This window comes from Hemitrygon akajei, chromosome 21, assembly GCF_048418815.1.
Source record: "Hemitrygon akajei chromosome 21, sHemAka1.3, whole genome shotgun sequence".
Lineage (NCBI taxonomy): Eukaryota > Metazoa > Chordata > Chondrichthyes > Myliobatiformes > Dasyatidae > Hemitrygon > Hemitrygon akajei.
The window spans coordinates 38,007,481-38,151,659 of record NC_133144.1 but is presented as its reverse complement, the minus strand read 5'-3'; the positions used below and the strand labels follow the sequence as shown (position 1 = coordinate 38,151,659).

The 144,179-nt window shown below is 41.1% G+C and overlaps 3 protein-coding genes across 3 annotated transcripts; 2 read left to right on the top strand and 1 right to left on the bottom strand.

The window, feature by feature from the left end:
* Window positions 1–7,742: 7,742 nt before the first annotated feature.
* LOC140714440 (nodal-like) lies at window positions 7,743–18,515 on the top strand. The gene is made up of 3 exons (XM_073025738.1): window positions 7,743–8,034; window positions 12,373–13,148; window positions 17,935–18,515. Exons 1-3 carry the CDS (start codon window positions 7,743–7,745, stop codon window positions 18,085–18,087), a joined length of 1,221 nt encoding a protein of 406 aa, XP_072881839.1. The 3' UTR covers window positions 18,088–18,515.
* Window positions 18,516–31,652: 13,137 nt separating this feature from the next.
* eif4ebp2 (eukaryotic translation initiation factor 4E binding protein 2) lies at window positions 31,653–45,777 on the bottom strand. Its single transcript, XM_073025261.1, has 3 exons — window positions 45,503–45,777; window positions 39,717–39,905; window positions 31,653–35,781 (listed from the first exon to the last, which is right to left on the bottom strand). The coding sequence occupies exons 1-3, from the start codon at window positions 45,633–45,635 to the stop codon at window positions 35,750–35,752; spliced, it is 354 nt and encodes a 117-aa protein (XP_072881362.1). The 5' UTR covers window positions 45,636–45,777; the 3' UTR covers window positions 31,653–35,749.
* A 5,867-nt stretch (window positions 45,778–51,644) lies between these two features.
* Window positions 51,645–129,315, top strand: LOC140714439 (uncharacterized). The gene is made up of 20 exons (XM_073025737.1): window positions 51,645–51,787; window positions 58,983–59,098; window positions 60,331–60,471; window positions 62,000–62,060; window positions 62,310–62,469; window positions 82,406–82,603; window positions 88,131–88,262; window positions 93,039–93,174; window positions 93,497–93,570; window positions 94,703–94,822; window positions 99,595–99,760; window positions 104,639–104,820; window positions 106,280–106,478; window positions 106,696–106,900; window positions 109,347–109,520; window positions 111,078–111,186; window positions 113,173–113,321; window positions 117,936–118,041; window positions 122,550–122,648; window positions 128,848–129,315. Exons 1-20 carry the CDS (start codon window positions 51,645–51,647, stop codon window positions 129,097–129,099), a joined length of 2,922 nt encoding a protein of 973 aa, XP_072881838.1. The 3' UTR covers window positions 129,100–129,315.
* Window positions 129,316–144,179: the final 14,864 nt, after the last annotated feature.

Below are 144,179 nucleotides of genomic sequence, written 5' to 3'. Positions count from 1 at the left end.
AGCTGCACTTTTTGTCTTAAATGGGCACTTTCCATGACCCCCAGATCTAGAAGCTCTCTGAAGAGGAAACACCCTCTCTACATCCAATATGTCAAAGCCCGTTAAAAAATGTTATTTTTCAGTCGTGTCAATTCTCACTTGTCAAAACTCCAGCAGATACAAATCTAACCTATCCAGCTCCATATGAATAAGTCAACTCACCCATTCCAATATTAGTCCAGAAATTCTTTTCTGAATGGCATTCAACATATTTACATCCTCCATTAAGTAAGGAGACTATTGTTTCCAGTGCCCTATATAAATAATACTCTATATAAATGAAGGATATGTATCTAAATATCAAACCAGGTGTAGGTTTTGTCTCTCTCTAAAATAATAACTTGATTCTCTTATTTCATCTTTCATGTTATTTTACATAATGTGAGGCATTTGACTATACTGTAAAGAGGGAAAGAGCACATTAAAGATCTCCTCAACTGTAACTCCATTCTAAATATGATGGTCCTTGATTTCACTTCAGACTGACAAGGTCAAAAAGATTATATATATCAATTGAAAAACAGTAAAGTTTCAGAAGGAAATGTATCTCCAATAAACTTCTAAAATGTGACAGAAAAACTTCATTCACAAATTCACTCCCTGATCTCCCCACATTTGAGAAGTACAGGAGATATTAAGCAATCGTGGAGACCCGTAATCATAACCAAAAACTAAGGCTAATCCAATTGCAGTAACTGCAAAGAGAGATCCCAATAGTCTGCTATAAGGTAGTCATCACCAAGGTACTCCATAACTGTCTTCTCCCTGTCAGTGAAGAGCTGCTCTAAGAATCATAGAGTGGATTTCAACCATCTAAAGTACAACAGACTGAATATAGCAAAACCAGCAGTCAGCTTCAAATATTAACTATACATAGCAGTAAGGTATGATGGGACATTCTGATGTTGTCAAAATTACTATACAGAGTAGAATAATATTGAACAAGTAGAAGCTGTTCTGTTGATTACATATGTGCCAATTAGTCTCACAAGATTCAATGCACCAAAATTTCCCTTCTTAAGTGCTTATCCTTTGAAAGTTACAGTTGATTTTCATCCACCATCCTTCCAGACAGTGCTTTTTGGACCATTGTGTCTCAATGCAAAAGAAAATTAATCACCACTTTTTTCTTTAAACCTATGTCTTCTGGTTGCTAATCATCCTGCTCATAAAGACAGTTCATCTTTGCCAATTTTGGGGCACAGAGATGTTAGTAATTTCCCTAATGCTATTTTGAAAAGCTCTAAAGAGATCTTGAACATCATTAGCTCTCATTAAAAATCAACACTATTTGATCCCGAATGTAGCTCAACTCTCTCAGGAAAAGAATATGTTACTAGTTGAAGTCGCTCAAACATATCCTCAGGATATGTATGTCATCACAACACAATATAAGCAGCACTCTTCCAGCTGTTGGGGAGTGTTGAGACGGAATGAATGAATATCCCAGTTACAGGTGATGGCTGGCAGAGCTCTCCCAAGGGGAGAGGGGAGCTGGACAGACTATGGAAGAATCTAATGTAAAGGAAGCATCTTTCTTACTCAAGAGCAGTTTTGGCATAAGTTACCAAGAGTGGTGTCTTTCCTCTCTGAAACCCAAACTATAGGGACTCTTGAAACGCAGTCAAGTGTTCCTGCTAGGTCCAAAAGCTAAAGACATATCAGCCAAAAATTGAAAGTTCCCCATCCTGATGGTTGAACTTTTCATCACTTCTGTAAAGCAGCTGTTGGCAGTGAATGTTCATACACTCAGTGGCCACTTTATTAAGTAGCTCCTGTCCCTAACAGAGTGGTCACTAAGTTTGTGTTTGTAGTGTTTTGTTGCTGTAGGCCATCCACTTCAAGGTTGAACATGTTGTGCTTTTCGGTCAGCTCGAACCAGTCTGACTATTTCCCCCTCACCTCTCTCATTAACAAGGCATTTCCACCCACAGAACTGCCACTCACTGGATTTTTTTTCGGGTGGTGGAGTTCTTTTTGCACTATTCTCTGTAAACTCTAGAGACTGTTGTGTGTGAAAATCCCAAGATCACAACAGTTTCTGAGATACTCAAACCACCCCGTCTGGCACCAACAAATCATTCCATGGTCAAAGTTACTTAGATCACATATCTTCCCCATTCTGATGTTTGGCCTGAACAATAACTGAACCTCTTGACCATGTCTGTATGCGTTTATGCATTGAGTTGCTGCCACATGATTGATTGATTAATTAGATACTTGCATTAATGAGCAGGTGTACAAGTGTACCTGATAAAGTAGCTACTGAGTATACTGTATGCGGCATTTATCAGCAGAAATATCCTTGGAGGTTCCTAGACAGAATGGGTATCCATGAAGCCTTGTAATTAAGATGTTGAGTGTCACCTAGTTTAGAATAGTTCTCCTATTATTATCTTACGATTGTGAGGCCACTTCACTATTTTTTGCAAGTTCTGGTCAGTAATATTGAAAAAGATACCTACTGAAACCAGAGGTGGAATGGGCTTGGGAGGTAAATTGAGTTTGGTGATTGTGCTCCCAGTTTTGAACAGTTTACTCCAATGTGTTTTGAGGTGCTGCAGGGCACTCTTGTTATGAATGTAAGAGTTATTTGCCTGGACTTTTAATAATGGAGTTTACAGTGCTAGTGAAAGCTGTGAGTAGTCGGTGTCAGATATTGATTTCACTAGGTAAAGGTTGTTTTGGTGACATGCTCGCGTGCTGAACGGCTGTTGACCCCATTTGGCTGACTCTAGAAAACGGCATCAAGTACAAGAGATTAGGAGAACAGGCAAAGAAGTGGCAGATGGAATACAGTGTAGAGAAGTACGCTTTGATAAGAACTATAAAGACGTAGAATATTTTCTAAATGTAGACTAAATTCAGAAATCGGAGGTGCAGAATTCCCTAAAGGGTACCTTGCAGGTTGAGTCAATAATAAGGAAGGCAAATACAATGTTACCCGTTCATTCTGGGGATGATTTTGTGAACCTCCTCTGGACCCTCTCCAAAGCCAGCACATCCTTCCACAGATACGGGGCCCAAAACTGCTCACAATGTTCCAAGTGCAATCTGACTAATGCCTTATACATCCTTCAGCATCAGATTTAATATTGCTGGCATATGTTGTGAAATCTGTTGTTATGTGACAGCAATATATTGCAATACATAATAAATGATGTAAATTACAGTAAGTATATATACTTACTGTATACTGTATACTGTATATTAAAAATGTTAAATTGAATAAATGTTGCCTGGATTTCCAGCATCTGCAGATTTTCTCTTGTTTGAAATTTGCTAGTGTCTTTAGTGACATAGCAAATATCCTCAAACATCAAATGAAATATAGCTGCTGTCCTGCTTTCTTTATAACTGCATTGATATGTTGGGTCGTCAAGATGTTGATACCCAGGAACCTAAAATTGTTCACTCTTTTCACTTCTGATCCCTCTATGAGGACTGGTGTATGTTCCCTCATCTTACCCTTTTTGGAGTCCACAATAAATTCTTCAGACTTACTGATGTTGAGTGTAAGGTTGTAACACCACTCAACCAGCTGATCTATCTCGCTCCTGTATGTCTTCTCATCACAATTTGAAATTCTTCCAACAATAGTTATGCAGAACAAAAACAATAATCTTTGCTTTTATACTCTAGTCCTCTCAAAATACCTCAGTCAGCTCTATCATGGGCACTAGCCTCCCCAGCATCCAGGACATCTTCAAGGAGCAATGCCTCAAAAAGGTGGCATCTTTCATTAAGGACCCCCATCACCCAGGACAATCATTCTTCTCATTGCTGCCATCAGGGATGAGGTACAGGAGCCTGAAAGCACACACTCAGTGATTAAGGAATAGCTTCATCCCCCTTGCCATCAGATTTCTGAATGGTCTTTGAACCCACGAACACTACTTCACTACTTTTTTTCTTTTGCACTACTTATTTAATTTAACATTTTTAATATACAGTACATTTATACTCACCGTAATTTACAGTTTTTTATTTTGTATTGCAATATATTGCTGCCACATAACAACAAACTTGACAACATAAGCCAGTGATATTCAATCTGATTCTGAATGATGTTATATCAAATATTTATAAGGCAGATTGCACTTAGAGTATTGTAGGCAGTTTTGGGCCTCATATCTAAGGGAGGATGTGCTGGCTTCGGAGAGGTTCCAGAGGAGGTTCACGAAAATTATCCTAGGATTGAAAGGGTTCATGTATGAGGAGCATTTGACGGCTTTGGGCCTGTACTCACTGGAGTTTAGAAGAATGAGATGGGAATCCAATTGAAACAATGGATACTGAAAGGCTAGATAGAGTGGACATGGAGAGAATGATTCCAATAATGAGACCGTCTAGGGCCAGATGGCACAGCCTCTGAATAAAAGGATGTCCCTTTAGAACAGAGATGAGGAGGAATTTCTTTAGCTTAAGGGTGAAGAAGCTGTGGAATTTATTGCAACAGATGGCTTAACTTCTTCATAAATGGTCCAAGTATTCCATATCATCTACAGTATATTATTGTGTCAGCCATGTGTTCATTACAGTTACATTAAATATACTTCTATTTTTGTACCCATGGGCACATGGCACCAGGAATAATCTTATCGTTGAGGTCCTGCTTCGTAAGCACTTTCCTAACTCTTTAAATTCTGCCCGTGGGACCTCATTCTTTTTTTCTACCTGTGTCATATGGACCACAACAACTGGCCATTTACACTCCACCACAATAATAATCTCCAGCTGCCCATTGATATCCTGACCCTAGTGAGGCATTATGCCCTCCAGGAACAGACAACTTTCCTAAAATACAGATATGCTCAACAACCTGTATAGATGTAGCAACTCTAAAATCACAAGATGTTTTAGAAGGGAATAGTCAGGTAAAATGTTTCGTAAGCTGAAATGAGAAATGAGAACAGGTGACCAAAAACAGTAATTTTATGAACTGATGAAGGAAAACAGAGAGGCAGAGAGTCAGCAGCTGTGGGGGGGGGGGGGGGGTGAATTCCATAGATAAGGTCCGATGCAACTAAAACGCTGTAATCAAAGATGGAACTTTGAGAACTGTCAATATGCAAGAGATCAAAACCTAAGGAATTGTGAAATCATGGAGGACTGTAAATTGAAGAAGTTGAAGGGATTTATTCAAACTGGAGGTCTGTAATTAGTGGAGTTCTTCAGGGATCTGTGCTGGGACCTGTGCTGTTCATGATGTATATAAAAGACCTGGATGAAAAGTAGATGGCAGTTTATAAATTTGTGGATGATACCAAGATTGGTGGAGTTGTGGATAGTGTAGAATACTGGCAAAGAATACAGTGCAATACAGATCAATTGCAGATACGGGCTAAGAAATGACAGGTGGAGTTTAGCCCAGATAAATGTGAGGTGTTGCACCTTGGAAAGGCAAACTCAGGGAGACAATGCACTGTCATGGGTAAAATCCTAACAGTGTTGCTAAGCAGAGAGATTTGGGATCCAAGCTCATAACTCCCTGAAAGTGGCTACACAGGTCGATAAGGTGGTTAAGAAGGCTTATGGAATGCTTGTTTTTATTAGTTGAGGCATTGAGTTCAAAAGTCAGGAGGTTATGTTGTAACTTTATAAAACTCTGGCTGGGCCATGTCTGGAGTATTGCATACAGTTCCGCTTGCCTCACTATAGGAAGGATGTTGAGGCTTTGGAGAGGGTGCAGAACAAGTTTACCAGGATGATGCTTGGTTTAGAGGGCATGTGCTATCGTGAGCAGCTGGATAAACTTGGGTTATTTTCTCTGGAGTGGAGGCTGATAGAAGATCTGATAGAGGTTTACAAGATTATGAGAGGCGTAGATAAAGTGAACAGAGGGTATTTTTTTCCCAGAGCTGAAATGTCTAATACCAGAGGGCATGTATTAAAGGTGAGATGGGATAGGATCAAAGGGGATGTGGATTTTTACTCAGAGCATCTTGGATACCCGGAATGCACTGTCTGGTATGGTGGTGGAGGCAAATACATTAGAGCATTTTACAAGACATTTGGATAGGTACATAAGGAATATGGAGAGATATGGACATTGTGTTCTCTGTTCTATGAATGAAGTTTCAGAGATAGGAGGAAATTAAGTAAACAGAACACAAGGATGCAAAACTGAAAGTATAAAGAACGTTTCCTTTTTTAGATTTTAAAAAAGTGGGCATATTCATTCAAGGGCTACTGCAGAAAAAAGTATTTTGATCCCACAAGCCCTTTTAAAGATTAAGTAACTGATCCTATTTTCTATCCCTTTCTCAGTAGGTAGTTCTGCAGCCACAAGGTCACTTGAATTACTCAGATTTCAATTAAGCTGAAATCTAGTTTTTTGTCATATGCACAAATACATTTATGCAATGAAAAACTTACTTGCAGCAGCATCGGAGGTACATAAAATCATATAAGCAGCGTTCATAAGAAAATCATAAATACTATTTTTATAATTAGAACATAAATCAATTTTAATGCAAAGTGATCAAAGTGTAATGTTGATAAACTCCAGTGATTAGGTACAGATTTTTGAACTTCACAGAAATTAAACAGTAATTTTACTTTCTTAAATAACTAAAATATTTTTACGTTTCAATTTTAAAAGCACAGTGAAGAGGAATACTAAAACTTGTCAGTACATTGTAATCAAATGCTAAATCTGTCAGATGGATTTCCAAGAGCTTCTTCTATCCATTCCATACAAATACAACTCTATTTTCCTCAAACAAGCTTTGGATGAAGGTGAAGGTTAATATAACTCTGTGAATATATTTGAAGCCGAATTGGTTAAACAAATTTGAATCGGTCTGTTGTCGCAGTTCAAGCTGACAACTAATTCAAATGTTCAGTTCAATTTTATCACTGCTTTTTACACACAAGAACATTCTTCCTATGAAATAACTCAATTTTAAAAATGATACTATGATTCTAACGCAAAAGTAAATTTTCAAGCTCAGGCTATATCGGGGATGCATTTATTTCAACATGTGTAACTGGGAATTAGATGAGCACTGTATTAAACCAACAACCAATGCCTATACCCTGTATTTCTAATTTGAAAATAAGCCTTATTCATAATTAATACACATACATCAATAAACGCACGCAAAGTTCTTCACATTCTCAGAATTACTGGTTCATTTTTTAACTTTCAAAACTGAGCTTTATTCATCATAAAAATGCACGCAAAATAAAACACAGTGCAAAACTCTTTGCATCGCATTCGGTAGTGTTAGCGCTGGTCTGCACCTGAGGTGCTGGGGGTAACAAGTGGCACCTTGAGACAAGTAAGGAAACCTGTCACGCAATACGCTTTCATCTCGATACGAATCGATTTTATTCCGAATGACTGTAAATTGCCTAGTAACTCATTTCAATTTTGCTTTATGCAAGAGTGCTATGTAGCAGCTTCACGGCGTGTCTATCGCTTTCTGCACTTCTGAAGCTTCATTATAATTAAACATCGAAACTCAGGAGTAACACTGAATAATTCCACAGTTGTATAGACAAAGGGATCACTGTAGAACACAGAAAATACAAGTATAACTTCTGTTACTTTACAAATCTAATTACTACCTGTCATATTGAATGGGCAGAATTAGTTAAATAAAGACTTTCGATGTGTCTGGGATGGTATGTGGGTGATGCGCATGGAATGGTTCTATATAAGGAGTGCGCGGTCACACACATCGAGATCAGTCGACATGCAATTCTTAACCACAGTGTTTCTGGTGGCTATTATCCCAGTGATCCTGGGAAACACAAGGGGCAACAGGACGTGGCGTTTGTTGGAAACCAAACCAGGCCCCCCGCCGACCCAAAAGGAAGTAGCTGCGTTCATCCAGCAGTTGGAGGCTCGAAACGTCAGCCTGAATCTCCCCTCGTATATGATCAACCTGTACCGCAGTTTCAACTCGGGGAACTATACCGGTCTCTCCACTCACGAAAGGCCGGTGTTACCGGAGGCGGACACCGTACGGAGCCTGGTTGCAAAGAGTAAAGTATTTATGTTATGTCACTTGATTCTATGATTCCATAGTCTGACAGAAGTCGGTTTCTGTTTCAGTCGCCTCTCTCAAATCTGTTTCCCAGATTTAGGCAATCTGGTCCAATCCACATTCACGGTTTGATTGCTTTGAACAGAGATTGCTTAAGGCAAAACTTTTTCACTCTGTCTGCATTGTGGACAAGTTCCCAGGACTGGCATTCCCTAATACACATTCTGACGAAGATTGCTAACTAATTCCAAGTCTTTTATTTGTTCTCCACATCCATTTCTTAAAACGCAAAGCTTTTCAAACGACAATCTGTATACAGCGCCTTTCAGACGCGGTGTCATTGAAGGGCTTTTGAAGTGTCTCTGGTTTGTGGTTCTCAAGTACAGTATTGACGACGGTAAAACGGGGATCAGCCTGTCTGATGTTCGTCTAATATATATAATATAGATAGGTTGTTGGAGAATTTCATGTTTTATATCGCAGTAAACCTGGAGACTACAATGTTATTTCTCCAATTTTCTTTAGTGAATAAGTCTTAGATTTTCTCCCACCGCTCCCCCCTCCACTCGTGAATCCCTTATCTGTTCTAATAATTTAATCTTTCAAACCAGGCAGTTGTTGCATGAATATTTGATAGAGTATTGGGTTATTGTTGGATTGGACTGGGCAATTTTGATTTGGGAAGTGTGTCGGTTTCAGGAGTTCTGCGCTATTAGACATGGTACTGAGGAAATTGAACTTTATAATATTACTTCAGTATGGTATGAGCGAGAGAGGAGAACAAGATACATACAAGCAACTCTAATTGACTCAGGCAATAAATTGAGAAGAAATTATTCCATTGCTTTTCAAATGCATTTCGTTTACAATGCTTCATCTGTACGATTTGTTGTTTTCAAATATTTGGATGTTCTTGCTGCAGTGGCCATCATCAACTATATCATACTATAAGATGTTTCTCAATGCAGACACAAGGGCTGTCGATCGCTCGGTCTCGCTGACGTAGAGGAGGCCACAAATGCCTCTCAATTAGTGATTTGAGGGAGAAACTAAAAACAACCCGACCTTCTACCGCCCACCCCATCACACCCCATGATGAAGATAAAACTGACATCGTTTTTTCATTCATTCCATGGATAGTTCAATACTGAAATAGTGAGTGTTAAAGCGTTAGACAAGTGTTGAATTGAAGGATGGAACCGTTTTAATCATTGTTCTGTTTTTAATGTCTCCTTTGTTCTTTCACTGAGTTTATGCAGAACATGATTAGAGGCTACCAACCGCTGTACAGAAAGATGGATACAGGTGGAGAGATCGCATGTTTAAAACTTGTATCTTAACGCCCTGAATGAAAATTTATTTTAACTATCAATTGCATTTTTGATGGACAGAAACATGGTCTCTTTTCACAAATGCATCAATTAAATAGGCAAACACCAATCCTTTTAATTGTAGAGGAATATCTCAAGTTGCTTTACCCCAGTTTCTACATGGCTGGAGGTTCTGATGTTCTCTTCAATAAAAGATTAATCTAACATGATCAGTATTTGATACATTTCTGATCCGCAGTGTAGAATTAGGAACGGCCATCATCGGAATCAGAGTCAGGGTTATTATCACTGACACATGGTGAAATTTGGTGTTCTGCGGCAATACGTAACAATTATAGGTTACAGTAAGAAATACATAAAAATAAATAAGTAATGCAAAGGAGAGCAGAATAGTGAGGTAGTGCTCATGGATTTACCGCGGAGGGGAAGAAGCTGTTCCCAAATCGTTGAGAGTGTGTCTTATTTAACTGAAATTTACTCAATATTGTGTGAGTATTTCTATCCCAGGTTAAAATGTGGATGTAGTGCTACTGTTCCAAGGTAAAACCACATGTTTATACCGAAATAAACAAACTGATGGAAACACATACCCGCTCAACAAGCAAGTCGAAGGGAATTTTTTTTTCCCTCTCCACAACTGCTGCCTTACGGATTATTTCTAATAATTTCGGATTTTATTTTTTGGGTTCCAACATCAGCAGTTTTTTAAGAAAATTGAGATTTGCTACAACATATTGATCTTAAAAGTTTGTATTGGGGGTGGTATGAAGTCGACTGCCTGTCGTATGTACAGTTCATTGAGGTTAATGAAAATTGGTCGGTAATTGCATGGTTCCTACTTCTGCTGGGGGATACTGAGCTCATCAACTATGACCCCCTCTCGGATAATTTCCTAAATTCAAGATCGCTTCTGTCTGGCTTCATTTCAGTGAACGGCGCTAAAATCAACTGGGCCAAAGCCACCAGTATAGTTTGGCATAACCATGACTAGGTGAAACACCCTTAACCTGCTCTTCCCATTCTCCTTCTCCAGCTTCAATACAAAGGAACATACATTCTTAAATAGCGCCCTTTGTGCCTTCAGCATGGCTGGAGCTGTTGTCATTGTTGTGATGTAGACATCATCACGAAATGCAATCTAATAACGCCAAAATATCTAGTTTGGTTATGTGGTTGAGGAAGCAATACTGCTCAGAAAACTGTTCTATCACCGCCGTGTCTTCTTTTAAACCCGTTTGAGCAGATTCTGACGGGTAGTTTAACTTCGCACTTTCGATTGTGTCACTTCCCGTGGTGCTGCGCCGTGCGAGGTGCTAACCCAGGGGTGGGTAAACCCGGGCCGTAGTTTGCCCATGCCCGTGCTAACCCCAGCCTTGCCCTATCACTCAAGCGGTCGAAACAATTCCGCAAAGCGGAGCAGGAAAATGTTCTGATCACCGATGGGTCCAAAACCTCTGGGAGTTAATGTCCTGAGTCATGTTGATGAAATGCATTCGGGTCCTTCTTGACGTTTTAGAACTTTTAAAAAAATATTGTCCCAATCAGACGATTTAAAGCTTATAACAGTATTTTTCCCTATTGACACTGTAATCACAGTTAAAATGCCGTGTGGCAGGGCACGTCAATGGTGACAGTGCGAAGACTCAGTGAACTGTAGGTGCGGGAATCTGGTGCAGTAACCTGCTGGAAGAGCTCGGCGGGTCAAACAGCATCCGTGGGAGGAAAGGAGTTGTCAGCATTTCGGGGGGGACCCCAGTTCGCGGCCTCAACCTGAGATATCACATTTCCTTCCTCCCACAGGATGCTGCTCAACCCGCCGAGCTCCTCCAGCAGATTTTTTTTGGTCACAACGTGAAAATTGATCACCCTTTGGACTTTGTGGTGCCCTGCCACACGGCATTTTAACTGTGTCAATCCCTCACTTCTTTCCTTCCTCCCCTGTAAATGCTGACGAATGTTAGATGATAATATTAGACCTTATTCCCTCATCACCAGGTAGAGCCCAGGCTATTAAACCACTAATCCAGTGGTTCCCAACGTGGGGCGTACGCCCCACAGGGGGGTAATTTGATTTTTAAGGGGGGCAATTCGAGAATGAGTTATTAACAGTGAATTTTTTCTAGTAAGTCTGTGTGAGTATGAGTGTGTGTGCGAGTTAATACATATGTGTATATACAGTATGCATACATAAAAATACTTGTATGTACATGTGTAATTGCGTATGTACTGTATATATAATGTATCACCATCATTACAACCATCAAATGGCTTTCATAATTAAATTAATGAATTGACTGATGTAGGAAGGAACAAATGAACAAGTCCAAACGTGTAAGAAACTCGTACGAGGTCGCGCCAATGCTGCTTTTTGCAGTAGCTTTCGGTTCTTGGTGGTGTGAAGGTGTGTACATTGCGTCATCTCTTTTAAACGGTGTATCTGTCTTTGTATGCTGTAGAAACGAATCGGCATTGTTTTATTTATTTATTATTATTATTTTAATATCACTTAATGTTCTTTTTTTTTTACAATTTCTTAGTAATTTCTTCCTCAGAACTTTAACAGTCCTTTGGTTCTTTTATTTTTCTCTTTCATGAATGCCATGTTCTTTGGAAGCTTGTTTAAACCGAGTTAATGGTCTTTTAGGCTTCCTCCAGGTGAATAGGAGTTCACTTTTTGAATAATAAGAATTATATATCACCACAAGGGGCATCAGGATTTTAGAGGTGATTAGGTGGGGCATGGCCAAAAGAAGGTTGGGAATCACTGTACTAATCCCTTCCTTGCCTAGTCTTCAAACTTGCCAGCAGGTGTCACTAGGTGGGAATCAGAAGAGGAAACCCGAGTTGACACCTGCTCCAAATATACCAATTGTAGTCCTCACCACTTCACAGTGTCTGCAGTGGGCCTAGCTATTGGACGCAAGGGTTCTCGGCTTATCTTGGGTAGCAGGCACGACGTTTGTCACGCCCGACTGATTTAATATCCCTGTTGTTCCCTTCCTCAGGTTTCAATCACAATGGGAGCCGGTGGATTGTCACCTTTGACATGTCCACACTTGCATCCGACGAGAAGCTTCAGTTCGCGGAGTTGAGGATCACCTTGCCCGCCTTTGCCGAATCCTGCTCGCTCTTGGAAATCCACCACCAGTCTCAGTACCTGTGTGGACCCGCCATCTGCCAAGACCAGTTTTTCTTGGGATCCTTTCCTCCTGCTGTAATGCTGGAGGACACGGCGGAGTGCGCCGTTTACAACGTTACCAACATCCTGCAACACTGGATGAATCGCAACACGTCTGGTTCTGGTGGTGGACGGGGTGGCGTGCAGCGGCCGGAGAGTCTGGTCTGCAAGAGGAAGCGGTCGCTGCCTGAAGTCAACGCGAGGGGCAAGCTGGAGAGGAAGGAGATGGCCTTGCTGTTGGTTTTCTCCCGGAGACCCCAGCAGAATTGCTCGGAGAGCTCTTCCCTTCTGAAAGACGCAAAGGGCTCCAAGCGAGTGCGGAAGCCCCGAAGAAAGAAGAGTCGTCGGCTAAAACAGAACAGAAAGAAAGGCCGGGGTAGAGCTGGGCACAGCGGAACCCCCAAGTATCGACGCCCCCGGCACCACATTAAGGGAAACAACTCGACCCTTTGTCAGAGGATCAAGTTTGAAATTAAATTTGGTAAGATCGGCTGGGGTGCCTGGGTCATCTTCCCTAAAGTGTACAATGCTTTCCGCTGCGAAGGAGAGTGCCCGATTCCAACTGGGGAGGATGTTAAACCCACCAATCATGCTTACATGCAGGTAGGGTTCTTAATGTCACCGAGGTAAATATCAATTCTTGGACTTCTGCTGCTTTTAATGACTGTTCAAAGAGTTTGTTGTTGCAAATGGCCTACATTCAATCTTGGTTGAACACAAGAGTTTAGCACAAAGTAACTGCACAATTCTGGTCTTATCTTGAAGCCCAAGGCCAGCTCAACCATGATATTATTGAATGGTGGAGCAGGCTAGACTGGCCAGATGGTTTAATCAAGCTCCTATTTCTTAGGTTCTTATGCCAGTGAGTAAAAAACACTGGAGGAAGTGCAAGATTTACTAGGAGCACCTGTAATGAGGCGTTGTAGGTATTCAAAACAAGAACTGAGCAGCTTTGAGCTCTTTCCTTTGGAAAAAAAAGGCAAGGGTAACCTACAGGACTTCTTCAAAATTCTGAAGTGCTTTGATAGGACAGGTGTAAACATATAGTGAGTGCTTAAAACTTGGGATAACATCCAATAAGATACTTAGAAGAAACTTCATTTAGTGTAGCTATACTACAGAAGAAGCACTTATACTAAAAGTGCACTTAAATAAAAAGAACAGTTGCATTAGAAGGGAGACAGATTTCCATAGAAAGGGACAGAATTCACAGGGAACATAAATCTTGCATGGCCCATAAGGTCAAATAACATCTTTCTATCCTCTAATTTCCATGTCGATATAAGTCTTGGAGAGTCATGAAGCAAATAAACAAAATCCATTTCTCCTGGTGAGTTTGCACAGAGCTTTTGCATAATCAAATTAATCTTATTCCATCCTCAGCCCTCTTCCTTTCTCATTTTCTTGCAATATTTTCTCTTACAAATTTATAAGCCCATACATCTTCAAAGACCATATCATTGGATTTGCTTCCACCTCATTTTTAGCTGTTGCCATATTGATGCACCTCTCAGAAAGGTTGCACATGTGATAGTCTGATCTGTTTTGGACTCAGGTTAATTATATTTGCACTCTTTCTGCAAATGATGAAGTTTTATTGGTGTATCACAAAGACACGTTATAACCTGGCAGGTTTGAGTAATTTATGTTGATAGTGTTTCACTATAAGTGACGTCTGACATCCTGAAGCCTCGCAACAAATCATATATATTATAGAGAAAAGAAAGCTTATACCGTATGCCAGGTGTCAACGGCAATTCTTCAACTGCAGCTTTTACATTTCATGTTAGTTTTCTATTCACTTCCCCATTTGCTTTTGCATCCTGTCTTTTCAAATTTACATCCAGTCTTAGAAAGTACAATATGGCCCAGTGGCCACTTGGTACAGTTACTAACTAAGTCAGATTTGAATAATGGCTTTCACAACAGCCATATGTCTTAAAAGTATTTTAAACCCATTGAAATTTTCTTGAAGTGTAATGTTTAATATATTTTGTGTATTTCCAACTCCCAGAAACAGTAATGTGATAATAACCAAAATAATCTGTCCTAGTATAATCATTTGAGGGATGAATACTAGTGGAGGCATCATGGCCAAATCCCTTGTTCTTTCACAAAATAATATTTTCCATTCATCTAAGAGAGTTCATTCTTTCATGCTCCAACCTCTATAATAAATGTCAACATTCTATTTGTCTTCTCTATTATTTGCTGTACATGCAGGCTGGCTTCATGTGCTTTGACACCCAGATACCTCGATGAAGCATTTTTCTATAGCACTTCTCTCTTTAATCAATGGTTTTCTACTATTCCTACCAAAGGTGATAACTTTACATCCCACACATTTTGGTCCACTTGTTTAACCCATTCGTATTCCTTTCCAGACCATTTTTCTCCTCTTGTTTTCCCTTCTTGGCCACAACGCACTTAGTCCCATTATCTAAATCATTACGAGAGACCCAGGAGTGATCCCTCTCTCACCTCATTAGTTACAGCTGAAAATGACATATTCGTCCTGGCTTCTATTAGTTTGACAATCCTCTATGTGAGTACGATTACACCCCCATACTCACAATAACTGCAAAAATGACATAATTAAGATGGACGCTTCTAACCCAAACTTTAATAGTTTGACTTCTCAGTTTGTCAACTTACCACTGGAGAAATATGATAATTGCTCTATAAGGATTATCAGTTCACCCAATGGAACTAAACAGCAAAATCAAGGACAGAAATATGTGCCTGCATGCTAACAAATGGAAACAACTCAGCTGTGACCCAATTATCACTGAAAAGATGCACTTAACAGGGTATGTTTTGTGATTTGCCCTTTAAGAATTGAGCTTTACTCAATTCAGGAAGTCAGAATAAAAGTCTTCTGCCTTTGGACATAAATTTTAGGCAAAATGCTGGTCAGGGAATTATGCAGGGTGAGACTCATGTTGAGTCTACATCCCTTTGATATAAATGGATGTAATCAAAATCAGATAGTTTATGCTGGGAAAACTGAGGGGCAGGTTTTACAGGGAAATCTGTGAAGTTAAAGATAAACTTTATTTTTTACATGTACATCAAAACATAGAGTGAAACGCTTCATTTGTGTCAAATCAAACCAGTGAGGGTTATGCTGGGGCTCCCTGTAAGTATTGCCATGCTTCCAGCACTAACATAGCATGCTCACAGTTTACCAACCCTGACCTGTATAACCTTGGAATGTGGGAGGAAATCAGAGCACCTGGAGGAAACCTACAGGACATACAGCCTCCTTGCAGATAGTGGCAGGAATTGAACCCCAGCCAGTGATTGCTGATTCTGTAATAGCATTACGCTGGCCACAGTTTAACTCTGCTGCCCTGACATGTTATGCATGCACATCGGCAGATTTAGGCTGAGCTTTCATGATCCCTTTATTCCAAAAAGTCTCCCAATGATTTTTGCTCTGGTTCATATACACAAAATAGTTGCAGTGACTTCCACAGTGGTGCTGTTCGATGATTCTGCATCTTTGGGATGCAAGGGTAGAGTAAAGGAAAAATCAATAGATACTGTGGATTCTGATGAATTGGGCCATCAGTTAATCTGGGCAGCCACTTCTTTGGGATGACTCTTAAAAGGACAAAAGCAATTTGAGAAGATAGGTGGGATTCGTTTAGTTTATTTAGGACATTATGCTGCTTACTTGGGACAGAGGAGTTGCCGAACTATTTAGGACTAGTGTTAGTTGCGTGTAGACACTATACCATGCTTAGAGCAAACAGGTTTCAAATAGCAACAGTTGCATGCATTTGTGTTCAAAAAGTAGAGATTTTGGTCACTGATGGCTGGCAAGAAATAAGCAGTAAGACAATAAGACAATTCAGCCAACACACATAAAATGCTGGAGGAACTCAGCAGTCCAGGCAGCATCTATGGAAAAGAGTACAGTGAATGTTTTGGGTCAAGATCCTTCAGTAAGACTGGAGAGAGAAAAAAAAAGAGACAGAGCTAGAAGGTGGGGGGGAGGGAAGGAAGAAAAACAAAGGACGGAAGGCCATAGAAGAAAGTAAAAGGGGGAGGGACACCAGAGGGAGGCGATGGGCAAGCAAGGAGATAAGGTGAGAGAGGGAAAAAGGGATGGGGGATAGAGAAGGGGAGGGCCATTACCAGAATTTTGAGAAATCAATGTTCATGCCATCAGGTTGGAGGCTACCCAGACAAAACATAAGGTGTTGCTCCTCCAATCCGAGTGTGGCCTCATCGCGACAGTAGAGGAGGCCATGGATGGTATGTCGGAATGGGAATGGGAAGTGGAATTAAAATTGGTGGCCACTGGGAGATCCCACTTTTTCTGGTCAATGGAGCATAGGCGCTTGGTGAAGCGGTCTCCCAATCAACGTTGGGTATCACCGATGTACAAGAGGACACACCGGGAGCATCAGATACATTAGATGACCCCAAACAGACTCACAGGTGAAGTGTCACCTCACCTGGAAGGACTGTTTGGGGTCCGGAATGGTAGTGAGGGAGGAGACGTAGGGGCAGGTGTAGCACTTGTTCTGCTTGCCAGGGTAAGTGCCAGGAGGGACATCAGTGGGGAGGGATGAATGGACAAGGGAGTCACGTAGGGAGCAAACCCTGTGGAAAGCAGAAAGTGGGAGGGAGGGAAAGATGTGCTTGGTGGTGTAATCCTGTTGGAGATGGCAAAAGTTAGGGAGAATTGTGTGCTGGACACAGAGGCAGGTGGGGTGGTAGCTGAGGACAAGAGGATCCCTACCCCTGGAAAGGTGGCGGGAGATGGGGTGAGGGCAGAACAATTCAGAACTGTTTTGCTCACTACGGTTTCAAGCATTGAGGCTTGGAGATGCCAGAAACTGCCAGGAGTAAAAATGGAATGATTTTACTACTTCACAAAGTTAGAAACAATGAAGAATTTGAAGGTATGGACAATCATCTTGAATGTTACAATGGAAATGAAAATGAAAATTTGGAAGATGCAATCATTGAAAGCATTGTATGAAGGCAGTCCATTGGCTGCACTAGGTGTCTGTGCTCAATTTGTTCATTTACAGTCAATCAAAAGAAGAGAGCAATGGATAGTGGATGAATTCATCTGTCAATACTGTAAGAAACTAATACAGTTTTCTAGTACTGTGGTAGTATTGGTAGTGTTTAATTTGTTCTGTACTTCATTTAAATACATATTTGTTAATTTGTTACTCAGTAGTTTGTCTTTATTATACCTTTTTTTATCAATTTCCATGGAACTTCGGATAATTGGGGCAGACGCTTAACTGAGCCAAAATGTACTTGATCTGATATGTCCCAGTTAACTGGAATCCACTGTATAATGATGAGCCTTACTATAACATAAGTTTTACAAATTCTGAACCATGCTTCTTTTTATTTTCAGAGTTTGCTCAAATTTCATCATCCAACCTTGGTGCCCTCTCCCTGCTGTGTCCCCACAAAAATGAACCCACTGAGCATGCTGTACATAGAAAAGGGTGAGGTGGTTCTGCACCACCATGAGAACATGGTGGTACGAGAGTGTGGCTGTCGTTGAGCTAACTCCCTACACTGACTGCATTTGTCAAGACTTAAGGCTGCGAGGTACCGGCATGTTTGAGCGGCTGGGCATTACAGATTTTGCTCTGCAGTGGTGTGCTTCTACAGCTGACTGACCAAGCAGTCCTGGGCACTGCTGGGTGGAGTAAACAAAAGTAATTGCTCCTGGAAGTCAAAGTACACGGACAGATTTTTAGAACTGGGTGAAAACGGTTAAGCAGTCAAATACTCAACAGGAACTGTCCAATGGTAAAGGCACTACATCCAGAAAGAAGTTTCTGCCTGCTCAGAAAAAAAGTTGAAGATGGAAGGGGGCAAGCAGATGCAAAAAGTTAAAAATATTTTGTTGTATATTATCTAAAGTGCTCTTGATTATATTTTTATAGCTCTTGATTAATATGACTGCACAATCCGCACAATATTTATATTTAAAAATTTTTATCCTTTGTTGATTCTTGCATTGTTTTCTTAAGCTTTGTGTACTCAGTTTCTTTTTAAAGCAGCACAGTTTTTTTGTTATATCCTCTGATAAAGGCAGTGTGCAACTGATTAATAAAGAAAACAAAATTCCGAGTTGAATCAAATTCAGTGCTGGCGAAGTTTAGCTTGTGTAGCCTGTGCTCCTGGAGTGGTAATCAATCACAGACAGCACCTCTGATAGTAGTCCAGCATGCTGAACCGTGAAGTTAATATATATATATATACACACACACACACACACACACACACACACACACACACACACACACACACACACACACACACACACACACACACACACACACACACACACACACACACACACACACACACACACACACACACACACACACACACACACACACACACACACAGTGATTCTTTGCAGAGATGAAAGATGTGTAACGTTCACTAGGTTCACAATTGTAGAATGGACATTCAGGGCCCAAAGTAATGTCTGCTGATGAGAGGTATCTTTGTACATGAAAGTAATCAGTGGCTAAAAATAACCTTACTCAACTTAACCTTTCATTGTAACTGTTTCTTTTTCCACAGTTGCTCCCCGCCTTGCTGAATTTTTCAAGCATTTTTTGTTTTATTTTATTTTAGATTTCCAGCATCAGTAGTCTTATTTTAAAATTTCCTTAACTATTTAATTATTCTCAATTTAGAAAATCTGCTTTGATACTCTGCCACGAATATTCTATGCCTAAAGATTTAACACATGACACTTGGAAAATCGAACACCTACACTTGGATTTATGAGCGAACTTGATGCCTCATATGCGGAAAATTCAAACTGGATGACATTTTACAGTGTCAGGGTTAAAAGAAAAGTTGAGATATAAGAAACTGCAAATGCTGAAACTTGGAGCAACAGAGTAACTCAGGTAAGCAGCATCTATGAAATCCGGCTGAAGGGTTTCGATCTGCAACATTAATTGCCTTTTTCCCTCCATATATGCTTTCCAACTGGACGAGTGACTCCGGTTTTTTGCATGTGTTACCTGAAAGCAAATTTAACGGGGTAAACCAAGTCCTCTGCGATAATGTATAATAACTTCAACAAGCCGAATGCAAATTGCTTGCTTTCTCAGTGAACTGTATCTATTTGGCCTGTCCTACCGAGTGGCAGACACAGTCTCCCGGACCTGCTGAGTGCTTCCAGCAAGTTCTGTTTTTTGTTGCAGATTTGATTTCCATTGTCCGGGGAAGACGTTTCTGTTCACTGATTTGAGGGGATGGTGGCGGCTCCACACTGACGCGGAATTCACTCAGCAGCAGGGCACAGAGTGAGCGGGATTAATTAAAATCGAGTGCAACACGTCTTCGGGAGTTCAGCAATTCATAACGCAATCACAACCGACCAAACAACACATCTTCTCGTCTCTGGAGATGCATGCGGGCAGGCGCTTCACAGGGGATGGAGCTTCAGTGGAGTTAAATCAGAATGGGCGGGGCTGAAGAAACTTCAGCGGGGCGGAACCGGACTCAGAAACCAAGGCAATCAATTGGACGCTGCTAGGAACTGCCCTGGATAAAATATAAGGGTATCATTATTGCTTTCACTGATTTGGAATGCATTTATTTTATTATAAAAATATGTAAAATGGAAAAGCGGACAGGTTTGCGTCTCTACTCGGCACAACAAATCAGATCAACAAACCCTTCACTCAGATGAACTGAAGGGAAAACACTCGTTTATTGTTGTCATAGCCTGACTTTTACTGGGTATAAATGCCATGAAAAATAAGCGTTTTGCCCCAGCTGCACGGTTCCCTGACGACAGATGCCACCTTGCTGAGATATTACCTATTGTAGATGTCCATGGATGATGGGGAGAGGTTGTGGAACTGGTTGAGTCCACAATTCCCTGTTGGCTCTTGTATTCCTGTGCATTGGAGTTTTCATACCAGGCCATGATGTAACAGTCAGAATGCACATTACATCTGTATCAATGTTACAACTGTACAAGATAGTGGTGAGATTGAACCTTAAGGTTGTCATAGCTGGAGGGAAGGTAGTGGAGGTGGATAAGCTCCCACTACCTATTAAATACTCCAGATGGCGTGGGTCTGAAATAGCCTCTGACAACCAGGTCCAGCTCCTGGCCTTTACAAGTGGCTTAGCTACAAAAAGCCCAGCTGAACCATCTCTACTGACAGGAGAAGAGCCAAAGGTGGGTCTTAGAACCGGTTGCTTTAGGTAGATGGGGCTCATCAGCTATGGTTGTTAGCTCATCTAGGAGAAGGAAAACTCTGGTGTCAAAACTCCACTGCCTTGCGGCTATACCCACCCAGTGAAGCTATCAGGAGTACATCCCGAGGAAGAACCCAGAGCTAGAGTCCCCAGGGCAGTCCTACTTGGAGTTCAAAACTGACTGGCAACTTCTGCGACACAGCTGGTGCCAAACAGTATCGGTCTCTGCCGTTCCTTTGGATTCATAAGTTGTGTGGAGAGAGGGAGAATGGCTTGCACTCCATATTGTACTGTCTGGGCTAGGACAGCTAGAATGCAACAGTCATGGTCAACCTCGACCAACGGAAGGCCTCAAAATGGGCCTAGTGTGTGTGCAGTTCTGATCGCCTAGCAAAAAGAAATACCTGATCAAACTGGATAGAGTGCGAGAATTATGAGAAACAGGGTTCCCTGAAAGCAGCATCACGGGTAGAAAGGGTGGTGAAGGTGGTGTTTGGCACCCTTGTGTTTATCAGAGGAGCTTTGAGTACAGGAATTAAGGTGCCATGTTCCTGCTCTTCATCTGTGTCTTTAAAGGAGCACATTTTATTTTGAAACTGTTCTCTAATTCCAGATTCCCCTTAAAAAGGATAATATCCTGCTAGCATCCACATTGTCAAAACTCTTCAGAATTTTGTTTCAATGAATCATCTCTGATTCTTTTCAACTCCAACACAGGCCCAACCTGCTGTATTGACCCTCATAATATAACCCCTTCACCCTGATCAATCTTATCTGAGCTGATTACATTGCTGTAACAAGACTTGAATCATTCATTCTCCACTCCGTTAGAGTTCGTATTTATTGTACTTGCAAGTGGACTGAACTTCGAATACATGGACACCCCCATCCCTCTGCACAACATTCTGTGATCTCTCTCCATTGAAACAACAGTTTGCTCTCTCTTCTTCCCTCCAAAATGGCCAAACTCCCATACCTCAACTGAATGTTGGCATATTCACTTCATCCATTTATACCCAATTGAAAACTCAAGCCTCTTTCACACAGCTTACTTTCCCACCCATCTCTGGATGCAATGGACTAAGTCAAATCATTCATCTAAAACATTAGTATAGGCAATAAATTCATATAGACTCATGCCGTGGTGTTGCCTGATGTCAGCCATCAGGAGAGAGGTGTTGGAGCTGGTGTGCTCCACTGGGAGCAGTATGACACAGCATCCAGGCTGGTGTTGGTGCTTTCTCTCAGCAGAAAACAAGCTGTATTGTGGTCGACTGCAGATTTACGCAGCGTTCATTGACTCGGTCTGGACTATATAAATATTTTTTGGCATGGTTGTATTTTACTGATACCTTACAGATGCTTGCTACCTTGCATGGTCGAGGACCAGGCCTCAAGCCTGTTCACAGCCATCAGGAGAGAGGCGTCAGATGATGCGCTCCATCGGTGCTGCCCCCCATGTTCCTTCAGCAGAAGACAAGCTATACTGTGGTCAATTGCAGATTTCAGCAGCATTCACGGCTTGGGTCTGGACTATTTTTTTTTGTATGGCTATATCCTACTGATATCTTTATGTGTTTGCTGTTTTGTGTGAGCTATGTGTGCTTTGTACTGTGTGACTGTTGGTACTCTGTTTTACACTTTGGTCCCGGAGTAACGCTGTCTCGTTTGGCTGTGTTCACATATGGTTGAATGACAATTACACTTGAATTGAGATGAATAGTCCAGTCTTGTCAGTTTTCCAATCTGACAATGATCCATTTATTCCCAATTCCTTTTTCCTATTAGTTAGCAACTCTCTACCCATGTATCAGCTGTATTGTCCTATGACTTTATCTTGTGTATAATCCATTGTGGCACCTTTTAGGATCCCAGTTACACTAAATTTACTAAGCTCCCCCTTAATCACCTTGCTAGTTTACTACATTCTCAAATAAAAATTTCAGACATGATTTCCCTTTTACAATATTAGATATCTCACTGCTTCTTCCTTTTTCTCCAATCTTTGTGTTAGGATAAATACAGTTCTTCACTTGCTGCCTTCCTCTTATCTTGAATAGATGTGTTGCATGGTTTCCCAAGCCCATTAGACCTTTCTGAAATTTTCAAGTATTTTGAAACACCAGACATTTTTAATCTCTCCCTCTCCCAGTGTAGAGTGCCCTCCTGCTTCAAAACATCCACCATTGTTCTTGTACCTAAAAAGACCAAGGTAACATGTCTGATTGACTGGCGTCCTGACACACTGACCTCAATAATAAGCAAATGCTTTGAGAGGTTGGTCAAGGACTACATCTGCAGCTTGCTACCACCCACACTGCACCCCCTACAATTCACCTACCAACACAACCGATTAACAGATGACTGAATAGCCACAGTTCTACACACCATCCTTACACATGTGAGAATGCTGTTCTTGGACTACAGTTCAGCATTCAACACCATAATTCTCTCCAGGCTTGTCAAGAAGCTCAGAAACCTCGGCCTTCACCCTGCCTTATGCAGCTGGATCCTGGACTTCCTGTCAGATTGCCGGCAGGTGGTAAGTGTGAGCTCCCTCACCTCTACCCCATTGACCCTCATCACAGGTGCCCCTCAGGGTTGGGTCCTAAGCTCCCCGCTTTGCTCTCTATATCCATGCCTGTGTTGCCACCCACAGCTCCAATCTGCTAATTAAATTTACTGACGATACTACATTGATTGGCCTTATCTCAAAAAATACGACAGCCTGCAAAGAAGTCATCACTGTGACACTGTAGTGTCAAGAAAACAACCTTTTCCTCAATGTTGCAAAAACAAAGGAGCTGGTTGTGGACTACAGGAGGAATGGAAATAGGCCAACCGCTATTGACATCGATGAATCTGGGTTTGAGAGGGTGAACAGCTTCAAGTTCCTTGGCATAAACATCACCAAGGATCTCACGTGATCTGTACATACTGGCTGTGTAGTGAAAGAAGCACAACGGCACCTCATTCACCTCAGACGGTTGAAGAAGTTTGACATGAGTCCCCAACTCCTAAGGTCTTTTTACAGGGGCACAATGGAGAGCATCCTGACTGGCTGCATCACTGCCTGGTATGGGAACTGTACTTTCCTCAATCGCAGGACTCTGCAGAGAGTGGTGCAGACAGCCCAGCGCATCTGTAGATGTGAACTTCCCACTATTCAGGACACTTATAAAGACAGGTGCGTAAAAAGGGCCTGAAGGATCATTGGGGACCTGAGTCACCCCAACCATAAACTCTTCCATCTACTGCCATCCGGGAAATTGTACCACAGCAATAAAGCCAGGACCAACAAGCTCCAAGACAGCTTCTTCCACCAGTCCATTAGACTGATTAATCCACACTGACACAATTGTATTTCTATGCTATATTGACTGTCCTATTATACATACTATTTATTACAAATTACTTTAAATTGCACATTGCACATTTAGATGGAGACATAATGTAAAGAGCTTTACTTATCAGATATGTGAAGGAAGTAAGTAATAAAGTCAATTCAATTCATAGCCAATGCAGTGTTTACATCTGCAGCTATTACTTTTAAGACCATATGATGTTGGCCATCAAGTTCAAGGGGTTATCAGTATTTAATTCCATTGTATTAATAGGAACATATATCACTTAAGACCCTGTTCAAGGAAATCCCCAAGATCACATCCAGGGTGGTGCTTGGGGGGGGGGGGGGCGGGCATGGGGGATTGAATTCCCTGGGCTCTGGTAAAAAAAAAAGTTGTGTTTATAAGCCAATCTGAAAAATCATGCAAGGAGATGGATACTCCATGGATTTTATCTGAGAGGGAAGCATAAATGAGGGAAGGAAAGATTTTATGAGACAAGGGTTTCCATCAAAGAAAAAAAATTACACCACAGCTCACTTTGAAGGAAGAATTCCCACTGTTTCCATTAGTACAAACTGCTCCTGATTTTATTTAGGTAAATTGTAGGAAGGAATGTTCCAAGTGATCCTGATAGACTCCTTGGGGTTGTCAAACACCCTATTAAAATTGTCTTGATTTCCATAGTACAGTATACATTGTGAATATGATCCCAATGTGACAAGCAGTCAGTGATCAACACAGTAGGCATGCCTGGCTGAAAATGCATGTCACAATGGATCAGCAATGTCATTGGTTAATGTTCTTTGAACAATAGCTGACATTCAGTACATCATGATATTGGCATGACCTAAGAGCAGATTATAAAGAAAGGCCAGTGATTCTCCTATAAACGGTGAAGATTAAAGTAGTACAACACTGAATTGCGAGTTATCATCACGCAACCAGGGGAAATCAAGGACATCGATGTAGAAAACAATGTAGACCTGGATCTTAACCCACATTTTGCTACTGCAAAGAACCAGATCAAGAACCTCAGCTATTACAAGTGGCACAGTTCCATGCCCGGTGCAGCTGCCTCGGCAGGTATGAACAGCTCCCTCAACTGGTAGCAGCTGGGAAACGCAACAAAAGTTCATAATCTGGAAATTGATAGAACGTGGTTCTATATCGATAGGGGACAAGGGTAGTTAAACCAAGTACTCACAGGCCAATTAGTCTAATTTAGGTGATGGACAAGCATCTAGAATTAATTCTGAAGGAGAATACAAACCTTGGGAAGGTTGCTGAAGAGATAACAGATGCATTGGTCATGATCTTTCAGAATCACTTGATTCTGGCATGGTCCCAGAGGACTGGACGGTTGCAAATGTCACTCTGCTCTTTAAGAAGGGAGAAAGGCAAAACAATGGAAATTATAGGCCAGTTAGCCTAACCTAAGTGTTGGGAGTCAATTATAAAGGATAAGGTTTTGAGGTACTTGGAGACTAATGATAAAGTTAAGGTCAGCATGGTATCTGTAAAGGGAAGTTTTGCCTGACAAATCTGTTAAGAGTTCTTTGAGGAAGTAACAAGCAGGGTGGATAAAGGAGAGGCAGTGGATGACATTTACTTGTTTTTTCAGAAGGTGTTTGATAAAATGGTGCCAAAGATGAGGCTGCTTAAGTTAAAATCCTACGGCGTTACAGGAAAATTACTAGCATGCATGGTGGAATGGCTGACAGGCAGGAGGCAGCAAATGAGAATAAAAGGGGCTGGTGACTAGTGATGTTCCTCAGGAGTCAGTATTGGGACCACTACTTTTCACATTGGTTGTCAAATATTTAGATAATGAAATTGATAACTTTGTGCCAAAGTCTACAGATGATACAAAGATAGGTGGAGAGGTAGGTAGTGCTGAGGAAGCAATGTGATTGCAGGACTTAAGACAAGTTGGAAGAATAGCCAAAAATGTGGCAAATGGAATACAGTGTTGGCAAACGTATGATAATGCATTTTGATAAAAGGAACAATAGTGTACACTATTATCTAAATGAGGAGAAAGTTTAAACATCCGAGGTGCAGCACGACTCGAAGTCCTCGTGCAAGACTCCCAGAGGGTTAATTTACAGGTTGAGTCTGGTAAAGAAGGCAGATGCAATGTTGGCATTTATTTCGAGGAGAATAGAATAAAAAACATAGAGACAATGCTGAGGGTTTATAGGACACTAGTCAGGCCACACTTGAAGAGTATCGTCAAGGGTTTGGGCCCCATATCTCAGAAATGATGTGTTGCCATTGGAGAGTCCAGAGGTTCACAAGGATGATTCCAGGAATGAAGGGGTTAACACACAAGGAGTGTTTGGCAGTTTTGGGCCTGTACTCACTGGAATTTAGAAGAATGTGTTGGGGGGGGGGGGGGGGGGAAGAGGAGACAGGATCTCATTGAAACCTACCAAATGTTGAAGAGATTAAATAGGGTGGATGTGAAGAGGATGTTTCCTCTGGTGGGGGGTATCCAGAACTGGAGGGCACAGCCTCAAAACTGAGGAGTGACCTTTTAGAACAGAAGGAGGAATTTCTTTTTAGCCAGAGAGTAGTAAATCTGAGGAATGCTCTGCCACAAAACCGCAGTGGAGCCAAGTTCATGCCTGTATTTAAGGCAGAAGTTGATCATTTCCTGATTGGAAAGGATCAAAGGATATGACAAGAAGGCAGGTGTATGGGGTTGAGTGGGATCCAGGATCGGCCATGTTGGAGTAGTGGAGCAGATTCGATGGGCTGAATGGTCTAATTCTGCTCCTATGTCTGATGCTTTTATGGAAGGAGGGCAACACGAGCTGAAGGAACTTAGCAGGTCAGGCAGCATCCTTGGAAGGAAATGGATAGTGGATGTTTCAGATCCAGGAACTTCTTCAGGACTGGAAAGAAAGCCATTGCCAGTATAAAATAGTGTGTGTGTGTTGTGTTGGAGCAAGAGCTGCCAGGTGATAGGTGGACCCAGGTGGAGGATGCATAATAGGAGGCGAGGGAGGGAGTGGGAATGATGCACCAAGCTAGGAGGTGTTAACTGGAAATTATAAAGGGTTGAAGAAGATGGAATCTAACAGAAGACATACATAAAGGGAAAGAGACAGGGACCCATAGGATTGGGGAAAAATTCACTTAGGGAAACACCAGCTAACCAGGACAGTTAACATGGATTTGTTGAGGGTTTGAATTTACTGATTTTTGAGTAAGTGAGGCCAGTAGGTTGGATATAATCTACAGTATATGTATTTTAGCAAGCTTCTGACAATGTCCCACATAGCAGGCAGGTCAAACAGATAAAAGGTCTTGGAATCAATGGCCAACTGTACCCAAAACACGTCCAGTGTCAGTAAGCAAAGGCTAATGCTTTGAGCATTTTTGTGATCGGAAGTTTGTTGCCAGTTTGGTTCCGTATCAACTGGATTCAAATGTAGGGGCATGATAAAGACATCTGTTGATAATATGTCAGGACTGAGCAAGGGCAGACTTTACAGTGCTTTACAGAACTTTTGGGAGGACGGCATGGAAAGATTTGAAGAAGAGATGTTAATTTTTAATTTGATGCTGCTCAAAAAGCCAATTGAGGTCAGCATGCTTGGAGTAGGCACTGTGTAATTAAGACTGGGTAAAAGAATTTTAGTTGAACCCAACTTTAAGGAAAAGCAAGTTAGAGCATTAGAATAGTCCAGTCTGATGATAGCAAGCAGAAGGACTGATCATTGTCTAACCTAAAACAAAGTAAATTTAATAACCTGGTAACTAACGTACATGCAAAGCAGTCAGTAGATATCCAACATGATCTGGAGTAACAGCATATTTCCATATTAACTGGAGATCCCCAACAGCTAGAAAAAAAATATCCACAAATTCTTGATAGCAAGTTGGGGAAAATACTGATTTTCTCAAAAGGTTGCCAGGGCAATTTGTAAAATACCCAACCATTGGATACCACAAGTCAGATCACTTTTTCCCCCATTCTGAGTGCATATCTATGATCTACAGCCTCTCTTCTCTGCTACCAAACTAATTCACTAACCAAGCCAATTTGCTTTAATGTTAGCTCAGAATTTTCAATACATTCTGGAAATGCATATAAAATACATCTACTGGGATTTTAAAATGTTTAATTTATAGATTTCCTCCACTCTACCCCCCCCCCCCCCCAAACAAAGTTAAAATTCAGGTTTGGCTTCATCTAATTACCTCAAATGCCCAAGCACTTAGATAATCATAGATTTTAAAACAGAAAAACAAACAAACATGTAGGTCTTGGAAATTTGAAAGAAAACAAGATGTTGGAAGTTTTCAACAGGTCAGGCAGCATTTCTGGAAGAAAACAGCTTTTGATCTGAAACACTAACTTTGTTTTTCTTTCCACAGACACTCCCTGAACTGTTTGTTTCCTTTATATAGGTTGAAACACTCTAGACTGGCACCCTTAGGCCCTGACAGCTGCAGACTACAGAAATTGCCCCGATCACGTTTTTGGTTATATAAGGCTCCAGGAAAAGCTGTTTGGAACCCGAAGCTTCTTTAGCTGGAAAGGCTCATTGACCAAGATTGCAAAAGTTGTTCTGGTAGGTCATTAGCTACAAAATAGGACAATTATTAGTAAATTTTGGATCTTAGTTAGAATTAATTAGTATATATCTATACTACAGATTAAAAACATTTCAGACCATGTGAGTTGGTAGACCACAGAATGCTGGACCACAGTTTAAACCAATATATTTTAATAACTTTCCCATTAACAAATCACTTTTTAAAAAAATTCTTGCTCTTCCATTGAAACAATTACTTCCTGATTTATAAGCCTAAAAGATACATGCACTCCAACTCTAGTCTTTCATTTGGCCCCAAATTTAGTCATTTCATGATAGTAAGTACTCCTTCTGTTGCCAAAATCACTCTGGAATTCCTTATCAAAAATGTTTTGTTTTCAACTCTTCCACTCATTAAGCCTCTCCCTAACATTTATACAGTGCAAAATAGGTCCTTCTGGCCTAACAAGCCCCACCGCCTATAAGTCCCAATTTAATCCTAGCTTAAACACAGGTCGACTTACAATGACCAACCTAACAACCGGTACATCTTTGGACACTGTAAGGAAACTGGAGCACCCAGAGGAAACCCACATAGTGAGTTTCGTACAAACTCCTTACACGCAGCGGCAGGAATTGAACCCTGGGTCGCTGGTAAAGTGTTGTACTACCTAATATCTAACTACTTAACTCACCTTTTCGTTATTAGTCCAAATTTCTATTTATTTAACTCATATTAATTACTTGATGATATATTTAACAAAAATTGGGTCAATTTCCTGTTAAGCATATTAATGGAAACTAAATATCAGAATTACATTTCTGCAAATATCTCTTAAGATACAAACAACTAACTCCTGCAAATTTGGATAAGCTGATGATTGAATTTATTATCAGAATTGGACACAATGAAAAGATTAAATAAGGCTTAAATAAAAATGGGTTGTGGAGTTAGATATTAGGGAAATTCATAATGAGTATAAGAATTGAAGAAGCATAAGTTTTAGGGGAGGAATTCCAGAGTTTAGTATTTTTAAAAATCTTGGCAGGTATCGACTTCAGCTAAAGTTCTGGAAGTCCATCTGCAAGATTTTCTCCCGACCTTCCCTTCACCCTTTAAGGAGCATAACTATTCCTGAAATAGTTCTAACATCTCTTTTGTGACTCAAATTTTGGCCAACAGTGCACCTCTTAGGATTTGGGAGAACGTTAGCATTTTGTTAGGCAAGTCAAAGTAAACAGAAGATGCAGGTCAATTACAATTCAAATGACCGATAGCACAGGCCCTTTGGTTAATTACTTGTCTCCTCTGGCCTCTCTGTTCCAAAATACTTTTTGTAATTTCTAACCACACATCATTTGTCTCTTTGAAGGGAAAATTAATTTTCCCTAATCATCACAAACAGCAAAGCAACCCAGTTTGCACTAATGTAAATAACGGAGTCTATACTTGCTACAAGCTTTCAGTATCTTCAGTGTATAAAAATATCAGAACTTGGGAATTATTAGGCCTTACAACACAGGGGTATCTCAGGTTTGGAATTGTGATTAATTTGTTCATGAGAACCATCTCATTAGGTTAGGCGATATTGGAATTTATCTTTTCATTGTTTTAACCTTATTTGTATCTTACAAAAACATTTTAACCATTTAATTGTAGCAGCAACACACACAAAATGTTGTAGCATCTGTAGGAAGAAGTACAGTTGACGTTTTGGGCCGAGACCCTTCGTCATTGTAGCAGATTTTTTTTTTAAAAAAATGCCCCAAGAGAATTGTTTTCTTAAATCACCTTAAGATCTGGAATTCTCTCCCTAAATCTGCAATCTGGCCTTCATAATACTTTTAAAATCCTAGTGAATTCTCCAAACATTTGGTTATCATCCACTGTTTCCAGTCATGCTCCATTTTTGTGACATTTAATTCCAGATATTGCTTTCTCAGTCTTATTAAAAATAAAAACATACATCATAGATCTGAATTTAAGATCTTTTTCTGACATCCCAAAGCAGATTACAGCCAACTGCAGTGCGAGAAACTAATATAGACAAAGAAAACTTTCTCAAATTGTTCTGGGTAATTTTCTTTAATATTGATAATAAACAATTGCCAGAAAATTGAGAGAATCCCTACTTGGTTTTCAAAAAGTGCTTAGAATATTTTATGTCTGCCTGGAAGAGAGCATACAAACAGATTACTATTTGCATTAACTCAAGCCAACACTAATAGAGTACTTTATTATTGAAAGTAATCTCTTTTGAGCATCAAACTAAAACTGTTGAACTTTTGACTGTGGTCAAAAAGGTTTCATCTAATTCCTTAAACCACATAGTAAATATATGCCCTTAATTTTCTAAACAATACCAGGATACTATGAGGCATTATGCTTCAGGAAAGTTATAATCCTCTGAAACCCAACTCAAAATTTCTATAGGGAAACATGACAGAATTACCATTAAAAAAGGATATTAACCACTTTTCCATCCCTCCCCATTAAGTAGTTACTTAAGAGTTTATGGTTTTTCTCCATCCAGCATTGCAGCCTGTATACACAGAGAGTGCAATTAAATTTGGAACATCATGGTCTATGGGACTTAATGTCCTCTTGTTTGTGGTGCATAGCCAGACTCTCAACCAGGCTGTACAGAAGTTCAAAGAAATACAACAGGACTTGTAGGAAGCCATTATACCAAGGCTCAGGAATTACCCAACTATTGCCATATTTTTCAGGTTCTCTTTCGATTGTAAGTTCCTGCAATTGTTTAACGACACGGGCAGGATAACGGCATCAATCCTCGCCTATAATATGCAATCTCCAGTATTTATTTCAAATTTCCTCTGAAGGATAAAATGTTCCGTGAATTCATGTTGCAAGCCAAAGATCTTCCGGCATTCAATTAACTGGCATGACAAACCATATATTTTAAATAACACACTAAACTTTTAACACTCCAAAACATTTTCAAAAATCACATGAAACTGGACTATAGTTCAAAATTCAATATAAAAGGATAAAGTTTATTTTTTTGGAATTATTATTCCATACAAAGATTTTTCTTTTCCATTGATGGTAAATCCAAGTTGCATCAATGCACCCATAGCACCACTCAACTACATACAGCTTGCCAACAGGTTGATTTAATAAGAGGATTAGAATAAAGAAGCTGCCACCGAAATGAAAAAGTGGCCATCAATTCAGAGCTTGCCTGAAGTTGGTGCCAAAGCCAGGTAGGTGGTAAGGATCTAATGACTTTCTATCAACTTCTTGGAAAATGGACCATCCAGGATTGCTCTGGAGTTCCCAAGAAACAAAGGTTAAGAGTTATGGGTACTTTTGGAGCAACCCAGGAAAAAGAATTAATCAAGGAGGTACATCATGGAAACAGACTTCTTGGCCCATGGTGACCATCAACCATCCACTTACACTAATCCTACATTAATCCCATTTTTTATTCTCATTAACACTTCCCAGATTACTGAATCAAAAGAATTGTTTTGTTTTAAATCTGCTTTGAACAATCGTATTTGATATGGAAGTAGGGCTTTTTGAATGAGACTGAGGAATCATCCAAACCAAGGGATGTGCAAACTATCCGCTTTCCAACCAGAGGCACCACAGTACACCACATGGTTGAGGTGGTCAGTCATGTGATGATATCTCCAGGAATATGCCCAATGTGAAGTGGAGCAGAACCCAAGTCCGTACCTAACAGTTTTAAATGAGGCGCATCAATTAAAACAAAACATCGAAGTAACATGTCTGCTTTGAAAGAGTTGCAGATATTCAATCTGGGCTCAGACTCTATCCAATTATAAACTGAAATAAAGCAAAACAAAATAAATAACACCCATGACATTATGGCAAGGATCAAACCACGCAGGCAGCTGCCCTTACTGTTAGTGACATAGGTTTTCTACCACCAATTCAAACTTGTCTTATCATGGAACTTAGCGGAGCACAAAAGTCAACATTCACACAGCTTGTGCCTTATGCTAATGTTCTTTCAAACTACTCTTTGGGATGAAAGTGAGATTCCTCTGGGTATGGCAGTGTTCACTCAGAATATTACCTAGGAAATCCTCAAGTGTACAAAGCTAGAGATCTATTGTTAATTAAAATTTCTATTTTTAATTCTCACACATCAGCTAACAATGAAATCTGCAGAACTGTCTTAAAGTTAATCCAGGACCATCAATGTTGAGTATGGATTCCCAAAATTAGTTGAGAACAGGTGACTTGCTACTAAATTTCAAGTACTACATTTCTTTATAATGTAGGAAGACACTTAACCCATCAATTCAAAGAATCAGATTACCCCACCAATTTTTCTCATTTGTCCAGTACTTCCCCCTCAAACCCTCATTACCCATTTACTCTGGGGTAATTTGTAATAGCCAATTAAACTATTAGCATGTGCTAAGTGAAAGGAAACCAGAAGGCCTGTAGAGAAAACAAGCAATCAAATAGACTTGTTCTTTCAAAATATAGAGGGGAGGTAGACAAAAATTTGTAAAGATACCTTTCTGGGTTGCAGGCCAATGATAAAGAAATGAAAATGCAAAGTGTGAGCCAAGCAGTTTTAAGTCTGCGCAATAACATTAGAGGATTGGGGGCACTCGAGTTATCTTCAAATGAGGCAAAAATTGAAATCATAGAACTGCAGTTTGAGGAAGAATCTGCAATAGCTGCCATTAGACAAAAATCACACACCAAATATATCAATGCTTGCAGGATGAGAATAATTAGAAGTAAAAGCATTGAAGAATTACAGGAATTGTACTGATAGTGCTCCTGTACTGCCCTTACTGTGGAGTAAGGACACAATCTGATGGATGTTAATTTGCATTTATCAGATAGGCAAAGCTGTAAACTGGTGAAAATGCTTCGTTATAGTGTAGTCTCAGACACCAGCTTTCAGGAGGTGCAGGACAACAAGATCTGGCCCAGCTTTTGGCTACAACTTTCATCATGCCCTGCCCAATCTGTACCTCAAATGGAGGTTTGAGCCAAGGTTGTAGCAGGAGTGGCACTGAAAGCTGGATCATCTCTGACAGTATGGGGGAGGAAAAGTGTAACAAAAGGTGACAACAAACTCTGAAAGAAATGCCAGATAATTTTGAGATTATTTCTGTGAAAGTGATTGTCACAGTCAGGTGAGATCTACTTAAATTTGAAATATAAAAAAAATTATCAGTGTAACAAGCGGCTAATAATAGGTCTCTATAAAAAGATGACACAAGCACCACTTCCAATCCACGGAATCATTATTTTATGACAAAAATCACAGAACCCTGCAATGTAGTTATTGGACCAACATTCCACTTGTCCCAACAAATAATAAAAATAAGTCATAATTGACAACACTTTTTCTTGCCATTTGAGTTGTTTTCCAGAGTCAAAATACCTGAGCAGCTGAGTTTAATTAATTTATCCAAGAGTATTAACCAACTAATTATGGGAGCCTTGCCATGAACCCCATTAAAAACAAAATCCCCATTAAATCATGACAAGATGGACCCAAGGTCCTGTTTCTGTGCTGTACTTCTCCAAGGAACAGTAAACATTAGAAACTGTCAGTCAATCTGCAACTGTAAAGCAGAAAGATTATCAAAGATCCAGAACATCTTTCAACCAAGGAACCTAATTACAACGTGTAATTCTACACACTATTACCAGAGGCTCACAAATTATGAGAATACTACTTTTCTTGAAAAAAAAGTAAAGAAACTTTAACATAAAGTGTGGGGAGAGATGAGTGGGATTAGTTTGTTAAAGGAACAATCATGGAAAGATTGGATGGCCTATATGGGACTGGGGCATTTTATCGTCAAAAGCTCCAAAGGAGGGCTCCAAATTATCTACTAACTGACAGACCTGATGTGTTTTTAATCAGGTCTCTCCATGTTTTTAAATCAATTAACTTCAGCTCTAACATATCCTAGCAGCTTTCATAGGGCAGCGCAAGTCAGCATTACATCTCCCTAAGCTGTTCTCCTGCCCACTGAAAGCAGCTTCAGTGGACCAGGTTTCAGATCACTCCCCACAATATCAAGTTTAATAATAAACACTAAAAACTCATCAACTTAAACAGTTATATGTGGGAAAATGTTACATAATTCTTTTTTATAAAGCCAAGGACATACTAGACTCTCCTGCTTGGTAGTACATAGAACCAACCCAATGCAAGCAAACACAGTATCTCATTATTCCCAGTGATTAAATACAAGATAGGCCCATTTATTTTCGTTTCAACAATATGGTTTCAAATCTAGTGTTACTTCACAGCTCCTGGTGTTCTGCCAACAACTGCAGATTTTGCCAAGCTTAAACACTCAGATGTTTGCAACGCAGGTCCAAGACACTTACTGAATTCCGTGCAGTGGAATAAGTGCCCTAAACTGAACGTGAAGATGAAGTACTGGTAATGGAAAAGTCTCAAAACAGCAGAAATGATCAATGGAGCAGTGACTTCACCAACAAAAGACGTTTCTCTTAAAAACAAAAACGTGGAACATTAGATTTAAAACAAAAACAATGACTTGGGAATTCCAGGGATTACAATTAAAAAAGTTAAGCAAGGAGCATATTGTGAGTTCTTGCTGAACTCAATATGTCATTCCACAATGTTCTAAAAATAAGATTATACAACTATGGCTTTGTACCAAAATTGCTTTTGAACTCAATTAGTAATGAAACAAATATCAGCTGCTAGATATATACAGTATTACGTAACGGGAACTGCTTCAAGATAGCTTTGTGTACAAAGTTTTAAAAATAGCTTTTGTTTGTCCATTAAACAAAATGTTACCTTTCCCATTTTCAAAAGATTATATCCCCAACTTTATCCAAATATCCAGCAGAAAACTGGGACCAACTTACTTAGCTTCAAAAACAACATGATTTAAGGTCATAGACAAAGTATAAACGTTGCAGGGTTAACCACAGGTGAAAATCATTTGTATTCAACTTTTTTTTTTTTGGCAGATTTCAGGAGAGCTTGTGTACCACGGCAAAGGCCTGTGCATTAGGAACCACAAGCCAGGTCTTCAAAGCATTGAGAAGCGGAGTCTGCAGTACGTGGAGAGTTTAGATATCCATCTCAAATTGAGCTTCGTCCCCTGGAGGAAGAGAGAGACAAAAGGTCAACATTTTGGTGCGTAAATTATTTTAAGTCAAGTCATTGGAAGCATGTGTTGAGTCAAAGGGTGGGAGAATTCATCAGTCTCAATGGTTAAATCAGGCTTCCCAGTTAAGGCCAAAGCAGTTATAATCTAACAAAACTCCTCAACCACTCCCAGTGAGGAAGAGCCCCATGATAAGAGACTGGCTTCATGTTCTCAATTAAGTTTTGACAGATGCCAGTTTCACAAAGTAATTAGAAAGAATTTGAATTTCTGTAGCACCTTTCACCTCCTCAGAAGATCTACATTTTTTTTGGTTATAGCCCTACAGGCTCCACTGTTGACAAACCGGGCGGGAATGATGCATATTCACAGTCCCGTCCCGCCCGCGTGCTTTTCCCCTTGCTGGTGAAGAAGGCCTGGCGCCCTTTTTGGGACCGGCTTCAATGCTGGCGCGCGCCACTTTGTGAGCTGGTTCGAGTGCGCTGGGAACTGGGTCGCCACAAAACCATGGTGGATTCAAGTGCTGAAATATAGGTGATTATTTTCCCTCTGGCTGCAATTGTTTGCAATGAATGCAGTTGGTTGACAGATATTAATTGGCTAGGCTACCAACGGGAACTCCCTTGCTCTCAACAAGTAGCATGGGATCTTTTAAATCCAAAGCAGTAAATGCTACGTTCAGTACTTTATCTGAAGAAGTCACCTTCCATGCCACAGCACTAAATCAATATTATCACAGGGGTAGCGGCCTTGGTTTGTACACTAATTTCTGGATGAAATGCCAGATGGAAACTATTAACTTAGGCCAAATACCAAATGTAGGATTTGAAAGAAATAGCGAGGTACAAGGATTCAGCAGGGAAGATCAAGGAGTAAGATTGAATGTTTAATACAGGGGACAGGGAATTAAGCATATGAGAAAGGATGAATGGACGGTGATGGCTGCAATGGAGAAAGATACAAGGCTGTGAGGAAGCAGAGTAATGTCAGAATTTTCCTTATTTAAAAAGCATGTGGACAGCCGAGTGTATCCACAGAAAGAACGGGTTAAATATAATTCCTATTGCATCTCTAACACACAAGCCAGGAGTACCTCAGATCCCAAGTTTATGCTGAATTACCCGGCAACAGCTGTGGTAGAATGTGAGTAAGGTTTAAGTTACTGAACAGACATGCAGAAGGCCAGATTACTGACCCAAAGACACAAGCTCAAATCACAACATTAAGTACAAACAAATACAGTGGATTCTGATTAATTGGCACACTTCAAGACCAGTACATTTTTCACCAAATTAGCCGAAGTTTCATGGAAATAGTTAGAGGTATATAAAAAAAGACAACGTACTATTTAACTGAGTAACAAATTATGTATTTAAATGAAGTACAGAACAAATTAGAACATTTCCAAAACTACTACTATAAAAATGTGCATGTTCCTAAAGGTTATCGACAGAGGAATTAATCCAAAGTATGCTACCGAGTTCTTTTGAGTGACTGTAAATGAACTAAATCAGTGTAAACGCCTAGTGCAGATAATAGACTGCCTTCATAGAATGCATTCAATGATTTCATCCTCCAAATCTTCTTTTGTAACATCTTGTAACATTCAAGATGATTGTTGAAACAGTCAAATTCTTTGTAGTTCCTAACTTGTTGAAGTAATGAAATCTTTTCATTTTCACTTCTGGCCATTTCTCCAAGCCTGAATGCTTGAAACTACAATGAGTGAAACAGTTCTGAATGAACTTATTGCTTATTACTCACCAACCATCAGTGACAAAAATCACTGATTTTTGAACACAAACACACACAAGTGACACTATTTCAAAACTGTTTGCTCCAAGCATGGTGTAGTGTCTAATGGCCAGACGACGTGCATGCGACTAATACTAGTTAGAAACTGGCCCAATTAACTCGCATAGTGGTACAAATAAACAAAGGGAACCTGGCTATTTTCTCAATTTGTTCTTGTTCTTTAAGAGTTGTTCCAAATAAGCAGCTGTCCCTATTAACCAATGGACTAAATAACTGGAATCCACTGCATATACATTTATAATTTTGAAGTGCAGCTCTGAATGGGCAATAAATGCCTTGTCAGTGAAAACCATGTCACCAAAGAAAATTCCAACAATTCCAACCAGAGAATCCAGTGTCAGATGAGGGTCTTCAGAGTATTTTGACTACAGATCATGTAAACAATTGTCTCACATTACTGCTGCAGTTGCTGGCCAAAAATCAAGCTGGCTTAGTTCTGCTAGGCATAGGCATTGGTTGGGAAGTCTCCTTATGGCACAGTTAATGGCTGGAGGGTGAAAGTATCCAGACTACGCACTGGTAACCTCAGAAGTCTTCACTACAGAACCACATCTATTAATACTGCTCTTGAACCCCAGGTAAGTATATTTAAGTTCCATCTCCTCCTCCAAGACAACTTGTAAAGAAAACTCTGATGGTCAACTGATGGTCTCATTGGCTGGAGTTTTCCTGATTCTCAGCTGTCCAGGTAACAACTTTCCTGCTCCTTCATCTTAGAGTGGGGAAAAAAGGAAAAACGAGACTGGCTACAGATAATTCCAGACAGATCAGCACTGTAAATGCGTCAGAGGAATAACCTCACAGCAGACAACGGAGCAAGAGTGAATACTGACAGAGAAAAAGACAGAAGGGAAAGAACACAGCACATGTAGGATGGAGAACTCAAGATGTACAGTAGCTGCCTGCAAAGAGTGAAAATCATTTAGACTTGTTTTTGAGCATCAGTTGAGCAAGCCATGATTTTGCACACAGTTCTACAAAGCTCGCATGCATTTCTTGGCAAAATCCCAGCTGTGTGGAAATTGGACCAGGCATTCCCTGCTGTGATTCAACCCAGTGCTGTCATCACTTCCCCACATATTTTGCGCACATAATTACATTGTCGATACGTGCAGAGTGGTATTTACTTTTCCACAGAAATTAGATTAAAAGATTATGATTTATGCCATGGGTAATTAGTACATTGTTGAATGAGTATTTATTTTCTAACCTACTAGGCCTGACTATGATGCTCATCACCCCACTCACCAGCCCTATCTGCCTGCTCAGGAGCTCAATTCCTCTGCCAATTTTACTTGCCCAGCCCCCACTTCTTCCTCTTGATTTTCCATCATCCTGGTTATTCTTGTCACCACCACTTCATTTCTTTCACCTATTTAACAGCATTAACCATTATTCTAAAGTTCTGCAGACAAATGGTGCCAATGTACAATTCTTGAGGTTTGACTTTGAACTCTCCCAAAGAACTCAAGGTACTTCAGTAACTGCTCAAAGCACAACTGCTCCGATTCTGCACTTTATTTGCTACTTCTGATTTACTGTTAACATTAGCTTCAGCACATTTAGGGCATCAAACACACACACACACACACAATCCAGGCAGTATGGTAGCATAGCAGTTAGCACAACGCTTTACAGCACCAGCTGTAAGATCGGGGTTCAATTTCCACTGCTGTCTTTCACAAGTTTGTATGTTCTGCCCGTGACTGCATGGTTTTCCTCCTGGTGCACTGGATTCCTCCCACATTCCAAAGACATAGTTAGGTTCAGTGAGTTGGGACGTGCTAAGTGAAGTGTGCTGACACTTGCAGGCTGCCGCCAACACATATTCAGACTGTGTTGGTTGTTGACACAAACAATGCAGTTCAGTGTATGTTTCGATGTACATGTGACAAATAAAGCTAATCTTTATCTTCAAAATATCGAATAATTAAACTGTTAAGATTGCATTAATTGGATCAGCAATCAGTGATGGTGTACCCAACTGCTGATCCATTCTGATCCTTGCAATCTCCCCAGCATCTCCAATTTATGAATTAATGAGAAAAAATTAAGTAAATCTAGTTCCCCCCCCCCTCCCCAAACTCCTTGTAGTTTAAATTGCCAAATCTCACCAGTGGATGATTTTCCTTCACGGTTGTTTTCACCACTGTGAGCAGCATTGTTTGCTTCTGCCTTGGTATCTTCAGCAATGCCAGGGGTTGTTACACCTGGGATGTGCGGGAGGTAACGAGGTGGAGTCTTTGCAACTGGAGAATGACGGCAGTCCATAAGAAACTTCCGATCGTAAATAATCCGGGTGCCTGAAATAGCAAAATTAAATTTTACAGATAAAATCCCACATAATTACTCAGCACATTAAGTGTTAAATCCTTTAGCAAGCCTGTAATAGGTAGAGTTGGGGCTTCCTAGAATGGTATCAGTTATGAGGGACATCTGGTACAAGAGGACACTGGTTGTTCTCTATGGATACAAAAAGTCTGCTCAGAGTTATGATTGAGGCGTTTAAAACTATTAAAAGGTTATAACAGGTGTAACCAGTAAGTAAAACTATTTCTACTCAGGGAAAGGATATAATCACAGCACAGACTAAAGGTAAACTGCCTAAATAGAAGGGAGATGTGGAGTTTTTCTTTTAAAAATGTAAGTACACTGAATTTTCCTGGAGCTGGAATATACAACCTGAAGGCTTTCTTTAAGGAAATTGGATAAACATAAAATTCATTGTGCTATGAGGAAAGGGGAGAAGAAGAGGATTTAATCAAAGACATGAAAAAGGCATAATGGAGCAAATGGCCTTCTCTTATGCTATAACTTTCTATAATCCTAACCCCAATGTGTGATCTGAAAAACAGCATTCTTCAATAGAAAGCTGCATCCAAGCATTGTTCTAGACATGTGAATTAATTTTGGCTGATAACGCATTAACCAACATTGCCCAAATCTGATGTAGTCCTCTGAAGGACACAAAGATCAAAAAATATTCTCACATACTGCTTTTCATTTTATCATTAAAATCTGAGGATAAAAGTAGCTTCTCCAACTTGAGCTTTTGCAAGTTTAAAATTCACATACCAACTGTGTAAGTCCAGGTATCCCATCACATGTCCATTTTGCTCATCAGCAGTGCAATTAGCCTTGCATGGGCTGTGACTAGCTCTATGGGTAACACCAACTGTAGTAAGGTAGGACTATGTAGGGATAATATTTCTCACATTTCCAGATCTGTGCATCTCTAGAAAATGCCCAAATTGTTAAAAGTATTCAAAATTGGTGTTTACGTTGATACAGAACCAATACTCTCAAACTGCAATAACAGCTTTGTGACCCTAGGCAAAACTTTCAAATTTAACCTCCTTCTATTTCATATAAATGTCATTTGAAATCAGAAGTTTATCCTGAAGTAAGGAACAGCAATACTTTGCTATATAAAACTGGTAACCTTCAATTCTAAGTAATACCTTTGTGTGCCTTACTCATTTTAGCATTTGTCTGGTTTATGAGGCAGATTTGCTAGCTCTACACTCAACCCAGCATGGATGGAAAACATGCAAGGAGCCAGTCTGATTCGAACCCAGGTCTACTTGCCCCAAAGTCCAGTGCAGATGCCACTACACCTTCAATTGTGCCAACCAGTTTTTGACTATGTACGTAGTTAATATTCCATCTGCTGGTTTATTCATCTCTGTCAACGATAGTGTCAGATCTTTCCTGGCTCAATATAATACATTTTCATTTTTCAGTACTGTGAGCAGTCAGTACGCTAATAATAAAGTCCTACTGCTTCAAAGCACTTTCTGTCACAACTACAATGTCTTAACAGAAGCACTGCCGACTTCTTGTCCCGTGCTCAGAATCACCCCAAAACATCACAGCATAACCCAAACACTTTCTTACATTTGTACATGTTGTTAATTTTATCCCCATGCATACAGCCATAGTGTTACAGAGCAAGGAATAGAATTCCTGTAATCAATGCTTGAACACACTTTTGCAAAAGGCACAATGTGCACTCCACAATGGAATTTCTTTTTAGGACTAGACTACAACAATGAATGATTCATTCACTTTACAATTCAGCGGGTAGATAGGCCTAATTACAATGGCACAGATTCTTCTACCTACTAGTGATGGTCCCGCTCATCCCCAAAGCCATTACGTTTCTCTGACTAAAACATGCCCCTGGTTTCTCAACAGATATTTCACCAATCAGGGTAACAAGGAAACATCAACAATAGAGAAACATAACAATATTACCTCTAAGCTTGTCAATTTTTTTTTAAAAACACAGGATTCAGATTATTATTTTTATATTGCACACATGATGTCTGAGGCTATACCATTTATTGTTGGGGATACCAATACACAAAGGCGGAACCTGGGAACTCCTCTCAGTTTGAAAACAGAAACAGTTCTTCTGAACAGGAGGCCTCAGGTATGACTATCAGATGATTCAGTGGGCAAAATTAGAACCTGCTAGATTTGGATTGGTTAGAGCTAACACCTGTAGCTCACCACATCCAGTCAAAAATCAGACTTTTTTTTTAAATTCCAAAAATTTAGTCATAATAAATATACAGAAGAAACAGTGCAAAACTATTACATTCATGATCAACACATTAAGTTGTGTTAGCTCACTTTTAAAAAAAAAAAATCATAGAACCGCTATCACTTATGTGACCCCTGGGGTGATTGATAGATAGATAGATAGATACTTTATTCATCCCCATGGGGAAATTCAACTTTTTTCCAATGTCCCATACTATTTCAAATGTTTAAGGAGTTTCCCCAACTCGACTCAGCCCCTCCACGTGTGGCACCAGAACGAGCCTAGACCTCAGAAGGAGTGGGGTCCTTCAGAGACTCCGCATTTGCTGCATCAAGCTTCAGTGCACCCCACAGCACAATCTCCTGCATCCCAGAATTTGCCAGCCGGCAGCATTCCCTTACAGTTATCTCACCACGCTGGAAGACCAACAAATTTCAGGCAGACCAAAGGACGCCTTTTGTTACCTTCTGGCAGAATTGACGTCTGTTTTGCTGTGTGTCCCTGGGAAAAGCCCGTAGACCGACACATGACTCTCAGAATGCCCTCTCAACTTCAAAAGAATGTCAGAATCAGAATCAGGTTTATTATTGCTCAGATTCGCTCCAAATCTCCCACCCCGTGTCCTCTTGTTTTAGACATTCTCGACTTTGGGGGGAAAAATTCTCACCACCGATCCATAATTTTGTTGTCAATCAGGTTGCTCCTCAAGGAAAATAAATACACTTACTCCCAATGAGACATTTGGCGGAAAAGATCATCTTTTTATTCTGAGTGGGGTTTAAGCAACCCAGGGGCAGCATTGCATGCCGTGGGACAACGCAATTTTTGCTTGTGACATTTCCGCCACACATTCTACAGGTTTGCCCCCCGTGACTAGACAATGCTATTTAAAAAAAATTCAGCCTGTAACTGGATAATGGCTTTCAATTTATGAGTGGCTTTTTGATATTATACACTGCCCAATCATTACATGAGATGTACATCACTTCATACTTTGCTATCTTAAAAAAAGATGAACTTTAAATCTTTAAAATTTCATTTTATCTGTCCTTCAGGCCACAAGCTTTAATGAGTCACACATACAACACTCAAGCTCTTGTACCACTAAAAATCTTTAACCAGAAGGCAGATAACAGTTTGACTGGACCATTCATCAGTTCTGATCTTTTCTCTCTCTGGCCTTCAGTCTTATATCTGTTAAAACAAAGCCAAAAGAATACAATATACTTGTAATGAATACATCAGCATGTTTTCAATTGAGGCAAGCCCAATTGCTCTCTGAACTGGTATGAACATGAGAAGTAGAACAAATATTATTACTATTAGAAGCCTGCCTTAATACAGTGGCTGTACCTGGCTCCCAAATAAACTTCCCCATGCTGTGACATATTGTCTCAAAGACTGGGGCAGGAATTTTAAAAGTTTTATTGTCCTTTGCTGAAATGAAGGAATCTGTTGATACTCCACAGTACTGTATTTTACTAACTCTGTTAAAAAGTTGCCAGAATAACAAGAGACTTAACGTCTTGGCAATAAATGCACACTTTCCATTAATAAGAATTCTTCAACTACACCTCCCCACCCATTGCAGAATCATATTTACTTCCATTGGCAGAGTCGCACTGGCATCACTCTTGTCCAATTCTGTTTTCATCTGTTCAATCATCGGTGTTTTAAGGTTAAAACTCTGCACCGTACTGTGTTTACGAAGAATCAGGTAGCAACTAGAAGTGAAACACTGTTTTTTTTTTGTTTTTACAGTCAAAATGTTAACTAGTAAACAAACAGGCAGTCTAACCCCTTTCAGTCGTATCCAAGTTCACTACTGCTGTCAAAGACATCATAAACAAGTAATTTCTCCCAAAGGAAAAATCTCTCTCCCCTGCTTTGTCCTCCCTCCATTTCGGATTTCACGTTGCAGGAGAGAGCATTTTGAGATACTGATACTGGCAGCCAGCAGCCACTTCATTTCACATCACGGAATCAAATCCCACCCAACATCAGTGGGACAAGGCCAGGGCAGTACTGAGAAAGTGCAACTCAGAGATGCAGAACAGTCTTCCGGAAAAAACTTTAAACTAACAGCTGCTTCCCCCTTAGCAGTTGCAAGGCGTAATTATTTCAAATACAGTTGAGGAGTGTGCCTGATCTCTCTCTCTCTCTCTCTGTATCCACATCACAAAAACAAGTTCTGGTGAAGGTTCTCGGATTCCTCTATGTGCCTGACCTGCAGAGTTTTGCAAGACTCACTCTCTCTGCTTTTATTTCACTAACACGAATGATCTCTATTCCGCATACAGTGAAAGCCTGCCGTATCCATATTGGATCCCGTATTTCCCACATTACAATTGCACTTTAACATAGGACTACCCCATTGGCTATAAAACGCTTGGGACGTCCTGTGCTCGAGGAAAGCACCAATTAAACGCGAAGTTACCATCACCTGATTAAGTTAGAAAAATTCTTTTGTTGTGATTTATCGGTTTATAGTTTGGTGGGACCCCGCTTCGATTTTCATATTTGATCTATCCTTGAGGCGTTCTGATGCTACCTCGATGTTCCCTCAGTATAGCTGCCCTACCCTCCCAGTCACTGGAGAGGGATTAATCAAAAGGTTTGTCAGGGTCTAGGAGGCGGGTGCTGCTGACTCGGTTTCTGCGCGACGGTCGGGACCAGATCACAAGTGCGAGACTCGAAAATCCACCACCTCTGGGAAAAGAGCGAAGGAAAATAAACGCCAGCGCACCCACTTTCCCATCCAGATGCAAAACTGACATTTAACAATAAGAGCCCGAAATTAAACCACACGCACGCACACGCACACACTCGCACAGAGACCGAGCGACCATCGCAAACAGGAAACTCGCCGCAGCGGGCCCGAAATTGAGCAGCGAATCCGGTCCCACCTGACGCCTCGAAGCCTGCAGTTAAAATAAAATCGGCTAGTGCAAAATAAAAGTGTGCAACATTGTCGCACGGATGCATTAATTCTTATTTGGCAACGGTACACTTGCATTTTGCCAAAACCAATCTATGCAGGTTACTGAAAGTTCGCTCGGGCTCCACAGCACGAGGTTATGCCTCTTGCCAGACGGCCTGCACCCGGGTTCGCTTTTATACAAACAGAACGGGCAATTCCGCGCAACGGAAACCGAATCGACATGAAAATGTGCACAAATATACCACTTGGGTTATTTCTGCAATCGCAGCCGTCTTAAGGTTCCTCCACCCACTTTTTTAACGGATTTAAAGAGCAGCACTCGGAATAGGCCGCCGCACTTTTTGCTGATGACATGAGCCCCAAGCCAGCGCCGGGAAGGCTTCCGCTATTGATCGTTAATATGTATTTACCTCCCGGAGTGGTGGAGAACAGCGTTCCTCCCGGTGTAGTGCAATAATCATGAGGTAGCTGCGTTGAATCATTCAGAATCACTGTCCTGGAGGGGATTACGCGACATTCGCTTTGCTGGCAACCTGCAGACATCTTCGTTTCTCCTTAAATCTTGTTTTTAAGGCAAAAGAAAAGTTCAACGCTTTAATCGCGTACTGTTTCAGTCTGTTAGCCTTTAGCACACGTCCAACCCTCACCCTGCAGTGAAGCAAACTCCAGGCAGCACCGCCTACTGGCTGCCTCTTACTGCGAAACGAGAGGAAAGGCACATATCCAACAGATCTTCACTTGGACTCATCCAGTTAAGGATTGCCATCTTTAAAGGGACCCTATTCTTCGTGAATGTCTCCTCTCTGATTAATGCAAATATATAATCAAAACATGAGAAATCCCGGAGGCTCTTGACGGGGTGGATGTGGAGACGGTGGTTCATTTTGATGTTTAATCTAGAGCTAGAGGTCACTATTTAAAAATAAAGGACCACCCACTTAAGAGAAAGAGATGGGGCAAATCGCACACAACGCTTCAAAGAAGGTGGAAGGAGAATCTTTGAGACAGAGGTAGATAGATTTTTGAAACAAAAAAGTAAGGCAAGTAGAATGCAGAAATGAAGTTTCAATTAGAAGGGCCATAATTTTGTAATGTGTTGTAGATATCTATGTTCTATGAGTACAGAGCAATGGCAGATGGAATTTAATTAAAATGGAGGACATTTTGGGAGGATAGGATAGGATACACATAATAAGTGATAAGATCCTCAGGGGTACTGAGGAGTAGAGGTGTACAGTGTACATGTCCAAGGTTTCCTGATGGCAAACAGGTACTTCATTAGTCTGGGCAGGGATGCTACAGTTCGGCCTCATAAAACGTTAGTTCATCTACAGCTGGAGTATTGTACATGGTTCTGGTCATCAGACTTTAGGAAGGGTATGATTGCACTGGAGAGGACAAAAAAGAGGTTCACCAGAATGTTGTCTGGGATGGAGTGTTTTGGTCATGGAGAGAGAATAGGTGGGGAAAGTTTCAAATATACCTGACTGAGATAAGTAAATTTAGAAGGGAAATAGTGAGAAATATTTCCCCAAAACAGGGATGTTTGTACTCAGATGGCATAGGTATAAAAAAGGATAGGAGATTTAGAGGGACTTTGAAGAACTGAAGGTGATGGAATCTGAAAGCACTGTGTGAAGTGGGTGGTGGGAGCAAGCACTTCTGCAACATTTAACAGTGTTATGGAGCCAATTTTAGTGATGCAGGATATAAGATAGCTCAGCTGCTGGTTAAATTGGATGCCAAATGGTCTTGTTCTACCTTAGATAGTGACAAGAGAGGGAGAGGGAGGGGGAAGGGGAGGGAGAAAGGGAGAGAGAGGAAGAGAAGAGAGACACATGGCTGGGAAATGGGGATTTGATTGCTCCCAAGGAATTGCCAAAATCTTCACATTATTTAAATTCAAGGTAAATTAATCTCAGAATCTAATGCTGCTTTTAATTATTAAGCTGTATAAATTTGTATGCATAGATTAAAACATCTTCTGGGCCTATTTTAATTCTATAATGGGTAGACTTCCCATTTGTACTAAAGATTATTTCTATTGTAATTCATCTTTAATAAAGACAAGGATTAAAGCAAGATTGTTCATTGATAAAAATAGCTATGAACAGGAACAAAAACAATTTGTAGCATGTGGTGGAGTTAGTTAGGTCAGTACTGTGGTTTGCTGACTGTATTGGTTCTGTTTGAAACGTGCACAAATGTTTTTGTTCCCTGGCCATTGCCACAAGACAATAAATTGCAAGTCATTTGAAACAGCTTAAACACATTGATGGTTAAGACAATAGAATGTGTCTGAATTGTGAAGTTATGGAATCTTGTTGAAATATCTTGAATTTGGTTCATTCTAGTCACAGTGTTAGTTATTAGCTGAACATTTGAGATTTTTAGTGTGTGATTTTATTTTTAGCAGTACAATAATCAGTATTTTTCTATGGAACTGTATAAGATAACATTTAGGACAGAGTTTCTGAAGCTAATCATCCAGAATGGTCAACAGTTTTGTTTAAGTTCCACATTAGCCTTTTTCTGTTCTATTTTAAAACCTGTTAGCACTCCCCTCTATCAGGTTCTTTCTTGTGTGTTTACTTAGCTTTCTCTTAAAATAATTATTTTTTTCTTCCCAGAAGAAAGCAGATTCTAATCACTCTTTGGGTATCTTTGAGAACTTAATTGAATTTATTGATTGCCACCAAACGTTTTTGGTCCCTAACTTTGAATTTTCCCAGAATCTTCCATCAATAGGATGACTGTTTTCACTTTGTCTCAATATAGGTAATTGACTTTTGAAAATATCTGCCAACACCCACAAAACCTCATCATGGTTGCATTGTAAAATTGTTGAAACACAATCCTTCTATTCAACACAAGGACACTAAAAACTAGAATTTTTCACAATATAACACTTAAACTAAATAAAAGAAAACATAGACATTAAATCACCACTGCCTGACAAATCTGTTGTCATTGTCTTTGTCCTGCCATGTTTCCTATACCCATTGCTGATTGGTGCTATTTTTCTTTTAAAGCTATCTTTTGTAAACTTCATTTGTTTTTCAACAATTTATTGCAGACATCCATGCAGGCAACGTCAAAATTTACCCACACAAACAAAATTATCAAGTAATTGATATATGACTTTTCATGGTGTGTTCAGTATCAAAATGACTCATTCATCAGGGTGTGCTGCCAGATAGACACAATATGAGGTCACTTGCTTTCACTAGCTCGGCTTTCCACTGCACTTAGAATAAAAATATTGTGCAACCTTTTGTCAGGCCTGCACAGGCAGGCACCTCCCACTCTCCACCCAGCTAACAGGAATCACCTGCTAGTCATTTCCAACTTACCATTTGCATCCCATTTAAACCTAGCTGTCATCCACAGCCCTTGTTTGCTCATCAAACCAGCCAGCCTCCACTAGTTGCTCCTACTGAAGATTTCAGTTGCCTGTTGTGTTAAGTATCTGTTCTCTCTGGTTTTGTGCCCCCCCCCCCCCCCCACCCCCGTGGCTCATCATTTTGCAGTATTTAGTGAAATGTTGTTTATTGCTATATTGTCTCCACTGCTCTGTGTTTTGGTCAAACCTCTACATTTCCTGACAGGAGGAGTGGACCAGTGATTGACGCAGTAGAGTATGCTGCCAAAACAAAGCTGTCTGTTGACATGAGTACATGATCGTGAAGCAGCAGGAAACCATTACCAAACTGCTCACCACTTTCAACCAACTCTCCATCTCGATACAGCAGCCCCATGCTAGTCTTCCTGCTTCCTCGGAGCCCCAGATTCTGTTGCCCAAACACTTTGAGGGATCATCGTCCTGAGGCTGCAACTTCTTGTCGCAGTGTACTTTAATGTTTCCAGCTGCAGCCATCACTGTATTCTACAGACCGAGCCAAGATTGCCTTCGTCATCTTTCTCCTGACTGGGTGAGCCCTGACCTGAGCCGCTGCTGACTGGGATAATAAAACCAGCACTTGCGATAAATATGGAGATATGTCAGGTTTTCAACCATCCAGGAAGTGGAAGGGGGCAGAAGATTAGCTACTTTGCCTGTGTCAAGGCTCATGCTCAGTGCTGGATTACACTGTGGAATTCAGGGCCCTCGTGGCAGAGTGCAGCTGGAATGCAGAGGCACAGCTGGTCCATTACCATCACGCGCCCTCAGAGTGCGTGAAAGATGAGCTCTCTACCCTGTAGAGATATATTTTGCAAGTCAGGAGTTTAGCCTGACAGAGAAAAAACACTATGGGTTTTTGTTTTGTTGTTTTCACCTCAATTGTTGTACACTGGAATTGGGAATAGTTTGATACATCTACGCCGAGTGAGATAAATGAACATTCCTTTGAATCATCCAGCAGTTCTTCCATTGACAGTGCCGTCAATTGACCCTAAATGATTCTCATATTTTATCTATGCAGAATAAAGTTCTGGTTGATGAAGCTTTTTGACTGCAATGTATAGTCACTAGTTCTTCTGTGCACTGACTGGTCAGCAAACAGTCCCTTGCATGCCTAAACATAATTATCTTCTGTAAGCTGCTTTAGAAAAAAGACATGAACCACTTTGATTTGCTTACTTTGTTCCTTGTCCTTGGCTTCTTTCATTCAAAGGTGCTGAATAATATTTTGCTACCGCAAGGAAAAAAGTTTCCTCCACGTTTCTGACAAATTGCAGTGTTACTAGCAAAGGGCATGTCCTTTTTCAAGCACTTAATTTCTTTTTGAAGGGAACAAGCATGCCTTTGTGACAGGTCTGCAGTATTGACAGGACTAACAATGCTGCCCACTTATCACAGTACATGGAGTAGAAGTTGTCTGTGTGTTGTTTCTTTTAAAGTGATGTAGCCACTACTCACAGGTTTCACAGGCTCCAGTGGTAGGGACACCAGCGAGTGCAACATATGTTCTGTATGGATTTCACTCGTCAGTGGAAATACATGTATCATCTGGCAAGTATGCACTTGCTCTGTCCCTCGCTCACAGACCCACACATGTGCCCATGAACTCAGTGCCCTTGCAAATGCCTCACTCCTCACTTTTGGCCCTTTGCCCGCCCACACCTTAACCCATCTTACCATCAATCCTCCTTGTCTGTGAACGATTTCACTTTCTATCGCCCTCTCTAATCTTCTCCTGGTCTCAGACAGCTCTCAAACTCCTACACCACCACCCTCTCGGGGCAAGCGTTTCAGTCTGGAACCGTCAGTCTCGGTGACACACCTGGTGCTGTCCCATCAGGCTCTGTTCCTTTGCTTCAGATTCCTGCTGTGGTCTCCCCTGTGCTCCATTCGTGTATCTGGCCCCATTCTTGGCAGAGGGATGACCTGGTATAAGTAGATAAGATCATGAGGGGACATAGAGTAAATAACCAGAGGATTTCCCCCCCCGGGGTGGGAATGTCAAATATTAGAGAGAGTAGATTTAACATGAGGGGGAAAAACCTTACAGGAGTTGTACGAAAGGTAAGGTTTTTGCACAAAGAGTGGTCGGTGACTGGATCGTGCTACCAGGCGAAGCAGTCAAAACAGATATGACAGCATTATTTAAGGTGCATTTGGACAGATAGGGGAATGGAGGGATCTAGACTGTGTGCAAGCAGATGGGATTAGTTTGACTTGGTATTAAAGCTGGCATTGTGGTGAACTACATATACCTGTCTGGACTGCTCCTGTGGCTCCTCCCACAGACCCCTGCTGACTGCTCCTGTGGCTCCTCCCACAGAGCCCTGCTGACTGCTCCTGTGGCTCCTCCCACAGACCCCTGTATAAAGGCGATTGAGGCCTGAGCCCGGCCTCATTCTCCAGGATGTAGTGTTGTTCATTCTTCCAGTCAATAAAAGCCGATATCTCACTTCTTACGTCTCAGAGTGAGTTATTGATGGTGCATCAGGCATAGACATTGTGGGCTAAAGGGCCTGTTCTCTGCTGTACTGTTCGATGTTGTGAAGGGTTAATGACATTTCCATCTCTTAATATAAAGGTCATCACTGTGATTTCTGCTGCTGTAGAGCTTGTTGTTGGATCATGCCTTGCCAGGCATAATGAAGCAACATGAACTTGGAACTTAGAACAGGCCCTACAGCCCACAATGTTGTGCCAAACCAATTACAATAGTAATCAAACAACTAATTAAGTTAAACTTTTCTGCCTACACAATATCTACATGCTTCCATTTCCCTCACATTCATGTATCTTTCGAAAGTCTTTAAGAAATCTTGGAGCTGAATGCCCTTAAAACCATGGAGAAGCATATCAACTTCAGGAAAAATGTATCTCCTCTCCACTCATCATCAACAACTTTACACTGAGCACTGTTTCAGCGGTCAGCTTCTTGGCCATTGTTACTTTGCAGGACCTAATATGGGAGAACCATGTCTCCTTCATTAACAAAAAGGCTTAGCAGAGGATGCATTTCTTGTGGCAGTTGCTAGAATTTCATCTTCCCAGAACATATTGATGCAGTTCTACAGTGCCATCATAGGAAGCATCCTTGCATCAACCATTACAGTCTGGTTTGGTGCTGAATCCTCTCACAATATGCAAGAACCATGGCAAACTGTCGGGTCATTGGCTACAGTCTACCATCACTGCAGGACCTGCTCCAGGATAAAAAATCGGGCAGAGAACGTCATTACAGACACAACCCACCTTGCAAACTGCCTTTTCCGGAAGCTTCCTTCTGGAAAGTGCTGTAGGACTGTTAACAGAAACATCTCATGCCTTCTTTTCCCAGGCAGTTAATTTGATCAGTCTAGTTAGACCTCCCCATCCTCTATCAACCCCATCACTACACTGCACTGTAAACACTTTAAACCACTGTTTATATTTAAATACATGCTGGTATTTATTCCATATCTGTACATTTACTTCTAACTATATTTTTATTCTTTATTATTGTTGAATGTTGTTGATTTTTGTTGCATGTTGCACCCTGACCAACACAACACAGCAAATTCCCAATATATTTAGCTGTACATATATACTGAATAAGGTTGATCCTTGAGGTATTTCGTGTTCACAAGAAGCAGGACAAATGCTGGTTAGTTAGTACCCAGCCACATGGCACTGATCCTCCAATATCACTGATTGGCAGTTCGGGTTTCATCAGAACTCGAGATCAGAATCAACATGGCTGATCTCATCGCAGTCTTGATCCAAAGATCTGAATTCCAGAGGCAAGGCCGGCCTTGTCATCAGGGAAGCACATGACTAAATGTAGCACCATGGAGCACTGGTAAAAGTAAAATCTTCAGACCTTGAGAAGGAGGAGGGGTTTGGGGGTTGATGTGCCTGATTCGTTTTGCTTGGTTTTTGCATGGGAGGAGGGGTTTGGGGGTTGATGTGCCTGATTCGTTTTGCTCGGTTTTTGCATGGGAGGAGGGGTTTGGGGGTTGATGTGCCTGATTCGTTTTGCTCGGTTTTTGCATGGGAGGAGGGATTTGGGGGTTGATATGACTGTTCCGTTGTTTTTTTTGCTAATTTTTTTCAGGGAGGTGGGATTTGAGGGTTGATGATCGTGCTGCCTTTCTTTTCTTTCTTGGTTTCATGGCTACCCGGAGAATTGAAGAACTTCAGAGCTGTATACTTAGATAATAAATGAATCTTTGAACATTTGAACCAAATGCCTTCTTCACCACCTGTCTACCTATGACATTACTTTCAGATATGAAAGAATGAAGAGAGAAAGAAACACAGGAATGATAAAGAATGAATTGTGCAGAGGGATGCAAGGGTACCTTTGGATTAAGAGAGACAAATATAATAGAATAAATATCCACATATAAAGATTGACAGAGAACTGCGAAGGGCTAACACAGGAAATGTAAAAGTGGTCTGTGGTCTCAGAAAAGCAAACTGAAAGACTATGAAATCTTAAGAACACATTTGGAGTTTTAGTCACTTAACAAACATGCGAGAGGGGGAAACTAGCAATAAAACACAGCTATCCAGACACAGAAACAAATAGGACATACAGACTGAGAGATAATCTCTGGCAAAGATAGTGTGAGTAGAAGGAAAACGTGTACAGTATGAAGCAGACACTGACAGGAAAAGAAACAGAGCTAATGAGATTTGGTAAGATGAATGTTGATCTGATGATGTGATTTTTTTGGGGTTTCTTTTTGCATTACTTAGATCATTTTTATTTGCATATGTATTGTAATTTAGTTTTAAAAAATCATGTACTGCTGCCATAAAACACCAAATTTCACGACATATGCCAGTGATATTAAACCTGGTTCTGATTCTGCTTCTGAAGTACTGTGCAGTGTATTTACCTGCTTACTTAACTTGTCTATATCACCATGGAGCCTCTTTCTTCCCCCTCCTCAAAGTTCATATTTAATGTTGTCAGCAAATATACAAGCTAAACCATTGATATATATCATGAATAGCTGGGGTCCAAACCCTACTTGTCAACATTGGCACCTCAAGAGAAATCCCTATTTATACCTATTCTCTTTTTCTGCCTCTCAGCTAACTTTAAAGCTATGATAATTGTTAAAAAATAGGCTTTATTGTTTGGAGCATGCTGCAGAAAAAAAAAATATTGAATTAATCTTGAATTAACACAATGAATGTATTTGAAATTTTAGCCAATGAGAGAGTACACATTAGTGGGTAATCTTACAGAAAATGTCATGTCAGTCAATATTTGGCTAATATTTCCAATATTAGAACTTAAGATATGTATGAAATATTCCAGCAAATGACTAAATTTAATAAGGAGGTTAAATTATATCATTTTCAGCAAGATTTTACATTCACTAACATTAATTGCTTGTAGTCATCCAGTTGAGAAATGTTTAATCTTGTTACTTTGTATTATCAATCAATACAGGCAGGGCCCTTGAAATCGTACAAAAGATTTATCTAAAAATACAATTGGCTATAATATAAACCTATATTAGACAGTTTTTAAATTGAGGGTTAGTGGGCTATATGTGTTAACTCACCTTCAAGCAGAAACATAATTTTTAAAGATATGATGATACACGAGGCCTTGTGGTTTTTTTTCTCCACTTCCATTTCCTGTCATGGCCAGTGACAAGTGGGAGGGGTGTGTTTCAGAGACTAAAATTAGTTAATTGTTCAACTTCTATAGTACCGTATTTGGAAGCACAGTATCAAGGCTAGTTCATGAAAAACAATTGTCCAAGCTTCTTTTAATGTTAAAAGTTAGAGAATAAATGAAGTCCTGAAAATGATACTTAAAATGGGAAAGTTGAAACTGAACCCTAAAACTCAACCAACATCAATTTTCTTACAGACTTCCTTTTTATTTTAGCATATACCAAGGAGGAATCGCATAGACATGAAGAAGAATAGGGATGATCAAAATTAGATCAAAGTTGAAGTGAAATCTGGGTCAGAAATTAGATTACCTGTTTGTGGAAATCAAGAATCATTGAATCATTACTAGATTGAAGGAGGATATTGTGGTGAACTACATATACCTGTCTGGACACGCCCCCCCTGCTGACTGCTCCTGTGGCTCCTCCCACAGACCCCGGTATAAAGGCGATTGGGGCCTGAGCCCTGCCTCTCAGTCTCCAGGATGTAGCATGGTGGTCAATTGCTGCTTGTTCTTTCTTCCAGTCAATAAAAGCCGATATCTCGCCTCACGTCTCAGAGAGTTATTGATGGTGCATCAGATATCCTGCCCGTCAAATCTGTGCTGGCATCTATTGGAGTAAACTCACTCAGTCACATCATGCCCCTGAAATTGGATTTTTTTCGTGTGTGAAGATAGTCCTCGCTTTAACAAGGAGCTTGAGTGGCATTACAATTGTACTGAACGGAATAGATTCAGAACAGATCTGGCAACACAAAACTGGGCATCTGTGAGGCTTTGATTGTCGAGTGTAACGAAGAAAAAAATTAAAATTCGTTCTGTGTTCTTCCCTTATTCAACTCAGGGTATTGGCATATGCATTCACAAAGGAGACACTTCACATGTGATAAGTCACAAGAAAACACTTTTTTTAGAACTGACACAAATGCAATACAGAAAGAAAAACAAATATCTACAGTAGTAGCAATACAGAAATCAAAATAGTACTGATCATCTAATAAACAAGCCAATCTCTGCCAAGTCGTGGGGGGGGGGGGGGGGCAGAACAATTTTTCATGCACCCTGTTTTCTCTTTCTCTCTAACACTGCCTCAATGTACTGCTCCCTATCTAAGCACAAACCTAGCCTAAGACAAAACTCCCCTTGCACAAAGAAAATGCCTCTTTTTATACCCTCAAGGCCCCTTACACCAGTACTTGTATGTCCCTTGGAGGTACCAGCAGCAGCCCCCCACCTCCACCCCCCCCCCCCCATCTCTTACAACCTTCTGCTCAGCAAAAAGGTTTTTCACAACTTCCACTATTATGGCTGCAGATTTGTACTTCTTTGACTTTATCAAAACATTGCTGTGGACTGGTTCTCTTGTACTGTTCTTTCTCAAACAATCCCACTCCAAGCTAACACCACTTTGTCTTACAGACTTCCTTTTTATTTTAGCATATGCCAAGGAGGAATTACATTTAACTCCTTCCTTACAGGGAATCATGGAAAGATAATGCACAGAAATAGGCCCTTCAGGCCATCAAGTCTCTGCTGACCACCCAATACCCATTTTTACACCAAAACTACCTGTTGTGTATTTAATATTTCAGTACTGTAATACAGTGTATTTGAGTAAAATTGTAAATATATTGTTTAAGCATTCATGATGGTTTAAATAATTCATTACTGGTTATATGTAAAAGTATGTGAGTGGCATACGTAATCATGCCACCACGTCATTCGCTATGATACTAAGTCATGCATTCCCAGCTCCATGTTTTTGCTTTCAATTAGGAGCTATAAAATATAACGCTATTCTAATCCATTTTATTCTAACCCCCCCCCCCCCCCCCCCATGCCCCATCCCTCACCTCAGGCTCTTCAGCTCACCTACTCATTAGGAGAAATTTACAGTGGCTGACTACCCGACCAACCAACACGTTTTAAGACCTGCGCAACCACGAGGCGTCTTGACGTCATGTAAGATGCTGAATAAATCCAGGGCTTTTTTTTTAGAACTTATTTTAGTATGGTCTTCAGGATCAGTTCCCAGAAGCTCAGCAACCTCAAACCACTCCTAATGCTCAAATAGCAAGTGATGATGAGGCTAATGGTTGCTGTCTGAAGTGTACTATCTCAAGCCATTCTTGAGATGTGTGCCGTATACAAGGGGTGATCGATACGTTTGTAGCCTAAGGTAGAAGGAGTCAATTTTAGAAAATCTAGCACATTTATTTTTCAACATAGTCCCCTCCTACATTTACACACTTAGTCCAGCAGTCGTGGAGCATACGGATCTTGGACCTCATAATATTAACTCATCAGTTAATAACTCATCGGGGTGATAGATAAGTTTGTGGCCTAAGGTAGAAGGAGATGAGTTATTAACTTCAAACTTTCTGCATAATCACTCAAAGAGTTGAACTGCATGTGAATGTAATAAGAGCTGTATAACTCATCTCCTTCTACCTTAGGCCACAAACTTATCAATCACCCATCTGCGGACACTTTCTGGAGGTCCAAGATCTGTATGCTCCACGACCGCTGGACTAAGTGTGTAAATGTAGGAGGGGACTATGTTGAAAAATAAATGTGCTAGGTTTTCTAAAATTGACTTCTTCTACCTTAGACCACAAACTTATCAATCACCCCCATACATACAAATGGCACTTTCACTGTGAGCTGGGTTTGGAAATAGCAGATGGTTTAACATGTCTGAATTTTAAGCATTGATCTAACAACTAACAGCTTATCAATGTTGTCACTTTTCTCAAATCATAGTTCAAGGAAAATGTATTAATCTGTACAGTGCAGTATTGCTAGTATTATCAAACCAGAAGATCAACCCTGCTTCAATGAGTTGTGGAGAAGGGCATGCCTTGGGCATACACAAGTATGGAATGCCAGTCTGGTGAAGCTGCAGCACAGAACTGGTGGTGGTTTTCGATTGCATCAAATGATGACAGGAAACCAGTGCCAGAGAGTTTTTAAAGTGGAAAAGCCATTGCACTGGGGCAGTTCCACTCTCTCTCGACTTCAGAAGTCTGGGTCCAGTGGCATGAACAAGTATCACAAACTGGGGTCTTCCTTGGTTGCACTGGATGACCATTACGTCTTCTGTGCCATGCCGTGCCCTTCGCTCTCCACGGAGCATTGCAGAACCACCTTCCTGGCCGTTGGATCTCATTGTAGATCTCATCTGCCCGGTCTGCCAGGGCTGACTTCACAAGCTAGGACAGGCATGTCCCTATCTCACCGGGGTACGAGGCCTGCTGGCTACCCTCACAGTACAGTATATCAAAACATACAACAAAATGAGCTAAGCAACACACACGAACTGCTGGAGGATCTCTGCAGGCAAGGCAGCATCTATGGAAAAGAGTACAGTAGATATTTCGGGCCAAGAGCCTTCAGCAGCTTGGATTTCCAGCATCTGCAGATTTTCTCTTGTTTATGATAAAAATGTCCAGTTTGCATCAACAACCAATACAGTCTATGTGCTGGGGCAGCCTACAAGTGTCACTATGCTTCTGATGCCAACAAAGAATGCTCACAATTTACAAACCCACATCTTACTAACCCTAACTCGTACATCAAATGTAAGATGAAACTGGAGCATCTGGAGGAAGCTCATGCGATCGTGGGGAGATCGTACAATCTCCTTACAGACAGCAGAGGGAATTGAACCCCGATCTTCGATCACTGGTGCTGTAAAACATTACGCTAACCATTCCGCTACCATGCCACTACCATGGACCCACACACCATGGGCTTGTAAATGAACATGGCTCACCACCACCTTCTCAGGGCAATTCGGCATGGGCAATAAATGCTGACTTTATCAATGACGGCCAGACAAAGAGAAGTCTTAAATACCTAGAGCTATAGCAAGTTAATTTAAAAATCTGTTGTTATCAATGTGCCACCGTTGGGAAGGATGAAAGAAGCTAGAAAGTTCATAGTTTCAAACAGGCTAGTTATGTTAATTTCCAAAATGAAAATCAAACAGTAAAACTATTTTAAAAGTGGAATGTCATTCTTCCTATCTGCAACTATGTCCTATGCCATAGGCATTAACTGAAATAATCTTACATCGGTTTTAACATCGGTTCAAATCATGTTCCCAGCTCCTCAGTACTGATCGTTAAATCTTCTGTCAGAATTTACAGTTAACAAACAAAAGCTTCAACTGTCACACCACTGATGCTATGCAAATTGACAATATTCACCTTGACTCAGTTTTATATTAAAAAATTCGCAGGAAAGTGGTGCCCCTTTCAAATCCATAGATGAGTTTGGATGGACTAAAGGTACAAATTTATGAATATATGTTTGCAACTTATTAAAAATAACACAACATATCAAAAAGACCACAAAGAATGCAGACATTGCTCTTGGATTTCTTCCTGGAAGCATGGAATTCAAAGCAGAGAAGTTATGTTAACTTGATGTAACTTGATTACATTGGACATGGAATACTGTGAATAGTTTAAGAAAATCGATAACAAAAGGCAAATGGGGAAAGCAAATAAGATACTTACATGATGTCAGGGTGCTTGTATCAAGATGAATAGATTGAATGTTATTTTTAAAGTAGAAAATGGTCAAGCAGTAGCCTAGTATAGGCCTTTAATAATTTCAAAGGATATCTTATTTAATACGTTCCAACTCTCAATCTTACAAATCAAATTATTTTATCATTTACCATATTTCAAAAGTTCTCCATTGACTATGGATACTTTGTCTCATCCTATAGTTGCAATATCATGTTAAGTAGAATTTTGCATGTGTCTGAATTCTAATTAAAGTGTTTTGTTTTATTTTTCAGTAAAATGGATGTTGAAGCTGTTGAAAACAGGATAAGAAATACAGTCTTAGCTAAAAGGATTCGTATTTCTGAGTACTTTGGAGATTATGACAAATTATGCAGTGGTTATATAACCAGTAAGTCAGAAAAACACAAGTTGAAAATGTTTAGCCAAGTATCCCAAGCATCTGTACTGTTTGAATACTATACAGATTATTATATTATTCCGCACTATCACTATGAATGCCGTTCAGTGGGAGTGAGTGATGAAAGCAAGGGAATCAGGTTTGTGAGCCTGAGAATTGTCAGTAAAAGACAGACTCACACACACACGCACACACGCACGCACGCACCTTATTCCTTGTGATTTTACTCACATTTTTTTGTTAGTATGGCTCTTCATTCATCTATGGTAGATTTCTGATGTCTGGCAAACATTCGTTCTCTCCCATCTCATCCATAAGGAGAAGAAATAATCCTGACTCAAAAAGGAGACAATTAGAGAGAAGAGAAATTAGAGTAAAGCAACATTGGAAATTCGGCCTAAATCCCATATTGAAATCTTTCTTCTGCTCATGAATATGCTCATTCTTTTCTTTCATATTGTTTACCCACATCTCACTCTTGCTCAATCTCATTTGCTCCTTATGTTCTTATTTCCATTTCTGCACTTCATTGGGATTCCTTTTTGTCTTCAATGAATTAGTTAGAATTTGTTACATTATTCAGATTTAAATATTTCCTCATCTATCAGCATGATGATGGTCATGCTTTACCCATTTCTCTATACTTGGTTATCACATGATAAAGTCTTTGTGTTTGGAGACGAGTTAGCTCTTGTGTAATAGCATGTTATTTGTTCATTCTCTTTATTATCACATTATTCTACAAAGTTTGTACTTTGATAGGTTTAGATAACTAATGCAAAACCCTGTGACAGATCAGTCAACATCAAACACACCCGACATAACCGCATTAATCTAGATAACACAACTTTGAGCCCATATCACAGAAGTCATGAGCTGTTTAGTCCCACTGATCTTTATTGGTTTTTATGCTCAACGCAACACACCTCCTGTACTTTTTAACTCAAGCTTCATTTGCTTCATTACTCTGGTTATTATCCAGCCTCCCTTATTTCTATGCATAAGTGCATTAACCATGCCCTATGGTGGCGAGCTTCCCTGTTTTTCCCTCCTGTTGGTAATATTGGATACAATGCCGAATTGCAACACCGTCACTAGCCTAGGAATGGCTATTTAGAACTGTATAGTTTAGAACTACAATATTGAGTGTGCTTCCTGCTAAGAAATTCCTTCCTATGACAATCAATGACTTATTAATTATATTCTACTTATCTACCTTACAGGATCTCAGTTCCTGCGATGCTTGGACCAAACCACAGGGATTCGTCTCACTCTTGAGGAAAGCAATGTCCTATTTAGTAAATATGACTTAAAGTGTAATGGCACCATCAACTACAAGCTCTTCAATGATGTCATTGATAAACGTAGGTGAAAACTGCCCAGGGGTGGGGGGGGGGGAGTTGTGGGTAGATGCTAGAGAAGCTTGGGGGTGGGATGGGGCAGAGTTATGGACAATGGAGATAGAAATTTGGTCTTGAGTGTATGAACTGTAGGAGCACTATAAAAATGGCTGCATGCTCAGCTCTATTTATGAAATTTAGTTCTACTGAACATATTATATGTCCTGCACTGGAAGCACAAAATCTCAAAGAGTGTAATATTATCTACACTAGGAATGCTGACATTTAAACATTCCAGTCCCTTCTCCATATTAACTTTACTTGGGCCAGATATAGGACAGCTGTTTCACCATTTTGCCCCAGCACGGTCTTTATTTCAAGCCATCTATGTAATCAGCGTGATAGAACATTAGAACATAGAAATCTACAGCGCATTACAGGCCCTTCAGCCCACAATGTTGTGCTGACCATGTAACCTACTGTAGAAACTGCCTAGAATTTCAATGATGTCTTTATCATTTCCCATTTCAGCCGTACTATAGACTTTTTCAGATTGTCAGTATGTTCCGTATTAATGATACTTCTGCAGAGATTGAATTGGGGATTCATTTCACATTAGCCTCAAGGGCCAGTTGAAAAAGGAGATTTTAATACCATTCAAGATCACACTTGAATCTAGAAATGAATAGACAAAGTCTTCCCCGTTCAAATTGCAAATGATTCAAGGAAAAGATGACAATGAGTTGTATCAATCCCTGGTTGTCAGTGCTGGATCTCATCTCACTCTAGAGGACTGGAGATGATTGGATGTGTACTCATATTGCCCAAAAGTTAAAACTTACAGAAGGAGCCTTGGAATTATTACATTGTAGGGTAATGTAGTCAGTGACAGCTGACACCTATTGTTCATAATAGAAACTGTTCTGCATAATTCACAAACATCATCGAGTTGTCGAGTTCCCTTTAAGAGACAGTGTCTGACGTAATGACGTCAGTGAAAGGCGACTGCATTTGGTTTGTTCATAATGGAAGTAAAGGACTGCATTTTTGTTAAGCACATACAACGACAGTTTTATTCACAAAATCCTACATTATTATTGCAATCCTGGCAGCATAGTTAAAGAAAAGAAAACCGGGCAACCAACTTCTAGCTCTATTTAATTTTCTTTTTATCCATTCCTCAAGCTATAAATTAACTACTGTTTACTGTTAACTAATAATACCCACACCAGTAATGGAGGCCCCGAGTTGATCAGGTTTGGGCACAGGAATAAAATGGAGAGACTACAGCGCCACCACTCGCAGGAGGGTGTGATTGCAACATGATATTTAAATAAGTCAATAGATAAAAATGTGAACAAGATAATTTTTTAAAGGTTAGAAAAGCTGACAGAGTAGATGTAAAGACAGTTTTTACTGTATTGTAGCTGGGTACAACACATTAATCATTAATTTACAGACAGAACATTTTCTGCATTTAAACTCAGAGTCACTGGAACTAAGGGAAGTAAATGAAAATATCTATGCAGTAATTTATCTATTTTATCCACAGGTTTCAATCCAAATGAAATTGACAAAGACCCAAATCTTCAGATAATGAAAGCTCCAGAAAAGTGAGTAAAATCGCTCACCATGATAAACATTAATTCACTGCTTATGATTTTAAAAAAATCTCCATTACCAATCCATTAAGCTAGAGACCGTTCTGTAGCCATTTAGAATCTCATCACCCTTTAGCTAGATTTAATCTTTCATCATTCAGTCCAGTAGAGGAGAATAAGGTCTCCTCCCAAATGGAAATTTGCTATAAATTTCCACAGAGTGAACATTTTAGCATGTTTAATTTTTACTTGATTTCACAGCCTTAAAGATATCGATTCTGAAAATGATACAAACTTCATGAAGTGCTATGAGACCATCATGAAGCAGCTCTCCATTTATTATAAATACCATGGTACCGATATTTTTCCACCATTTAAAGACTTAGACAGGCTAAACTCTGGGATAGTGACAGATAATCAGGTAAGATTGGCGGTGATTTATGCATGGTCAAGTACAGATTTGGAAAAAACACAATCTGCTACAATAATCAAAGCTTTCATTTGAATAGCAACTTTGAAGTTGGAAGATCAACTCTTTAGCTTGGTCAAAAGTTTTAAGGAGCATTTTGTTTTAAGCAGGGAAGAGTGATAGAATCACAGGGAGGTTTAGGGGATGAATCCCAGTGCTTCTGGCCTTTGCTGCTGAAGACACAGCTGCAAGCGGTGCACTGGATTTGGGAAAGGATATGACACCAGACTTACCTCTTAAATGAAAGGATGGTAGAGCTGGAAGAAATGATAGAGATATGGAAAGAAAAGGCTCTGAAGGCAAGGATGAGCGATCACTTTATCAAATCTTATCACATTCCCTATGTTATACTCTGAATAGTTTCTGGAAATGTTATATTTAGACTGATTATTATATAAGTAACACACAGTAATGTAGTATTTATAAGTACACACGTAAGAATAAATAAGACATTGTGGACATTGGAATAACCCTGTGAGTACAAATCACAGGCTTATTCCGATGATCACCATGTGTTTCAGGGATAGACTGCACAATTCGGTAGATAATCTTCAGCTCAAATATTGTGACTAAGAGTATGATATCAACTGCTCAATTCTCTGAGGTTGTTCCGACATTTTCTAAATGACTGAATGGGTGCTGTGTGTTGACACCCATAAACATGCTTTATGTGGACAGTTGTGATGTGGAAGGCACTCATTTTGTGCTGTTGTAGAAATATTGGGCGTTTCCCCAGAACCTCCCAGAACCTACAGGGAGACACAAGAAAATGCAAATGGGGAAATCTGAAGCAAAAATCTGTTGGGATCCGAGGAAAGAGCCGATTTTGCTCACTCCTCCCTCCCTCCATGGCGCTGAGGTCATGAAGACTGCCCTGGCTTCTGTGCTCTGTGCCCGCTACTATGATGAACTGATGTGAGGCTTTGGGTTTCCTCTGGGCTGCTCCGGGGTTCAGATCCGAGGACTCAATTTGATTCCGAATGTTGTTGTTTGCTACAATTATTTCATGATTTGTGTACTTTTTTCTTTTCTCTTGCACATCGGATGTTGGTCTTTTATTTTTATTTCTTTAATTAGGTTCTTTCGGGTTTCTTGCTTTGTGGCTACCTGTAAGCAAGCAAATCTCAAGGTTGTATAACTTATATGTATTTTGATAATAAAATGTACTTTAACTTTGGAAAAAAAACTAAACTGTTGGAGGAACTCAGTGGATCAGGTAGCACCTGTGAAGGGGTATGGAGGGTCGATATTTTCAGGTGAGGCTCTTCATCTAGACTGAAAAAGTGGAAAGAGGATAGAAAGGTGGTGGGGGGGAGGAGAGAGGTGTAGCAAGAGCTGACAGGCGATAGAGGATCTGTGTGAGGAGAGGAGACTGACAGATGGACAAGGGAAAGGTGGAAATAGTGACAGAGGCTGGCAGTTGATAGGCAAAGACAATGAAGGGCAGCAGATGATGGAATCTGATAGTAAAGGGAGGTTAAACATGGAACCAAATAAGGGAGGGAGAGAGCAAATGAGAGCAATGCAGAGAGTGGAACCAGTGGAAGAAGGGTGTGGGTGATGGGCAGATGTGTAGGGGGCCAGGGAAGAGGTGTGTACAGAAGAAGAGAGAAAAAAAGGAAGTACTGACGCATGGCTGAGAGGATACAACAGAGGGAAGACCACTGAGAAAAGTGATGAATGGAGCATAAATACTTGAGACCTTAGGTGTCAATGAACTGGGGGGTGTGTGTAGAAATGGAACTGGGAGTTATAAAGGTGAAGACAATCCCCAAGGAAAGATATGTGAGTCTAGGTGAAAACACAGGGCAGAGAACAGTAGAAACCACAGAGAGGCCCTAGTGAAAAAGTGTCTCATAGAACTCGCATCGAAGAGAGGAGGAAAACTTCTTCAAAATGGGCACGTCCTGAAGAGACTTCACAGTGGTAGTAAAATGAATATACAAGAGATTGCAGAAGCTGTGCTCTGCAGCAAAATAAAAAATGCTGGAGGAATTCACTGGATCAGGCATCATCTGTGGAAGGAAATAATCCATATTGCCTCCTGTGGTGAACTACATATACCTGTCTGGACACGCCCCCCCACCCTGCTGACTGCTCCTGTGGCTCCTCCCACTGACCGTGGCTCCTCCCACAGACCCCTGTATAAAGGCGATTGGAGGCACTGCTCCTTCCTCAGTCTCCAGGATGTTGTGTGGTGGTCGCTTGCTGCTGATGGTGCTTTCTTCCAGCCAATAAAAGCCTACCTTAACTCACGTCTCCAAGAGTTATTGATGGTGCACCACCTCCCTAATAAACCAACTCCTACATAGCCACCTCCGTGTACTTTATCTGGGGCAGAATATAACCAGCTATATACCAGGTTGTTAGTGTCTCTTTCTTAGCTGCTGGCGCGTAGGATTTCAGCGCTAGCATTCAACATGTGCATTGAATACAGTAATGCCAGGGGTCTTCATAATTGTTCCCAGAGACTGGCCTGCATCCACATAATTTGATGGACTTTTGACCCCATTATATTGACATTACAAAAATGGATGGAAGAACAATAAAACTGACTGCAAAGGATCTGCAGCCGCACTGTGTCTTCACACTAACTTCTCAACTTTCAAGCTTCCAAAAGCTTAAATTGATACAAAACTCCCATGCTCAATTCTAAACCGCACCACTTTGAGCTGCTTCCATATCCATTGTTGAATCCATGCTTTGAAATAGAAATTCTAAAAGCACAATTATGTATTTATTCAATTACTGATTTGGTTATTTAATCATCTGAACATTTACTTATTTATTATCAATTTATTTATACATCTATTTATTTTTTAAAATGTCACTAGAAAGGCTAGCATTTATTGCCCATCCCTAATTACACTTGAGAAGGTGTTGGTTGATGTGCTTTCTTGAACTGTTGCAGTCTCTTTGCTGAAGGTACTCTCACAGTAGTGTTTTGTAGGGATTTTCAGGATTTTGACTCAATAATGATAAATAACTGGCAACATATTTCCAAGTGAGAATGGAATGCACCAAGGAAAGAAATTTACAAGTAGTGTTATTCCCATGTGCTTGCTGCCCTCGTTCCTTTGGGTGACAGAGCTTGCGCATTTGGAAGATGCAATCAGGACGCGGCCTGGAAGACTAGCGCACCTTCAGGGTGCCGGATTTTCATGACTCTGGAGACGGGCGGATTCGAGGCCAGTGCCGCCGCCTGATGTGTCGTGGGAGTACATGGAAGATCGAAAGCAACGAGCTGGCTGCTGACTGTATGCCTAGAGACCCAAGGTCTTCGGGCACAGAGCTCGGTAAAGGTGATGCAACAGACGTTTAACACCGTTAATCAGTGAGTTGTTTTGTTATGTCTCCCCTCTCACCGTGAAATGGAGACACCTCTTTTTCCCTTATTAGGGAGAGAGTGAGCCTGCGGTATGTTGAATTACTGGGTGAATGAGTAGTCCTTGGGGTACTGTGTCAGTGTCTTCTTTGATCTTTGCTGCATGTTGGAGTGCTCGGTGGAGGGTGCAGATACATTTTTGCTTGTGGGGGGGTTGTTGCTTTGCTGCTGCTAATGCATTGGAGGGGGAGCTAGGGGGAGGTGCTTTGGGGTTCTAACATTCAACTGTCATTCATTCTTTGGGGCACTCCTCTGTTTTCGTGTATGTTTGCGAAGAAGAAGAATTTCAGGATGTATATTGTATACATTTCTCTGACATTAAATGTACCTTTTGAAATCTATTGAAAGCTTAGCTGAATAACTGCAAAGGATTTTGTAAATGGTACACCCTGTGGCTACCATACACCAGTGGCAGAAGGAATGAATGTTAGGTGGTGAATGGGCTGCCAGTCAAGTATGCCTGATTTATTCTAGAAAATGTTGAGCTTCTTGACAGTGTTGGAGCTGCTTTAATCGTTTCACCTGCTTCACAAGGGCATCAATTATACCAATGCCCAAGAAGAGCAGGATTAGCTGCTCAATGTCTATTGCCCAGTAACACTCACATCTACTGTGATATGCCGATGATTTGGTTTCAGAAGTTGGTCATGGCTAACCTCTGCCTAGGCAAAAACCTGGACCCACTGTAATTTACCTACCACCACAATAGGCCTACAGTAGATGCAATCTCACTGGCTCTCCACTTGGCCTTTGACCTTCTGGACAGCAACAACACCTACATCAAGCTGCTCTTTAACAATTTCAGCTCAGTGTTCAACAGCATCATCCCCTCACTACTAATCAACAAGCTTAAAAACATGGGCCTTTGTACCTCCCTCTGCTACTGGATCCTTGACTTCCTTATCACAAGACCACAGTCAATCTGTATCAGAAATAATACCTCCTCCTCACTGACAATCAATACAGGTGCAATCAAGGATGAATGCTGAGCCCACTGCTCTAGCCTCTCTGGTCATTACTGTGTGGCTCAGCACAGCTCAAATACCAACTGTAAATTTGCCGATGACACCACAGTTGCTGGTAGAATCTCAGTGGTGATGTGAAAGCATACAGGAGTGAGATAGGTTGGCTGGTGCAACAACAACCTTGCAATCAATGTTAGTAAGACCAAGGAATTAATCATGGACTTCAGAAGAGGAAGTCAGGAGACTTACCAATTCTCATCAAGGGACCAGCAGTGGAAAGGATGAACAGCTTCAAGTTCCTGGGTGTCAACATCTCTAAGGATTTATCCTGGGGCCAACATATTGATACAATTATGAGGAAGGCACGCTAGAGGCTATAATTTATTAGGAGTTTGAGGAGATTTGGTATGTCACCGAAGAGTCCAGCAAATTTCTACAGATGTACCCTGGAGAGCATTCAGACTGGTTCCATCACAGTTTTGTATGGAGGCGCCAATGCCCATGATCAGAAAGGTCTGCAGAGAGTCTCCATCACAGACTCTGACATCTACACCAATGAGGACATCTTCAATAGGCGATGCCTCAAGGGAGTGGCATCCATACTTAAAGATAGTCATCATCCAGGACATGCCCTCTTCTGAGTGCTACTGTTAGGGAGGAGGTACAGGAGCCTGAAGACACATAATCAATATTTTAGGAACAGCTTCTTCTCCTCCACCATTACATTTGCAAATGGACCTTGAATCAGTGAACACTATCTTGCTTTTTGCTTTACATATTTATATTTTATGTATTTGTTATTGTAACTTATAGTAATTTTTAAAATGTATTGCACTACACTGCTACTGCAAAACAAGAAGTTTCACAACATATGTCAGTGATAATAAACTTGATTCTGATTCTGATATGCAACGGAAGAGTTTTGTATCAGAAAGAGGGGAGATTTGATAGAGGTATATAATATTATGGTGGGTATAGATAGAGTGAATGCAAGCAGGCTTTTTCCACTGAAGCTAAGGGAGGAAAAAACCAGAGGACATGGGTTAAGGGTGAAGGGGGAAAAGTTTAAAGGGAACATTAGGGAAGTTTTCTTCCCACAGAGAGTGGTGGGAGTGTGGAATGAGCTGCCAGATGAAGTGGTAAATGCGGGCTCACTTTTAATATTTAATAAAAACTTGGACAGGTACATGGATGAGAGGGGTATGGAGGGATATGGTTCAGGTGCAGGTCAGTGGGACTAGGCAGAAAAATGGTTCGGCACAGCCAAGAAGAGCCAAAGGGCCTGTTTCTGTGCTGTAATGTTCTATGGTTCTAAAAGTACTCTGTAGATAGTGTAAAGACTGAATTGTCAGGAGGTGAGTCACTCACCACAGTATACTCAGCCATTGACTTGCTCATTTAGCTATGATATGTATGTAGTTGGTGGAGATGAATTTGTAGTTGTTGGTTACTCCCAGGATGTTAATGGTGGAGGAGTAAGTGTTCGTAATGTCCAGGAGAAGATGGTTAGACCTTGTTGGAAATGGTCTTTGCCTGGCACAATTATGGCATGAATGCTGCTTGCCACTTAGTTAATATTTGAACATTGTTTAGGTTTGCTGCTTGCAGACATGGGATGCTCTTTTTTGAGGTTCCTAATGGAGTTGCTCACAAAGGCCTGTATATCTAGTAAGATATCCTTAGTCTTGTACTCACATCATATTGCAATTAAAGCAAGTAATCTCTTCGTAATTTCTCCTTGCTTTCAGAACTGTGTACAAGTAACCCCAAGTCAAAATGAACATCATATCTCCCAACCTCTAGTCATTTAGAAATACTCAATACTTCTGCTTTTACAATAAACGTGTAAAGTCTCACATTTCTCTCTTTCCGCAAGTAGTTAATATTCATGGTTTGCAGCTAATTGCAGTCACAGCCGCAGATCCCGATAGGGATTCTCATCCAGATGTCAAATCCCTTCATCGTTTCATTTCACTCACCTTGATAACCTCCGAGATTTCTGTCATGTCTGACTTTTAGCATGTCCACAATTTCCATCACCACCATCTGGCTGAAGAAATTCTTTCACATTTATTCATGGAATGGCCTATCCCTTGTTCTGAAACTATGGCCCTTGCTCAAATCTGCTTAATGTCCACTCATATGGCAAACCCATTGAGCTTACCTGGACACAATATAATTTGCCATCTTTCCTTTTAAACTTAAAATCTCTTGCAATAAAGGACATTATACGGCTTGCCTTTCTAATCGCTTTTTGAACCTGTTTATTCACATTCATCCATCTCACAGAGCACCAACTCTTTTTCCAATTTTCAATTTCTCACCATCTAAAAAATATTGCACTTATTAATTTTTTTCCCACCAAGGTAGGTAACTTCACAATTACCCTCAAAATATTCAATCAGTTTTTACCCATTCATTAAATCTCTCTCTGAAACCTCTGCATCATTTTCATAAACCGTGCTGCCACATAGCTTTTTACTATCTGGCAATTTATGTACAGTATATTGCACATGATCTACTCTCAATATGTGTGTCAACAGGTCCCAGAACCAATTGGTCACAAAGTGGCAATCAAAAACTGACTTGTCTTTTTCCTCTACTTTATATCTATAAACCAATCCTTAATCCATATCAGTTTTTACTACCCCCCCCCCCATACTTTGCTCTCTAGTTTTTGTCTCATAATCTTTTAAGCGACCTTGTCAAAGGGCTTTTGGAAGTTCAATAGCCTTCTGGTAGTCACAACTTCAAAAAATTTCAACTGTTTCATTATGTATGATTTCCCTATCATTAATCCATATTTACCTTTTCCAATCTTATTGCTTCCTAAGTGCTTAGTTACTACTTCCTTCATAATAATTTTCCCTGTTGTATGGTTATACTTTCTACTTTCCACTCTGTGGGAATCATTCTGGAATTTAAGAAAATTTGGAAGATGACAACCAGTGCACCAACCTCCATTTCAATTCTACTTCCCATTCCCATTCCGACATGTCAGTCCATGGCCTCCTCTACTCCTGCAATGAGGCCACACTCAGGTTGGGGGAGCAATACCTTATATTCCCTTTGGGTAGCCTCCAACCTGATGGCATTAACATAATTGCCCCCCCTTTATCGTTCCCAATTTCCATTTCCCTCACTCACCTCATCTCCTCACCTGCCCAACATCTCCCTCTGGTGACCTTCCCCCTTCCCTTTCTTCCATAGTCTTCTGCCCTCTCCTATCAGATTCCCCCTGGGGAGGGAGAAGCACAAGAAGTTAGATGAAACCGGGAGGGGGAGGGGTGAAGTAAAGAGCTGGGAAGTTGATTGTTGAAAGATATAGGACTGAAGAAGGGGGAGTCTGATAGGAGAAGACAGAAAGCCATGGAAGAAAGAAAAGGGCAGGAGGAGTACCAGAGGGAGGCAATGAGCAGGCAAGGAGATAGGGTGAGAGAGGGAGAAGTGGATGGGGAAATGGTGAAAGATGGGGAATCATTATCCCTCCCAGTTTCACCTATCACCTTGTGTTTCTCCCTCCACTCGCCCACCCCCACCTTTTAAATCTACTCCTCATCTTTTCTTTTCTCTCCAGTCCTGCTGAAGGGTCTTGGCCCAAAACGTCATCAGTACTCTTTTCTATTAATGCTGCCTGGCCTGCTGAGTTCCTCTAGCATTTTGTGTTTCGTGTGTGTTGCTTGGATTTCAAACATCTGCATATTTTCTCAGGTTAGTGAACCTCCATAATTGCCTACTTCAAAACTCTAAGATGCAGGTCTCCTTAATTTTTCCAATATTAATTCTAGGAGGCTGTCTGTGCCTCCTAATGTGAAAGATAAACACAAAATATTTGTTTAATTTCTCATTAAATTTTCTAAGCTCTTAGTCTGTAATAGACCCACCCTTTGCTAACCTTTTTTCTTGTTATGTGCCTGTGGAAGCTCTCACAATCTCGTTTTATACTTCCTGTCAACATGTTCTTGTTTTCTACTATCCGTTTCCCTTAGTCCTCTTTTACAAGGCACTGAAATGTTCCCAGTTCTCAGGCTTATTGTGTTTTTTTGGTAACTTTTAAGTCTTTATATCCAATGCCGTATGTTAATTTTTCTTGATAGCTGTACTGAATCACCTCTCCTTTTGGATCATTAAGAAGCATTAAGAAACACATAATTATTTTCTACTCACAATGGATGTATTTAAATGCAATAGACCCGTTGTAAATTGGGGGATTGCATCATCAAGCACTTCTGCACCATCCACCACAAGTGGGACTTCCTGGTGGCCAAGCATTTTAATTCCCATTCCCATTCCTATTCTGATGTGTCGATCCATGACCTCCTCTTGTACCAAGATGAAGCCCCCCCTCAGGGTGGAGAAACAAAACCTTATATTTTGTCTGGGTACCCTCCAACCAGATGGCATGAATATTGTTTTCCCCTTCCGTTGAACAAATTACAACCCACCTTCCTCTATTCCTTACTCAGACCCGTCTCTTCTTCTCACCTGCCTATTACTTCGCCCTGTGTCCCCTCCTCCTTCCCTTTCTCCTATGGTCCACTCTCCTCTCCTATCAGATTCTTTCTTTTCCAGCCTTTGACCATTCCCATCCACTTGGCTTCACCTATCACTTTGTAGCTAGGCTCTTTCCCCTTTCCCCCCAATTTTTTTTGTTCTGGCATCTTCCCCCTTCTTTCTCCGTCCTGATGAAGGGTCTTGGCCCGAAACGTCGACTGTTTACTCTGCTGCCTAACCTGCTGAGTTTCTCCAGCATTTGTTGTGTGGTATTTAAATGCATTGTTGTTTTAGCAGTTTGTATTATTTACCTTGTTACTTTACATGCTCTTTACATGCCTCTACACCAGGGCAATGTCACAGTACATGAAGAGATTTCACTTATTTTTATTTAGAGATACAACATGGAATGGGCTCTTCCAGCCCTTGGAGCAATGCCACCACCAACCCACCAATTAACCCTAGCCTAATTATGGGATAATTATCAATAACCAATTAACCTATTAATCAGTATATCTTTGGACTGAGGCCAGAAACCAGTGCACCCATAGGAAACCCATATGTTCTTGGGAAGGACATACAAACTGCTTAAAGATAATGTCAGAACTGAACTCCGAATTCCAATGCCCCTAGCTGTAATACCTCGTGCTAACCGCTATAGAGGGTATAGTCATATAGTGTAGGAATGGGGAAGGTCACAACTACAAAATTAACATAAACTCATTGTAAGAATATTTCTAGATAACAAGGAACAAGCTGTACAAACAGTTTTCGTTCACATCTGATTAAAGAGTCAGGCTCTTACATAGCACAATATGACACACTGCCAACATTTTTCAAAGTGAGTCTCATTCAGCATAAAAATTAACTTAAATTTCTTACCAGGATAATAATTAGCCCATTTTTAGTCTTTGCATCAGCTGCTTTTGTACCAACACATTGTGCCAGCCCATACTGGCTTATGTACAGCTCTGGTTTGATTAGGATTGAATGACCCGTTGAGTTTCATGAGGGTGAACAATTATGACCCTGCCATTCCAGTATCAGTGCTGATTCCTTTTTTCTTCATCACAGCCATTTTTGAGGTTGGTTATGAAGGCCATTGTACTACTCAGTTTCAACATTGTTTGGACATATTACTATATTTGTTTTTAAAACTATCCTCTGAGACCATTTATTTCTGTTAGTGTGTTCATGATCCAAACTTCCAGTTAATAGTGCTGACCCTGTGCCTCTTGGTTCTCATGCCAACATATGTATTCATTTACGTTAATTTTGTTATGACCATTCATCATGACACAGAGCAAGATAATAACATAGAGCAAAGTGAGCCATTGGGTGCCATGCCGACCTATAAACCATACTGTGATTGGATGCCAGTTATGCAAAGCAATTCAATACCATTGGGCATTATGCCAAAACATTCACAATGCATAGTGATTTCATAGAACTTTATCACAACATTGTATGTCATGGTTATAGGGTTTAGGTTTTCAATGGAATCTATTTTGCAATCTTTTATCAATTTTCTAATGCTCTGGAAAGTTGGAGAATTAAACTAAATTATTGAAATCACAGGCATTAGAAATAGGACTGAAATTCCCAGACTTATTGTTATGAGAGAGGGAGAGGGAGAGGGAGAGGGAGGGAGAGAGAGAGAGATGAATTAGTTCAGTCAAAAATTGCTAGATTTTTGGAGCATTGATTTGGAACGACCATGTTCCTATGTGAAGTAAGTAAGTAAGTAAGTTCATTTCATACATCAGCTGTAATTTAATGATTAATAATTTCAACGTGTTGACTCTACAATATTCTTAAAGCCAAACCTAATAAACGAGACTTCTCAGTCTCAGATCCTGTATACAATACCCAAGTGTTAATGAGACTGAAATTAAATTTAGTCAGTATTTGTGTGTATGTGAGGAGTATTAACAATGCTGATTTATAACAGTTTTGGTAGAAGATTGCACTGATATACTGAAGAATACAATACAAATAGAGGCAGAGTCAGACTCTACTGAGGGCTTATTGTCATCGACTTATGGACAACTTGCATAATGAAAATAGCTCATTAACCTATCTATATCTGTATGTTCTCTGCATATGAACATAACTCTTAAAGTCATTGGATTGACTCAGTGATGTTCTTGGTGAAGGGAGTCTTTAAGTCTATCTGGCCTGGGCAAGGCAGGGTAATTGTATCTTGTCATCTTAATGTAGGAATGCCTCAAGTGAAACCCATTAAACTTTGCAATCTGCTCAGTAAGATTCAGTATGGTAGTGAAACATACCACCACCTGACTCTATATGCTTCAAGATTGACAGTGTCAGTTTACACTTGACTGCTCTGTCACCGAGGCAACAGGTGCCTGGTTCTGTTGTGCAAACATTTCCACAGCAGTCAGAGATAGCTCATCTTGCCAGGGGTTTCCATTCCAAAGACTTTCAAAAACTAATGTAGTGGTAATCAGTGGATATTGTTCTAATTATATCCAGGACTGAATCTGAATTGGTCAATGTTCTGAAAGTAAAACATTAAAGCCGCCAGATATACTTGTATTTCAAAGTGGAACAAAGAGACCCAAGCCGGTTCTTTGTTCCTGGTACTCCGAATAAAAAAAGAGATAGGACATTTGCTTGAAAAGCAATTGGTGCATCTGATTTTGCTTCATTGAAGAATTCATATTGCAATGGAAAATTGTTTTCCTGGCTGTCCTCAGTGGGAATTGCAATCAAGCATTTAAGGTAAGAAACCAGCATCCCTTTGGTTCCAGTTCTATCCTGTAGAATTGTGAAATTGAATTGGACAAAGCTGATAATTTAGGCACAAATGAGTGTGTAGATCATAGAGTCACGGAGTCATACACCATGGAAACAAGCCCTTCAGCCCAACTGGTCCATGCCGACTGAGATTCCAATCTAAGCTCGTCCCAAATCCCTCGAAACCCTTCCTATTCATTTACATGTACCTTTCAAATGTTGTAAAAGTACCTGATTCAACCACTTCCTCTGGCAGCTCACTCCATAAACTGATCACCCTTTGGGTGAAAATGTTGCCCCTCCAATTCCAATTAAATCTCTCCCCTCTCAACTTAATTCTATGATCTCTGTTCTTGATTCCTCCGGGAAAAAGACTGGACATGCTGACCCTCATGACTTTATAGACTTTTATAATATCCTACCTCATTATCCTACATCCCAACCTGCTCAACCTCTCTCCACAACTTAGTCCTTTGAGGCTTGGCAACATTCTTGTAAATTTCCTCTCCACTCTTTCCACCATAATGGCATCTTTTCTATTGCAGTGTGACCAATACTGAACACAATATTCCAAGTGCGGCCTCACCAACATCTTGTGCAATTGCCAAGAGCTGAATAGGTACCACAGTAATAGAACTATGGGAAATTATAAATTGGAAACACCCCACACAACCTGCACTAGTGTGTTCTCTGCCATGAACAATTATCCCAAAAGCTACTGGATCGATCATAGAGAAGGGAACTTTTGAACTACTGTACCTGTCCTGGCCATGTGGCAGTGAGGTAATGTTTGATGCAGTTCCTCAGGGAGAAGTAATAGATATTCCCAAGAATCAATGCTAGACAATGTTTCCTGTACAACACATACAAAATAGTGAGGGACTCAACAGGAATGCACAAACGGTTGACATTTTGGGCTGAGACCATTCTTCAGGACTGCAAAAGGAGGGGGAAGACACCAGAATAAAAAAGTGAGGGGAGGGGAAGGAGGATAGCTAAAAGGTGATAGGTGAAGCCAGGTGGGTTGGAAAGATAAAAAGCTGGAGAGAAAGGAATCTGATAGGAGAGGAGAGTAGATCATAGCAGAAAGAGGGGATCCAGAGGGTGGTGATAGACAGCTGATTAAAGGTACGAGGCCAGGGAATAAAAGAAGAGGGGAGGGGAATGGTTTTTTTTTACCGGAAGGAGAAATGGATATTCATGCTATCAGATTGGAGGCTACCCATGTTGAATATAAGGTGTAGCTCCTTCATCCAGGATGGCCTCATCTTGGCACAAGAGGAGGCTATGGACCAACATGTCAGAGTGGGAGTGGGAATCCGAATTATAATGTTTGGCCACCAGAATGTTCCGCTTTTGGTGGATAGAGTGTAAGTGCTCCTCAATGTACAAAGGGTCTCACCGGTTGTAGAGGTAGTGGCCTCGGGAGCACCTGACACAATAGACAGCCCCAGCAGATTTGCAGCTGAAGTGTTGCCTCACCTGGAAGGACTGTTTGGGGCCCTGAATGGAGGTGAGAGACAAGGTGAATGGGCAGGTGTAGCAGTTTGGCCACTTGCAGGGATAAATGCTGGGAGGGGGATTAGTAGAGAGGGATGAATGGACAGGGGAATCACAAAGGGAGTGATCTCTGTGGAAAGCAGAGGGGGGAGGTAAAGATATATTTTGTTGGTAGGATCGCTTTAGAGATGGCATAAGTTTCAGAGGATGATGTGTTGGATGTGGAGGCTCATGGGGTAGTAGGTAAGGTCAAGAGGAACTCTATCAACGTTCAGTTGGTGGGAAGATGGGCTGAGCACAGACATTCGGGAAATGGAGGAGACGTGGGTGAGGGCTGCATCAATGGCAGAGGGAAAATTTTCCTGTTCTGGTTTCAATCCCGGGGCTCAGAGATAAGAAGGTAGTGCTGCTTTTGGCAAAACCATCTTCTTAACCGATCCAAAATTATGTTACCAAGTAGTTTCCCTTTCTCAAGTCAAGTCACATTTATTGTCATTTCGACCATAACTGCTGGTACAGTACACAGTAAAAATGAGACAACGTTTTTCAGGACTGTGGTGGTACATGACACGGTGCAAAAACTAGACTGAACTACGTAAAAAAACAACACAGAGAAAGCTACACTAGACTACAGACCTACACAGGACTGCATAAAGTGCACAAAAACAGTGCAGGCATTACAATAAATAATAAACAGGGCAACAGGGCAAAGTGTCAGTCCAGGCTCTGGGTATTGAGGAGTCTGATAGCTTGGGGGAAGAAACTGTTACATAGTCTGGTCGTGAGAACCCGAATGGTTCAGAGCCTTTTACCAGACGGCAGGAGGGAGAAGAGATTGTATGAGGGGTGCATGGGGTCCTTCATAATGCTGTTTCCTTTGCGGATGCAGTGTGTAGTGTAAAATAAGTTAATTTTATTTTGCTGGAAGTTCTTACAGACTGACAGTTCCTCCTGTACATTTGGAACACACCACAATGCAATCCAAAGCTTATTGTATTATTTCCAATGGCTCCCATAAGAGGGAGCTCCATGCTCACCCACAAATACAGACTTGACCATGCCAGAGAGAGAGTCTATGCTTAAGTATAGTCTAGAGACTTATGTTGAGAAGGATGAAGGCTAAGGAAGGCAGAGACATCTTGCATGCTGAAGTAATTGTTGATGTTATCTGGAGGAGTGTACCAGTGGCAGCAGTGCATTTTTGCTTCTTTTTAGTAAGGATTGGCAAACAATGTTGCCATCTGTTAATATTCTTAAAAATAACTTCAACCATTGAAAGGCCTAGAATCCAATATCTACTTTATAACTTTCATTTAGTGGCCACTTTATTTGGTATAGCTATACACCTGCTCATTAATGCAAATATCTAATCAGCCAATCATGTGGCAGCAGCTCAATGCACAGGAGCATGCAAACGTGATCAATTAGTTCAGTTGTTGTTTGGACCGAAAACGTCAGAATGGTGAAGAAATGGGATCTACGTGACTTTGACTGTGGAATGATTGTTGGTGCCAGATTGATCCCTACACCTCCTCTCTTACCACCATTCAGGGCCTCAAACAGTCCTTCCAGGTGAGGTGAGGCAACACTTCACTTGTGAGTCTGTATTGCATCCGGTGCTCCCGGTGTGGCCTCCTCTACATTGGCGAGACCCGACGCAGATTGGGGGGCCGCTTCGTCGAGCACCTCTGCTCCATCCACCACAACAGACAGGATCTTCTGGTTGCCATCCACTTCAACTCTTGCTTTACATTCCCATTCAGATATGTCTATACATGGCCTCCTCTACTGCCATGATGAGGCCAAACTCAGGTTGGTGGAGCAACACCTCATATACCGTCTGGGTAGTCTCCAGCCCCTTGGCATGAACATCGAATTCTCCAACTTCCGGTAATTCCCTTCCCCTCCCTTCCCCCATCCCAGTTTCACTCTGCCTCTTCTTCCAGCTGCCGATCACCTCTCTCATGATTCTGCCTTCTTCTACTACACAGTGCTTCCCCCTTACATTCCTTCTTCACCTTTCCTGCCTATCCCCTCCCTGCTTCCCTTCCCCCACCCCTTGATCTTTCCTCTGATTGGTTTTACACCTGGCACCTACCAGCCTTCTCCTTGCTACCCTTCCTCCACCTTCTTTATAGGGCCCCTGCCCCCTCCTTCTTCAGTCCTGACGAAGGGTCTCAGCCCGAAACGTTGACTGCTTATTTCCACGGATGCTGCCTGACCTGCTGAGTTCCTCCAGCGTGTTGTACGTGTTGCTCTGGCTATTTCATGTTTGGAATCAAGAGACTGTGAACTGAATTTGAGAAATGGGAGCTTTGAAGGGGCATGATTGGATTATTCAGGTCATCTCTGGGTTACAAACACCCAATTTACTGACAACCTTCCATACAAGAGAACTCCCAAAATATAACTACATTCAAAAACCCAACATAAAAACATATGTTTGCTTGTATGAATGGTAGAACTATTTTCCTCTCTCCCTCTGCATTTAGTAATTACTCTTTCTTATCAGTCTTGTGTCTTTTTATTCATTACAATACTGTGGAATTATGGTCACTAGATCGAGTGATTTTTGTGAATTTTCTTAGTTACGAACAAAGTTATTTTATGGATATCAGCTAATGGAGGTACTGACAGATATATTTAACATCTCTTTGGAACAATCCGTTGTCCCCTTGATTTTCAAGGTGGAAATATCATTCAAGTGCCAAAGAAGGGGACAGTAATCTGCCTAAATGACTATCGTCTGGTGGCATTAACATCAACCATTATGAAATGCTTTGTTTAGCTGGTCATGCAGCACATTAAAGCCTTTCTCCTGGCTACACTGGACCCTTTCCAGTTCGCTTATTGCTCAAATCGATCCACTGATGATGCAATAGCCTCTGCCCTCCACTCTGTCCTGTCTCACCTGGAAAGTGGTGTCTCATATGCCTGACAGCTGTTTATAGACCAGTTTGGTGTTCAACGCCATCATACCCCAGAAACTGGTGGAGAAGCTGACCTCGCTAGGTCTCACCACCTCCCTCTGCAATCAGATACTGGACTTCTTAACAGCAAGGCCACAGTCAATCTGTGTGGGCAGCAACATCTCTCGTCCCATTACGCTGAGCACTGGTGTTCACCAAGACTGTGCTCAGCCCACTGCTGATGCATACCTATGTCGCAGGATCCAGCTCAATCCGTATCATCAAGTTTACGGATGATAGGACAGTGGTTGGCTTTATCAAGAACGATGACGAGATAGAGTATAGAGAGGAAGTGGAGTGGCTGGTGGATTGATATGAGAAGAACAACCTAAGCCTGAATGTGGAGAAGACAAAGGAAATCATTGTGGACTTCAGGAAGGTGCAGATGAACCATCTTTCTCTGCGAATACATGGCTCCTCCATAGAGAAACTTCAGAGCACCAAGTTCCTGGGAGTTCACGGATGACCGCACCTGGTCCATTAATACCACCTCCCTGAACAAGAAGGCATAGCAGTGCCTCCACTTTCTAAGAAGATTAAGGCAAGCAAGCCTCCCCCCCATCATCACTGTGTTTTACAGGAGCACCATTGAGAGCATCCTGACAAGTTGCATCTCCATCTGGTATGGGAGCAGTCAAGCATTGGACCATAAGTCTCTACAAAGGAGTCTGAGAACAGCTGAGAGGGTCGTAGGGGTCTCCCTACCGTTTTCGCGGACATTAATCAGGAGCATTTCATATGCAGGAACCTTAGCATTATTAAGAATTCCACCCATCCATCCAGCATCTTCTTTGACTTTCTACCATCAGGCAGGAGACTACAATGTGTAAAAACAAGAATGGTCAGGATGGGAAACAGTTTCTTCCTCCAGGCCATTGGGCTTCTGAACACCTGACCGCATCATATTCCAAGTGTCACTAGTTAATCTGTTCCATACCTTACAATATTTAATATTAATGCACTTTAGTTTGTTATTTACGTGTGATTCATCTGTAGAGTTTATCTTTACCTTCATAAATTACTGTGTGTTACATGTACTACTATGCTTTACACCCTGGACTGAAGAAATGTCTTGTTTCTATATACATTATATGGTTAATAATGTAATGTACATGTATGTAGATAAATGACAATAAACTTGACTATTAAAATGGAAGCTGTTCTTTACCCAAGAATGCCCTTGATACTTTTGGTGGAATGGAGTCAGGAAAGAATGATTGTCATTCTGCTGGTTGGATGGATTCCTGAAGGTCAACTGAACTTTGCAGTGATGGGGTCATTCTAGTAAGCTGTGCAACAATATGTACTGCTCCTCACGCTATGCCTGGATCTATATCTTCCTCTTCCTTTTCTTCTCTGGCATCTTTTCCATCTCATTTCTGCTGTGTATTGTGCAGGGCAGGATACTATATAGAAGATTACCTTGGCTTCTGAAACCCTGGCTGGTTCAGTAAAACATTCAAAATACTTTCTCAGCATTCATGTTCTTCACTCAGTCAAACCTGGTGGACAAATGGTTTTGGCTTTAACACCCTGTGTCCCATTGCATAGGTTCCACGTTAGTTATGTATCCGATTCTCAGATAGGATTCTCTATGTTCTATATGCAACAGCTTGCATCTGTTTTCATAGAGTCTTCAAAGTCTTAGGGAGTTTGGATTGCCACTGCCTGAAGTATGGCAGCTACTTAGGAACCTTGCAGAGAGCAGGAGAAAGAATCTGTAATTGAATGCTACCCAAGCAATAGCAAAGTGGAAATCTTTCCAACTGATGGAAATCTGGGAATATATTTGGAATCGAGCATTTTGCCTGTTTCATTTGTGGAGAGCTACTTTGAGCTGCAAACCCATTCATTCTGTAATTCTGAAGTTGGGTGTTCAACCAGTGTGCAAAAGACAAGGAGCTATGCCAATACAAAAAGAAGGAAATTTAAAAAAATAAAAAATAAATAACAATAAATATTGAGAACATGAGATGAAGAGTCCTTGAAAGTGAGTCCATTGGTTGTGGGAACATTTCAATGATGGGCAAGTGAATTGAGTGAAGTTATCCCCTTTGGTTCAAGAGCCTGATGGCTGAGGAGTAATAACTTTTCCTGAAACTGGTGGTGTGAGTTCTGAGGTTCCTGTACTTTCTTCCTGATGGCAGCAACTAGAAGAGCGCGTGGCCTGGGTGGTGGGGGTGCCTGATGATGGATGCTGATTTCCTGCGACAACACTCAGTAGATGTGCTCAATGCTGGGGAAGAATTTACCAGTGATGGACTGGGCCACATCCATTACCTTTTGTAGAATTTCTATTTAAGGATATTGGTGTTTCCACACCAGGCTGTGATGCAGCCAGTCAATATACTCCCCATTACATATCTATAGAAGTTTGTCAAAGTTTTAGATAACATGCCAAATATCAGCAAACTTCCAAGGAAGTAAAGGTACTGCTGTGCTTTCTTCATAATTGCTGTTATGTGCCGGGCCCAGTTCAGGTCCTCTGAAATAATAACATCCAGGAATCTAAAGTTGCTGGCCTCCACCTCTGATACTTCGATGCGGACTGGCTGATAGACCTCTGGTTTCCTCTTCCTGAAGTCAATAATCAGCTCCTTGTTCTTGCTGATATTGAGTAAGAGGTTGTTGTTGTGACATCACTGTGGTGAACTAGATATACCTGTCTGACTGCTCCTGTGGCTCCTCCCACAGAACCTGCTGACTGCTCCTGTGGCTCCTCCCACAGACCCCTGTATAAAGGCGACTGTTGGTTTCCTCTTCCTGAAGTCAATAATCAGCTCCTTGTTCTTGCTGATATTGAGTAAGAGGTTGTTGTTGTGACATCACTCAGCCAGATTTTCAATCTCCCTCCTATATGCTGATTTGTTACCACCTTTGATTCGATCTAGAGGAGTAGTGTCATCAGCAAATTTGAATATGGCTTTGGAGCGGTGCTTAGCTACACAGTCACAAGTGTAAAGCGAGTAGAGCAGGGGGCTAAGCGCACAGCCTTGTGTTTAGTACTTGAAGCTAATACTATACAGAGTCTCAATTCCTTATTTGTTCTCCAAATAGGGTGTTGTGACTGTGAATTTCTCTATAAAGAGTCAGCACAGATTTGACGGGATGAATGGCCTCCTGCACTATTGCAATTATTTGATACTATGGCATTGGTATTGACTTATTATTGTTACATGTACTGAAATAATATGAAAAGCTTTTGTTTGCATGCCATAAAATGTTAGAGCTACGGAGGAAGTTCAGGCCGGTAGATAAATAAAGAGCAAGGACCATGAGCAATATAGACTGGGAGATTGAGAGTTCATCTTTTAGAATATGAAAGGTCCATCAAGAGTCTGATAATAGCAGGAAATAAGTGTTCCTCAAGCCTGGTGGTCTGTGCTCTCAAGCCTTGCATCTTTTGCCCAATGGGGAAGGGCAGAAGAGAGAATGACCAGGGTGGGAGTGGTCTTTGACTACATTGGCTGATTTCCAAAGCCAGTATTCTCAATTCCCTGCAATTTCTTGTGATTTTGGGCAGATCAGTTACCAAACCAAGCTGTGATGCACCTGGATGGGAAACTGTCTGTGATGTATCTGTAAAAATTGGTAAGAGTCACTGGAGATATGTCAAATTTCTTTAGTATTCTGAGGAAGTAATAATTTGCATTATGTTGTTAATTTTAATATGCTCAGCACATAACCTAAATTACTTTGCAAGCACTCTTCTGTTAGCGAATCCATATACGGGGTGGAATTGATTGGCTGTGATATTCTAAAGTAAATTAAATAGTCATGCATAACCTAAGATTTCTCTCCCATTTCTTCTGCAGTTCTGCCGAGCTATAATACGTCCCGTTGGTCTGTCAGATGAGATGGTCTCAATGATCGCCTCTCATTATGCAGTGCCAGGGAAGCCTAGCTTCGTCAACTATGTTTCCTTTTGCAATGATGTTCGCAATAGGATCAAGACAATGGAAGCAGACCCTCCAGTTAGACCAACTATTCCTTATGGGTACTGGCCACCTGAGGTAGGTGCTAGAACACGACGCAGGGTTTCAATACTCAGTTGGTTTCAATATTTCATGGGGTTTGTTTTATTTTTAGTTCGTTTCTTTGGGTTTTCTTGTTTATCTTTTGGTTTTGAATCTCTGTGTTTGCTTCTGAATGTTTCATTTGGGTTTCAATGTCTTAAAGTTTCAGTGCTTGGATTTCCGTACATGGTATTTGATGGTCATTTACGTTTCTGCATCTGATTCTTGGATTTCAGTTTTGGTGTTTGCTTCTTGGACTTTAGGTTAGGCTTTTGTTGTAGCCATTCCATGTATTTCCCTTTTCTGTTGTTTCTTATCAAAAAAAATATATATATATTGGTTTCAAGGTGTTTGGCTATTTTCAGGGGGAAGTGAGTGTCTGAGAGCCAGGGAACGAAAGATTGGAATTGGGATCTGAAATCACTGTGGGGTAATTTTCATCATATTCACAATACACTTCCTTTATATTGGTGCTACCAAAGGCGGACAGCTTACTTGTACATTGAAAGAGATTTGACTAAAAACGTTACTTATAACATCTTTCCTGAAGCGAATTGTGGTGAGCTATCACCGCAGACAGAGAGGAGGGAGGCAGAGGCGAGGCTGGTTCGGGGGATGAGTCATGCTGGGGCATTGCGAGGCGCAACGTGTTCGAACCAGGTTTGCAGACAGAGCTCATATCGCTGCTGGAGATGGAGTGGAAGATTTGGAGAGGAGTCGATGCGGAAGAGTTTCGATGCCCGTCCACTTAACCTGTGTGCAAGGTTGGATCACTCCATGTGCCGGGCCGATTTGGTGAGATCGAGAATGGTGCTGGGATCCGGGTCCTAGAGTAAGGCACTAAACGCTGGCACAGATGGTCTAGAAGTCCGAGTGTCGAGAACAGAGGCAAGGGTCAGGCTGATTTCGCCTGCTCGCCTGCGAGTTTTTGCCCCGTTGATGTGATGAACTGGGGATCAAAGTTTGGGCCTACTCCGGCTGCTCCAGTAGCAGATCTGGTGACTCGGTCTGGTTCAGGAGGCTGTTGGCTTGCTTCTATTGTTTGCATGATTTGTGTTTTTTTTCTCTTTCTTTCTCTGCGCAGTGGCTTTTGGTCTTTCTTTTTCTTAAAATTTTAGTTATTTGGGTTTCTTGCTTTGTAGCTGCACGTAAGCAGATAAATCTCAAGGTATACCATTTATACATTCTGTGATAATAAACGTGCTTTGAATCTTTGAGAAAGGCTAGTAATAAGCATTGTTCATAGGTTATCAATTTTTACCTGAAAATTAACTTGGCTGATGCACTGACATAACCTCTTGGTTAACACAGCACATTTAAGGTTGTGGATTCATTCTTGTTAGCCCAGAGATAAAAATCTTTAACCTCATCACCCCACATTCCCTTATTTAACTCCTCAACATTCCCATCACAATAACTTACTACACAAATTAGAAAGAGAAATTTAGGTGATAATTAAACAGCTCTCCCCAGTCCAATATTTTTAAAATCAGCTTATCTGAGTTTTAAATATAAATTTAATAGGAAATCCTTTTATAAAGATAAGTTCTCATGATTTTTTTCCCCCTGGATTGAACCATAATCCTGAAGTTTAAATTTTAAGAATTGTAAAATCCAGGATAATCCTGCAAAGCTGGAAAGCTGAATTGTGTAGATAGAAGCCTGTGCCTCTAGTCAAATGCGTTTCCTCCCTCAGTGCATGACACAACAAGCCCTCACTTTTGGGAAAAATTCACACAACACTGACACATGACCTAAGTGTGGCCACCTCCAGTTTCCTCCTAGTAATCAATACTGCTACCAAAAGCTTGCCTTGAACACTTTGTTGCAACAATGTGATGCCCCCAAATGCAGCTTTCTAGTTGGAATCATTGGTGACTTCTCGAAAGGGATCTAATGTGAAATTTTCTGGCTGCTTTCTGAAAAAAGAACATGTAGCTCTTTTCGTGATATCCAGCGGGGATGCCTAACATGCTACATCCCAAGCCCATCTTGGATGTTCTGACTGTGCCATGATTTAGCTTGTCTCTGTATACAAGGAAAAACTGAAAATGGTGAAGCCCACAAATGAAGTACAATCTGGAGAAGGTGATCAGGACGGCCAGCTACCAATATTCAATTGAAACAGGAAAACCAGTTTTCTACAAATTACTGTTCACCAGTCTGGAAAGGCTTTCAGGCCATTGCTAACTACAAAAGTAAAGCACTCACCTGCCTCGATGACCCTTGCCTCCCAAACCAGTTAAATAAGTTCTACTGCTGATGTAACTTCCAGGTCACACTTCAATGACTCCTCTCGATTACCCTTTCAGCCAAACCAACCTCAGTAGTCCACAGCCTTTGTTATCAAGGAAGAGGAGGTGAAAAAACTGTTCAGGAAGCAAAATAACAAGACTATTGGCCCTAACTCTGTCCCACCTGCCAAACCTAAACACTGTGCTAACCAGCTGTCTACAGTCTTCACAGGCATTTCAAGTAGTCTCTTAAACTATGCACTGTTCCAGCATGTTTCAAGAATTCTATTATTCCTGTTCCCCCCAAAAAATCGAGGATCACTGGACTCAGTAGCTACAGGCCAGTTGCACTCACATCAAACATAATGAAGACTTTTAATGACTGGTCATGTCATTTCTCAAATCCATTACTCAAAAGTTTTCTAGATCCACTGCAGTTCACCTACAGAGCCAACGGATCTGTAGATGATGCAATTAATATCGATATATACCAGTGATATTAAATGTGATTATGATTCTGACATTGATCTTGAGTTTACACTACAGCTGATACATATGTCAGGGTTCTCTTTGTCAATTTCAGTTTAGCCTTCTTTACCGTCATCCCAAAGCTTCTGCAAGTGAAACTCTCCAGACTTCTCATACCAGGTCCAATATGCAGGTGGATCACAAATTTCATCTCTGCTAGGAGAAGTGTGTGAGACGAGGCGAGCACATCTCCACATCTCACTCATTCAGCACTGGTGTGTCACAGAGGTACATTCTCTCCCCTCTTCTATTTTCTCAATACACCAATGACTGTGTCTCCAGTGATCCATCAGTTAAACAGGTAATGTTTGTAGATGACATCACTGTCATTGGACTAATCATCACAGCAAGCAAATCCAAGTACCACCAGGAAGTAAATAAGCTAGTGTCTTGGTGCAATCACAACAACTTGGAGCTGAATGCCCCAAAGCGATGGAAATACCTATTGACATCAGGAGAAATATGTCTCCTCTCCACCCACTCATTATCAGTCACTCATCACTCACCCACTCTACAGTTAAGCACTGTTTCAATATTAAGCCTCCTGAGCACCATTGTTTTGCAGGACATCATGTGGGAGAACCAAATCTCCTTCATTAACAAAAAGGCTCAACAGAGGAGGTACTTCTTGAGACAGTTGCAAAATTTCATCTTCCCCAGAACGTAGTGGTGCAATTCTACACAGCTATCACAGAGAGCCATTACTGTCTGTTTTGCTGCAGCAGCCTCTCACAATATAGAAACACTGCAGCAAACTGTCAGTAAAGATTATTAATCTACCATCACTGCGGGACTCGCATGTATCCAGGACAAAGAAGCAGGCAGGAAAAATAATCTACCATTCACCCCATGAGCCTCTGTATCCAACTCATCATCCTCCACAACTTTTGCCATCTTCAACAGGATCCTACCATCAAACACATCTTTACCCACCCCCCCCCCCCCCCACTCTCTGCTTTCTGCAGGGTCACTCCCTCCATGGTTCCCTTGTTCATTCGTCCCTCTTCACTAATTTCCACCTGGCACAAAAACTTGCAAGTGAGAGGAATCCAACATCTGCCCATTCACCCCCCCTTCCTCACCATCATTCTGGGCCCCCAAACAGACCTTCCAGGTGAGGCAACACTTCACCTGCAAATCTGTTGGGATCACCTACTGCATGCAGTGCTCCTGACGTGGTCTCCTCTACAATCGGTGAGACCTGAAATAAACTGGGTGATCACTTTGTTGTGAACCCCCACTCCATCCACAAAAAGCGGAATTTACGGGTGGCCAACCATTTTGGTTCCTATTCTCATTCCTGTTACACGTCAGTCCATGGCATCCTCTTCTGCCAAGATAAGGCCACTCTCAGGTTGGAGGAGCAACACTTCATATTCTATCTAGGTAGCCTCCAACCTGATGGCATGATCATTGATTTCTCCTTCTGGTAATTTTTTCCTCTCTCCTTCCCTCTTCTTCTATTCCCCACTATGGCCTCTTACAACTTATCCTCACTTGCCTATCGCCTTCTCCTGGTGCCCCTCCTCCGTCCCTTTCTCCCATGGCCACTCTCCTTTCCTCCAACCCCTTACCTTTTCCATCTATCACCTACTGGCTTGTCTTCCTTCCCCTCATCGCACCTCTTCAGCCTAGCATCTTCCCCCTTGTTATCCAGTCCTGATGAAGGGCCTTGGCCCAAAATGTTAACTGTTTATTAAATTCCATAGAAGCTGTCTGACCTGCTGAGTTCCTCCAGCAATTTGCGTGAGTTGCTCAGGAAAAATAATTGCAGACATTTCCTATCCTGAAAACTGCCTTTTTCAAAATCTCCCTTCTGGAAAGCGCAATAGGGTTATTAAAACAAAAAACTTCACACCATCTTAAAAGTTTCTTCCCTCAGGTAGTTAATTTGATCAACAATTCTTGTGAGACCCCCATGCCGCCTCTACTATCCCCGTCACCACACTGCACTGTAAATGCTTTAAACCACTTTTTATAATGTTGCTATTTATGCACATTTTATTCCATATCTGTACTTTAACCTTGAACTTTATTTCCTTTATTCTTTATAATTGTTGAATGTTGTTTTCTATTGCATGTAGTGGTCTAATCAACACTCCACAGCAAATTCCTAATACATGTAAATGTATATGGGGATGATGAACGTTGGTCCTTGGTTAAACACTTCTGCAAGAATAATATAATGCGAAGGTAGAAAACACAACAGGTTACAGGTGCAATGCCTACCACATCCAAGAAGCTTCAGAAAACATCATAGATCCTCCCTGTGACCACATACAGTAGGTTTGTTTCCTCCCATTCCCCAAAGATGAGCAGGTCTATAGAACGGTTGACCGCTGCAAATTGCCCCTGGAGTAGATGGAAGTTAAATCTGGGTGAATGTCAGCTACCTGATAGACAACATGGTCATGATGAGCTGAAGGATTGCTGTGATTCTGTAACATTTAGCAGATCTTTGTAGGAAATGTTGAGTGATTGCTTTGCTTTATGAGTGATTGTTTCCATCTAACCTATCCTCTGATTGATCTGGGACTGCATCATGAAAATATTGTAAGGTATTTCCTGATGGAGCTTTTACTCTGTAGGCACCCCACACAGCAGCAGTGATTAAATAATGCCAGTAATGGGTACTAAAATAGAACGTTTCCCCTATAGAAAGACCTTCCTTACAGAGTTCCCATGAAAACAAATGAAAAAATAGCTAATTGATACCATTGATCAAAACTATAAGCTGATTGAATTTTTAACATCATTTACAGTTACCCAGATCACCAGAGATTCTAGAGGTGTTCGACAAAATCCGGAATATTGTTTTCATAAAGGGGATTCGAACGCCAGAATTCTTCAAGGATTACGACAGACTGCATAGTGGTCTTATCACAGAAAGTCAGGTGAGTGAGGAACCTTTTGCAAAAAGATCAAGTTATCTAAAATGTAAGAAGCAATGCTGCCTTCAGTATAATTGCCACCAATTTACTTACCCATCTGAACTCCTATTAAAAACTGGAGCAGTTGTGTATCATGTGAGTTTGTCCATGCAGTAGTCTGCAGCATCAGTAAAACCAGTGTGGCAGGTGTCAGCTTTGAACAGGTCTGTGGAACATTCATTCCACAGCTGGAAAGTGTGACCTTCCTCTAAACTTGGTTCATCACCATCACTACGTCCCATGTCGTGTGACATGGGCGCTCACGCTCCATGGGGCAAATTTTTTGACAGAAAGTGGTTTGCCACTGCCGCCTTCTGGTCAGTATCTTTACAATTCAGGTGACCCAGCCAGTATCAATGCTCTTCAGAGATTATCCACCTGGTGTGAATGGTCATGTAACCAGGACTTGTGATATGCACCAGCTGTTGATACAGCCATCTACCACCAGCTTTCATGGCTTCACGTGACCCTGATTGTTGGGCTAAGCAGGTGCTACTCCTTGTCCAAAGGTGACCTGCAGGCAAACAGAGGGAAGGAGCACTTTACATCTCATTTGGTAGAGCCATATCTCCACCCTGCCACCCCAAACTTAGTTGCCTCTGATTAATTGTTGTTTCCCTCATTTTATTTGCTCTTTCTTTTCATTACTTTCATCACTCCATTTGTTTATCCTCTATAAAATCTTTTCTTCAAGGTTCAAAATTCAAGGTTGTTTAATGTCATTTCCTGTTCACAAGTGTAAAGGAGAACAAAATAATTGTTTCTGTGGATCTAATGCAACACACAAAAAAAAACTCAAAACATATCCTACCTACTGCCCCTTACGCTGCTGACTTTTAGGGCAGCAAAAAAGGTTCTCCATCTCAGGCAGTGTTCAGGGCTTCCTTCATTGTGTCAGTAGCTCAGTTCTCATTACTGCCAGTCATGTAAGCCCTGGGTGGAGACTCAGGAATTCCATCATGCACAGATGTAGAAGGATTTTTCTTTGCTGTTTCTGAACAGTTCTGTTTTACCTGTCGGTGTTGTTAGCCCTGAGCTGAACCCCTAAATCTGGCGTACCGGTGGACCACTCTTAATCTGGCCACTGCCTTTTGACCTGTTTGGCAATGGGTGCCCCTACCAAAGCATAAAGCCCTGACTCCAGTCAACATTGCTCTCCGGGCCATTGAGGCATGCAAGCAAAGAATTAAATTGTATCACAGAGGCAAAATTCATGAGGGCAAAGAATGCAGGACTGAAGTTGCTGTATTTAAATATAGTAACATTCAGAATAAGGTGGCCAAACTTGGGCACAATTAGAGATTGGTCGGTTGTGGGCATCACTGAGTTGTGGCTGAAAGAAGGTCAGAATTGGGAGTTTAACATCAAAGGATATACTTTGTATTGAAAGGACAGGCAGGAAGGCATAGGTGGTGGTGTGGCTCTGATGGTAAGAGATGGAACTACATCTTTAGAAAGAGGTGACATAGGGTCAGAGATGTTTGTGGGTGGAGTTAAGACACTGCAAGGGTAAAAAAAACATTATGGGAATCATATATAAGCCTCAAAATAGTAGCCAAGATGTGGGGTTGAGATTGCAAAGGGAGCTGGAAAGGGCATCCAAAGAAGGTAATGTCACAATTGTAATGGGGGACTTCAATATGCAAGGGGATTTGGGAAAATCAGGTTGGTGTCAGATTGCAAGAGAGGGAATTTGTTGAACACCTGTGAGATAGCTTTTTACATCAGGTGCTCAAGCCTACAAGGGGAAAGGCTATCTTAGATTGGGTGTTGTGTAATAACCCTGATTTTATTAGTCAGCTTAACATAAAGGAACCCTTAGGAGGCAGTGATCATAATATGATTGAATTCATACTGCACATTGAGAGGGAGAAGCATAACATGTGTATCAGTATTGCAATTACAGAGGCATGAAAGAGGAGCTTGCCCAGGTGGATTGGAGGGGGATACTGGTGGGGACGACAGCAGAGCAGAGGTGGTTGAAGTTTCTGAGAATAATTCACAAGGCGCAGGATAGATAGGTCTCACAGAAGAAAGAGTTCTCAAATGTCAGGGCTAGGCAACTATGGCTGACAAGGGTAGTTAAGGACTGCATAAAAGCCAAGGAATGGCATATTGCGTAGCAAAAATGAGTGGCAAGTTGGATACTTGGGAAGCTTTTAAAATCCAACAAAAAGCAACTGAAAAAGCTATAAGAGGGGAAAAGATGAAATATGAGGGCAAACTAGCCAATAATATAAAGCAGAATACTATAAGTATTTTTCTGTTATATAAAGAATAAAAGGGAGGAGAGAGTTGATATTGTACCATTGGAAAATTATGCTAATGAGTCTGTAATGGGGGACAAAGAAATGACCAATTAATTTAATAAGTATTTTGCTTCAGACTTTACTGTGGAAGACACTAGCAGCATGCCAGAAGTTCATGAGTGTCAGGGAGCAGGAGTGAGTGCCATTGCTATTACAAAGGAAAAAGTGCTAGGCAAACTTTTCCTTAGGTTGGATAAGTCACCTAGGCCAGATGGACTACATCTCAGAGTCCTGAGGGAGGTTGCTGAAGAGATAACAGATGCATTGGTCGTGATCTTTCAAGAATAACCTGATTCTGGCATGGTCCCAGAGGACTGGAAAATTGCAAATGTTACTCCACTCTTTAAGAAGGAAGGAAGGCAGAAGAAAGGAAATTATAGGCCAGTTAGTCTAAACTCAGTGGCTGGGAAAGTGTTGGAGTCCATTATTAAGGACGAAGTTTCGGGACACTTGGAAACTAATGATAAAATAAGTCAAAGTCAGCTTGACAAATCTGTTAGAAATCTTTGAAGAAGTAACAAGCAGGGTGGACAAAGGAAAGGCAGTGGGTGTCATTTACTTAGATTTTCAGAAGGCATTTGATGAGGTGCCTCTCGTGAGGATGCTTAACAAGATAAAATCCTATGGTATTACAGGAAATATACTGGCATGGATAGAGGAATGGTTGTCAGGTAGGAGGCAGCGAGTGTGAATAAATTGGGCCTTTTCTGGTTGACTGCCGGTGACTAGTGGCGTTCCTCAGCGGTCAGTATTGGGACTGCTACCTTTTACTTTGTCAATGATTTAGATAATGGAATTGATGACTTTGTGGCAAATTTTGCAGATGCCACAAAGATAGGTAGAGGGGTAGGTAGTGCTGAGGAAACAATGCGATTGCAGCAGGACTTGGACAAATTGGAAGAATGGGCAAAAAATTGGCAGATGGAATACAGTGTTAGGAAATGTATGATAATGCATTTTGATAAAAGGAACAATAGTGCAGACTAATATCTAAATTGGGAGAAAATTCAAACATCAGAGGTGCAGAGGGACTTAGGAATCCTTGTGCAAAACTCCCAGAATGTTAATTCACAGGTTGAGTCTGTGGGAAAGAAGGCAAATGCAATGTTGGCATTTATTTTAAGGGGAATAGAATATAAAAACAAGGAGATAACTCTGAAGCTTTAGCAGGCCACACTTGGAGTATTGTTATCAGTTTTGGGCCCCTTATCTAAAAAAGAATGTATTGTCCTTGGAGAGAGTCCAGAGGAGGTTCAAGGGGATGATTCCAAGAATGAAGGGATTAGCATATAAGGAGTGTTTGGCAGCTTTGGACTTGCACTCAATGGAATTTAGAAGAATGCAAAGGGCTCTCATTGAAACCTACCGAATGTTGAAAGGACTAGATAGGGTGGAGGTGGAGAGAATATTTCCTCTGGTAGGGGTATCCAGAACTAGAGGGCACAGGCTCAAAATTGAGGGGTGACTTTTTAGAACAGAAATAAGGAGGAATTTTTTTTTAGCCAAAGCGTGGTGAATCTGTGGAATGCTCTGCCTCAGTCTACAGTGGAGGCCAAGTCCATAGGTTCATTCAAAGTGGAAGTTGATAGATTCCTGATAGGTCAGGGCATCAAGGGATATGGTGAGAGGGCAGGTGTATGGGGTTAAATGGGATCCAGGATCAGCCATGATGAAATGGCGGAGCCTTTGAACTATCTTCTCATAAATCATAATCCAGTCAACATCCTGTTGAATCTCCTCAGCACTCTCTCAGTGCAACCACACCCTTCCTATAGTGCAGCAAGCAAAACTGCACAAAGCACTCCAGGTGCGGATTAAACTGAGTTTTTTTTAGCATTCCAGCTGTTATATTCTCTGCCTCTGCCTTTGAAGACAAGCAAGCCAAGTGTCTTCTTCACCACCATATCAAACTATGTCACCATTTTCAGGGTACTATGGATTGAACTTAAAGGTCTCTCTGTGCATCAAAATTTCTTAGTGCCCTACCATTTACTGGAAGTGTCCCTCCTCTATTTAAGTTCTCAGATTGCAATACCATGCACTTGTCAAAATTAAAATACATATGTCAATGCTCTGCCCAACTTTCCACCTGAACTGCTCCTTCTGTAGCTTTAGATAGCTTTCCTCACTATCCACAATACCACCCAACTTTCACATCATCCAAAGATTATATCTCCAACATTCACACCCAAGACATTTATCTAAATCGCAAAGAATAAGGACCCCAGCATTGATCCCTGTGGTAGACCATTGATCACCAATCAGAAAAATAAACATCCTTTCTCCACTGCCCTCTGCCTCCTATCACCAAGCCGATTTTGGAACTAATTAACCACCTCACTTTGGATCCCACATACCTTAACCTTCTGAACCAACCTACCATGTGGCAGCTTCCTCATTAATTGTTTAATTTATTACTCATTGTCCACAGTTTTTACGAGGCCTGAATTTGGCTTGTGGCAAAGAAGGTGACTTGACAGAGCAGGATATCCAGACACTTCTCAAATGTTTTGGCACACCAGATGGCCAAGTTCGCTATCGTGATTTCTGTGATTTCATGGAACATGGTGAGGAAACGCATCTCGTATCATTGAGTTTGCAATTTAAATCTCTTTAGTTCTTTGTTGTGTGGACAGTCTTCTCCTGCTCTCTCCCTCAATGCCTCTAGTATCTAACCCTGACTGTCCAGCACGCTATCTTGTCCTTCCAGATCCAGCGGACTTGCTTCAGTTGAAGATATTGTGAAGGTGCTTTTTTTTAAAACACAATGGTGGTCAAACAAGACCTTTATAATTTTGTCAGATAAATGTGACTGAATAACTTTTGTGTGTTATGTGTGTACAACTTCAGGCAATATCAATGTTCCATCACAAATATTTATTTCCACAGCATTTAATATTCCTCATTTGGAAAAATATCCTAGAGCGGAGGTGTACAGGCCAGCAAATGGAACTCTGTTCAAGGTGAGCTTTCAGATGTAAAGATCACATTCTCAAGCTACTCGTTATAGGAAGCCCTATACTGGAAGCTGCTGTAATGGAGCGGAGAGGAGGAAGAGTAATCATGTCCTAGAATTCATCCATTGCTGGGAATGAGCCAGTATTAAGGAAACGTACTCTCTTCATGTACTCAGCAATGAGAGAATGCTCAAAGGAAGGCAGAGATGGGGAGATGTTGGCAATCTTGCTGCTGTGTAAGATGGTCAAGTGAGGATAGTGAGTTATGTGATGTTGTGGTTTGCTACAGTGGAGGATGGGATGGATGAGGAGCCCAAGAAGAGTCAGATCATTAATTCAGGCTTCACCCCCTCTTTACTTCCAGTCCTGATGAAGGGTCTTGACCTGAAAGGTCAGCTGTCTATTCCTTACCATAGGTGTTGCCTGACCTGTTGAGTTCCTCCAGCATTTTGTATCTGCCAGGTCGTTAACTAACTTCAAGGCAACTTCTACTTAAATAGTATTTCCGTTTTCAGAGTTTGTGTCTGATGGATGAAAGATCTAAAACAAAAAAATGCAGACTTTGAAAACTAAGCAATTAGTTCCTACTTTTCAAAACATGCAGATCAGATCATATCATGCAAAAGTGCTTGGAATTATACTATCCTCTTTCTATGCATTAAAAAGAACCCTGGTGCAAGATGGGTTGTGCAAGTGACCAGTAATGAGAGTGTGGACATGTTCCAGGTAATCATTGGTACTGGGTGGACGGGAAGAAGGTATTTGGAAAGAAGGTATGAGGGATCAAGAAAGTCACTGAAAAACAAAAAAAAATTAAAATGTATGCAATAAAACAATTTAAATTCATCTACTAAAGTCTCTAATACCTGTCATAAATTACTCATAAAACTAATTTGTCTTATTCGGCCCTATTCTTTCCTTTAAAATTCCTCAAAAATCCATTTATTCTCTTTCTCAAAGCAGAACATCCTCTGTTTATTCAATATTTACTCAAATATCTCAGAGGGATTTCAGAAAACTACATGTCTGTGATACACAGAATTAATGCTCTAGCTGAATTCTAACCACGGAATTATAAAGATTTGACATCAAGAAAATACCTCTCAGAAGTTCACAATTATTTTGTTCTTTTCTGCAGCTTGGGATAAAGTTAACAGATACAGAAGAAAAGCGGGTGGAAGACGTGCTCAGAGAACTTTCTCAGCAAGTAGAGAAGAGACAGTTATTGGTGAACCCATTCTTCAGAGATTACGACAAGGTGAGAGCACAGTTCTTGCTTTCAAAAGGCTTTTGGAAATGTCAAAAGAATAAATTTCTACTAATTACATAACTAATTTATCAGTCTCCACTTTCATTTCAGGACTACTCTCTTGGCTTCAAATAATACAACAAAGATGAACTGATTTCTCATAATTGATTACAGTGAATCCTGATATCCCAATAGCGATTGCTGGCACTTTGGCTTCTGCTACTAATTTCAAATGATAAATACCCAAATAACTTTTCCTTTCTCTGCTTCCATTGACTCACATTTACTCTGTGTTTTCTCCTGATTCACTTGAAATTGATTCTATCAACTATGAACCATTTCTTCTTCGTTCATCCTTAATCACTAAAAGAGTCTGCCTCAGTGGTCTGTCTGGTTCTAGTCCTGCTGAATTGAGTTGAAAACAGCCCCCAATTCACCCATACACACTTGTAGTGCAAGTTAAATCAAAAGCCACATTGATGAGGGTATATATCTAAGACTCAGATTCTGATTCATTTTAAGATTTATTTATCACAGGGACATTGAAATATGTAGTTTGTGTTAACAACTATAACCCTCATGTTCGGCCAGCTTGCGTTTGTCCGGGAGAAGACAGCCTCTGGCCCAGCCAAACTGAGAAATCTCGTTTGTATGGGTGCCGTGTGATGTGTTGCCTGGTTACAAATTTGTACCACAAAATATCAGGCAGTACACCATATGCAGTTAGATGATTGAACTTTATAAATCTTAATCTGACTATAGCTTTAGTAAAGAAAATAAAAAGAAAAAGGGCCCATTTTAATGAAACAGTCTAGTGTGCACATTGGAGCTCACAGTTCTGTCCATTCGCTGACCCTTGGACCCTTGCTCCAAGTCCACTTTGTCCGGCAGTCTACCAGCTCTCTCCACTCATGTCTTCTCTCTTCATCTCTCGCCAACAAAAGACCGCCAAGTCCCTTCTCTCAGACCCACAAGAAAGAACAACACGCCTCTCATTGGATGGCACACATTCCAAAGGCCCCGTTATCTCTAGTTATAATCCAAACATTGATGCTACAGAGAAACCATTACATTAGCAGTGAAACCTTACAGCGTGTTACACAACCAACACACTCAAGGAAGTACTGTGACAGCCTGCAAGTATTGCCACACACTCCACTACCAAAACAACATACCCACAATGTTTAGCAGAATAACACAAGCCACAGCAACACACAACAATAGCAACAAGACAAAAGAACAACAGCAGAACAGGTCCTTTCTTCCCACTTAATCCCCTCAAACACATACACAACCAGGCTTCCAACTCCAAGACAGGCCACTCCAGGCCTCAAGTCCTTGGCCCCAGACTCTCAGGCCTGCAGACATTGGACCTCGACTTCTGGACTTGTAGGGATCTCCAACCCTGGTGACCCAGGCCTCATAACTCCTTTGGGTCTCTGTCTTCGGCCTTATGGCTTCTACGCCCGTCTCGTTGTGCTCTGGACTTCAGCCTTTGATTGGCCTTCGGACTTCACTGAAGCCCAGGGCTCTCTGACCTTCGGGTCTCAGCTTCCAGACTCATGCAGACCTCTGACCCCGTAACCTGGGAGTAGGGGAGCTCAGAGAATGTATGATAGTAGCCAGGTTAGGATCTCAATTGGCATATCTGTTAATGAGATTCAGTTTCTGCTGTTTTTAGCTAATATCCCCTCTTAAACTTGCTCAGTTCAAAATCAGAATAGGTTTATTATCACTGTGTGAGGTTACTAAGCATGTGCTTAACTTCCCCCCAGCAGAATTATCACCCTACCAATGCTATTTCAGGATTTCCACATTAGCTGATGGCTTTTGTAAAGATTTAGTGTTTTTTTTTACTGCCTCTGGTGTTTGCAGAGAATGGTGTGCAATCTGAGCACAAGACTCCTGCTCAAACCAGGCACGAGGTGAATTGATAGGTATTCCCTTTGCAATCCAGAATTCAGAAGAGTATGGAGGGAGAGAGGAAGAGAAAGAGGGGAGAAAAGGTCTCAACAGAGGCCCATATCTTGCCAGAATGCCAAGGGATCAGTTCTTCCCAAAAGAACAGCACATGAGATATCTGATCTGCAGTTTGGAGGTGCTCATTGAGATCTTCCTGCTAGTGCTAAAATTAAGAAAGGCATAGATACAGTAGACAGTTAGAAATTTCTCCCAGGGTGGAAATGTCAAGTGTTAGAGAACGTGCACTTCATGTGATGGGAAGTAATTTTAATTAAGATGCAAAGGGCAAGTTTTTTTACATGGAGAGCTTTAAAATAAAAGGATATCCCTTTAGAACTCAAATAAGGAGGAATTTCTTCTGCCTAGAGATGGTGAGTCTGTGGAAGCCAAGTTTTTTTGGTGCATGTAAAGCAAAGATTGTTAGGTCGCAAACACCAGAAAATCTTCAGGTGCTGGAAATCCAGAGCAACACACACAAAATACTAGAGGCAGCATCTATGGAAAAGAATATACAGGACCCAATGAAGGGTCTCAGCCTGAAACACCGACTGTTTACTCCTTTTCATATATGCTGCCTGGCCTGTTGTGCTCCTCAAGCATTTTGTGTGTGTTGCTTCAGAAATTGAAGGGTTTTGATTGGTAAGGGGTTAAAGGTTATGGGGAGAAGGTGGGAGAATTGAGTTGAGAAGAACAAATCTGCCACCCTTGAATGGCAGAGTAGATCAGATGTGCCAAATGACTTGATTCTGCTCCTACATCTCATTGTCTTATGGTCTCGGTGCCTGAAAAGGCCTACCAGAGGTTGTGGTGGAAGCAGATACAATGGAAGCTCTTGACCATCACATGACTATGCAGGGACTGGAGGGATATGAACTATGTACAGGCAGAAGAGATTTAGGTTAATTCAGCATTGTGGTCAACACAAAAATTGTGGGCCGGAGGGCCTGTCCTGTGCTGTATTGTCCATGTTCTATGAGGGAGGTCTAGTTAATTGGTTTGCTAGTTAAAGAGAACTGAATATATTTCAAGTGTCGCAATGGTGCAGCTTGCAGAGCGGCTGCTTCACAGCACCAGAGATCCTTGTCCAATCGTGACCTTAGGAGCAGTCCTTGAGGAATTGCATGTTCTCCGTGGATTTCCTCCAGGCATCCTGTTTCCTCGCACATCCCAACCACGTGCAGGTTTGTAAGATAACCGGCCACTGTAAGTTACCCCTAGTGCGCATGCTGAGTGGTGGAATCTGGGGGAGTTGTTAAGGGATAAGTAAATAGGGAGAATGAAATAAAATTTGAATTAAAATGGGTTAATGTCAATCAGTGTTTGATAGTCAGAAAGGACTCAGTGGGCTGAAAGGTCTTTTTCTGTGCTGCATCCCTCTGCGAGCAGCAAATGGAGCAATTATGTAGTTTCACAGGTGCCAAGATTTGTGGTGGTTTTCTGTATGTATTTTTTTATTATTATTTATTTACTTATTTAGAGATACAGTGCAGAATAGGCCCTTCCAGTCCTATGAGCCACACTGCCCAGCAACCCCTGGTTTGACCCTAGCCTATTCCAGGACAATTTAAAATGACCAATTATCTTACTAATCAATACATCTTTGGACTGTGGGAGGAAACCCATGCATTCCGTGGGGAGGATGTACAGACTCCTAACAGAGGACGTCGGAATTGAACTCCGAGTTCCAGTGCCCTGAGCTGTAATAGGTTTGTGCTAACCCTTACGCTACCTTGGTGGTGTACAACCTCTCCATCAACAGGAGTCTGGCCTTGTCACTAGTTACATGGTACCTAGCTGAGGATCAGGAAGAAGGCAATGAGTCGGAGGAGGAAGAGGAGTGAGCAGTTTGTCCATAAACAACCCATCCAATACACACAACTCCAGCCTCCCATTCAGCACATTCTCATTTTACCTCCCCTCAACGGCCGACCTTTGCTATGATCCTTAACTATGATGCAAAAATCCAACAGAACATGAATATCCCAAAGTAAAGCACAACACTTTACAGAACAGGTGAACTGGGTTCAATTTCCACTGCTGCCCGTAAGGAGTTTGTATGTTCTCCATGTGAACACGTGGGTTTCCTCCAGGTGCTCCGGTTTCCTCCCACAGTCCAAAGACGTACTGATTAGTAAGGTTAATTGGTCATTGTAAATTGACGAGATTAGGCTGGGATTAAAACATTGGGGGTTGCAGGGCGGTATGGCTTAAAGTGCCAGAAGGGCCTATTCTGTGCTGTATCCCAATAAGTAAATAAATAAATCCCCAAATCAGACATGTAGCTTTGCATCAAAGCATCAACTAATCACTTTATGGTGTCCCTCCCTGTGCTGTCCCCTGCACCAGTGCTTGTTGTAGGGCAGCCTAGTGGCTGGTGGAAGGCTGCTGACTTTTAACGAAGGGGAGTACAGAGGAAATACAACCTTGAACGTCAGAAAGCCTAGCTTCAGACGTTGCCATTTAGATTAGTTGGTGCAATCTCAACCGTCTGGTTAACAGGTGAACACCAGCGTGTTGGTACGGTGGGAGGACGGACGCTGTCATCTTGAGGGAGGACAGCATTTTAACGCTCTACAATCACAGCCACTCTCCTACATCAGCATCTCAGCAACATGCTGGAGACAAGATAGCTGGGTTGCTGCAATCCCTCCCCAATTTATCAGAAGCTACCAATTTAATTCCAATCACTGATGCTCAGCCTACCTGTTGAACACTGGACACAACATAGGTGAATGCCCAAACGGCTAGCATGCATTAGCTCTCTCTGCTCTGAAGTACATGTCCCTACAGATTAATCATGAGCATATTCAATTCAATAGAAAGTGGCATACAGAAGACTCCTGTCCAAGTCACAATTTGAGAGGACCCTGGATTATTTGAGACTCAGTGTGTTGCCGATGGACTTCCGGCTGCTGTGTAAAAAATTTGGGGACCCAACAACTGGACGAGTAAATTATGTTGCATTTAGCCAGGCCATTGATAAAGGTAGGTGATTTAAATGTGAATCATTTGGTTTTATTGCATAATAAGGCTATAACTCTAAAATGTGCTGACCAACATTATTTTCAGATGGATCTTCCTTTAAAGCATTTTAAGATAAAAATCTGAGTGCTAGGTTTGGCTCTGGGAGCAACTCTCAGATGAATATTTCAGAGTAATACAATTCCTCTTATAATATTTGCGAAACATAACAGAGGTTTCCTCTGCTAAAGTTGTTTTGAGAATTCTAGAAAGCCCTTCCAACCGCACTGGTAAACAGGAGTTCATTGCAATTAGAACATAAAACAGTATAGCACAGCAAGGCCATTCAGCCCATATAAACATACTATATAAACAACCTATATAAACAAACTCTGTGACCTATCTAACCCTTCTCTCCTACAACAGCTCATAACGCTTCATTTTTCCTTCACCCATGTGCCTATCTAAGAGACTCTCAAATGCCCCTAATGTATCTGCCTCTACCACCACCCCTGATAATGTATTTCAATCACCTGCTATTTCCTGTGTAAAATATCGCTCTCCTAAACTTTCGTCTTCTCTCTTTAAACTTATGTCCTCTGATATTGGTTAATGCTGCGCTGGGAAAAATTTGAAGGCTGTCAATTCTATCTGTGCCTCTCATTACCCTACACCTCTGTCAAGCCACTTCTCATTCTCCTTCACTCCAAAAAAAAAGCCCGAGCTCACTCAACCTTTCCTCATAAGGCATGTTCTCAAATCCAGGCAGAATCCTGGTAAATCTCTTCCGCACCCTCTCTAAAGCTTCCACATCCTTCCTATAATGTAATAACCAGAATATTCCAAGCGTAGTCTTACCAGGGTTTTATAGAGCTGCAACATTAGCTCGTGGCTCTTGAACTCGTCCTCCAACTGATGAAGGCCAACACACCGTAGGCCTTCTTAACTACCCTATTGGCTTGAGTGCAACTTTGAGGCATCTATGGACTTGGACCCCAAGATCCCCCTGTTCCTCACACTGTTAAGAATCCTGCCATTAACCACCTCGTTTGATCTTCCAAAGTGTATCACTTCACTCTTTCCTGGATTGAACTCCATCTCTTCATCTATGATTTCTCTGCTCAGCCCTGCATCCTGTCTATATCCCTTTATAACCTAGAACCATCTTCCAAACTGTCTACATCATTAACCCTCTTGTCATGTGAAAACCTACTAACCCACTTCCATTTCCTTATGCAAGTAATTTATAAAACTCACAAAGAGTAGTGGTGCCAGAACAGGTCCCTGCAAAACACCACCGGTTACTGAACTCCCAGCAGAATACACTGCATTTACTACCACCCTTTGCCTTTTGCAAGCCAATTCTGAATCCAGGCAACCAAGATTCCATGGATCCCATGCCTTGGTACAGTACAGAATTTTGAGACACCTTGTTCCTCAAATGTCATTTATCGATTCCTTTACCCATTCATTGACACGTATATTTTGTCATTGTTGAGGTGGAATCGAGTCATCTTCAACTCATGGCGACCCTATGGACAGTATAATTGTCCATTGGGCTTTCATGGCAAGATATGGAAGTAGATTGGCAGGTCTTTCTTCCATACAGATACTGCTGCCCAGGTTGGGACCCAGCCAGATTCGAACTCAGGACCATCTTCCTCGAAGTTCAGTGCTGATGCCACTACACCACTGGCCAGCTTGCCACACTGACATACCAATGTACTTATTTATCCATTTATCTATTCATTCATTCACCCATCTATCCATCCATCTATTTGCTTGTTTATCTATCTATTTTACCTATCAATTAATCAATTTATTTATTTCTTTGTTCAGATTTGAAGAAACGTAAATAAAGGATAGACATTAATAGGTCCATATGAAATACAGAATGAACTGCTAATGGAGTAGTACAGAGTGAAACTCATTTCTACTTAGCATAGTTCAGTTACGTCAGCAGTGAAAGTTAATAAGTACACACACAGATTTATGGATTGTTTTGATCTTTATGCAATGCATAAATTCTACCTTTTTTTCCCTGGGAAGAAAAACCCATTTCAGTCCTTAAAGTTTTATGTAAAGCAGTTACTAATATCACACATACTGTATGTTAGGTGTGGCTTTAGTTTTGTGGATTGCTGTTGTAAGTACTCCAGTAATTCGCGCAATGTTGATTGGTACTTCTTTTTAAACTTTGGACCTGACTGCAGCTTTTCTCAGCACAGCCACGGTTCTGTTTCCAGATTTAGTTTTTAGTAAATGGTCATGTTTGTATATTTAGTCTGATGCTGAGAGTGGGAATTTAACATAGAGCGTCTCAAGCCACCTCTCCCACTTAATAATGTCACAATTGATCTGAATCTTGCCTCCATTTGCTGCCACTTCCCTCAGTTACTAAACTCTGTTACTCTCAGACTTCTACATCTTCAGTCCCTTCTAGGGAAATATTTCTACTGAACCTTATATAAAAATATCTCCTAAAACATTCTTCTAAATAGCCTAAGCTTAATTTTAAAATTAGGGCCTCTAACATTCTCAGGAAATAATTTATTCCCAATTGACGTGACACATTAATTATTTCTCCTTGAATCTGTTCATTGGAAGCAAATAAAATCAAAATTGTGCACTCTATCCTTGCTTAACCCTCAAAATCTTAGTACAACCTGATGAATCTGTACAATATTCCTTCCTGTGCCAATATAATTCTTCAATCACTTCCTAAGAGCAATCAAAGATGTCCCCATATGTGATGTAATCCAGGCTCTGTAAGTAAGGTTCCATTTTCTCACTTGTAATTCTAAACCCTTTCAGATATATATTAAAGCCTGGTCACATTTTAATAGCTGTGCACTGGATATCAGAATCCATTCACCTGGACTCAGGTGGTTTTCTCCAACAAGCCTCTAGTTTCTCAACGTTAAGAAAATATTCTAATTGCACTTTCTTGGATCTGGGTGAAATGAACTCGTAAATCTCCATCTGAAGCTAAGTCTGCCATTATTTTTGCTTTTGCTGTAAAAACAACCATTGCTATTTATATAATACTCTGCGCCATTTAACAGTTACAAATCTTGACACTCTCTCCAAGTCATTGATAAGTATGATGAAAAGATGTTGCCCAGGCAAAGACCCCTCAAGATGTTGTGTGGGTGGACTATAATTACTGTTTTAGTTTCTTTGGTTCAAAGGTCTGTTTCATTGCTTTAAATTCTATGTAAATTGGTGTTTATGTCTTCAAGCTCCACTCCATCATGTGTTATTTTTAGCCATAGTTTTGTGGAACACTGGCACGCTGACCAATAATTTGCAATGTTTATTGGCACCCATTTTCAGTCAGTCGTTGCTGCCTGTTACGCAATGGATCTGACCACTGGATTCATATTTTTGTTTCTTTATATTATGACCTAAGTTTGTTACTCCTTTTATCTTCACAAAAGGTATGCATCTTCCTCCTTTACAATAATATAAGCAATCAAGAAAAAGAAAATGTTTATTTGGCAGTAAATACATTGACAGGCTCTATGTGGTTTGTCCAGGATCTGTGGTCACTTGGCACAAATATGCTCCATCTATTCTAACTATTTGAAATAAAAGATAGAGGCATAAACATTTTTAGATTCCCTTCACCTCCATCCATTTCCATACGAAGATACACTTGTATTGTTCAATGCATCATAAGTTCTGTATGAATAAAGACATAGTCCTTTCCATGAGTACATGACACATTTTAGAAAGATCTGTTATACTTAAAGTTTAAATGAGGTTGTGAAAGCAATCTCAACCCATTAATGAAAGTCCTTTACTCTCACATGTACTTACTAAAAACAGTTTGTCTTATTTTCATTTGTTTCTGATGTTTATTTTTCTCAGAAATGGTAATTGCTGTGCATTTAAAAAAATCATTGCTGTTTCCTGAAATGCTCTGATGGCATAATAATTACTGCATCTCCAGCTTGCATTTCAAATTTGAAGTAAATCTAATTTAATAATTCTATCCAGCTGATGGTCGCAACTTCCCCAAGCCCCTTTTCCCAGCTTTGAGAGAGTCCGTGGCAACTCTTCACCATGTTGCACAGGGTTTCTTTGTGTTGCCTGTCTAGATTAATAAAAAATATTCCTGGAGTTTTCTTTCTTTCTGACACCTCAAAGAACTGTGATGTGAGTTTAGCTGTCCTTTCCTCATCACAACCACCCCTGATACCCAACTGCAGCAATCTAACGGGCTCCGGCAACCCTGAAATAGATGCCATAATCCCATCCAACCATGGCCTGTCAATTGCGAAGTTATTACTCTGGATCAATATTATTATTTTGTCTCTAGCATGGTTAAATAAACATCTTCAGTGCAGAATTGTTGGACCCCTGATTGTTATTTTGAGAAGATGTGGTGCTTTTTACCAACACTTTGCACTGACTCGATGCGTCTTTTAGACAGAAAACAAAGCAGCCCCTTGTTCCACTTCCATCAAGTGACCACGTCACATGTTTCAGATCATTTATGCAGTGTTGCCTTAAACTGAAAAAACATCTTGCTTCCTCTGGCTAAGCTTGGACCAATCTGCTTTAGCGCTCAGATATTCTTTGAACACTTAGGCTAATTGTTCAAATTCATAGGTTGATCAGGAACAATCAAATTCTAAGTTCTAGATATATATGGTGTGAGAAGCTGTGCTCATTTTTTTTGGCCACTGTTTCTCTTTGCTTGCCTCATAATGAAAACAATCTTCCTTGTTACTCAGTTCAACCATGTCCAAGAGTCGCTAATTTTTCTAATGTTGACAGAATCCATAGCACACTGACTCAGACCAGTTGAGACTAACGGCTTGCTGTTTCTGCAAGGGAGAGCAGGTAATGGGAAGCATTTGCTGTAAGTGTTCACTGTGTATGTTTCTCAATCAGAATTTACTGGTTTCAAAGTGGATTCCTTTAAGCCTGAAATACCAGCAGATAAACCAATTGACATTTCACCCGAAGAACGGAAAATTGGATTCAAGCCACAACCAAAGATTAAGGTTGACAAGGTGCATTTGGGCGAGTTGTTGGGCCGACTCCGCCACCATGTTTTGGTCAACAGAGTCAGGGTGAGTTAGCAGATTCCTCTTGCGCCCCCCCCCCCCCCCCCATGTTTGCTTGTATCACCTCTCCACTCAGATTTCCCCTTCTTCTTTAGGAGCTTGTCAAGCTGGGAGTGGGAGCCACACCATTCGATCTCTGATATCTGTCCAACAAAAATCAGGGGGGGGGGAGGGTTCTCCCAAAGGATACCCCCTCCCACTTTCTGGGTTACGTATTGTACCCAGACTACAACTGGTAGAAGGTGCTCCCTCATCCAGTCACTGATTCATACAATCTGACTACTGGAAGGTGATTCTATCGACAAACTCCTGCTAGTATCTAAATTGAATTGAATTGACTTTATTACTTACATCCTTCAAATACATGAAGAGTAAAAATCTTTACGTTACGTCTCCATCTAAATGTGCAATGTGCAATTATAGTAATTTATAATAAATATTATGTACAGCAGGATAGTCAATATAACATAGAAATACAGTTGCATCAGCATGAATTAAGTAATCTGATGGCCTGGTGGAAGAAGTTGCTTTGGAGCCTGTTGGTTCTGGCTTTTATGCTGTGGTACCATTTCCTGGACGATAGCAGCTGGAACAATTTGTGGTTGGGGTGACTTGGGTCTCCAATGATCTTTCGGGTCCCTTTTGCACAACTGTCTTTGCAAATGTCCTGAATAGTGGGAAGTTCACACCTTTAGATGTGCTGGGCTGCCTGCATCACTCTCTGCAGAGTCCTGCAATTGAGGGAAGTACAGTTCCCATACCAGACAGTGATGCAGCCAGTCAGGATGCTCTCAATTGTGCCCCTATAGAAAGTTCTTAGAATCTGGGGGTCCATACCAAACTTCTTAAACTAAAGAGGTCAAAGAGGTCCTATTGTGCCTTTTTCACCACACAGCTGGTATGTACAACCACGTGAGATCCTTGGTGATGTTTATGCCAAGGAACTTAAAGCTGTTCATCCTCTCAACCACAGATCCATTGATGTCAATAGGGATTAGCCTATCTCCATTCCTCCTGTAGTCCACAACCAGCTCCTTTGTCTTTGTGACATTAAGGGGGAGGTTGTTTTCTTAACACCACTGTGTCAGGGTGATGACTTCCTCTCTGTTGGCTGCCTTACTATTATTTGAGATTAGGCCAAACAGTTTAGTGTTGTCAGCAAATTTAATTAGCAGTTTGGAGCTGTGGGTGGCAACACAGTCATGGGTACACAGAGAGTAAAGGAAGGGGCATAGTACACAACCTTGAGGAGCACTTGTGTTGAGAGTCAGAGGGGTGGAGGTGAGGGAGCCCACTCTTACCACCCGCTGGCGAGTTGACAGGAAGTCCAGGATCCAGCTACATAAGGCAGGGTGAAGGCCGAGATCTCTGAGCTTCTTGTTGAGCCTGGCACCTGGATTATGTACATTGGACTAAAGACACGGCTATAGCCAGCTACTCTAACTAAAATATATTTCCCTTTCAGACTGTTGACTTCATTGAGGACTTTGACCCCTTGCGCAGTGGAAGAATCCCCACATCAGTCTTTAGAAGGGTTCTTAGTCTGATAGGATTTGACCCAGAACTAACCGATATTCAATTCAGAGCTCTGGTGAAGTGTTATGAAGATACCAGTAGGCCTGGCCACATTATATGGAATAATTTTACCAGTGACATTGACTCAGGTACTGAACTGTTCACATGAACTATAATTTGAGGAACAGGAATTGAAGGATTAAGTAAAACGTTAACTTTCTCTGTGTAACATTTTTTGAATCGATCTCATTTACTGTTCCATTTCTGTACCTTAGACTGAGCACATTCTTATTATGCTCAAGAAATCTTGTCAAACTCTCTGTTAAGCCTTAGCCTTGTTTTAATGCCTGTTATTTCCGTCCCCAGTTTTCACCATTCCTGAACTGGAAAAGAAACCCAATGTGAAGGTTCCACCATTAGAGACCTACCAACTGCCCAAGGTCGGCACTGTGAATGTGGATATCTTAAACCCTCCAAAGAGAGCTCAGTTTGAGGCTGTGATCTGTCGTTTGAAGAAGCGAATCAGCCATAGGCATCTCATTACACACCCAGTGTTTAAAGATTTTGACAAGTATGTTGGGTATTAGTTCCCTTATATGTGAAAACATTGTGTGTAATCTTTAAATGAAAAAGCCACTTCCTGGTCTGACCATAATTGCCAACATGCCAGTGAGTTTTGCAGGGCAGTTTGCTAACAAGGAGCTCTCCCACACCTGGAGCCTACCAAGACTGCACTTAGCCTTAATAACCACTTCGGGTGGCCAATCTGAACACCTAGGAACACTCTGCTTAACATTCAGTTATTATCCATTGCCCTCATTTAAGTGAATTAAATTTGAGTGGAGGGTGCTAATCAACTTTCAGCAAATGGCAAAGTGTTTTACTTTATCTGGAGATTATAGGGAGGATGTGGTAGAAATAGAAATAGTGCAGAAGGGATTCACCAGGATGTTGCCTGGGATGGAGGGCTGCAGTTACAGGAGAGAGCAGATAGGCTGTGTTTATTCTCTGTGGAGTGTAGAAGGCTGAGAGGTGACCATATAGAGGTTTATTAAATTAGCAGAGGCACAGATAGGATAGATAGGAATATTTTCCCTTTTGACAGGGAAAGCTATATCTAGAGAGACAGCACACTACAGGTTTAAGGTGAGAGAAGAGAAATTTAAAGGAGACCTGAGGGATCTGCTTTCCACACAGAGGGTGGTGAAAATCTAGAATATCAGCCAGAGGAGATGGTTGAGTGAGACACAACTATGATCTTTAAAAGTGCTGGGATAGGATAGGTATGGAGGGATATAGGACAATGTGCTCAAGTGGAATTAGCGGCATGGTTAGTATGGTGGGGTGGACAGAAAAGGCCCATTTTTTGTGCTCTACTTTTCTATGGTTCAAACAATTCCAGTCCTATTTCAGGGGATTCTGAAATTTCCTACTTCTTTCTTCTCCACACCAGCCAATATGAAACAATATTAGTTCTCAGATGTTATTTCTTGAAGAGTTAGGTATCCGAACCATCACCATAATCTGCACAAGCACACAGTCATTGTCAGTTCACTGTAAGTGTGCTGATGAGGACGGTCTGCAGTCAGCGAGTAGCCAGAAACTAGTGCACAAACCCTGGTGTGACCGCAGAGCTGAGGAAGTGCTGCATTGTTGGAAGTGCTGCTTTTCCACCAAGTGGAAGCTTTGGAAGTGAATGGCACTTATTGGTATATTAATGCAGCAATGGGTTGCAAGCCAATAACATAGGGTTCAAGAGCCTAAACCCAAAGTGTTGTTCTACATAAAACAGACCTTGCACCATGATAAACCTTTTCTCAGCCACTGCCAAGCATGAATGGATGCAGTGGGAGTGGGAATGCAGAACTGTACAGGGGTCAGGTGATCAGATTAGAGGTGCTCAGGCTGGGAAGACATTGTTCAAAGAGGGAGATCAGGTGAGGATTGCAAGTTGGGAGGCATAGAATGGGCCATAAGGAAAACTTCTTCATGGCCAAGTACATTATTTAAAAGAGATCCCCCTGAATCAGCATCTGAGCACAGGGTCGAACATCCTGATGCCTCAGTAATTCAGAACTCGGCCTCAAAGCACATGATAGTCTACTTCCACATGAGTGAACTGTGTCTTGTGTGGACCAAGCATAACAAATGTCTAAAGTAATGTCAGATATTGCTACGAATGTCTGGCTCCTTCTGTATTAACATGTCACATACACACAGCAGTAAGTCCTTCATTTAGCACTGCAAATGAATTTGAATTGCATAATTCACTATATGAAGATATTTATATTTACAACTAGAAACTGTAGAGAGCTAAAGTAATATAGGGTTCTGTGCACAAAAATCATCAAAGCTAAAGTTCAGGTGACTAAAGAATTGAGTCATTCAGTTATACAGCAAAGAAACAGGCTCTTCAGTCCATCAGATCCCTGCTGACCTTTTTGCCCATCTACAGTAGCCCCATTTGCCTGTATTAGGATCATACCCTTCTATACCTTGCCTATTTAAGTGTCTGCAATATGCCTCTTGGCAGTGTGTTCCAGATATCAGCCACAAAACTCGGCCCTCAGATCCCCTTTAAAATTCCCTCTCTCTCCTTAGACCTATACCTTCTGTTTTTGATAGCCACATTATTAGAAAAAGATCTTAAACTATCTACCTTTTTTATTCTCCTCATAATCTTACATACTTCTATCAATACACAGTTCAGTTTCTTCCTCTCCAGAGAAAGCAAACCCTGCCTATTCACTCTCCCCTTAAGTGAATTCTTTGAATTCAGGCAACACCCTAGTGGATCTTTCCTGCACTCTCCCAAATGCAGAGATATTCTTCTTATCGTGTGGTGAACAGAACTCAGAACTGCAAACAATACACAAGGTATGTTCTTGATCTGTAGAGATCTATAGCAAGGGACAAGGTCTAAAGCAGCACTTAACTGAAAGGTAGAATAGACTTTAGGAGACAAATAGGCCACTGCTGTACCTATGACCCTGACACTGTCAATGCCATATTTCTAGGAATAACAATGGCCACTTGACTCGATCTCAGTTTCATCGATGTCTTGCACAGCTCAACCTGGAGGTGGCTGAAAAAGAAGTACATTTGCTGGAGGACGTGTTCACGGATGAATTGGGAGTTGACTATGTCAGGTTCCTGGACCAGGTTGACCCACAGCCCAAACTTGAGGAAAAGTGAGTATGGGTCTTCATTACCTGATGGTATTACCTTTGTAAACAGAGCAGATGAGGAGGTTTTAAGGCTTGTCTTCATTCTCTGCACCCACTTCATATTCTGCAACCCCTGAAAAAATTGAATTATAATATGATGACAATTCTCTAACATCTCAGTTAATGGGCTTTGCTCTAGTATAAGCCTTGCCTGTGCATTTTGGCAAGTAGTTTGTCCGCAGGGAAATCTTATTTTCCCTTAACTCTTTGCACAAGTTAGTGATATGAAGCAGAACCCAGGCTAACTGTTTTCCTATTATTGTAGAGATCAGCAATGAAACTATTGTTGGCAATATTCTGGTTGCAATTGAATAAGCATGAGCACCTACTAGGTGGATTTCAAAGGAAGTTGGATAAGTATGCTCTTGTTCGCTATGTCAGATATTTTAATGAGGTTAAGAGTACAAGGAGGGAGCTCTTGCATTGGTCACAGTCACAGTGAATCTTGCAGCAAAAATGTCTGAGAGCTTAACGGAAGATCACTGATAACTCTCTGACTGACTTCCTATCAACCACCCACTGTAATCTTCAGCTCATGCAAAACACTGAGGCCCATCCTCTAGCCTACAGGGAAATCTGATTGTTTATATCTTCAATAGCTCACACTATCTTGTCATGACTTGAGCTGGTCAAACGTTGGTCTGTGGAATTGTGATTGTGGATTTCAGGAAGGGGAAGTCAGGAGAACACACCCAGTCCTCACTGAAGAGTCAGTGGTGCAGCTTGAAGTTGCTGCATGTCAACATCTCAGAGGATCTATCCTGGGCCAAACACATCAATACAATCACCAAGAAGGCATGCGAGCAGCTCAACTTCATTTTAATTTGAGGAGATTTGATATGTCACCAAAAACTCTTACAAATTTTAGTGGATGTATGGTGGAGATCATTCTGACTGGTTGCATCCTAGCCTGGTATGGAGCCTGCAAGATTTCAAAAGGCTGCAGAGAGTTGTCAACTCAACCATTTCCATCATGTGACATCTTCTAGAGGTAAATCCTAGAAGGTGATACTCATTATTGAGGATCCTCACCATCCAGGACATGTACTCTCTTGCTACCACCATCTAGGAGGAGGTACAAGAGCCTGAAGAACCCATACTCAATGATTTTGGAACAGCTACTTCCCTCCCATCAGATTTCTGAACAATCCATGAATTCATAAGCACTACCTCACTTTTCCTTTTTATTGCACTTTTTTATTTATCTTTGTAATTTATAGATTTTTATGTCTTTGCACTGTTCTGTTACTACAAAAATAACAAATTTCATCTTATATAAATTAGTGACTATCTGATTAGGATTCTGATTCTCTTAGACTTGACAAAACCAGGGCTTGGGGGTTGAACTCTTGGCTGTACTGAGGCAGACCCTAAACCCTACGTCCCAGATTTTGATCTAGGACGGGGCAGGATCCTGAAACTAGTTAATTTGGTTGTCAGCCATGGTACATCAGGATCTCATTGGAAAGTTTTCATCTTTGATACTTTTTCATCTTTGGTCCTTGTTTGTTGTTCTTACAGATATAATAAACTGATGAATGATATCCACCAGCTAAATGAATCAAAGAGAATCCATGAACAGGCGGCCTCAAAAGACATTAATTGCATCTTAGAAAAAATTAAAACCAAGGTAAACATAACTTGCACAAGTTATCACAGTGTAATGTCCCCATTCATTCCAACCAGATAGATTCCCACTCCTAATATCACATCAAGCCAATGTCCATCTGATGTAAATATGAGCTTTTTCAGCATCACTAGCATCTACAAGAAGCCATAAACAAGATTCTACAGATCCCAGAATTCTAGAGTAACACACATAGGACACTAGAAGAACTCAGCAGGTCAGACAGCATCTGTGGACAGCAATATCCAGTCAATGTTTTGGACCCTTCATCAGGACTAGAAAGGAAGGGGAAGAAGGTGGGGGAGAGGGGAAGGAATAAAAGCTGATAGTAGGTGAAACCAGGTGAGATGGAAAGTAGGAGGGTGGGGGAGGGGGCATGAAGTGAGAAGCTGGGAAATAATATGTGGGGAAGGTAAAGGCCTGAAGAAGGAGGCATCTGATGGGAGAGGAGAGTGGACCATGGGAGAAAGGGAATGGGGAGGGGCACCAGAGTGGGATGATAAGCAGGTGAGGAGAAGAGAAAGGGGTAAGAGGGGACCAGAATGGGAATTGAAAAAGAGATAAATGGATGTGGAGAAATTACTAGAAATTGGAGGAATTTCTCTGATAATTGCTGTAATTTCTCCCCCTTTCCCTTCTCTCCTTTTTGTTTCCCCATTCTGGTTCTCATTATAACCCTTCACCTCAGTTTTCAATTATTTGTAAACTTCTATACCTATGTAGCATATTTTCACATTACTATACCTAGTACAATAGAAGTCTATTACTGATCTAATGATCTACAAATATAACTTCAAATTCTACTGTGATTGGCAGTGAGTTTAAAACTCAAGTATGTAATTGAGTGAATTTAGCTTTATAAAACATTTATTAGGAATAATGACCGTGAAGGTCAATTGACGTTTGAAGGAGAGGAAAGTCTGCTGCCTTCATCCTGTCCAGCAATGATGTGGTTACCTCTCAGCAAACTGAGAGAGAAAAGGAATTGGCTAAAAAGTGGGATAAACTTTCCTCTGAATGAAGGAAAAGAAACAGTGATACCTCATGGGCTCTCAGCAGTTCTCTAGCTCTGAGCCTGTGATAGGTTAATTGAACATGAACAGACAGAGCACACATGAGAAAGGAAGGTATGAGCCTCATATATAAAAATCATAGGTTTATAAAAGCAATAATACCAAAAAGCTCCAAATGTATGGTGTTGATGCAAGTTTTCAAATGAGATCTACCTTTGTTTAGGCTTTTCTGTGTTGCAGCATTCCAGTCATCCCTTGGTTACGGGAGGAGTCTGTTCATAACCCAACAGTTTGCAAGTCAGAATGTATCTGAGTATCCAGGTGGTAGAAGCTGGCAGCAGCCACACAGCAGCTGGTAAATCCATCCCACTGGTTTTCCAAACAGGGCATTTGTAACCTGGCGAGTTCCTGACCTTTTATTCTGGTCAGTGTTGCAGCTCCCCTCCACCCTGTTAATAAAGAGGAACTACAAATCCACATCACCCATCTCCTCCCCCTTGCTTTTGCTTCAGTGATAGCTTTTACCAGTCAGACCAAGTCACAAAATTCAGAATTCAGATTCACTGACCAATGGAAACCAGAGCAATGGCTCTGAATTCTGGGCTGAAACCCAGTGAGCTGTTTGCATCCACAGGAGTTACGTAGGAGGAACAGTTTGTCCAACCCCTGCATCACATAGGAGTCTGTTAATCTTTCCAATGGGCAGTTTTAGCTGCTATACTTGCCAATTAGAGTCATGGAAGGAGTTTTCACAGTGCTGGTCCTCACACTATTGTCGAAAAGAAATGTGCAAATGCAGATATAAAAGCCATTAAGAAGAAGAAAGCAGCAGCAAACAATTCTGCCAACATAGCTGCAAATACTTTTGAGCTAGCAAAATGACTGAGCAGAGGCTGATGGACCTTATGAAACCATTAGTAGTTTAGAGTGTATGCTATGACGTCATCCATTGCTCAGCTACTTTGTGTTGGTTCAGGTGTACAAAAACCGTGTCAAGATTGGTGACCATATGAAGGACTTTGACAAACTGAATAGTGGACGTATTCTAAAGACAAATTTCAGAAGGGCACTTGATGCGGATGGGTTTGAATTGCAACCTTCCGAGATGGCAATACTTGAGAAAGTGTAAGTAGATACTGTATATTTTGGTGGATTTTATGCTTAAAGCAGTAATTTTTGAAATCAAAGCCATTAAGTGAATCATGCGATGTTGTTCAAAGGAGAATAAAGGGACTCTTACTGGTACAATCATTTATTCGATGTAAGTGACCATGGTCTTTCCATGACCATGATTGTTCTTGGTAAATTTTTCCACAGAAGTGGTTTGCCATTGCCTTCTTCTGGGCAGTGACTTTACGCGACGGGTGACCCTAGCCATTATCAATACTCTTCAGAGATCGTTTGCCTGGTGTCAGTAGTCGCATAACCAGGGCTTGTAATATGCACCAGCTACTCATATGACCATTCACCACCTGATTCCATAGCTTCATGTGACCCTGATCGGCAGGGTGGGGGCAGGCTAAGAAGGTGCTACACTTTGCTCAAGGGTGACCTGTAGGCTAGTGGAGGGAAGGAGCGCCTCACACCTCGTTTGGTAGAGATGTATCTCCACCGCACCATCTGAATTGGTATGCTAGCCATAATTTATCCCTCAAAAGTTAACAAATGTCTATAAAGTCATTGCTGCCAAAAGTCCCTTAAAATGTAGTGTTAATAATTTTCAAATATGGTCTGCCTTGAGCTTCACTTGAGTCTATCCTTCACGGAACATTATTAAAACAAATTATCTCATAATTTTCCATAGTGATCTTTGTGGGGCCTTGAAAAGAGATGGATTGGTATATTTCCCATGAAACAACAGTGACAGCACAAAAAAGTTTAATTTATCTGGAAGCACTTTAGGAAATCCTGAAGATGTGAAAGAATCTAGTGGATATATATGCAATATCATGTTCAGTCTTATTTTGCAGGAGATACGGAAGTATTACAAACTATCATATTGCCTGATATTACATATTGTAAGTATTGTTTGTCATGATGTAGCATAGTGGTTCTGTCCGGTAATCTGGAGACCTAGATTAATGATCAGAACTCATTTGCCATAAATTAAAATCACTCCATAATAGCTCAATAATTTAAATTAATTAATAAAATATATTTGGAATTGAAAATTAGTATCCATAACATGATTGGATTGTCCTCAAACTCCATCTACTTCACTGAATCCATAAGACCATAAGATATAGGAGCAGAATTAGGCCATTTGGCCCATTGAGTCTGCTCCACCATTTCATCATGGCTGATCCAAGTTTCCTCTCAGCCCCAATCTCCTGCCTTCTCCCAGTCAAGACTTGGCCTCCACAGCTGCCTATGGCAAAGAATTCCACAGATTCACCACTCTCTGCTGAAAGAAATCCCTCCTCAACTCCGTACTAAAAGGACACCCGTCTATTCTGAGGCTGTGTCGTCTGGTCTTGGACTCTCCCAGCATAGGAAACATCCTCTGCACACCAGCTCTGTCAAGGCCTTTCACCATTCAATAGGATTCAATTAGTTCTCACATCATTTTTTTTTATTCTAGTGGATACAGGCCCAGAGCCATCAAACACTCTTCATATGACAAATCATCAATTGTGGGGTCATTTTAGTGAACTTCCTTTGAAACCTCTCCAGTTTCAGCACATCCTTTCCAAGATAAGGGGGCCAAAACTGCTCACAAATTTCCAAGTGAGGCCTCACCAGTGCTTTATAAAGTCTCAACATTACATCCTTGCTTTTATATTCCAGTCCTCTTGAAATGAATGCTAACGTCACATTTGCCTTCCTCAACACAGATTCAACCTGCAAATTAACCTTTAGGGAATCCTGCACAAGGACTCCCAAGTCCCTTTGCAGCTCAGTTTTTGTATTTTCTCTTCATTTAGAAAATAGTCTACTCTTTCATTTCTTCTACCGAAGTGCACAACCATACACTTCCCAGCACTGTATTCCATCTGCCATTTCTTTGCCCATCCTCCTAATCAGTCTGTCCTTCTGTAGCCTCTCTACTTGCTCAAAATTACCTGACACTCCACCTATTTTCATATCATCTGCAAACTTTACAACAAAGCCATCAATTCCATCATCCAAATCATTGACATATAAGTAAAAGGAATCAGTCCCACTACAGACCCCTATGGAGCACCACTAGTCACGGGCAGCCAACTAGATAGGTATATAGATAGATACTTCTCAGTCCCAAAGGAAATTACAGTGCCATAGTAGCATCACAAGTGCACAGATATAAAAATATTAGAAGAGAAGTAAGAAAGAATAAAAAATAAGTTACCTCAATCAGTCTAACAAGAGGGAGTCATCAAATCTCCAGCTATAGGTTGACTCATTATTGAGCCTAATGGACTGATTGAGGTAGCAGCACAATTGTCTTGACTATTACTAAAAGCGTGCCTCTGTTAAACCAAGGTGGCATGCAGAGAGTGAGAAACATTGTCCAGAATTGCCAGGATTTTCTGTTAGGTTCTTTGTTCTACCACAACCTCCAGTGTGTCCAGTTTGACTCCTGTAACAGAGCCAGTCTTTCTCATCAGTTCATTGAGCCTGTTGGCATCACCCTTGTTGATGCCATTGCCCCAGCACACCACCCCATAGAAGATTTTACTGGCAACAACAGACTGGTAGAATATGTGAAGGAGATGCTGGCACACTCCAAAGGACCTCAGTCTCCTTGGGAAGTAGAGGTGACTCTGGCCCTTTTTGTACACAGCCTCTGTGTTGGTGCTCTACTCAAGTTAACTAGAAAAGACTCCTTTTATTCCCACTCTTTGTCTTTTGTCAGTCAGCCACTGCTTTATCCATGCTAGAATCTTTCGGTTATGCCATAGTAGCTTCTCAAGCAGACTCATGTGTGGCACCTTGTCAAATGCCTTCAGAAAATCCAAGTACTCAACATCAAGCAATTCTCCTCTGTCTATCCTGCTTGTTATTTCTTCAAAGAATTCCAACAGATTTGTCAGGCAAGATTATTTCTTGAGGAATCCATGCTGACTATGGCCTATTTTAGTATTTGCCTCCAAGTTCACTGAGAACTCGTTCTTAATAATTGACTCCAACTTCTTCCCAACCACTGAGGTCAGACTAACTGGCCTATGATTTCCTTTCTTCTGCATCTCTCCCGTCTTGAAGAATGGAATGAAATTTGCAATTTTCCAATCTACCAGAACCATTCCAGAATCTAGAGATTCTTGAAAGATCATTACTAAAGAACCCTTTAGGTAAGGGAATCTGATATCTTTACCAACCTGACTGATGTTTGACTAAATTATGGTGAAGTCTTAACAGCTGTTCTGAAATGGGACAAGGATATTTAGAGTTGGGAAATAAATGGTTCCCTTTCAGGAGATGTTTACATCTCAGTGGTGAATAGAACCAAAAAAATAGTGATCAAACCAAGATTCACTAGATTGACTCTTGGGATGAAGAAGGGTTGAACAGGTTGGGCCTTGACATTTAAGAGAAGAATAAGAGGTGATCTTATTGAAATACAAAAATTTCTGATTAACATCAACTGGGAGGAGGCTGTGAGAGTGTGTTTTTTTGGAAAATCTAGAATTGGATATCATTCTTGCTCCCATTTAAGATAGAGATGAGCAGAAATATCAGAGGATTGTGAATTCTCTAACACAGAACTTCAGGGGCTAAAATATTAAGCACATTCAAAAAAAAAGATTTTTACTCAATAGGTTAGACAGGGTTAAGGGGAACAGGCAGGAGAGTGGAGCTTGAAGCAAAATCAAACCATCCATGATCTTACTGAAAGATAGAGCAGCTTCAAAGGGTCTTATAGCTTAAATCTGTTTCTATTTCATACACACCTTCTTGACGAATATTGGAGAAGAATATACCCATACCCACCTTAAGTTTTCTTCCAGACAGGATCAAGGGACAAAATAACCCGATCTCCATTGCTCAGCAGAAATACTGGATCTAATGAAAGAAAAGCACAAATAAGAACGCAAGGGAATCAAAATGAACACATCAAAAAAAAAATGAAGAAAGCATCTTGACCCCGAGCAGTATTCCCTGAGTTAGAACACAGTCGAGAGCTATTAAATGCTACAATCAAAATTAGAAAACTAAAATACCCATCAATGTGTCATAAATGTATTAAACATTAAAGGGTGGAATTTAATTAACTGAATTAACTCATTTCCTCATAGACATGAAGAAACTCCCTGGACTACCCACAGCCTGGAGCTTGCTCTTAGAGCAGATTCCTAAAGCAACCTCTTTTGCTATATTTTATTCCTTATGGGTGCCCAGCAGCAAACATCAGACAGTAAAATATGGATATGTGAAGGTTGTGGTAATTTGGGCAAATGTTCACAAATCAAATGGTTTTCATGTAATTTCTATACAAAATCTAAGTCATTTTCCCACATTGGAAACTATGACCTTTATATGAGGTGATGTTTGCAATAGTCTGAATGAACTATAGCTGAAATATTATTATATATAACAGGATATTTTAATTGTTATTTAAACAGTTGTAATTATATTTTTACCTTTGTAATTTTCCCCATTAAAAATTATCACAAACATCATTCTGAATTACAATGCAGATTAGGAAGAATTAAAATGAAGGAAACCATTTCAGGTGTTCTTCCAGCATTAAATGGAGATGTATATGCTAAAGAAATTTTGGTTTTAAATTCACACTGTATGCATTTATTTGTTTTCTAGGTATGAATCCTGCAAGCAACCAGACTTTGTTGACTATAAGGTGTTCATCAATGAAATCGAATCTATTTTCACAGTTGATCATCTTGAGAAGTTTCCTCAAGCTGAGGTAACAAACTTGATTCACTTAAGATTTAAATTATAAGTAAAATCAGTTGATCTGCAGCTGGAGACTTTGAAACACACGCATTCTTGTCCAAAGTGTACTATAAATAGCAGAAAAAATGTCACTGCAGAATAACTTATTGAAGTTAGTCACTCCATGTTGAGTTATTTTCAGAAAGCCTCAGAGCTGGACACAGTTTATTTGTGCATGAGATTCTGTCCAGATCTGTTCATTTGTGTGTGGTGTGTGTGTGTGTGTGTGTGTGTGTGTCTGTTTGTGTTTTGAGTGAGAGTTATGTATGACTCTGAACCTGACAGTTTAATTTAGGAAAAACAGCTGCTGGGTATTAACAACACACAGAAAGAAACTATTTCCTCCAAGTGCCACATTAACCCATTTGGTCCCCATATAGTAGACATATTCCCATTGTCCTATCCATCCATTCCAGCAGTGTAAAATTAACTTGTTTTCTCTCTGTCAGATCTGATGAAGGGTTCTCAACCTTTAGCATTAACTCTATTTCCTCTTCAGAGATGCTGCTTGACCTACTAAGTTTGTTCCCATTTTAATCTGTGACCCTGGAAGTCATTTGTTTACAATTGAATTAATTGCTGATGCATGAAGACGTTCCTAGTTTTTGATGCATGCTGCAAGCATTGCCTGCCAGCTGCCCCCATCAGGAAACCACCAGCATGTTGCCTTTTATTGTTAAAGAGTCATAAATACCCATTTTTACGCCACTAGCCACCAAAGCTTTCTGCATGATCACAAATCCAGAAATTGGTCCTTTGGATCAATGTGAGATGGCTGGCCAGTGAATAAGGCATTGACACTGCTGCAGCACTGCAGTGATAGGAGTGAGGGAAGTGTAGCGCAGTGAGAACAAAGCGCTGTATTACCTGATGCACCAAAATGTCTGCAACAACAAATAGAAATGTGGGAATTTTAACTCCTGGAGAAACCACTGTGGTGTAGGCCTCCGTTAGTCTTGATTGACCATGGATTTGTGCCTTGGAAAGTTTCCAGGGCAGGGTTTTTTTAATGGAAGACTGGCAGTTGCCCAAACTGCAAGTCTCCCCTCTCCACGCCATCAATGTTGTCCAAGGGAAGGGCATTAGGACAGCTTGGCACTGGTGTTATCACAGAGCAATGTGTTGTTAAGTGCCTTGCTCAAGGACACACACGCAGCCTCAGCCAAGGCTCAAACTAGTGACCTTCAGATCACTAGACAAACACCTTTACTACTTGGCCATGCGCCAACACAAACCACTGTGGTATAGATTTACTGGATAGTGTAGTGCTTCACCCATGTTAAACCATAACCCTCAGCAACATGCCACTACCCACTGCATCCAGTAAACAGACTGGACACTTACTTCTAGTTAGCTGGTTGCCTGTGGCCTATTGCACTGAGGCAAGTAATGGACACGAGTTTTCAGGAAGGGTCAGTGTGAGGATAGGGTAGTCTGGAGTAACAAGCTGGACCCTGCCTTCCTGACTACAGGATAGCCTCAAGAAGTAAAAATTGTGACTCCTCGTCTCCAACCAGTTGATAAGCTCGCTAAAGTATGAGGCATATATATTCCTTTGGTTTGTGAATAGAGGCAAAGGCTTAGAAATCTGCTTCAGTTGTCTTAACAATGGAGGAGTGAGCCTCAAAAGTTTGTCTGTGGTCTTTCAGGACCTGATGTGTGTGTGCATAGTTCATTGTGATTCCACCATTCCTGCCCTTCAGCCCATTAGCAAACCACTGGGGCAGGGTTGGGCATATGCCCAAGAAGCCACATGCAAAAATCTTGTTAGCACACAGCATTCAGTGTCATCCTCAATTCTTTAAACCCCATCCATGATAAAAAAAAAGTTATTTTTTACTCCCAAATGAAGCAGCAAATGATTTTTTAAACCCAAGAGCAGTGAGATGTTTTCACAGGAAACATCTCACAACAGCTTGGCACCATCTGGGCAGTTACAAGAACACAAGATGTTGGATGATATGTTTTGAAATCCTGGTGTACACATCATTTGGATAGTACTGTATCAGTTAAAATATAGACAGGATTTGGATAGGATTGCCACAAGGGGACCCAAGTGCAGGACACAGGCACTGAAGTACTAGGGGCAGGACAGGGACAACTAAAGGATAGAACAAGATGGGGAGACCATGGTATGCATGAGGGACATGGCATTCAAGGTGGTCCTGGGGTTCAGAGATAGTTCAGGCAAGGCAGGATCTTGCCTAGGCTAGAGGATGGGTCTATGGGACAAGGAATGTTGGGAGGATAGCCCCCTGGGCAGGCCACTTAACTCCTGGGTAGGGCCCAGCCTCCCAGGCAGGAACACAGGGCACCTGGGCAGGTTGTAGAACACAACCTATCAGAAACAAGGGGTGGGAAAGGGCAGAGTCCCCTACCAGGCAACAGCAGTCCAGCCTGTTTACCCAACAAAGGCAAGGGATAGGAAGGGAGCTTGGTCCAGGGTGACTCCAAGACTGACTCACTGAACTAGTTGATTAATAGTGGATACTCCAACCTGGGGCAAACAGAACAAAACCAGGCAAACAGCACAAGCAGGGCAAACATGATGAACAGATCAAAATAGGACAAACAGGATAGATCAGTGAGCAGAACAACCCCAACTAGACTCACTCCCAGAGCCCCTTATATACACCTGCCAGCCGATAGGCATCAGGTGCTCCTCCTTGAGTCCAAACAAGCCACGATGATCTACAGGTGTGACTAATTGGGCTCAAGGGTGAAAGGAGGAATGGCTACAAGACCCGGAGTCCGGAGTCCGCGGACCGGATCAAGACCCTGAATGCAGGCTCCAGACCAGACCATAACAAGGATAGTACGGTTAAAATACCAAATACTATTTAGAATTGATATTATTTTTCAAATGACTTTATAAAATATTAATATTAATAACTTTTGAACAAGGTTTCTAAAATTCATTTAATTCTCTCTGTCTCTGTTATACTTTTTTAATAGTAAAACTATGAATATGACATACATAACAGGATATAAGTAACATCCTTTTGCCTTTAAAAATGTCCAAAAATATTGTTACTTACTCATTAATCAATGATAATCTCTGCTCAAAATTACCATGGCATGCTAGAGACTTTTTTATATTGTTGCCAATTTGGGCACATGCTGTCAAAAAGGTTTGCCATCCCTGCACTGGTAAATAGTTATAAGGGCTATTGCTAGCTGAATTCAACAAGTGCTAACTGAAGTCACAACTTTGCTTTTAAAATGAAGGTGTCCATGGTTTACAGCCGCTGCTGGAAGACATTGTGCACTGTATTACTGTTCAGTGAAGCAATGACAAGCATGCAGCGGTAGACCATCCTAGTTAAAAGAGTGGAGAGAAAGGGATGCTCTTTCTGCTCAAGTCCTTCAGATCAGTAGCAATAGGAAGGATGGTGTGGGCATCGGCCAGCATAACTAGAATCAGTGCTTGAAATTAGTTAATGATCATGCATGTATGGCCATGGTCAGTGTGGTCATTAAGACATTCCTTCTCCCAACAGCTACAACTCTGTGATATGTGTGGTTGGTGCATACACTTGGTTTTGTTTTAAGTGAGCAATGGAGAGTAACACCACTCTCTACATGCATCAGGAATATATACAGAACCAGGGAAATCAATTTGGTATGTAATGTGAGAGTATTTCTATTTTGCTAATCAGGATAAAAATTGTGCAAATTAGGATCTGTTATACCAACCTAAATGCTGCTATCCCATTGATTGACATGGGGTGTAAAATAGATTCAACTGGGACTCTAGGAATTTCTGGTTGGACGTACAGGCGTCACAATCCTGGACCCTGCACTTCAGGAATTCATGGCCTTAGAAAGAACACAATGATTGTTAACAAGGATGTAACCAGTTAGTTCTGAGCAGAGAGTAGAAAAGTTACCCCTTGGAACAGAGAAGCTTAAAAGGCTACTGAACAGATATTTTCAAGTTTTAAGAAGCCGGAGGAAGGTCACTCTCTCAGGTGATGATAGTTTTCATTTTTAAATAATTGACGAAGGATCTTAGACAGAATTAAAGGAATAATGTTTCTGCTGAAAAGTTTATTGGGTGCTGGAACATATTGCACAAAAAGTTATAGATTATTTAGAAAGGGAATTAACATAAAGAATTTACATGGATTTGGATAACATGTTGGAAGATGGACACTAGATACATGGTACATTTTTTTAAAAGAGCCGCTAGAAGCATAATGATCTGAATGTCTCCTTCTGCCCTTGAGATTTGATGATTCTCTGTTCTCTGTGTTCCTATGCCATGGGAAAAATAAGTGTGTTACAGGGAGTTGCCTTCATTACCTTTTTCAAATACTGTACTTCCTTATTCTTAATTTATCTTCTTACGTCAATAAACATTAATCTGAATTTGATATCCCATTTGCCATTGATGAGAAGTACAGTATATGTGCTTGTACAACCAGAGTTTACAGGAAATATGTATTCATTAATGATCATAAACTTGCCATAATATAGGTGACCCAGTACAAGCCACCTCCAGATTGGACTCTCAACACACTGTCTGCAGAAGAAATCTGTGTTTATGAGGAGGCCTTGAACAGACTGGCAGAAAAGGTAAATATGCCATAAGGAATTTAATGATGAATGCAAACAGATGGAAAATTATAATGGTGGTAGTGATACTTATTCGAAATCCCACACCATCAAGGTTACTGACCTTCGGGGCAAGCCTTTAACCTCCTGTGACCTGAACTGCACAGACCACAGTTTGCTCAGTTCTGATGCCCTCAAGGTGAGAGCCAGGAATTCTCTAGGTTGGACCTGGAAGGTTTTGACATTTCCAGAAAAGGTTGAATATAATAATATCACAGTCTTTCCTTGTCAATCAGGTTTGCTAATTGTGATTAATTTAGTGAGGTTATTTGTATGTAGATATCCTCGAAATTGCACTGTAGGTTCATACTATTTTGCTTTTGTTTGAGGTCACTGCAATTTTTATTTTCCATGCTCTTTACAGGGACTGTTTTCTGAGTAAATTGACTTTGTTTACTGTGCAACAGAGTGTTTAATATGAGTCAAACATTCTGCTGCACCTCCAGCTCATTGGCTGGAACATCATTGATCAAAAAATACGAAGTTAAGAACCACCTTAATTCTGTTACCTTTAATACTTTTTACAAACAATAAAACTATTGACCCCAACATTGAAAGCTTGAATGATCCCCAACCTGTAGCTTTTGGGGAAAGAGTTCCAGAGTTCTCCTTCAGTTTGTTGAAGAATTGCTTCCTGAGATACCATGTCTAATTCCAAGCCTACATCCCTTGTTCTGGATTTAGCTATAGATAGGGGTATAGTTTCTTTTTCTCGAACTTAACAACTCATTTAATGATCTTAAGTACTATAGATAGAACATCCCTTAACATTCTATATTCAAAGGAATGCAAACCTTTTCAATGTATGTTGTCCTCATAAATTACCTACTTATCCAAGTATCACTCTGTCAGATTTGCACTACACCCACATAAAGTGCACCATCTGAAATTAGTTTAGCCTCCTGAGGTTGGACTAGGACAGGCAACTGGCTATGTTCGCTCCTTGGAACGATTCAGGAACAGCTTCTTCTCCTCTGCCATCTGATTTCTGAATGGAAATTGAACCCATGAACACTAACTCACTGCCCTCACCCTAACCACCCTGCCCCTCCGCCACTTCCTGAAGTCAATGACCAGGTGTTCTGTTTTGCTGAGGAATACAGCATTACTGAAAACAGTTGTATTCTCCACTGATAACCTGAACAAGAGGTGGAGCAATGGGCGGTGGAAACATTCCACAGCTCCGTACTACAGAACTTCAGCTATATAACCAGTTCAGCTGAATTTTTATGAAGTTATCTTACAGGGAGTGTCAGGTTCACCAAGTCTTGGGCACCAATGGGAAGGTGAATATTAAAGAACGCTTGCACTGTGGCATGGCAACAAATAGCTATTAACTTGCCAGCATGTTACACATATGATGATTAATCAGAATTCTGGAAATTCTTTATAGTTATAAATAACTTCGGTGTTACTTGGCTATTGGTGGAGCAGGACAGTTTCTTTGTATTGTTCTTTCTACATGTGAGGATGTAACATTTCAGAAATGGTTCGTCATTATGTGGAAAAAAATGCGTGGAAATTTCTCGGTAGCACTTAATTCCTAGAATTCCCTAAGTGGACAAGTCTGTTTTTTAGTAAATTCTAACATCTCCCAGATAATCCTTCCTTTCTGATATCTAGTGCAGCCACACTCCATGATAATAGAACTTCTTCTAGGACCTCTAGATTTATCACTGATAGGATCTCTAGATTTATTTATTTCATGTTTCATCAGGGTTCCAGAGGCAGCCAAACATTAGTTATATCCAGAAAGCAGAGAGTATAGTGGTCCCATTAACAAGTATCATACACCTGACCTGCATTTTGTCTTCCATCAAGGCTAAGGTTAGGAATATCTCGTGAAGATCCTATCTGTGAGGATTGGTTCTCCTTGCGTGTTATTCATTGTCAATAAAACTCTTAAGAGTTTTGCTGTTTTGTTTATTTGTTCTTGGTTTGGATTCAATTCTTATTCTTGGGAATAAGTTTTGAGGAAGCAGACAGGCTGCAGAAGGACTTAGATTGGGAGAATGGACAAAAAAGTGGCAGATGGAATTGTGTTGGGAAGTGTATGGTCTTGCACTTTGGTAGCAGAAATGAAAGGGTAGACTATTTATTAAATGAAGAGAAAATACAAAAAATGGAGGTGCAAAGGAACTTGGGAGTCTTTGTGTGGGATTCCCCAAAGGTTAATTTGCAGGTTAAGTCTGTGTTGAGGAAGGCAAATGTGACATTAGCATTCATTTCAAGAGGACTAGAATATAAAAGCAAGGATGTAATGTTGAGACTTTATAAAGCACTGGTGCGGTCTCAGCTGGAATACTGTAAGCAGTTTTGGGCTCCTTATCTAAGAAAGGATGTGTTGACATTAGAGAGGGTTCAAAGGAGGTTCGCAAAAATGATTCTGGGATTGAAAGGCTTGTCATATGAGGAACGTTTGATGGTTCTGGACCTCTACTCACTGAAATTCAGAAGAATGAGGGGTGACCTTAGTGAAAACTATTGAAAGTTGAAAGGCCTCAATGAAGTGGACGTGGAGAGGATGTTTCCAATGGTGTGGGAGTCTAAGACCAGAGGACAGCCTCAGCATAGAGTGATGTCCTTTTAGAATGGACATGAGGAGGAATTTCTTTAGCCAGAGAGTGGTGAATCTGTGGAATTCATTACTGCTAGTAGTTGTGGAGGCCAAGTCATTGGGTATATTTAAGGCAATGATTGATAGATTCTTGATTAGTCAGAGCATGAAGTGATACAGGGAGAAGGCAGGAGATTGGGGTTGAGAAGGAAAGTGGATCAGCCATGGTGAAATGGCGGAGCAGACTCAATGGGTCGAATGGCCTAATTGTACTCCGATATCTCGTGGTATTATAGTCTTATTCCCAAACTCATTCATTTCTCTTCAGACCTTCAGATACATATTCACAGGCTAATCAGGTAAACAAAGTTTGAAGGAATGTCCAGGAAGTCAATTCACCTTTGTCACTTTTTGATATAATTATGATATAATATGATATATTATATGATTATAATATAATATGATTATCATTATCATATCATATACTGATAATGCCAGTTAATAGGACAATGTTACAGGCAGGCAGGGAGCAACATTCTCTAAGGAGTACAAGATAGAGAATGGGACTCCACAGGGGAGTGTGTGTAGCACACTTTTCTTAATATTATGATTAGTGATATTTTCTTAAATGTTAGTTCAGACCGTTCCATTTTGTTATACGCTGATGATGGTACAATGTGGAAGAAAGTCTAATATAAATTATCTCTTTATTAATGAAGTAGAGGAATGGGTCATGGGTGGGGGTTTAAATTTTCTGCAGCAAAGACTCAAGTTATTTGTTTTTCTAAAAGGAGCATTATTCTCACAATTGATCTAAGGTTGTATGATAGATCTCTTAAACAAGAGTCAGTGATAAAGTTTCTAGATATGTGGATGGACACAAGGCAAACATAGAAGGAGCATGTGAATGAAATTCTGGAGAAGTATGAAAAAGCCCTTCAAGTTTTCAAGTACTTAGTTGGGTGTAATTGGGTTGTGAGTGGGAGGTCACTTACACAAATGTATTTTGCTTTATTCATACCTGTCTGATTATGGATGAGTTGTTTCTGGGTCAGCCCCACCAGTGATCTTGAAGCCTCTAGATACAGTTCAAGTACAAGCATGGAATTATGTTATAATGCTTTCAAATCATCCCCAGTTTCAGCATTACTGGTAGGAATGGGTGATTTGCCTTTATATCTATGCAGGTTACAGTTAGCCATGGTTTCTTGGGTTAATGTAAGAGGACAAAAGTTGGTCATCCAATATTGGCAACATTAGTTGAGTATTAGGGACACATCATTGCAGGTTCTTCAGATTTGGGTGGATAGGAAATGAATGGGCACAGAATTTTAGCCTGTATGACATAGTATGTGGTCCCAGTGTGTCTCTTTCTGCCACTCCATGGTTTTTCCCTTTGCCTGTGGTTAATTTAATTCTTCAAAAAAAAAGATCAAGATGAAGATCAGTTGGACAGGTAGTTTGGCAATATATGCAAGGCAGGTATTGTGGTTTCTTGTATATCTATACAAGGTTTAAAAGATCCAGTGATCTTTCTTTCTATTTAAGTTCCAAAGTTTCAGATGGCTATTAAGAAGAGGTTATCAGACAAAGTATCAGTATTCGTGTCTGAGATGGTTGCTATCGTTTTAGCCTTGGATTGAGTTGAAGAAGTACACTCTCATTGTCTACTTCTTAGTTCTGATTCGTCCTTGGCTTTGACATCTATTAAAACAGGTACTTCAAAATTTAGTCCATACATTCTATTAGAGATTGTACAACACCTATTGAGGCTGTAGGTCTACACGTGTGTCCATTTCTTATGGGTCCCTGCCCATGTTGGGGTTGACGGAAATGAGGTGGTAGACATTCTAGCTAAGCAGTCCTTAAAAATTAAGGATGTAAATATAGTGGTGCCTTTCCATAAAAGGGACGAAAGTCATAATTAAAAAGTATATTTAATCATTGCGGCAACAAAGTTGGGGTAAGGAAAAGAAAGGGCAGCATACTATATAAAATTTGAAGGATGGTGGGAGCTCAAATGGGAGATGGGTATAACAGGAAGGAAGAAGTTATACTTGCATATTTATGTATTGGACATATTAGGCTGAATAATTTGTTGTTCCAAACTAATATACCTGGTACAGGCATTTGTACGGAGTGCACTTGTCTGGAAACGGTGCAGTTCTTCTGTAGGTTCTTCCAATTTGTAAGCATTATATTGGTGTTTGGAAATCCTTTGTAAGTTATAAATCTATGTTAAGGATTATGCCTCAAAATTAAATGTGGTTCACTTACTAGAAGTGGAAGTATCTCCTCCTTGGGGGAGGGGTTGGAGTCGTGGGGATCCACTGCTCGAAATAAACTCACTCAGGAAGAGAATAAAAAACAGTGAAGTAAACTAGTCTTTGAAGTGTGCATTGAATAAGCACAACTTCTCTAAAGTGAGAGCATCTGTAGATACTGACACCAGGTGGAGCTTAGTCTTCACTAAAGCTTTGCACTCATGAATGGTTCATCACATTTAAAAACTCTAAACAGAGGTGTGAATTTTACCGGACTGATCGGAGAGAATGAGAGAAGTTAAGGCAGAATTAGAGATGTTCCAAAAATGGAGGAAGATCTGGTGTCCACAGAGTGAAAATCAAGATGCAAGATCAGGCTCAAGAAGCAATCAAGTAGAGTTAGTTGTGATCGTGTTCATGATATTCAGTAATTAATCAGATACAGTAATTCATTGTACTGAGTGATCAGAATTATTAATATGTGCTAAGTTTGATGTTGCCATTTAGAACACATAATACAATATATTTAATATTTTGCATATATAGAGATAATGAATGTTAAGGTAGTCACATCAGAAAGGAATGTGAGATCAGATACAGTTGGAGAAGTGAGTCACTGGAATTACTGATGCCTGGAGTGGACATCCCAGGTGTTAAGCAGGACTTGTATAGAAAGAATTTTATAGTTGAGTAAAGAAAGAGACTGAGTGTTAATGTTTGATTACATTTTTAAGTTTCTGAAAATAATTATTGATTTGGATGAATCAAAGTATATAAATAACTAATATTATTGTTATAATTGCAATATATATTGCATTAAGGTAATGCAATGCCTTCCAAAAGAAAAGCAATATATTGCATTAATTGATGGTTTGCATGCATTTTTTACTTATTGAAAGAGGAAGGATAGTTAACAAGTGTACATTTAATGTAAATATATCTTTAAGAAGAGAGTGTAGCATGTGATAAGACTTTGGGTGCTTCATTGTACTAGTTGATAGTTAATTGATTTCATTAACTGATGTTCCTGGTAACTTCACCTCTGATATTTGTTCTTGTAAGTTGCATCACTAACAAACCACAGTGATTTTATTGCAAGAGTGACCCAGTTAAGAAACCATTGGGTCAGAACATTTTATTGTATTTATTTCATTCTGTTTTAAATACTGGTGGAGATAGGGAAAGAGGTATTTGACCTAGAGGGTGGTATCAGGAAGGACATCTTGTACTGACTTTCCTCACAATAAATCAGACACAGCTGCAAGTACTTTCACCAGAGACAGCATGTTTTCACCTTTTGCAATAGTGCAGAATTTAAAACAATGTTTCTCGTTGGCAGGTGAGGAAGAAGCAGGTCCAGCTCTTCCCTCTTTTTGAAGACTATGATCGTCAGAACATTGGCAGTGTGACACAGTCGCAGTTCCACCGTGTACTGAATGAGCTGACTCTGGATGATGTACTGAGCTTCAGGGATATCTGTGTCCTAATGCAAAGGTTCCGGGTGAAGGTTGGCACCGGTGACAATGTCAACTACGTTGCATTCTGTGACGCTGTGTACGACGCAGCCAACATGGACAAGAGGATACCCTAGCTCTGAGCTTGGTGGAATACTGTCACACTACCTCTCCTCTTTCTTTTCTATCCCCACACTGTGACTCTCATTCAAAAGAAATGATTCAATATTGAAAACAAAGGAGGAAAATCACAGTTTTTTAAAGTAACTTTGTTAGTTCCCAGCCAACAAAGGACATAAAGATGTTTTGCATTTTGTACTTCTCTGATTACTTACATAAAATTTAGCAATTCAGTTCTAGGTGTGTTGTCAGTATGTGATTTTTCTAATACTGTTCTACTGAACTAAAATTTTATATTCTTTGCAATACATAGAGGTGTTAAACTAAAGCCCAGTGTACACTGATTTGACCACTGCTAATTTGCTTGGAATTTTGACCAATATTCATCCCTCAGCCAACAGTGTGGCAAGAGCAGGCTGTCTCATCATTTTCCATTAACGTTCTTGTTGTTTGTCCTCTGGCTGCCATAGTTATTATAGAAGTAATAACATAATTGTGGGATGACACAGTAGCATAATAGTTTGCACAATGCTTTTGAGTACCAGTGACCAAGGTTCAATTCCCACTGTTGCCTGTAAGGAGTTTGTACGTTCTCCACATGCCACGTGGGTTTCCACCAGGTGTTCTCAATCCAAAGCCGCGCTGTCTGGTAGGTTAATTGGTCATTGTAAATCGTCCGGTGATTAGGCCAGGATTAACTCGGAGGATTGCTGGGTGGTGTGGCTCAAAGGGCCAGAAGGGCCTATTCCCAGTTGTATCTCAATAAATAATTAAATAAATTTGGGAAGGATTTGGGAACATCTTCAGGTGCTTTATTTGTGTTTAAGGGAGGACCTCAAAGGGTTCTTGTAATAATTGGTGGCTAAAGCAGTGATCTCTGCTTTAATCTCACAAACCCACACATAGCAGCTGAATGCCTCGAGAAATATCATGGACTTTATCTGGTCAGGAGAGAAATGAGAGGTGAGCTACACGTTCCAATGGCACTGCATTAAAGCATATGAACAATTTCATCTACCTACACCCATAGATCAAGTGCTGAATCCTACACATCTCCTGCAGCATGTCACAGTAGTTAAAAACTAGAACAGCACTTATTTGAAGGTAGCTCTGAGGGTGGAGGGAATCATAACTATAGAGTAGCTCCTATTTAACCTGAGGGAACACTCTGAGGAAATGTGGCAGATTCAGATTGGGCCCTCTTGGTCAATAGAGTGCAGTATAAATTTGGCCAGCCAGTCAGTTTTTAATCATCCAGTAAGGTTTCTTGTAATTCCATAGTGACATTAAAAAGCTACTCAGGTTTGGTTGCCTGGAGATTATCAGCAGCAACTGCACTGAATGGAAAGCTCTGTCAAAGGCAGTTGCACTGAGTGGAACTCACGGTGGATCTTTGGTGAGGGAAATCCACTTGGATCGCTCTTGCTTCCAATGAGAAGGAGCTGCCTCCTTTCAGATTTCCTGCCATCCCTCCCTGCCCCTTACTGTGAGAGACTACACTACTGGTGCCTGTCTGCCAATGGATGATGGGCTTTGAATTGCTCATCTGCTTGAGTCATGCTTAGTTTAATCGGTTGAGGTAGGATGAAGCAATGAAGAGGTACATTAGGGCCACTTCTTTGACTGTCCCTGCAAAGGTACAAGGAATTATTGTAAGCAGCCAATCAATATTCATCAATAGTAGGTACTTAGAGGAGCAAGCGATCAGCTAGAGGAACCCTGTGGGCCAAGCAACATCTGTGGGAGGAAAGGTAGTGACATTTTGGGTTGAATCCTGGCATCAGGGCTGATGTTTGTTGCTCCTGATTCCAGCCTCTGTGGTCTCTTGCATCTCCCCTGTACATTAGTACCAAGCACACATGATGACAAGATTGGAAATGCAGTTAAATTCAATGATGCATTCTAGTGATGAATCTTGGTTTTAACATGTGATGAGGATGTTAGGAGAATTCAGGGTGACTTGGATAGGCTGGGTGAGTGGGCAGATACTTGGCAGATGGCGTTTAATGTGAATAAGTGTGAGGTTATCCACTTTGGGAGTAAGAACAGGAAGGCAGATTATTATCTGAATGGTATAGAGTTGGGTAAGGGAGTAATACAAAGAGATCTCGGAGTCCTTGTTCATCAGTCACTGAAGGTGAATGAGCAAGTGCAGCAGGCAGTGAAAAAGGCTAATGGAATGTTGGCCTTTATTACAAAGGGAATTGAGTACAAGAGCAAGGAAATCCTCTTGCATTTGTACAGAGCCCTGGTGAGACCACACCTGGAGTATTGTGTACAGTTTTGGTCTCCAAGGTTAAGGAAGGACATCCTGGCTGTAGAGGAAGTGCAGCGTAGATTCACGAGGTTAATTCCTGGGATGTCTGGACTGTCTTACGCAGAGAGGTTAGAGAGACTGGGCTTGTACACGCTGGAATTAAGGAGATTGAGAGGGGATCTGATTGAAACATATAAGATTATTAAGGGATTGGACAAGATAGAGGCAGGAAATATGTTCCAGATGCTGGGAGAGTCCAGTACCAGAGGGCATGGTTTGAGAATAAGGGGTAGGTCATTTAGGACAGAGTTAAGGAAAAACTTCTTCTCCCAGAGAGTTGTGGGGGTCTGGAATGCACTGCCTCGGAAGGTAGTGGAGGCCAATTCTCTGGATGCTTTCAAGAAGGAGCTAGATAGGTATCTTATGGATAGGGGAATCAAGGGATATGGGGACAAGGCAGGAACCGGGTATTGATAGGAATTGATCAGCCATGATCTCAAAATGGCGGTGCAGGCTCAAAGGGCCGAATGGTATACTTCTGCACCTATTGTCTATAACCCGTGATTATCTTGGACGAATAAATATTTGCCAGTTTCCTGGACTGATTGCTGATAATTGTGCAAATAGTGCCCAGCTGACTAATTGGAAATATTTCTTACTGTAATGTTGATGTGCTCTTAGATGAGAAAGGTCCAGTGTGAAGAAAGCTACTTGGCACATCCTGATTGGTTCAGTCCTAATCTTTGAGCATTAGATCTCACCTTGGAATGACTCATACCCAGTGAAGTGAAGGGAACTTCCTGATACAGAGAGTACTGTGCCGTCTTAATGTCTGTGCTGGCCAAGAGATTGTTCCCACGGTCTTCTCCCCTTTGCTGTGCATATATACACATCTATGCAGTGAGTCAAGCAGCTTCTCAAAAATCAATTGAGATGGAAACTTTCTTCAGGATTTATAATGAGATCTCTTACTTGTGAAAAGATATTGCTGTTTCAAGGGCAAGTAAAGAGTGGATGGAGATGTGTGTTTCAAATCAAATAGAAACTAACCTGTGCAGGAAATAGTATGAAAAAACAGCTTATGTATAGGGAGTGATGTTCATAGTAAATGAATGGCATCTCGAGAGATCGGAACACTTCCTGTTTGGCATCCATACTGAAACTAAAAGTCAAGTGATCATTTCATTAAGTCCTTTGGAAAAAGAAGGACAATCTCAGAGACTGGTCTTGGAAACAGTCTGACTGCACCATCTTTAGCTGTTCTCACTTTGAAAATGTCATCCTTGGAGACATAGATGCTCATGGTAATGTCAGGTGAGCAGCAAGGTGACATGATGCCTACCTGGAATGACAATTGAGTGAGTTTCCTCTGAAGTGAGTTGTGCCTTCTTAAAATGTCCTCCAACTCTCAGTAGCCTCCTCAGAGTCCAAGAATAAGACAGAGTTGGCTAAGGGGACTTTGTTTTGAGAGAGGCTGCTGCTTTGTCATGCACTGCACTTCCTCTGCATAAACCTGTCTTTGAACAGCAAGAAGGATTCAGTTGCTCAGTGCTGAGAGGTTACTTCCAAACATTGCAAAGGCTATCTTTGGCTTATTTTGTTAAGGAATGTGTTGTGGGTCAGCAAGATATGCAGGGCCAGTTAACCATGAGGTGAGGGGGAAGCGATCAGCTTGGAGCCCACCAGTGGCATGATCAGCCAGGCTGAGATCAGTAGAAGCATAGTTCCATTGTCCTTCCTGGGTTGATCACTCGCCATGTTAGATTCTACTATGTACATGAACGTAGAATCTCCTTGTTTCATTCATACATAAACTGCACAACCTTGCTGTTGGTTTAAAAAAAACTTGATATCACATAGTTCTGTGTCCAGCTCTCAGCTTTTCATCTCTGCCATCTTAACTGCTAGAACACAGCCCTGAGTTCAAGCCTTGGTATGGTGAGATCTGCTTTGGCAGCAAGCTTTGCCTTGACCAGGATGAATCCAATGTCACTATATCCAGCAGAGTCTATGCCCTTTGGGTATGCACCAGCAACAATAGCTTTAGATGATGACAGAAGATGCAGGACACTTTCTTTTGGGCCATAGGTAGTAGAATTGTTATGTACCTTCTTGGAATTTTCTGGTCTATGAGATCCTGAAGGGAAGAACACTGCTGCCACTGCTCATGTTTCTGTTTAGGGACATCCCATCCACAAGTGTCCAAAGTAAGATCTCTTAACATGAAGCATTCCTGGATACTGACTGGAACAGCAAATTGAAGAGGGTCAAATAGCCTGTTGATAAACACGAGGAAATCTGCAGATGCTGGAAATTCAAGCAACACACACAAAATGCTGGTGGAACACAGCAGGCCAGGCAGCATCTATAAGGAGAAGCACTGTCGACATTTTGGGCCGAGACCCTTCGTCAGGACAATTGACTGTTGATAGTCGATAGCACGTCACAGTGCATAATGGGTTTTTCAGTATCAGTGAACTGGAAAGTAAAGGTGTTGGAAATGAGGTCCCACCCAAGGCCCAGACTGCGCTGTATAGGAGGGACTGCCCACGATCAAGATTCTATAGACCCTTGGCTAGATCTTCAGAAATATTGTATGACCTCAGCGCTGTTGGATGCTATATTATGCAGCCTGAGATTAGACTGTGCCAACATGTCTTACATTGCTTTCAGCACACTGACTACTACTTCTGCACTAGAGAAAGATTTAGGACTGTCATCAACATAGAAATGCTTCTCTATGTACATGTGTGCTTCAGTCCTGAATTCTTCCTCTCTCTCAATACTGTAGCTGTCCTTTTAAGGCCATAGATTGCCACAGCTGGCAAAGAACAGTAACCAAACACATGAACTTTCATTCAGTTCTCCAGAGTCTCAATGTCCAGTTGGTGGTCATGAAACCATAAGAATCTTAGGTATTCTCAACAATCCTCTATCACTAGGGAGCCATGGAACATTTGTTTAATGTCTGCCATCACTGTGGTGGGCTCAGTTCTGAAGTGCACGAGGACCCTGAGCAGACTGCTATGGAGATCTGGACGCCACAAGAGAACATTCTTCAGTGATATGCCTTTGAACCACACACTTGATCAAAGACAATTTGTATTTGTGCAGGTTTCTGGAGATCAAATACAAGTTTTCTTTGTTGGGATCTGGCGGAGGATCTAGCAAAGCATGATTGTTGCTGAAGAGTTTCCTTATAAACTCTACGTAATAACCTTTCCTTTCTGGTTTCCTTCTCAATGTGTAACTGAGGGACATCAGTCGACCAAGGGCCTGCTCTGTGTTGTTTGGTAGGAGTTGTTGTGGAGAGCAAAAAGCAAGGGGAACTACCCAGCTGTTCGTCTCAGCTTTGCTGAACTCTTTGTTCATGATACAAAGGAAAACCTCATCTCTGATAGAAGGTACCAGATTATACTCATCTTCCAAGTGACAGAAGACCAGCTTGCCTAAATCTGGTTGAGCACAGATAAGTATGTCAGGATGCTTGGTTTGCCTACCTATAATCTACTCTTTCATATAGATTCTAATCTCACAGGGTCTGCAAAGACTTGAGCACCTGTTTGTCATGGAGTCAGCTTATTTGCCGGTCGAAAGCTGCTTCCACTGTTACAGCCATTGATCGGGCTACTTAAGTTGTGGCACTCTTTCCCATTGGCTGCCTTGTGTGTCGCGGCACTGATCTCTGGTTCCAGGCCTTGGGGGTATAAGAATAGCACATGTGGGAGGCTTGGTCTCTCTTTACTTTTGTCTCCAGGGGCTCATCTTCATACTGAGATTGCGACCAGTGCTGAAGAACCATTGGGAAGGTGTGCTTCAGGTTTAGAAGCCCTGTGTGCACTCTTAGCTAAGTATCTGTGTGTTGAATATTTAGTTTTGTAGTTTGATTGAATCTTTCACCAAGGCAGATTTCACCCACTATCACCCAACCCAGGCCCGGTCATTGGGCCTAAGGTAAGATTGTGCCAACCTTTGCACGGTTCACATTCCTTATGTGCATGTCTTTGCCAAGTAACAGGAGAACCTCTCCAGGAGAGTCAAATGAATCTTGTCAGCTATGGCCTGAAGACGTGAGTCACTGTGTGCAGCTTCAGGAATTGGGATCTCATCCCTGTTGTTGGGAATATGGATGCACTCAGTGAGGGTTGGCAAGGCAAGCAAACCTCACTTCCTATTGATTCTACGACAAATCCACTGGCTCTTCTGGCAATTCCTGATGATCCAAAACATGTCTTTAGAGTGTATGGGAAACAGAACTTTGAAAACGGAATGTGTCAAAGAATATCCATTTTGCCAAAGACACTTTGCTCTGACCATCTGCAAACGTTTGTAATATCATATATGCCTTTACTTTTTGCTCAGAATATCCTTTCGGGTAGATGTTGACAGGACATATTTTAGAGCAGGATTTGGCTTGGAAGCCTTTCCCACATATCTCTGTGAATGAAGTAGCCACATCTGATGGATGCTCAGCTGACTCCACCCCGTGCTCTGCTGTGGGTGTACTAGAACCAGTTGTACCCCAAGTTCCTAGCCTTGAATGAAATACTGACACATGCTGGTCACTGTTGCGCTCAGTGTAGTATATGATAACTTTACAGTCTTTTGCTTGGTGTGCTGTTGAACCACATTTTAAACACATTGAGTGCTCCTTTAGAAAGCATCTCTGATCTGCAAGCGGTTATTTTCCCCTGAATCCTCTGCACATCCTTAAGGGGTAGATTTCTTATGGACTGGGCATTGTCTATTGGGGTTCATGATGGAGATTTCTACTTCAGTTTTGCTGTCCGTGATAGGAGTTTTGGTTTTCCTTGCTTTTGCTGGAGACCTCTCTTTGAATGGTGCGTTACTGGAAATGAGCATAAAACTAGGGTCATTTCCCATTTCTGTGTAGTGACAGATGAAATCCACGAAGAATAAAGATAGTGGATATGGAGAATGATGCTTCATTTTATATTTGAAACCATTTATCTACTATTCTTGCATATTGTTGTGGTGGTTTATCCACCGTGTGGTTTACTCCTCTTGCTGTATCCAAGAAGCTCAGTCCTTGTAGGCAACCTCCATTTTTTTTGTGTGGCTTGCAGCTCTGACAACACATCTGCAAGCTCCTGTAGTTTCTGTATGGTTCTTCGTGTGAAAGCTTTAGAACATTATTGCGTTTACTGAAGGTAGATTCTTTGATTGCCTCTGGAGACTAATAGCATATGTCCAGCCTCAGCCACAGTATTTGTAAGCCTGCAGGTGGATTAATCTGCACTGCCCTAACCCTTCTTGCATGCTGCAGTGACTTCCTGTCACACAGCTCCAATCTGCTAATGAAATTTGCAGATAGTTACTGCACTGATTGGCCCTATCTCAAATAATAACGAGGCAACTGTGGTGAACTACATATACCTGTCTGGACACGCCCCCCCTCCCCCCACCGGCTGACTGCTCCTGTGGCTCCTCCAACTGACCGTGGCTCCTCCCACGGACCCCGGTATAAAGGCGATTGGAGCCTGAGCCCTGGTCTCAGTCTCCAGGATGTAGTGTGGTGGTCAATTGCTGCTTGTTCTTTCTTCCAACCAATAAAAGCCTATATCTTGCCTCACATCTCCGAGAGTTATTGATGGTGCATCAGCAGCGTACAGAGAAGAAGTCATCACCCTGACACAGTGGTGTCAAGTAAACAGCCTTTCCCTCAATGGCAAAAACAAAGGAGCTGGTTGTGAAGTACAGGAGGGACGGAGACAGGCTGACCCCAATTGACATCAATGGATCTGTGGTTGAGAGGGTGAACAGCTTCAAGTTCCTCAGTATACACATCACTGAGGATCTCACTTGGTCTTTCTACAGGGGCACAATTGAGAGCATCCTGACTGGCTGCATCACTGCCTGGTATGGGAACTGTACTTCCCTCAATCACAAGACTCTGCAGAGAGTGGTGCGGACAGCCCAGCGCATCTGTGGATGTGAACTTCCCACTATTCAGGACATTTACAGCAACAGGTGTGTAAAAAGGGCCTGAAGGATCACTGGGGACCTGAGTCACCCCAACCTCAAACTGTTCCAGTTGCTACCATCCGGGAAATGGTACCGCAGCATTAAAGCCAGGACCAACAGGTTCCAGGATAGCTTCTTCCACCAGGCCACCAGACTGATTAATTCACGCTGACACAATTGTATTTCTAAGCTATATTGCCTGTTCTGTTGCATATTTTACTGTGCATACTATTTATTACAAATTACTATAATTTACACATTGCACATTCAGACAGAGACATTACATAAAGATTTTTACTCCTCATGTATGTAAGGGATGTAAGAAATAAAGTCGATTCAATTTAATTCAGTTCAAGTCATTTGCAGAGTAGTTCTAACTCTTGGCTAGGTTTTTTGACTGAGCCCTTACACAACATTGCAAGACCCCGACTTCCAGGACAGATAACTGATAGACACTTTTAGTCCTACGGTGACTAGGTCTCGATGAGCCAGATGCCAAGCTAACGGAAATACACCTGTGGCTCCTGAATGAGGGCATTGTGGAGACGGGTTTGCCAAATGTGTGTCCTGGGACGGCTGGAAGATCAGTCTGTCTGTGTCTGGGCAGGTTGGATGGGCATCAGTAGCCACTCTTGACTGAGGTCCTTACTGCTGTAGACCTTGACTGTCAATATCTGAACTACATGAAAGGCAGGTTGGCTGTGGGGTGTGGCCAGCTTCTCTTTGAAGAGTTGGAGCACTGTCTTTTTCATAGCCATTATATGTGTAGACATATCCTTTAGTAATCTGCATTGGCTGCATGACTGATTTTGGTTATGGACTCATCACTGTCAATTTCATACACGTTTGCCTCTGCTGACGCAGCCTCACTCAGCTTTCTTGAGTGCACTCAATGTTTCCTCTACATGCGCTCCCAACTTATGCCCAATGCATCCCAGCTCCGTGCTTAGCATACACCGCTCTCAGTCTTACTGCTTCAGCTTTGGTGCAGGCTCGTGCTGCCGCTATGCTAATGGTGGTTTTGTTCGAGCATCACGAAGATGCAATCGGTGAGCCGCATTCTGACCAGACTTCCGGGTCTTGGTGACGGATGTTGCTCAGGTTGAAAGCTGACATTATCGTCTACAGCATTCAGATGCATCTCCAATGCACAGGCAATGCCTCTGAAGATGAGTTATCTTTTCACCCTACCGCCTTTGCAGTGTGTATCTACACAGTAAGGAGTTTGGACATTCGCCCTGTGACTGCGTGGGTTTCCTCCAGGTGCTCTGGTTTCTGCTCACATTCCAAATAGATGTACGGGTTCGGGTTAGGGTTAGTAATTTGTGGGAATGCTTCGCTGATTTGATTTAATGCAAATGATGCAAGTCGCTCTATATTTCGATGTGCATTGGTGTTACGGATTCAGCAACAATAAATATATATGTGAGGCAGGGTTTTTTATAACAAATAAAACATTTATTAAACACTGAGAAACAAACCCCAAAAAGTAAACAAACGACTAACACAACCGGAAATCAGCTGCTGTGCGGCAGCTTAAACAGTTCTTGAAGGAATAAAGCGAAAACAGTTCTTAAAGCGATGTTGCAAAAACAGTTCTTCAAAGTAGTACTGCAAAAGTTCAAAATGCTTACAGTCCATTAAAGGAGAGACTTTTTAGACAATTTAAATTCTCTTTCACGTCGTGTTGCTGCGGTTCCAAGTCAAACTATACTTTTCCTGGAGAATTTACAAAGATGAAAATGAAACGGCTTAAAGGCACTGACCTTTCCTTGAAAAAACTGTACCCAACCCTTCCTGCTATTATTTGCAGGGGTTACCATGGGCACAGCCAAAGAATTCCTTCCAAATGAGGATCAAACAAGGTCGAACCTGTTTCACCGTCGAAATCGACTTTCCTCGATCTTTTAGCTCCCGAACTCCGATCTTCACTCTCCACTGATTTTCAACTGGCAGTATTATAAAGAAACTGCTGGCAATGACCTTTTAAACCTTAGGCATTAGATAAAACTCCACCTTTCAATCAAACTGCATCATAATATTGGACCACGCAGTGGTATGGAGTCAAAATGGCAAATCCAGCCACGAACTGCCCCTCCTCACAGGGAGGGGTCCTCCTTTTATACCCTGTAAAAAAAACTGTCACATGACCTCTACTGGCGGAAAAATGACGTCACTCCACCATCACAAGACCACTACCTTAAGTCCAGTATAGCTTCAACACCACTGTCACGTGACAAGTACAAGATACCCACGGGTAAGTAACAATTGGACAAATGAAGTTAATCTTTAAGATAAAGCTAATCTTTAAGATCTTTATCTTTGGTTGTCAGGGGGTAATGTTGTGCAGTGATGATAGTTTGGTGATGAACCATTATTTTCAAGGTATTTAGTGTAAAGCTTGGGCTCTGAGTGTCCATCAATGCAGTTGTTGTTTGCATGTTGTAACGTGATGCCTGACAAGTTAGGTAGGCACCTGGAGCACTGGAGAAGTACCACCAAATGAAATCTGTCAAAACCCCTGGCAGAGCAGACGGACCAGTGTCAGTGTTTCTCCCATGCTCTCACACTCTACATCAAGCCTCTGGCTGTGCGCCATCAGCTCTGACGGTTAAACCACATCATACACGGGGCTGACACTGGACCCCTATTGCACACACTATGCCAAACTCCAGCACTGAAGAAATGCTCAAGAATGTCCTTAAAGCCTCAGTATGACACCTCAAACACTCGAAAATTTCTACAGATGTACCGTGGAGAGCATTCTGTCTGGCTGTACCACTGTCTGGTAAGGGGGCGGTGGGGGGGGGGGGAACTCCTGCACAGGATTGAAGTAAGCTGCAGGAAGCTGAGAGATTGGTCATCCCCATCATGGGCCCATGGGCCCCACCCACGGGCTTCTGGAGTATCCAAGACATCTTAAAGGAGCGGTGCCTCAAAAAGGCGGTGTCCATCATTAAGGCCCTCGACCACCCAGGAGATGCCCTCTTCTCATTGTTACCATCAGCAGGAAGGTACAGAGGCCTGAAGGCACACACTCAGCGATTTCTGAACAGCTACTTTGCTCTGCCATCTGATTTCTGAATGAACTCTACCTCACTACTTTTCCACTTCTGTTTTTGCACTACTTATTTAATTTAACTATTTAATATACATATATACGCTTACTGAAATTCAGTTTTCTCCCTATGTTATCATGTATTGCATTGTACTGCTGCTGTAAAGTTTCAAATTTCACAGCTGCCGCTGATATTAAACCTGATTCTGATTCTGAGAAAAACATGAAGAAGCAATTTTGCAGATGCTGGAAATCTTGAGAACAACACGTACAAAATGCTGGAGGAACAAAGCAAGTCAGGCAGATCTATGGAGGGGAATAAACAGTCGACGTTTCAGGCTGAGACCCTTCATCGGGACTGAAAAGGGGGTAGAAGACAGAAAAAGAAGGTGGGGGAGGGGAAGGTGTACAGGCTAGCAGGTGATAGGTGAAACCGAGTGAGAGGGAAGGTGGATGGATGAGGCAGGGGGAATAAAGTAAGAAGATGGGAGGAGATAAATGGAAGAGGTAAAGGGCTGAAGATGAAGGAATCTTTTTAAAAAAAAATAGAATCTCCTTAAATGAGTTGTTGGCCCAAGAGTCTTCAAAATTGGCACTACGTATCCCAAAAGCATCAAGCATTTAAAGTCTCTCTGGGAGCATATGGCATTAGGTGTAGACAGTGGTGGGAGCGCACACAGTGACTCATTCAAACAAGCTGCTTGTCCCAAAGATGCTGCACAGACTGCTGTGTGGGTCTGCATCTCCTAAAGGTCCTGTCTAGACTGAGTCTGGTAAAGGCTGCAAAGGGTGCAGAGCGTAACATTAAAAATGCTGTTATTTCTTGATAATTGTCAGCACTCAACCGGCCTGTGCAAACTATGTCCTTCGGTGCACAGGATCTTGTCTCAGTGGCTCTGCCGATGGCAGATGTTAACTGTGTTTCACTTTATACAGAAGTGGCCTGACCGCCTGAATTTCTACATCTGCTTTTATTTTGCTCTAATTATTGCTTTGTTCGTGTATTATCCTGTTGTAGGGCCCGGACCTGAAACGATGACAGTTCCTTTCACCCACAGGTGCCGCTCAACATATTGAATTCCTTCAGCGGATTGTTAGTTGCTCCGGATTTCAGCATCTGCAGTCCGGTTTGGTTTAAATGAGTTCATCTAGAGTGGCATCCATTTTAATGGCGTGCGTTATATTTTACAATTTTAAATATATTTTATAATTAAAATTAAGACAATATGTTATCCAGAACATGCTGAACTTCATACGAACTTCAATTGTCCCTCGATGGTCCAGCTGTTCCCTTTGCCCAGCCGTTCCCCAGAGGTGATCATCCACCAGTCCAGATGCTGCCTTGAGGCCCCCCTTCCTTGCTCAGTTTTTCCGTCTGAAATTCTGGTGAATAGAGAGTACATAATTAAACTATGCCAATTAACAAAGTTCTTACTAGTGAATGCTTATGCCACGTTGCACTGGAAAACTTCTGTCCTGGCTATTGTTCCATTCTCCCCTGCTGTCTGATCATGGATTAAAAAATAGACCACCTACTGAAGGGGAGTTATTGTCCTTCATTGTCCTAGGGTGCACACAGAACCCTAATCTTAATAACTATGCCTGCAGAAAATGCCACTTGTGTGGGGTAGTCTTAAGGGGTCCTTGCTGGGCTCTTATGGCAAACAGCCTGCTAGAACTTGCACATGCAAGACTAGCCAATAGAAAAGTGAACCAACTACACTGGATTGATGGTTCGGGACCACCCAGACTGGTGAAGCAGAGGAAAATAAAATGAAACAGGCTTGGAACATCCAGCTTGCAGTTTCCTAATTTCTAACGTTTTATCATAAATGGGTAGTAGATAGTAGTGGAGAATGCATAATTCTCTCACTGACCTTGCATGACAGAATGGTACTTGGTTATCTGAAAGAAGATTTCATTTCAAACCGGAAGTCTGATGAACTCCATTTATGTCCAGGCAGAATTATTACATCTGTTTCCTTCCACATTAAAAACAAAATCCCTGCTCCAGGATGTAATTCCATAGCCACAAGGATTTGCATTTACCTGCTTCTGATATAACCAGGGCAGAGCTCAGATAACACTTCAGAACAAATATTGAGTCAACCGGATTGTGCTCTGTTCAATTGCTATGGGGGGGTGGGGGTAATTGATCGCTCAGAAATCCTGTCAGTATAATTATGTTACTCCAGTGCTTCAAAGCCACCTCACTGAACACTGAAGAGTGGAAAGAGTGCTTAATATCAGGAGGGACTAGAGTGGAGTTTTGATAGAATGACATGGGGGGGGGGGGGGGAAGCAGAAGGAAGTTTGATAATGAAACTGACTACATCAGGACAGTAAACTTGATAGTGAGAGAGACTACATTCAGAACCGAAAACTTATAAGTGAAAATGGACTAGTGGGAGAAGAGGAAGGTCGATTGTGACGAACAGAATAACAGAGAGCTGACTGAAAAGACTAACATTGGGGAACCAAGGGGGCTAATGGACTTGTTTAAAGTTTCCTTGTCTGTATAATAGATACAAGTCTATTTGTCTTTGAGAAGACTAAACTTAGAAAGGGGCAAAAATATCCTACAAATTATGTTTTATTTTTCAAGTATGTTCTCAAGAATTCCCTGACTTAATACAGCCCTGTTCCCTGGGGAAACATTTCAAATAAGCATGTCACACAAAGTGCTGGAGGAGCTCGGCAAGCTCAGACAGTATCTATGGAAAAGAGTACAGTTGATGTTTTGGGCCGAAATCCTTCGGCAGGATGGGAGAAAAATTGCTGGGGAGTAGATTTAAAAGGTGGGGGGAGGGGAGAGAGAAACGCAAGGTGATAGGTGAAACCTGGAGCAGGAGGGATGAAGTAAAAAGCTGGGAAGTTGCCATGAGAGAAGGCCATGGAAGAAAGAGTGGGATAGGAACCCCAAAGGGAGGCGATGGGCCGGCAAGGAGGTAAGGTGAGAGAGGGAAAGGGGATGGGAAGTGGTGAAGGGGGGTAGGGGGCATTACTGGAGGTTTGAGAAATCAATGTTCAGGCCATCAGGTTGGAGGCTACCCAAATGACATCTGCAGATTTTCTCTTGTTTGTAATTAAATAAGCACGTGTTGATTTCCAATTTGTTTATATGTAAAAACTGTGGCCGTGCGCCAGAGTTCAACAATTATAATCAAATAAAATATATAAATGCAAGTATCTGAAAAATAAAATAATATTTTGTTATCAATTAGGTGATCCATTAGGATAATAATATATAATACATATCTTGGAATTCTTCCTATTTGAAATATACAAGATCCCGAAGGCTTCTGGCAGTGTGGATGCCGAGAGGGAGTTTCCTCTTGTAGAGTATCAAGAACTAGGGATATCTGCTTTAAGACAAGGACTTGGCTGTTTAAGACAGGCATAAAACAAAGTTTCTTCTCACGGGAGGTCATAAGTCATTGGAACTCAGTTTCTGAAAGCCCACTGGAAGCAGAATCTTTGATAACGCAGTTTCTTGGTAAGCAACGTGGTGAACAGTTAACACAAGTGTCTGGGAATATAGAGCTAAGGTTTTCAATCAGTTCAGAATTGACCTTATTAAGTGGCCTGAGCCAGGAAAGGCCTGCATCTTCTCCCTGTAGAGAACGAGTAGACCTGGTGTACTTGTATTTTCAAAAAGCTCTTTTGGTAAAGTCCCACTTGAAAGAGTAGTCTGCAGAATTATTGGAGTTGATATTTTTCCATGGATTGAAAACTATTTTCCACAACAAGACCTGCTAGAATGGTGGGTTAAGCAGCATCTGTGGAGGCAAAGGGGT

Coding starts and splice junctions, on each gene's coding strand:
- LOC140714440 (XM_073025738.1), top strand. CDS start 7,743: ATGCAATTCTTAACCACAGTGTTTCTGGTGGCTATTATCCCAGTGATC. Junction 8,035..12,372: donor ACGGAGCCTGGTTGCAAAGA/GTAAAGTATTTA, acceptor TCCCTTCCTCAG/GTTTCAATCACAATGGGAGC. Junction 13,149..17,934: donor CCAATCATGCTTACATGCAG/GTAGGGTTCTTA, acceptor TTTTATTTTCAG/AGTTTGCTCAAATTTCATCA.
- eif4ebp2 (XM_073025261.1), bottom strand. CDS start 45,635: ATGTCTGCAGGTTGCCAGCAAAGCGAATGTCGCGTAATCCCCTCCAGG. Junction 39,906..45,502: donor GTTCTCCACCACTCCGGGAG/GTAAATACATAT, acceptor TTGCTATTTCAG/GCACCCGGATTATTTACGAT. Junction 35,782..39,716: donor TGAAGGAAAATCATCCACTG/GTGAGATTTGGC, acceptor CTCTTCCTCCAG/GGGACGAAGCTCAATTTGAG.
- LOC140714439 (XM_073025737.1), top strand. CDS start 51,645: ATGGCAAACTGTCGGGTCATTGGCTACAGTCTACCATCACTGCAGGAC. Junction 59,099..60,330: donor ATGCAGTGGTTATATAACCA/GTAAGTCAGAAA, acceptor TCTACCTTACAG/GATCTCAGTTCCTGCGATGC. Junction 111,187..113,172: donor TAGAAAAAATTAAAACCAAG/GTAAACATAACT, acceptor GTGTTGGTTCAG/GTGTACAAAAACCGTGTCAA.